Source organism: Ipomoea nil, unplaced genomic scaffold (assembly GCF_001879475.1).
Source record: "Ipomoea nil cultivar Tokyo-kokei standard unplaced genomic scaffold, Asagao_1.1 scaffold1932, whole genome shotgun sequence".
Taxonomy (NCBI): Eukaryota; Viridiplantae; Streptophyta; class Magnoliopsida; order Solanales; family Convolvulaceae; genus Ipomoea; species Ipomoea nil.
Window position 1 is genome coordinate 863,919 of NW_017618360.1, and position 110,825 is coordinate 974,743.

The 110,825-nt window shown below is 34.8% G+C and overlaps 12 protein-coding genes, 1 long non-coding RNA gene, 3 other non-coding genes and 1 pseudogene across 22 annotated transcripts; 7 read left to right on the plus strand and 10 right to left on the minus strand.

Moving 5' to 3' along the window:
• Positions 1 to 323: 323 nt before the first annotated feature.
• On the minus strand, positions 324 to 3,320 carry LOC109194023 (two-component response regulator-like APRR5). Of its 4 annotated transcripts, XM_019344873.1 has the most exons (8): positions 3,194 to 3,320; positions 2,773 to 2,934; positions 2,236 to 2,447; positions 2,022 to 2,160; positions 1,713 to 1,941; positions 1,197 to 1,624; positions 1,036 to 1,142; positions 324 to 692 (listed from the first exon to the last, which is right to left on the minus strand). In XM_019344873.1, the coding sequence occupies exons 1-8, from the start codon at positions 3,276 to 3,278 to the stop codon at positions 612 to 614; spliced, it is 1,443 nt and encodes a 480-aa protein (XP_019200418.1). In that variant the 5' UTR covers positions 3,279 to 3,320; the 3' UTR covers positions 324 to 611. The 4 variants fall into 4 exon arrangements, with proteins under 4 accessions (XP_019200418.1, XP_019200417.1, XP_019200416.1 ...); XM_019344872.1 differs by having other exon boundaries at positions 1,036 to 1,624; positions 1,713 to 1,936; positions 2,029 to 2,160; XM_019344871.1 differs by having other exon boundaries at positions 1,036 to 1,624.
• Positions 3,321 to 12,285: 8,965 nt separating this feature from the next.
• Positions 12,286 to 14,450, minus strand: LOC109193870 (annotated as a pseudogene).
• A 4,897-nt stretch (positions 14,451 to 19,347) lies between these two features.
• LOC109194026 (polyadenylate-binding protein-interacting protein 12-like) lies at positions 19,348 to 22,847 on the plus strand. Of its 2 annotated transcripts, none has more exons than XM_019344876.1 (11): positions 19,348 to 19,623; positions 19,772 to 20,341; positions 20,446 to 20,556; positions 20,638 to 20,682; positions 20,771 to 20,864; positions 21,023 to 21,186; positions 21,276 to 21,335; positions 21,429 to 21,476; positions 21,558 to 21,626; positions 22,231 to 22,292; positions 22,394 to 22,847. In XM_019344876.1, the coding sequence occupies exons 2-11, from the start codon at positions 19,853 to 19,855 to the stop codon at positions 22,449 to 22,451; spliced, it is 1,200 nt and encodes a 399-aa protein (XP_019200421.1). In that variant the 5' UTR covers positions 19,348 to 19,623; positions 19,772 to 19,852; the 3' UTR covers positions 22,452 to 22,847. The 2 variants fall into 2 exon arrangements, with proteins under 2 accessions (XP_019200421.1, XP_019200422.1); XM_019344877.1 differs by having other exon boundaries at positions 19,349 to 19,623; positions 20,771 to 20,843; positions 21,074 to 21,186.
• Positions 22,848 to 23,832: 985 nt separating this feature from the next.
• On the minus strand, positions 23,833 to 25,014 carry LOC109194030 (small heat shock protein, chloroplastic). Its single transcript, XM_019344881.1, has 2 exons — positions 24,635 to 25,014; positions 23,833 to 24,396 (listed from the first exon to the last, which is right to left on the minus strand). Exons 1-2 carry the CDS (start codon positions 24,924 to 24,926, stop codon positions 23,957 to 23,959), a joined length of 732 nt encoding a protein of 243 aa, XP_019200426.1. The 5' UTR covers positions 24,927 to 25,014; the 3' UTR covers positions 23,833 to 23,956.
• Positions 25,015 to 26,447: 1,433 nt separating this feature from the next.
• On the minus strand, positions 26,448 to 26,528 carry TRNAL-AAG. Its single transcript has one exon. It is a non-coding gene; the product is annotated as a tRNA-Leu (tRNA).
• A 1,014-nt stretch (positions 26,529 to 27,542) lies between these two features.
• LOC109194022 (growth-regulating factor 7) lies at positions 27,543 to 30,026 on the minus strand. Its single transcript, XM_019344870.1, has 4 exons — positions 29,356 to 30,026; positions 29,080 to 29,250; positions 28,579 to 28,957; positions 27,543 to 28,482 (listed from the first exon to the last, which is right to left on the minus strand). The coding sequence occupies exons 1-4, from the start codon at positions 29,750 to 29,752 to the stop codon at positions 27,828 to 27,830; spliced, it is 1,602 nt and encodes a 533-aa protein (XP_019200415.1). The 5' UTR covers positions 29,753 to 30,026; the 3' UTR covers positions 27,543 to 27,827.
• An 8,074-nt stretch (positions 30,027 to 38,100) lies between these two features.
• Positions 38,101 to 40,001, minus strand: LOC109194024 (protein GPR107-like). The gene has a single exon (XM_019344875.1). It carries the CDS (start codon positions 39,674 to 39,676, stop codon positions 38,357 to 38,359), a length of 1,320 nt encoding a protein of 439 aa, XP_019200420.1. The 5' UTR covers positions 39,677 to 40,001; the 3' UTR covers positions 38,101 to 38,356.
• A 7,777-nt stretch (positions 40,002 to 47,778) lies between these two features.
• On the minus strand, positions 47,779 to 48,135 carry LOC109193871 (auxin-responsive protein SAUR32-like). The gene has a single exon (XM_019344699.1). The coding sequence runs from the start codon at positions 48,133 to 48,135 to the stop codon at positions 47,779 to 47,781; it is 357 nt and encodes a 118-aa protein (XP_019200244.1).
• Positions 48,136 to 52,004: 3,869 nt separating this feature from the next.
• Positions 52,005 to 52,500, minus strand: LOC109193985 (auxin-responsive protein SAUR32-like). The gene has a single exon (XM_019344821.1). The coding sequence runs from the start codon at positions 52,446 to 52,448 to the stop codon at positions 52,113 to 52,115; it is 336 nt and encodes a 111-aa protein (XP_019200366.1). The 5' UTR covers positions 52,449 to 52,500; the 3' UTR covers positions 52,005 to 52,112.
• Positions 52,501 to 54,781: 2,281 nt separating this feature from the next.
• LOC109193948 lies at positions 54,782 to 59,109 on the plus strand. The gene is made up of 3 exons (XR_002056348.1): positions 54,782 to 54,792; positions 57,824 to 57,826; positions 58,937 to 59,109. It is a non-coding gene; the product is annotated as an uncharacterized LOC109193948 (long non-coding RNA).
• A 1,005-nt stretch (positions 59,110 to 60,114) lies between these two features.
• Positions 60,115 to 60,194, plus strand: TRNAL-UAG. Its single transcript has one exon. It is a non-coding gene; the product is annotated as a tRNA-Leu (tRNA).
• Positions 60,195 to 60,221: 27 nt separating this feature from the next.
• On the plus strand, positions 60,222 to 62,431 carry LOC109193945 (pyridoxal reductase, chloroplastic). The gene is made up of 8 exons (XM_019344775.1): positions 60,222 to 60,415; positions 60,482 to 60,710; positions 60,789 to 60,882; positions 61,005 to 61,128; positions 61,288 to 61,389; positions 61,530 to 61,681; positions 61,791 to 61,884; positions 61,964 to 62,431. The coding sequence occupies exons 1-8, from the start codon at positions 60,287 to 60,289 to the stop codon at positions 62,147 to 62,149; spliced, it is 1,110 nt and encodes a 369-aa protein (XP_019200320.1). The 5' UTR covers positions 60,222 to 60,286; the 3' UTR covers positions 62,150 to 62,431.
• A 76-nt stretch (positions 62,432 to 62,507) lies between these two features.
• LOC109193947 (ubiquitin-60S ribosomal protein L40) lies at positions 62,508 to 64,131 on the minus strand. Its single transcript, XM_019344778.1, has 5 exons — positions 63,880 to 64,131; positions 63,708 to 63,794; positions 63,476 to 63,578; positions 62,761 to 62,827; positions 62,508 to 62,678 (listed from the first exon to the last, which is right to left on the minus strand). The coding sequence occupies exons 1-5, from the start codon at positions 63,980 to 63,982 to the stop codon at positions 62,652 to 62,654; spliced, it is 387 nt and encodes a 128-aa protein (XP_019200323.1). The 5' UTR covers positions 63,983 to 64,131; the 3' UTR covers positions 62,508 to 62,651.
• A 909-nt stretch (positions 64,132 to 65,040) lies between these two features.
• On the plus strand, positions 65,041 to 66,927 carry LOC109193944 (probable 6-phosphogluconolactonase 4, chloroplastic). Its single transcript, XM_019344774.1, has 3 exons — positions 65,041 to 65,485; positions 65,568 to 65,703; positions 66,259 to 66,927. Exons 1-3 carry the CDS (start codon positions 65,322 to 65,324, stop codon positions 66,724 to 66,726), a joined length of 768 nt encoding a protein of 255 aa, XP_019200319.1. The 5' UTR covers positions 65,041 to 65,321; the 3' UTR covers positions 66,727 to 66,927.
• An 11,613-nt stretch (positions 66,928 to 78,540) lies between these two features.
• On the plus strand, positions 78,541 to 83,190 carry LOC109193942 (GTPase-activating protein gyp7-like). 2 transcript variants are annotated; one of them, XM_019344771.1, is made up of 5 exons: positions 78,541 to 79,405; positions 80,258 to 80,393; positions 80,483 to 80,532; positions 81,190 to 81,243; positions 81,574 to 83,190. In XM_019344771.1, the coding sequence occupies exons 1-5, from the start codon at positions 79,251 to 79,253 to the stop codon at positions 82,799 to 82,801; spliced, it is 1,623 nt and encodes a 540-aa protein (XP_019200316.1). In that variant the 5' UTR covers positions 78,541 to 79,250; the 3' UTR covers positions 82,802 to 83,190. The 2 variants fall into 2 exon arrangements, with proteins under 2 accessions (XP_019200316.1, XP_019200315.1); XM_019344770.1 differs by having other exon boundaries at positions 78,541 to 79,111.
• An 866-nt stretch (positions 83,191 to 84,056) lies between these two features.
• LOC109193946 (cytochrome b5-like) lies at positions 84,057 to 86,111 on the minus strand. 2 transcript variants are annotated; one of them, XM_019344776.1, is made up of 4 exons: positions 85,999 to 86,111; positions 85,761 to 85,850; positions 84,606 to 84,672; positions 84,057 to 84,525 (listed from the first exon to the last, which is right to left on the minus strand). In XM_019344776.1, exons 2-4 carry the CDS (start codon positions 85,845 to 85,847, stop codon positions 84,275 to 84,277), a joined length of 405 nt encoding a protein of 134 aa, XP_019200321.1. In that variant the 5' UTR covers positions 85,848 to 85,850; positions 85,999 to 86,111; the 3' UTR covers positions 84,057 to 84,274. The 2 variants fall into 2 exon arrangements, with proteins under 2 accessions (XP_019200321.1, XP_019200322.1); XM_019344777.1 differs by having other exon boundaries at positions 85,761 to 85,894; positions 85,999 to 86,091.
• An 11,370-nt stretch (positions 86,112 to 97,481) lies between these two features.
• TRNAL-UAG lies at positions 97,482 to 97,561 on the plus strand. The gene has a single exon. It is a non-coding gene; the product is annotated as a tRNA-Leu (tRNA).
• Positions 97,562 to 110,825: the final 13,264 nt, after the last annotated feature.

The window sequence follows — 110,825 nt, forward strand, 5'->3', positions numbered from 1 at the left end:
AGTGGACTGTCACTTTACACAACTCATGAGCAAACTCTTCAAAAGATTGATGAAAGTTAGAACCACAATAAGTTTTTGTACATAGGCAATGCCATGGTGTTCATCCACTACAAGTTGTGTATCGCGATTGGTGATTCGCTTTCCCTTCCCCGAGGTAGGGCAGACACATTTCTGATGATGAATATGCATGTAGTTTGGTATGAATCTGTAAAGTTCACAAGCAAGAAAAATATGCAGATAAAGTAAAGCCTTTTAAGTTCATCTTCCCTTTCTGTAAAAGCTTATCAGTTTCACTTTTAGAGTTCTTTGAATATGAAAGAGAATTTCAAGAAAACCAACATATGTAGATCAACTTTTCCTTGTTTTCTCCAAAAACAGACATCATAGTCTCTGCTAATAACTGCTGTAACTAACAAGCTTCTACTGATTATACAGGCGTTGCGATATACAATCGTGCTACTTCTTAATGGTTATAAGAAGCGGTGACATGAAGCGTTTATAATGAAAGAATAGGAGTTCTGGTTAGTGGCTATCCTACAGGTCAAATTCCAACATCGGGTTATAGTGTTGGAAAGCTTTTATCTCGAGTTCTAATCACTAACCAGCTCGTGTCACTTTGGCTGTTGGCGAACAAACTGTCCCTTCACTCGAGGCCGCTGCTCTGCAAGCTTTTTCCTGCTTTCATATCTTACCTGTGAACAAATCCAAAAAAAAAAAAAAAAAAAAAAAAAACTGAGTTAGCTTTTGCGATAAAACACATGTTTGATGATTATATATATACAGCAAATATGGGTCCATAACCCACATGTCTCAGGATCGGAACCTGGCTCTGATACCATGTTAAAGAAAGATTTAGAAGAATTGTTGTATTACTTCCATGTCTCAATGGAGAGACAACAGACAAATATATACATCCTTAAAAGACACAATCCTACAGACACAACTCTACACAATTCAACAGACATATTTCTACAGACACAACTTTTGTGTTTCAACAAAAGGTAATGGAATTATGGAAGTCAGAATATAATATACCTTCTTTTCAAAGCATCTGTCTTTCCTTTTCAATCGGAATTTGGTAAGAGCTGCTTCTCGTTGGGATTGTTGATAGCTCCCGTCCTGACCAAGAGGAGCTTTTTCTTTACTACACTCCACTGTAGATTTAACTAATGGAACCGAGGTTTTGCCATTGCATGTACTACTATTTGCACTTTGATCAGTAAACGATGAAAAATGCCCGTGATCATCTGCAGGTTCTGACTGGTTCTCTTCTTTTTTCTCGGACTGACTGGTGTCGTTATCAGTGTTCTGATAACTCACAGCTTCATGGTTTAATAGATGAAACAAAGGTGTCTGAAAGCGAGAATCTTGGCAGCCTGCTGAACCGGGGCTCTGCATAGAAGTGTGGGCATTTCCTAGACCCTTAAACCCGACACCTCTCACTGGAATCGGGAGCCCAATTTCGTTGTTCCCAGGCTCAGCTCTCGCCTGTCGCATAAGTGCGTGGAAATTCATCGTTGGACCACCGAGAGTGTGCTTATCAGAATCGGTTCCACAGTCGTCCTGTTGATTGCTAGTCTTGGGGGCCATCGAGTTTCTGGGCTGCACAACTTTGTTAATGTACCTGCACAAACACTTTTATGTTGGACGAAGTTCACTATCGTCTAAAAACGCTGCAGAACGCCTACAGGAAGGCGATAACGAGACCTCACCGCGTAAAAGCTGATGCATCTGAGTGGTTTAATCTATTCGGAGAGCCACTAGGAGGATATCTTGTCAAGGAAAGATCCAATGGGGGTAAAGACTCAACCTTTTCTGCACTATCTTTAGAACAAGAACTTCTGTAATCACATTTCGGGGAATTGTCGAATGCTCCAATTAAATTAATTGCTCGTTTGGAAGATTTCAGGTAAGCAGGATCATCCTCATCATCATCACCATCTACCAAAACATCGAAACACAGTCACAATCAAACACTGCAAGGGAACACCTTAGAGTTCGTTCGAGACGAATAACTTTACCTCCATCTTGATTATGATCCTCTTGCTCTTGTTTCTGTACATCTGGATGAATAGGAACACCCCGAAATCTCTCTTCAGATTCCTCGACGTTTTCTGTGTTTTCTCCTCCGACCTCCATCTCCAGCTTAACACAAGAGTTCTGCAAAGAATCCAGTGAATATACAGACAATCCCACATCACAGATTTCTTGAAAACATGATTGATTATATATTACCTGATCATCACTCCCCTTTTCACTGCAATCCTCATTCCTAGTAGGAGAAACTGGACCATTAAGATTATCAATTCTGTTTGCAGCTTGTCTCCTCCAGACATGCTGCCACAAGTTCCTCAGCTCATTCTTCCTCACAGGCTTCACAAGAAAGTCTGCTGCTCCTCTCAACATGCATTTATACACCATACTAACCGAATCGTTCGAAGACATCACTGCATAATGAGGAAGAAAGTTGTCAAAACACAGTCCACAAAAGGGCAGTTATATATAGATGTAAGGGAAAATCGCATTTTTGGTCCTTCAGTTATATGTGTGACCATCGAAGTGGCAATTTTAATCCTTTGGGACCATTTCTGCCACTTGACAAAGTGGCGGGTTTGGTCCTTCTGGTCTAAACTCGCCACTTTGTACATAACTTACTGGTTAAAGAGGGTCACACATATACCGCGGGATGACTAAAAATGCAATTTTTCATAGATGTAAATCAACATTATTTATGCAGAATTGCAGATAATCCTAGGTTATGATGGCCCATACTTATCACAGGAATGTTTTTGCAGATTTCATGTTCCATGATTAAGGTGAGAAGAGCATATCCAGAGATAGATGGTAGCTCAACTTCTGTCAAGATTAGGTCTACATTGCTGGGCCTTTCTTTCAGCACCTCCCATGCCTTGAGACCATCAGGAACTGCAGCAACTGCCAGAACACAACAAATGACTTCTCGAAATCCCAGAAAAAAAGATCAGATTTTTAGATGGAAAAAACAGTGATCTTTTGCTTCCAATTTTCACCTTTCATAAGTTGTCTGTCTATAACCTCTGGCCACTAACTGCAATTCAAGAACTTTCTCATAAACTAAATTTCAAAAACTTTTTAGTAATCTCCAAATCCAAACCCAACTCGATCATCAAGATTAATGTTTCTTACAGTTTTCTAAGTAAAACATCAAACTAACCTCTGTAACTGCATTTTCTGAGAAGAGCAGCAATGATCTGGCGAGTAGAATCGTCAGCTTCCACCAACAAAACTCTGAGAACCATCTTCGGCAGAAACCTCTCCCACCTCAGCGCCGCCGCCGCCGCCTGCGGCGGCGGCGGCGGCGGTTCTGCGCTGTCTGTTTCCCCATTCTTCCCCTGTTTCGCCTCGATTATTTCCATCTGCTCTGTTTCTTGAACTCCCAACTCCGTTCCGCTGCCGCCGTTGGCCTCCGCTTCACCCATTCTCACTAGCAAAGTAAAACAAACCCACCGCTCTTTCCGAGATTGGGTGCTCCGGTAACAGAAAAAACCAACAGTAGTGTGTCGAAGGTAGTGAAATTCAATGCTGTGTCGTGTCTGGTTTCTCATTGCTTTGCCATCTAAAAATATCTCCGAAATATGAAGGCCCATTTGCCTCCATAATCAATGGTCGTGCAATCCTTAACCTCCTCGCATCCAATGGCCCATAATCAATCATATTCATTTCGCTAATAATTATTTACTATTGTCTTTTACCGCTAAATTAAACTCCGCCTCACATATACCATTATTATTAACACGAGTTAATTGTTCAATTGTTTTTTTTCCTGTCAATTTCAAATTAGTCACAAACAATTGTTTTTATCTTTTAACATCTTAAACTATTATTTTTTAGACACTTTTAGTTACACTTTTTCTATTTTTAGTAAGAGAATTTTTGTCTTTTTATATTTTTCTTTTGTTATTTTTTAGGTTTAATTGGTTTAGAACTTTAGGTAACCTCTGATTTTTAATAATCATATTTTTCAATCAGTTTTTAGTAAAGTCTAAAAAACCAATTAAACCAAAAAATAACAAAAAAATATGAAGAGACAAAAATGCCTTTACTAAAAATAGAAAAAGTCATCTTCTAAAAAAAAAAAAAAAAAGTCATGAGAATGACTAAAATTGTCAAAAAAAATAATAGTCGAAAATGTTAAATGACAAAAACGATAGTCTGAGACTAAATTTAGAATTGCCATCAAAGACAAGGAACCTCTGGTGGAATTCACTTTTATTAACACTATACGATTCATTAGTCGTTTTCAAAAAAAAAAAAAAAAAAACAAAAAAAAAAAAACAAAAAACAAAATCATTAGTCATTCGCCTATTTGGTAACATAGTTAGCTTATCAACTAATTTTGATTTATTTGACAACTATTAACTGTTTGACTTAGCTAAACAGCTAATATAATTGTTTGATTAATTAGCTTTTTGTAACAGTTTATATCTCCAAAATACTAAAATTTAAAAATATGCTCAAAGCAATTTTTTCGAATAAAATTTTAAAATGTCGTTTTGCATGTAATCATTTATCAGCTAATTGTGGAAGGTTGCTCAAAGGCCTTCTGCAATTGCGAAAGGCTAATCTTATTCTCGAATAGGGTATTTTTAATACCAATTGAAGCATGAACAAACACACAATTCCTCGGTCTTGCGTGAAAATGAAAAAAAAAAAAAAAAAAAAAAAACTTTTGCAAAACAATTCAACTGCTCAACTAATTTAAAATATGTTAATAAATTTTGTTTTATTATTACTACAAAGTACAACGATATGAATTTGGTTGTAAGTACTAACTTACAAATATTTAAAGATGTATTAACCAATCTTTGCTCGCCTTTAAAATAACAACGGTTGCTTGAGAATGAAACTAATAGCAAAATTAACACTTTTTTTAGCCAAATATTTTCATTTTTTTCAACTAAAATATTAGGAAATATTAGGATTTAGGATTTAGCCAAAGTGAATGGCCCGACAGATTATATCGACCACGTGGATCGATGTTTGCCTCTAAATATAAAAAGGGTCATATAAGTAATTGGTCATCATTACATTTTCTTGGCCAAAATTATTTTAAAATAAAATACAAAATAAAAATGAACAAGATATTTTTTTTCCGTACCTACAATGTTATAATTGTTCACTTTCTTTTTTTCCCTTTATTTTGCCATTTAAAATAAAAACATTAGATTAAGGCCCATAATTTATCACGTTAGACCCACGTGATCATAATTTCATACCTGAAGTATAGTGCAAGATATTTTCGTTTAGTGGTCAGGATCTTGACATGTGGTATCACTGCCTAGACTGAGAAAACGAATGGTTTTACTGGCTAGATGTAACATTGCAGGTCTTTGAACCTTTGAAGCTTATGGCTGTGGTTCGTTTGCAGGTTCTTTATGTTTTCTTTTGATGGGATATCATCTCACCGTGAGACATATAACGATATTTTTAGTTAAAATCAAATTTTATATTCGCATGTTTAGAAGTAATTTGTAAAAAAAAAAAAATTTATACTTTGCATATTTATGGGTAAAGATATGTCAATACTGAAATTACTATGTCCATCTATTTAACAATAGACGGAATAATAAAAGAAGAAATAAATTGTCAAGTATCTTGTGCTCAGATGACACCCAGATTGGACTCTCATATGAGAGATTGTGAGTTGAATCTCGGTGAAAGCGTTATTGGTAAATCAGCAAAATCGTTTATGATGAAATTGAAAAAAATCGCTATACTTGATAACTATGTTAAATATTTAATCAAATATAAATCATTTGTGACATTGAAGGGTGATGGGAGGGCTCCTAACTAGATTCTCTCAACTAGAAAACAAGTCTTTTTTTTTTTTTTTTTTTTTTTGTCGTTGTACAAATATTGAATGAATGCCATATATGAATTTAAAAGATAACAATTCAACTCATTTGCAACTAATTATGCTTATCACAATTCACATCGCCATTCATAACCAAACTCAATTTGTATTTAGCCTAAACACATAAAAACCATCAGTCTATCACTTACAAAATATCGAAAATATTGGGAGTGTTCAGTAAATAGTTGTTAGATAATTGTGTTAGTTGGTTTGACTAGTTGATAATATTAGTTGATTGTAGAAAAATATTTGGTAAATTAGCTGTTAGTTGATTACATGCAAAATGACTTTATAAAAAAATTAATTGAAAAAATATTTTGAGCAGCTTTTTGAATTTTAGCATTTTAGAACAATAAGTTGTTATAAAAAGCTAATTAATCAAACACTCATATTGATTGTTTAACTCAATCAAATAACTAATAGTGGACAAATAAGTCAAAATTGGTTGATAGGCTAATTATTTTTACCAAAGAAGACCATTATGAAATTGTTCTAGTTGGTTTTACTTAAAATTATTTTAATAATTAAAAAAAAAAAACACACACACACACACAATGGTCGGGTCGGGTCAATATTGAAATGTGATACTTATACTGAAAAATATCTAAAAACATAATATGTGTCAATACAAGTTATGTCATTGATTCTTGTCCCCTTTTTATATGCTAATAAATATAGACATTTTGCTTTAATTGTTGTATATTTTATTTGTATTGGACAATATCACTCTTACACCGTTATAACACCGTTAGTATTTAATATATCCACCAATCTTTCCATACACCTACATCTATCATATCTTTTTTCTTATTCTTAATTATCATTTTATTAAAATTATCATATAACAATTAATTTAATTATAAATTATATTTTAATTAAATATTTATATGAATGTTAAATTATATGTGTATCTCTCTCTCTCTCTCTCTCTCTCTCTCTCTCACACACACACACACACACACACACACACACACACACACACACACACACATATATATATATATATATATATATATATATATATATATATATATATATATATATAATGTATGTATATTATTTGTGTATACATATCAATATATCACATATGTGGGTGTTAGCTTAGTAATATTTGTAAATTATTATTATATAAAAATATAATTATTTTTTATCACTATATCTAAAAACATAATAAGCCTCAATGAACGTTATATCCTTGATTTATGTCCTTTTTTTGTATGCAAATAAATGTGCACATTTTATTTTAAATGTTGTACATTCCAATGTTATTAGACAAAACTACCCTTACACCGTTACAACACCGTTAGTTTTTAATTCTAACTTTAATAACGCATCATTATTACCATACACCTATATCTATCATATCTTTTTCCTATTTTTAATTATCATATATTAATTTAATACTTAATTATATTTTAATTAAATTTCTATGAATGATAAATTATATATGTGTGTGTACAAAATACATATATTATTTGTATATATATAATTCAAATTATAATTTTTAATTATTTGTATTTATCAATGTTTTAATATTGGGCATGAATTTTCGCGCATCGCGCATACACAATGCTAGTTATACTAATAAGGAATAATGTGTTTGTTACTTATAATGAAAAGTGTAGTACTTTTAAATTTTGATGTAAAAGTATTACATTTTTCATCAAAAGTATTACACTTTCCCTTATAAGTAATGCTGGCAAGTGTTTGTTATTTATACATTATAAAGAAAAATGTAATACTTTTAAGAGTTAATTCGATCAGATGTCCCCTGTCTTTGGTACAATTTCAAATTTAGTCTTAGACTATTGTTTTTATCATTTAACATCTCAGACTATTATTTTTTGAGCACATTTAGTCCTTCTCATAACTTTTTCATATTTTTAGTAAGAGTATTTTTATTTTTTCATATTTTGCTTTTGTTATTTTTCCAGTTTCAACCAATTAAACCAGTTGAAACTGGAAAAATAACAAAAGATAAAAACACCCTTATTAAAAATAAGAAAAGTCATAAGAAGTACTAGAAGTGTCCAATAAACAATTGTCTAGGATGTTAAATGACAAAAATGATAGTCTGCGACTAAATTTAGAATTAGCACCAAAGACAAAGGACATCTACTGGAATTAACTCCACTTTTAAATTAAAATGTAAAAATATTACATTTTTCTTCAAAAGTATTACACTTTCCTATACAAGTAATTATCACTTTATTCTTAATTAGTATTACATTTTTCAGTATGAATATTATATTTTCATATTGATCTAATCTGTCTCATAAATAAGGATTCGTGAGACGATATTAGACAAGTTTTTGTAAAAATGAATGAAAAAAAAAAGTATTGGGAATGTGGAAAATTGTAGAAGAGGATGAGAATGAGATTTAAAGAAACGGGCCCACAGTATGGGCTGGCAAGGGCATATCCATTGAGTGTGGACAGCAGCACCACAAATGGGCCCTACGTGAAAGCAGAGCGTAGCCCATTTTCGAGTCTCAACGGTCACATGCTCGCGTGACCTTTCCCGGAATGGGAAATTCCGAATTGGATGGACAGCTGAACACGCCACGTGTCCACTTTCACCCCCCTATGGCACACCTCCTATTTCAGGATATTCGCATAGGTAATAGGTACTACTATTCCCTATAAATTAACTAAAATTTTCTACATCAATGTCTAAAAAGAGTGGGGAATATAATTTTGGAATAAGGGTGAAATAGATCATTCAAGTGCATATTAAATTGTAATTAGAGTAATCATAATAATGTTTTTTTGGTAGTTTTTGAAACAGTAATAAAATTAATGGTTGATTTTTAACAAATGGGAGGGATGGTTTTTTGAAGTACCCCCACCCCTAGGTAAGGATAGGTTTTTTTTTTTTTTTTCTTTTTGTAGGCCCAGAGGAGAGAGAAAGGAAGGCAAGTTGATTGTAGAAGTATAGCATATGTAGCACATTTCACGTTTAGTCAGGCGCGTTATTTTTTTAAGGGAAAATGACATTTTTTTCCCCTATGTTGTTTACTAATAACACATTTTTTCCCTGTGTTGTTTATGTAACCACTTTATCCCCTCAATTGTTTTTGAAGTGGCTATTTTCCCCCCTCTCCGTTAAGTAAGTGTTAGGGCGGTTAAATATGGGGGTAAAAATGACATTTCAATTATTATTATTATTATTATTATTATTATTATTATTATTAATGGACGACCCCACCCAACGCCCTAATATACTGCAGTACTCCACGCCTAAAATGCACACCCTAATATACTACAACACTTCACGCCTAAAATGCACAGTTATATTGCAAACCAAATTCATTACTAATATTACTAATAATAATAATAATAATAATAATAATAATAATAATAATAATAATAATAATAAAAAGTGAAATACCATTTTTACCCTCATATTTAACATCCCTAACACTTATTTAACGGAGAGTGGGAAAAATAGCCACTTCAAAAACAATTGAGGGGGATAAAGTGGTTACATAAACAACATAGGGGAAAATGTGCTATTAGTAAACAACACAGGGGAAAAAAGTGTCATTTTCTCTTTTTTTAAACAAATTTTGTTGTTACTTTTTTTTTTTTTCTTTTTTCCCGCTTCCCTCCCCTTTTTCTTCTCTTATTGTCCTAGCAAAAACCTCCGCAAATTTCCTAATGATGTGATTGCTCTTAGGTCATCAAATTCAAAAAAAAAAAAAATGAAATTAGGTCCCTAAACAACACAAACTTATGCAATTCAACTCAAAATGACATGTATGCATAAAAATAGACTATCGTGGTGGTACTAAATTTTTTTACAAAAATTAAATAATTAATTAATTATTTTATTTAAAATTATTTTAAAAAATATTTTTAAATTTGGTAACCACCATGTTAGCATATTTTCAGGTAAATATGTCATTTTGAATTGAATTGCATGAATTTTTGTTGTTTAGAGACCCAATTATATTTTTTTGTTCGATGACCTAATTGGAGTTTGGTGTGCACTTGAGTGCCTATTTGACCCTTATTCTTATAATTTTTATATATAAAGATTTTATTTTCAATTAAGTTTGTTGTACATGCTTCTTCTTCTTTTTTTTTTTTTTTTTTTTTTAATGCGAATATGCGATTTACATGTGTTGCAATTCTTTCTAGCACTGTTGGAGAAAAAAAAGTACTTCACCCATTCTAATTTGTTTGTCTGATTCGGTTAACGAGGCTTGACTGAAGATATTTTTAATTCAATTTTTTTCTTAATATTAAGTTTAGTATTAATATATAAATTTTATATATTTAGAAACTACATTAAAAGTACTATTAACCATAAAATATATGTAAAAATTACTAAAAAAAAAGACAATGAAAAAAGAATTATTTTGACTATTGAATAGTAAACATGACTAGGCAAATGGTACAAAGGAAGTATATATTAAAAAATGACATGACACTTTGAAAAAAAATTATATATTAGAAAAAGAAGAAATGACATGGCACTGAAATAGGTAAAATTGAATAAAAAAAATAAATGACATGAATTGTCATGTCACCTTAAAAATTTGAAAATTGTAAGGATGGAAAGAGTTTTAGTTAAAAAAAAATAAATAAAAATGATACGTATTGACAACTAAGCTTCAAGCGTTATCTCTTCGATACTTGATTTTGCAGATCTTTGATGAACTCTCCAGAAGATAGTATAAGGATTGATTTTTTGAAAGGATAGTATAAGGATTGTAGATCTAAATTTATTCAATTTTATTTTCCTCGCAAACTCTTTTGTTTATGTGTTTCTTTCTTGTTTATAAAAAGGAAAAAATTGGTGAAATATTATTATATTATTAAATCTTCATTTATTTTGGCATTGAAAGTAATACCTAAAAGATTTATTGGACCATCATATCACTTAGCTTGTAATATATATGTGAAGTCAAGCAGGCTCGTATGGTTGGTCCACGAGCTAATGCAGTCTAATCCTCCCAACACCTAACTCAATGGTGCAAAATATAGGTCTATAGGTGAGATATGTCTTAATATTGCCAATAGCATTAAGATAGTGAGTTTAATTATTGCTAGTAACATGATATATAGTTAAAATTTTGAGTTTTTAATTCGTTGAGATATTTCATACAATTTATTCCTTCACATGTAGAGATGACAATTTGTGCGGTCTCCGACAGAAATTCTCGATCCCTACTCCGACAGAGATCCCTGATTCCCACTCTGACAAAGACGGGATGAAGAAAATTTTTGAAAAACAGAAAATGTATGTAATTCCCCCGTCGGGGACAGGGTACCCGGTCCCATACTCCTATCTCCGAATAAGTATTATAATTAAAATAAATAAATAAATAAATAAATAAATAAATATATATATATATATATATATATATATATATATATATATATATATATATATATATATATATATATAATTAAATTAAGACTTAGGTTTTGACTATTTAAAATTAAAAATTACACTAATTTAAGATTTTGACTAAGAGTTGACTGGATACGGAGAATTCTTGTCCCCGCCTAATTTCTCGCGGGATGTGGACTATTTTATATCCCCGCCGCCGGGGTAGGGACGAGGATGTTAGATATACAATAGTCTAACTATAATAAACCATAGTATATGAGAAACCTGACCTCGTATGATAGCGGAAGCGTAGCCATGTAGATCTCCAGCCATAGTTGATGTTCTTGTTGTGTTGCCTTTTAACGGTAGACCGTTAGTCATGTTTTGCCTCAGACCTGACTCAGAACCCTAGATGGTGTATTGGTATCTACTGAGCAGTCTGAGTACCGTAACTGAATGTGCTATCTAATCCATAATTTTGTATCCCATCAATCCAGGTTTATATTAGGCACAGAGTTTGGTTGACTAACAACTACTAGTTATTAAGTCCGACCACTTAATAAGCCTAGTCAACTTGCACCACTTAATTAAGGCCCTAATATATAATATATAATATATAATATATATTATTAGGGAAAATCTTACAGAGGAGTCGTGAGTCGTGACTATAGAGCTTGACAATAACTAACTAGTCCCGCAGGGTTGGGATTTAAATTGTGTCATTATTATTTTAGTTAAAATGACATCACCATCTAATGATCAGATGATGTACATTGAGTAAGCCTCCGCTTGTGATCCTAGTTGGTAAAGGATCACAAGAAAGTAAAACTTAGATTGTATATAGCTAACCAGTTCAAACAAAAAAGATCTATATGTGCCAAGTTCGGGTCCAAGAACTTCAACTAATTAATAGCATTATGATCAATAATTTAGTTAATTACTATGATAAATATAGAATCATGCTATAATTTGTCATAATTCAAGACATATTAAAGACAATGTGAATGAAGCAGCAAGCATCCAAAGAGTTCTGCAGAAATATTATTGTCACTTTAGATACCAATTGAGCTTCTTTTCATTGATAACGATCTAAACATCATTAACATGTTATCAGGAAGCCACACAGCCAGTACATTTGACTACTACAACATAGAATTGGTCGTTGTTTTGTCTCTGATCTAGCTGAAAACCATTTCTGGAAACTCAGTTCTAACAGATATTGGGATTTTGACTCTATGCACTCCATCACTCCAAGTTAAGCTCCCAAAACAGAAATCAGTGTTGTATTTATGGCTTGTGGTGATGGTGACAGTGAAAGATATCCGTTTAGTCATGGAGTTGAAGACCAAAGTTTCAGGCTTTACTGAGATGGTTATTCCTGGGGGAGACTCCATGATTGGTTTATATCTGGAGTTCACAGGTCCAACATTAGTGACAGTTCTTCTGACAGTGATTGAGTCTCTGAGACTGGGAATGGTCACAGAAGGGAGATTTACATCAAGAAGGGAAGGTTTTTTGATGGGGCATGGTGATGGGGTTTGAGTAAGGTCATTAATGGAGGTTGAGTTATAGCCCATGGCACAGAGATAGAGAATGTAGTCGAGCGTTCCCATGTCGAAAACCAGGCCGGGATCTTTGGCTGCATTTGGAACAGCTGCGAGTATATTAGTTCCCGGGGCTGCTATATCTGGCTGCAGAGAATCAGGGTGAAATTATGATCAAAATTGTTAAAATAAACAAGAACAAGAAACAATAATAATGACAGAAAGGTAAAGAAGGCAATATATTTATAGGCATCTAATCCCTGTATAATGAGTCTACCGCTTCACTCCTATATTCCTAATGAGACAAACTCAACAAAAAGACAGTAACTTCATGTTTTTTTTTTTTTTTTTTTCCTGATATGTAATGGCAGTACCTTGAGTATTGCAGGAGCAAACGAGTTCGGGCCTCGAGACAAGAAGGATGCAATGCGTGTTGTGATGGGCTTACTGACATGAGTTCTTGAAGGACTGAGCTGTGCCCGTGGGTTCTTGGATGACCTGATATAATTCAGGACCCGAATCGCATTATCAAAGCTTACACTAATGACTGGAAAGTCTGAGGTGAATTCATCCATGATTCTAGTGGGATTCTTAGCTATGGAACCCAGTTTTCTTCACTGTAAACATGGATTCTCCCTGGAAAAAGAATCAGAATTTAGCTTTTTCAGATACAACAACCTGGGAAGAATAGAATTCATGGTTTTCTGCTAAAAATCAAGAACTTACTACTATGGTTTTCTGGTTTCCCAATGTGAGGAGGGTGGGAAATGACCTATCAGTTGTGGAAGCTGCCACTGTCAGATCCATGGTGGAGTGTTTGAGGAATCGGGCCCGCGTTTCCCCCCGAACAGACGACTGTTATTCCATGTTCAACAGCCCGAAATGCTGCAAATGCGATTCCACTGTGAATATCGACTCCTGAGAACTGAGGCGTATCAGACCCAATGGATAGTGATATAACATCAACTCTGTCATGAATGGCCTCATCAATGGCTTTGATTATGTCTGCATATGTACATGGCAGGTCCCCGAAATTCCAAAACACTTTGTACATTGCTATCCTAGCCCGGGGGGCGCCACCCCTAGCTGTCCCAAACCCGAGCCCTTTGTAGCTTGCGTTAGGCACAAAAGATTAGTACCTGAAATCTTTTGGGCTTGAGATTTTGTCAACTTTGCTGCAAAACCTGAGAAGCCTGTCTGTAACTGTAGATGATGGACTCTGATGCTGCTTCTTGACTGCAGAATTGAAGGACATGCATATGCAGGTGATTCTATGGTGGAAAATGGAAATTACACCAAAGGGGATTGATCAGTTCCATATATCATAGATACTTTCCGAGGACCGAAGCAAGCGTCTCGTGCAGTGGTGGATTGATGTTGTGAGTTCTGCATCATCATTCTGCCTTCTTCCCATGTAAACAATGTGCACCTGTTTCCAAACAACATAGTATCATAAGCCACATGGTTACATATATAAATCAATCAATGTTTGGTGGCTTAGATTACTGACTTTTGTTTCACCCTTTGCCAGAATTGGGATAACATCATCCACAATGATCAAGAAAAGCAGTGTAGAAACCAAGAGAAGTGAGGTGCTGCTCCTCATTGCAGGTGGCAGCATGCTGTGTTTCTTTCTTGGGAGTTTTAATTTCACTTCTCAGTCACGGGTATTTATGCAACTCCATACTCTTCCATAATCCTATCGGACCAGGGTGTGAGGTCCCGGATCGAGGGATTTTGCCTGTCGGGTCAAGGTGTGAGAATCCCGAGGCGAAGGATTTTGCATTTTGAGGGCGAGAAAAGATGATTGATGGTCAGTGCATACCCAAAGGTGGACAGGTGCAACAATGCAGAGATGGAAAAAGGATGGTTCGCAATTAGTTATTTGGTTGTGGACTGGTGGGATTCATCTTTTAGGCAACACATCAATGGCAACATCCACAAACTCACAACACACATTATTAAAAACAAGAACCTTTGGCCAAGGATCTTGTGGTCCAATGACACCAAGTTATTCCCTTAAGTGGGAGGTTGTGAGATTGAACCTTGTAATAGAGTCTATTCAAGAAACAAAATTGATGATTCAATAATGTCACTTCTTGTGGAGGAGCTTTAGGGTTGAGATTCAACATTTTGAAAGTATAATGTCTCGCTTCTTGTTGTTTCCTTGCATTTTGTCACCTACCATACCAGGAATCCTTTAGCAGTTCCTTATGTTAATGGTACAAACAACATGGAATTGTCAAAACTGATATTTATATTCATTGTTTAGCTTGAGATTTGTGAGTTGATCAGTTCATCAGTTGGTATATCATAGTTGTGTGGGACATTTTAGCAGCAAAGTTATAAAATAAGAACAAATTAACATTTTTTCTTAGGTGACCAGGGAAATCCGTAGTGGGTAAATTATGCTCGTGTTATTGTCTGCAAATCATGTAGGACACTAGGACTTAGGAGATACAAATTGTATTATAAAGATCTTGTGTGACTGACTTGACTAAAAAAGTGTTGGCAAAAACTGCACTAGAAAGACCATGTGCTATGAGCTCAATCAAAAATGTATTAACAAAAATCAAACTCGTCATCTTCTGATATGAGAACCATACTCAACTAACCCTTTTTGAGGCAACAAATAACATTTTTGACTCACTCAAACATTATCATTCTTGGCCAAGTGTGTCTTTTAACTTTAATTATGAGGGAAAGTGATTGCAATTCGGTAGGAAAAGAATAAGGTGGAATAAAGTAGAAATTCAAATTACGTTGTTGTTTGGTAGGGAGAAATATAATTACTGGAATTGAGAATGAAAGAAGTGGTATAAGGACTAAAATACTCTCATGTAATAATAATAGTAATAATAACCAAGGGTGGTAGTGTCGTTTCATCTAATTTTCCTTTCTCACATCCATTGAATTGCAATTCATAGGGGTACCTCATAAATTACAATTCAACTAAATGATGGAATTGCAATTCCATCTAATCAAACAATGCAATTCACCATATTCATTGAATTTCAATTCTTTTACAACCAAATTACAGTGTACCAAACGGCGTTTGGAATTTCATCTCGTTTTCATGTAAGAATGGGCAGAAATATATACTTAATTCTCACTTCAAATGGAAAAGGATAATTCCCATTTTCTAAGAGATCAGATACCAAATAGATGGACTAGACTTTTAAGTTTCAAACAAGTTAAGTCCAAATTCATAATCAGAATTCATTGTACAACTTCTTACTTAATTTGTTTTTAATAGCATTGACTAAAATATTGAAAATATAAGAGTAAAATTAATCAATAAAAATGTTTGAAATAATTAAACGACCCAAATTAATTATTTATCAAAATAAGGGGTAACAATAAAATAATATTGAACGATAAAGTGATGTTAAATTCTTTCTATAAATTGCTCGTGACCTCGTGTATTTATAATGAAAAGGAATCCGTCCCCTTTTAAATAAAGTGTTAAATACTTATACTAATTATACTTAATGATATTATAAATAACGGTTAAGTGAATTGAGAGTTTTGTAATAACTTTATGGACTCCGCAATACTTAGGTGCGGTCTCAGCCTGTGGTTCTAATCCTTCACACCCAAGCTTTTGATGATCCAACCATATTGATCTTGAGGACGAGCTTTGGGTCATCAGGTCATCTTAAGTTTACTTCATTATATATATTTTGTCTCTATAAACTTCTTTTTTTTTTTTTTTTTTTTTTTTTGGGTGCATAAAGTCTAAGATCTCTATTAAAACAAGAAAAGACAAAATTGATACGTTTAGTGTTTTATTAATCGTGAGTGATTTGTAATTATTATTAATTATTTATGGTGTATTATATTTAAAGAAACTTATAATGATATAATATGGATAAATCATGTAACACGTGTATGTGGAATACAATGCAAATTGCAAAACCATAGAGCACGTGGATATTGAATAGGCGGGACATGGTAGCGTGTTGGTGTAGAGCCGTGTAGACATCTGGATTCTGGACAAACATTAAGCGATCAAGACAAACCAGTACAAATATAATCTTTAACCATCCATAAATATATACTTACAATAACGTGTCTTTATTTTTTTTTTTTAACTTTTTTTTTTTGTAAATAAATGTTGATCGATAATTCAATATTGATATTTTTTATATCGAGTATAAATATGTATATTTTAGTGGGTATATAAGATGTTGTGAGGGTAAAGACGAAACAAGAGTTGAGAGTAAGTTAATATTTGATGTGGTAAATATGGTTATGTCTATGAATATATATGTACCATTCGTGAGATCGGATCATTAGTATAGATAAATCTTTAGTAGTTTACTTATTAATCTAAGTTTAGAACTCGGGTAAGGTAATGGCGTGAGGGCATACGATTCCGAGTTGTAGTGTGGTAGGTAGAAATGTCAAAAGTTTCTTTCTTTGCATTTAATGTGGCATTTAAAGTAGAGGAAAAGGGAACACATGCCGGGCACCCGGCATGCTTGCCACATGTCGCACATGCAACCGGTTAGCTTGTGAACAACGTCTGCCAGACACGTGTATCGATATTCCTGACTACCCAATTAGGGATATGGTCGGGTTATAGTTAGGAGCCTAGGTCCAAATCCACAAGTACCCCTGCTCGGGATGACCATTTCAACTTAAACGGGTCGGGGTTGATCTCAGGACATGAAGTACTACTGCGATTATTGTTTAGCTCGGGCGACGCATTTAGGTAAGGAATATCGAGCTAACTGGTCGGTAAAGGGCGGGAATGATTCTTCTCGTCGACCCAACCGGATACCAAGCATGTGTACGGTTCGTAGGAGAGGCAAGCTCAAGGAATATTCTCTATCAATCCTAAAAGTATTATGAGTGAATGGGTAGTGTAATTGGGTTTCGGTCAATTAGAAGATCATTTGACAAAGTTGACATTGGACAACGGAGCTAGGTGTTTAGGTCAATTGTTCTATGTGGTAGTTGCTTATGTGATGATTGACTAAATGGCAGCTAATATGACATTTTTTACTAACAATTATCCGGTTTATTTACCTTTTTTTTTTTTTTTTTTTACCTTTATGACCGATAAGTGGAAGTAAGCCTACATCGTCGGTGTTATCAGGTCAACACAATTACCTTATAGCCTCATCAATGACTATATTCTCATTAAAATATACTATTTGTCGATTGGAATAATAGTTATTAATTAATGGTTGCTATTTGCTTACCAATGTTAAGGACCAATGAATATAATTTTAAAAGTTATAAAACAACTCAATCTTAAAAATGAAAAACTCAAAATTAATGTGTTATAAAAAACTAAGTAATTTATATCACAGTAGAGTAATTTTTTGGGGCACACCTCATAAACTAATCAACTAAAAAAAGATAAATTCATAAATTTTAATTTGTTAGTGGTTGCATAATACATCAACACGTTAATTAATGTTAGAGTTTTGCAATGCAGAAATTTAGGCTGAATTTGTTGACTAATTGGTCATAATATATTACTTGTATTTTTTTCTTACTCTAGAAATTTGGTCAAAGTATAGAAGTTAGCCTGAATATGACCAAAGAAAAACTAAAAGAAATTTTAAGGCTAGACTTTCATCTTGTACTCTATAAAAATCTTAAGTATTCTTTGTGTATCTTTGTAGTAAAATACACACACACACACAAGTAATATATATATATATATATATATATATATATATATATATATATATATATATATCAGCTCAAATGTAGTCATGTCTTAACGTGCGGTCAGTGCAGCCGCATCATTACATATGCAAAAACGTATCAATAGTGTTAGAAAACACACACCAATGAAACGCACTACACACCAAAAAAAAAAAAATGCACCATACCTTCCCGCACTTAATGGTGCGTTTATACATACCTAATAGTGCATTTTTTTGATGCATTGATGCATTTTTTTGTTGTGTGTTTCTAAACATTATTGGTGCGTTTTTTTCATATCTAATGGTACAACCGCATCGACTGCACGTTAAGGCTTGACCGCACTGAAACTTGACCATATATATATATATATATATATATATATATATATATATATATATATATATATATATATATATATATATATATATATATATATATATATAAGCCTTTAATCATTAAATGTTATGTATTGACATTAAAATATAATTATTATACAAGAATATAATACACAAATATTTTGCAATGAATATAATATTGAGTATATAACTTAAAATACATAAAAGAAGGACACAATTTATTAAATTATTCACAAAATCATAGCTAAAGTTATATACTAGTGTGAATGAAGTGGGAATACATAATAAGAATAATAATAATACAAAAAAATTATTCTATTTCTTTTTTTTCTTATCCGTCAACTCTCTACGTGGTTGATTCCATGAATTTGCTTATGATATTGTATACACAAGATTTCAAGAGAAATACAAAAAAGAATAAAAATATAAAAAACCAAAAAACAAAAACAAAAATAATGTTTCACATGAAAGTTTCGTATGCGTGCAAATGTTTTTTTTCTTTCAGAGCCACCTTTGTCCCTAGCGATATAATATGGCTAGTGAAGTAGGCCCGATAAGGTACGGTGGCTAAAACGGACGATCCGAAGAATCCACCTTTCTCTCTCTTCTTTCTCTCTCATCTGCTCATCTTCTCTCTAGACCCAGTAAAATATTCACAAAAACGAAAAGGAAAAAAAAAAGAAAAGAAAAACAACAATTACAGAAAAGGAAAGGTTTTGTTCTGTTGTTTTTGCTGTTCTTTGGATTTCTCAGGTAGGAGGAGATCGTCTGTTTCTGGGTGCTGTTTACTGATCAATGGAAGCCATTTAAGCTCTGTATCAGGTAAAGATTTTATTTATTTATTTTTTAAAAATTTTCTGGTTTGAAATTTTGGAAAGAAATCGTAAAAATTGAAGCTTGATCAAGAAGGATATACGAGTGTATATTGGAGTTGTGTATTTATTTGTGTTTTTTTTTCGTTGTTCGACAGAGCTCATTTTGGGAAAGGAGGAAAAGGGGGAATACTTTAAAGTAGGGGAAATCTTTGACAGAAGCTTGGTTGAGAGGAATCATGGCGGTGGTTGAGAATGCTGCGTTTAACGGCGTCGGCTCATCGAATGGCAGCGGCGGCGCGAATGTGCAGAACGGCGGCGTCGCTGCTGCTGCTGATCATCATCATCACCACCAGTCAGCCAAGACTAATCAGCGGTCAACTGAGCCCAGGGATCAGAATTTCCAGATGATGCAGCAGGAGGGCGGCGACGGAACTCAGAGAATGAACGGTGTGGATTCGAGGAGGAATGGTGGGGAGATTGACGAGGGCGGCGATGGTGGCGAGGAAGGGTTTAAGAGGGAGAAAGAAATGAGGGATTTGGAAGAGATGCTGTCCAAATTGAACCCCATGGCGGAGGAGTTTGTGCCGCCGTCTCTCAGTAGCGCTGGCAACCACAGACCCGTGCTGCTCCCGCCAGGTGGAGGAGGGCATTTTGGGTATGATGCTAGCAATTTTGTAGCCCTGCAGCCTCCCTCGGGCCTCCCCAATGGGAGTTTCATTAGAAGGGTAAATATGTAGCAATCAAGAATTTGATTTTCCTTTGTTATGATTAGTACTAGTTCTTGTATTTGTGGATGGTGATAAATTTAAGCATTCGATATTATTTGTAGAAGAAGAATGGGTATAGTAATGCGAAGAGAAGGCTGAATAACCGGACAAGCATGGCCCAAAGAGACGAGGTTATAAGGAGAACGGTTTATGTATCTGACATTGATCATCAGGTAAAGAATGAATTTTTGATAAGCTGTGTTTGTACCTTTATAGTTTTCTCCAAAAATGTTTGAGGATTCGTGTAAATGTAGGTTACTGAAGAGCAGCTTGCTGGGCTGTTTCTGAACTGTGGCCAGGTGATTAGCCATCCTTGTACATGGACACTTTTTCGCTACTATCTTTTTGATGGAATTTTCGCTTTCTAATTGCCTTTTGGTGCTGAAGGTTGTTGATTGCCGTGTTTGTGGTGACCCAAACTCTGTGCTCCGTTTTGCATTCGTTGAGTTTACTGATGAAGGTAGGGCGACTAATCCTTCTTACTGACTTTGTTACAATGTAGTATCTGTTCATAGCTACTTTCTCAACCTACTGGAGCATAAAGAGTCAATACCGCCCCCACTGGGGCTTAAACCCATGACCTTCCATTTGGGAGAGCCACTTCATGCCACTAGACCACATGGTTATTGGCTTGTATTATGATGAATCTTTGTAGTTATTACATTGTGTTCCTTCTAACTTGGTGTGCAGAAGGAGCGAGGAATGCTTTGAGTCTGGCGGGAACTATGCTCGGCTACTATCCCGTGAGGGTGCTTCCCTCGAAAACCGCTATTGCACCGGTCAACCCAACGTTTCTGCCACAGGTACGAGAGTCCATGCTACTTGAGGTTGTTTCTTTTTGAACTTCTCCTTTCATAAGTATGGTGGTTACGGCTTCTTGGGTGGTATGCAGTCTGAAGATGAAAGAGAGATGTGTGCGAGAACTATATACTGCACGAACATTGATAAGAAGGTAACTAATGATTCTTAAATATTCTATTTCGTTTTGTTAATGAGAATCCGTTAGATGAATCTTAAATGTTTTTTGTGTTTTACATAAATACAGGTTACTCATTTGGATGTCAAACTCTTCTTCGAAACCATTTGTGGAGAGGTTTGTAGTTCGTGTAAAATATTGGAATGTTTTGGTCCGACTTCAATAGCTAATTCGGTTATGAAATGTCTTTGGCCATAGGTTCTTCGCTTGAGGCTGCTAGGTGACCATAATCATTCTACTCGCATAGCCTTTGTTGAGTTTGTAATGGTAAGTGGCAACAACCACGAGCTGTTCACTTCCGCAGCTTTTAGTCGTTTTCTTGCATGCAGCATTTTAACGTTTTTTCCGTGCATATTTGTGGTCGTCAATTTGTTTAAGTGTTGAGTTTGCTGTTTATCTAACGCCAATTGATTAGTTTAATTTTATGTACTTAGTTGGTTTCGAATGATTGAAATCATGGGTGAACGGTGAAACTTTTGGTTTACTTTTTGAGCTTCGGTCAGTTATTCCCCCGACTAAAGTAGTTGCTTATGTTCTTAAGGATCTAGTCTAAGATCACGGAAAAGCTACATGGCTTTTTTGTTGATAAATATGCAGAGTTGAATGATTCCCAATAATGATATTAGCTAATTTGCCCACCCGCGATAAAAAAAAAAAAAAAAAAAAAAGGGAATGTGTGCTGTTAGCTTACCGAAAAAGGGAAAAAAAGTTGTTCTTTTAGTTGAAAATTGATGATTTACGTGTTTGCTTTTAGGGTTTCTTTTTTGAGAGTAATAATATTTCATTTACACCATTCCGTCTTTTGATCACTTCTATATTGGTCTGCAATTAATCGCACTGTATTTACAGAAGTTGTTTTCTTCTCTCGCAGGCTGAGAGTGCTATTGCTGCTTTGAACTGCAGCGGTGCGGTCTTGGGAACACTTCCTATAAGGTACTATATATACTGTACTACATCTGACCTTTGCGGGGGGAAGAAACTGTTTTGTTTTTTTGTGGACATTTAGGTTTATGTTTTGGGTGTTATTATTGTAGGGTAAGTCCATCAAAGACTCCTGTTCGACCTCGTGCCCCTCGCCCAGCCATGCACTGATCCTATATCGTCTACCATCGTTGTTGTCGCTGCTATGTATGGAGCTGTGTCGATCTTCTTGTGTTTATGAATCTATATGCACATAGTTACTTGAAACCTTGTATTGTACTTTGTTTCCAACTATGTTGTTAGTGTCTGTCTGTCTGTCTGTAAGGCCCAAACTGAGAAGAATTTTTATCCTCTCCTCCATTAGAGCTTTGTAGAGTTGTTGGATCGGATGGTATGGTCTTATGAGGCTTACTTCTCGTAATTTATGTTGGCCGCCATTATGCTAAACTCTCTCATAGCCACTGCACTGCATCCAAGTGCTGATGCCAGTTCATGTTTCTAACACTTTTTAAGACTGCTTTTAACTGCTTATATATACTTGTCTTATACAAGTCCTTTTTGGTTTCTAGCATTTTCATTCTTACTGTTTTTGGACATCAATGATACCTGTTGGCTTTTACTACAAGTATTGGTAAAACTGTTACCTCCGGCCACCTCATTTGAGAGGTTGCTCCACTATCCCGTTCTTAATTTTTTTGTGACAAATTTTACTTTTGTAACTAGTTGAGCTGTTTGTGCGAGTTCTTACTATCTGATTCTTAGTTTTTTTTTGTGACAAAATTTGTTTCTGTATTAGTTGAGTTGTTTGTGCAAGTTCTAATGGTGAGATGCAATTCTTAGTTTTTTTATGACAAATTTTACTTTTGTAACTAGTTGAGCTATCTATGCGAATTCTAATAGTGTTTCTTATTCATATTTAATAGGGATTATTTTCGACTGTACTTATAGCGTATACCTGATCGGTATCAAGCCCACTCACCCGATAGGGCCCAGGTCTGAGCATCTACGACTTTATTGTGTGCCTGTCCCATCTAAATCTCAGACCAAGTGTAATTTCACTGGTCAGGTAGAGATCACTATCAACTATACTGTCCTAACAATATTAGGTCGGGACCGACTTATAGTACTTAAGGGCCTTAAGCCTGATTCTCTTAGCCGAATTCGATGGTAGCGGACCCAATGAAATTACGTGTGCGGATCAGCTAAAACGCTGATCTTGTCTTGTATATGATATTCACGTATACAATGTACTAGTGCCGAAGAATTGACATATGTCCTTTTACACATCTTATAAATATTGCATTAAATACGAAGATGGAAGATCCTTACTTTAAGTCCAGAAATCTCTAACCCATTATAGCTTAACTTGAACTTAGGAACTTAAACTAACAAGTAAAGTAAGAAAGGAACCGAAATAAAATCCTATCAATTTTTTTTTTTTTTTTTTTTTTTGAGAACAAAATCTGATCAAATATCTTACGAATTAATAGGAATTTTCGTATTTACTAAATCAATATTGATGAATTGGATACTAGGGCTCAAGCTGTTAACTTTAAAACCAACTCATATTGTAGTTATATGCATTTATATTGCGGGCATATATAATTATATATACACTACATGGATGGAAAAACTAAAAAAACACACTTTTTAGTTGCAAAAGCAAGAGCTTTAATTTACTTAATCTCTACATCAACGACCTTCTTCTCAACCTTCCTCTTTGGGATGGAGATGAAGAGCACTCCATTCTTCAACTCCGCCTTCACCTTATCCTTCTCGCAGTTTTCCGGCAGCTGAAGCCGGGTGTCGTACGCGCTGTAACTCCTCGACCATGAATCATCGCCGTCGTCTTTGCCGCCGTCTTCCTTCTTGTGTTCGCCCTTGATGACAAGAACATCGTCTTCCACCGAAACCTTAACCTCTTCCTTGGACAGCCCCGGCATGTCGAACCGCATCTTGATCTCTTGTTCCTCGTCTCGGATGTCCCACGGCGCCCGCACCTCCCCCGACGCTCCTCTGCTCCTTCCCGGGAATGTCATGGCGTCCTCGAATAGCCTATCCATGGTGTCCAGCATTTGCCGCATTGTTCTCATCGGAGACAGAGGATCCAAAAGCCCTGTAACAATAATTTGTTAGCATATAACCATTAATGTGTATCCAACTATGCTTTTAGTTGAGATGGAGTACATGCTTCAATTTGATATAAGTTCTAAACTATTAATGTGTATCCAACTATCAGCGAGCCACTCGTAAGTGACTACGGCACGTATTGCTTGGAACCTACCCCGAGCATATACCCATGTATCCAACTTAGGCTTTTAGTTGAGATGGAGCACATGCTTCTATGCACTTACCGAAGGTAGGGACATCGAGGGCGGCCATGCGGCTAGGTCGACGCTCAACGGCGGTGGCGGATTGGTTGCTGTTGCCGCCGGTGCTGGCGTGGTGCACGTCAACGGAGGTGTCTTTGTTGTGGTCGCCGGCGGCGGCGGCGGCCTGAGCTCTGAGCTTTAGCGGCCTTCTAACGCCGCCGCATGAAGAGGGCAAGAAAACGGAGCACGGAGCGGGCGTCCTTCTGGGAGTGTTGGACACGGAGGCGTTTGATAGAAAGGGAGAAGCAGAGCACGCTAGAGCACTGGAAGCCATTGAATTGGGAGTTAGTTGTGGAAAGGAATGAAAATGTAGGGATTGCTTGCTAGCTTTGGAGTTTGGAGTTTGGAGTTTGGAGTTTGGAGTTTGCCGGAATCAATGGTGGACGACTGATCTGAGAAAGGAGGGAGGTCGGGGTATGAATTTATAGGGAAGGAGGGAAGATTGGAGAGGAATCGTGAACGTTGGAGATAAAACTTTAACTCTGAAGGAGACAAACATCATATCATAGGCTTGCTTGGGCTTACCTTGGACCTTCTCCCGCATTCTCGAAACCTCGTTTTATTTTCGTCATATTTAGGCATGCAAATGAATTCCATTTGATTTAGTAAAAACAGTTTTTTATTAAAAAATATTCCGTATATAAATTTTTTTTTCCTCTAAAATTTGTTCCTAATATTTCTCTAAGTGTAACTTATAATCATTGAGTCACTCTACTATACTTAAAGAAGAAAGTTAATTATTTAATTAGAAAATATCATGTGAACAGGAAAATTGTAGGGGTGCATGGATATTGGATAGTATTACTTAAAAATCAATTTGATAATTTTTTTTGTTCTTAACCCACCTTATAAATATCTTGGAATAAAGAGAATACAAAGAAGAATGAATAACTAAATGCAAGATACTAATGTTTGCACTTCGATCGTACAATATAATTACTTACAAAAGCTCATACTACAATCAATTGTCACACACTGTTCGATTGCCCAATCGCTCATGCTCCAACGAATTGCTACCTAACGGAGTCAATCGGTCAAGCACTCCAACCGTCCATATAATTGTCCAAGACTTGGTTGGCTTGAGGCTTCCACCGCGGCACCACTGCTCACCAACGTCTAGTAGAGAGTAGACTACAAAGAACTGAAAGAAAGAGAGAAATCAAAGTCTCAGAGATGATGAGAGACAAGAGACCTGGAGTTGTGAGAGAGACAGCGAGTGAGATGAAGTGAGGAGAAGTCGTGACTGTCCAAATGGAGAACCCTAATATATATAAAAACAAAACGATGCCGTTTAGACATATTATATATATATATATATTATTTTAGGTTTTCAGACGGGTTGGTCGAATATTTGTCAAACCCTACTCGATTTTATATTATCCGGCGCAAAAGATTACGGTTCAATTTTCTCCTTTGAATTTGGATATAAATCATTATTGCAATATTGCATGAACTGTGGTCAACACAGCTATTTGAACCACGATTCAAAAAATACATAAAGTAAATTATTCTAATTCATATATTGTTGAGAGTGGAATTTGAACCCACGCCCTTTCTAACCAAAACCTTAATCTAGTGACTTAAACCAACTCGGCCATCTCAACTTATTTGCTATCATTTCAGAACAGACATTCATAACTGGACTTCACTCATTTGTCGTGGGTAAAGGGCAAAAAATTAAAAAATGTATTAATTGTTGAGAGTGGGATTTGCTATCATTTCAGAACAGACATTCATAACTGGACTTCACTCATTTGTCGTGGGTAAAGGGCAAAAAATTAAAAAATGTATTAATTGTTGAGAGTGGGATTTGAACCCACGCCCTTTCGGACCAGAACCTTAATCTGGCGCCTTAGACCAACTCGGCCATCTCAACTTGTTGGCTGCAGTCTCAGAACAGTCGTAGATAATGATAAAGAAAAGTTTTCTCATTTCTGGCCTATATTAGGCACCAACGGCACGCAGGAACCATGATATTTGTTTGTCGTGATACCATGATGCCCCTAGTGACCATCAAATTCCTCAATATTCTTTTAAGATTCTCAATCCGAGATTTCAAGAAACCCCGATTAACTAACCATTGCTGCTGTTTGTTTGTTAGTTTAAAGTGATATAATTAAGGTTATGAAGCATTGCTTTGCTGCAGTTTTGTTTGTTCCTGCCCCAACTGTCACCACACTTTCACTTGGGTTTCAGAGCACACCTAAAAGTCAGTGAATTCCGTCCCCATGCAATGAATTACACAAAATCATTGCAGGAAAACACCATCTCAAACAAACAATTCAAATCCCACTACCAACAGTTCAGCAGCTTAGGCCAGTTCTTAATCGGAATAACTAATACAATGTTAGTTTATGAAAAAGCTTGCAATTGTTACCAGAAACTGGGTTTTGGGTAAAACTCACTTTGTGATCTTAACTAGCAAATGATGATAAATAATAGTCTCAAACTAAGAAAATCAATAGACAACTCTCATAGGTTATCTAAAACTGTGTTTTGGGTAAAACTCACTTTGTGACCTTAACCAGCAAATGACGATAAGTAATAGTCTCAAATCAAGAAAATCAATAGACAACTCTCATAGGTTATCTGAAACTGTATTTTGGGTAAAACTCACTTTGTGAGCTTAACCAGCAAATGACGATAAGTAATAGTCTCAAACCAAGAAAGTCAATAGACACCTCTCATAGGTTATCAAGCTAATTGTCCAACCAAGATAAAACTCAGGGTTAGACTTTTTGTGGGTAAGAGTCAAACAGTGAGGTTTCATTGGCAATTGGGGAAAAAGAGTCTAAAATTTACACCTTTGGTTCAAAGGAATCTGCTGACAGTGTTATATAGTACCAACTTACACAATGGTAAAAGGAACACCACAGTATACATAAATATATAGGACTAAATTTGCACTTTGTAGCAAGCAAAAGCAGAACCAAAAACATAGGGATTTTAAGGTTTGGAACCAAAAACATAACAAAAACTGCTATCTTTGCAGTGTTTTATGGTTCAAAGGAAATCTGCTGACAGTATTTTATGGTACCAACTTACCACAATGGTAAAAGGAACAACATATATATATATATATATGAATAGGACTCAATTTGCACTTTGCAGCAAGCAAAGCAAAGCAACCCAAAAACATAGGAATTTCAAGAAAATTGCTGCTGTCTCTGCAGTCTTAGCTAAGCCACTGGAATGGAACCAATTCAGATGCTGCAACAGTTGGGCTGTTACAAACGCTGCCATCGGATTGCGAAAACAGATTCGTCTTCTGAAGAACGCCCGAGGGCGAGGAGACTGTCGTCCCGGCAGGGCTGATCGAGTCGCCATTGCTGATGTAGGACGACGAGGAGGGGTGGTGGTGGTGCTGCTGTTGGCTCGGCTTCAGAACCTCAGCCAACGGCCCTCCCGAGGCAAAAGGGACCCACGAGACAGGGGATCGCAACGTTAAGTTGCTGCACATAGTATTATCTTCTTCGTCACAGTTTCCTGCATTGCCACCCTCCACTCCCATCTCACTGTCAAGAGTGTTCCCAGCAGCCATTGCCAGAGAAAGTGCATAAGCACAAGATCCAGTGTCTGTATTATTGGTGTTAGTGTTGCTAGCAATGCTGCCATTTGCCCAGGCATTGATGAACTCTTTGTTCAGTGATCCCAAATCTGGATTGAAATACAGATTGCACTCGCCATAATAATCTTTGCAGTGAAACAAGCTCATTTGCTGGAGAATCTGTGCATTGTCTCTGTAAACATTGCTCTCAAATGCCATCAACTGTTGCAATTGCTCCTCAGTTCCTCCTCCTCCCATGGCAGCCATCTCCCAGTCCAAACTCCTTCAATCCCACAAATCATAAATCCATAAAAATGCACAGAAACAGTAAGAAATCCAATTAAAATCACATTCAAGAATCATTAACAGAATAACAGACCTGTGTGATTCATTGAAAGGGGAGATTGAGAAGCTGTGATCCATTCTAGAATCAAGACACTGGGGACCTTCATTCTGCTTATTATCAGAAGAAGAAGAAGAAGCAAGAAGCTGTGAAGGGGCGGGATTTGCAGGCTGGGAAACCACCATTGAAGGAGACTCAAGAACTGGTTGTTGAAGACGAGTTTTCTTGGTGTTATTGTGATCTTCCACAGGCTTTCTTGAACGGGGACGGCCTCTATGCAAATGGCGCTCGCAGTACTTCTGATTGGGCGCCACTTCTTTCGAGCACCGCCATTTCTTGCCGTCCGTTCTCTTGCACCTCCCCGGCTCTAAATCTCTGTTCTTGCCGGAAAATCCCAGAACGCTGCTCCCGCCAGCTGCCCAGAAACACACCAAAATTCAATCTTTCATCTTACCCAAATATGGATCTTGAATATACACTCTGAATCTCTGATCTATTCGCTTTTATCATTGAAAAAGAGAGCAAAAAAAAGCTTACTTTGAGTATGAAAACTGGGAGGAGCAGCATTATAAGCGTCTGTGGGAAGAGGCAAGAGAAGATCAGGCGGAACAGGTAGAGATGCCATCATGTACTTATACACCATAGCTTGCCTCTCCAGTTCCTTCCACTGTGCGCACGTAAATGGAAATCCTAAAGACGTCGCCATTCCTACACAAAAATCTCAGCTTTCTGTATCATAACGCCAAAAAGAGACAGCAAAAGAAGTGAAATGGAGGTTAAAGTGTAAGTAAGTGTGTGTGTATATATATATACCTGGGGATTTGAAGGGCCGCAGGGGAGCAGTGTTGGAACAGTTGAAAGCCTGGGAAAGGCGCACGGCCACCGCGGCGGCGGCGGCGCCGCCGCCCACAGTAAAAGGTGGAACACTACTGTTGGTATGGGGGGGAGCAGTGGCGACATCATCACCGTACATGTATATACTATTCTCGTTTGCTCCGCTAGTGGGGCCCGCGCCTCCACCGCCGCTACCACCACCGTCAAATCCATGATGATGATGATGATGGACATGACGACCCATCATGATATTGTTCTCACCCAACCCATAACTACCCACAACAGCATTTCCGTTCCCGGCGCCGCCGGCCGACGCCGTTTCCTTGTCAGGAACGCCAAACCCATTGACTCCGCCACCGCCGGCACCGTTTTCCATGCTAAAGCAAAAAAAGAAAAAAAGATTCAAACCCAACTTTTTCCTTATCTATGAGTAACAAAAAAGCAACAGCGAAAGATGCTTTTAAAGCGGCCTTGTTTGTTGAGCTGCTTTGTCTTTGAAGGGGAGGGGTAATTTGGGGAAATGGGCTAGCAATGTTTTGCCGCCATTATCGACCTTTGGTATGCTTCCATGCTTCCAACATTCGCACCGTTGTTATAGACAGAGCAGTAATAATGGCAACAATTTTCTTTGCTTTCTCTCTCTTATTATTGCGACATGTATCGTTTTCTGTGTGATAAAGCATGAATAAGGTACTAAAGCCCCCACCTGTGTTACATTATTTTTTCAAACAAAAAAATATACTCCGTATTTTTTTTTCTTATAATAATGTCTTTCGTAAATGTTTAAGATAATGTCAACCCAATATTATTACAAGTAAAATATCAACTCTTTTTCAGTGATGGCAAATGGATCTAAATAATATAAATTAGTTTTTTTTTAAATCTTTTAATGATATGGTTATGGTCCTGAGTCCTGACATGAGCCTCACAAATGTGTTTTGGTTTAGCAAGATAATCCCTTTTTTTTTTCTCATCTCTAGAATAACGTTGTCCGGCTAACTGCCTTCATGCAAAGCTCTGCACTTTTTCGAAGGATGCAAAGTGTTTGTAGGTAACAAAAGACAACTTTTCTACGATGAGCAAACTAGTGTGAAGGAGAGATTCTAGGGAGGCCTAATCCTACTAAAAGATCATACCAATTACCTAGTTATCATGATTTTATAAATATACATGTTTCTCTTTTATTTTTCAACATAGGACTAATAATTCTTTGACCAAATAATTATTATCTCTCTGTATAGACTGTACTGTGTTTTTTTTTTTTTTAAAAAAAATTGAGAGAAAGGGTAGTTTTGGCATTTAACACTCGTTTATTTTACTATCTTTTATCAACTCTTCTCGTCCACCATGCCAAAATTACAACAATAAACATCCCTGGAAAGGTTAAGCCACTGGTTGAATTTCTTTTCATCCACCGGGACGATCTGTTGATTTAATTTCTTCAGGGTCATGATCTTGGGGTTGCGGGTGCAAATTCCCATGGGAAGGTTGAGCCACTAGTTTTTGTTGCTCTACGACAGGAATTTGGGGGTCACCATCACCTACAAGGTTAGTGCCATAACGTAGTACCCTGGAGTTCCATACCATGGTTGATATAACTGAGTGAATTCCTATTGTGGCGTTCCTTGTACGAGGTTTCCTCCAAGTGTACCTGGTGTCGGGGGCAACATAGTGTATGTAATTGGCATATGAAGATTAGGGTTGATCACGCAATTCCAAGGTACTAAAATGGCTGGGTGGACGTTCGTGGGTTCAGCCTGCTGGTTGGGATTCTGACTGACTGGTTGGGTAGGTTGTGTATCATGTCCTGCGTGGTTGGAGGTGAGCTCGTTTATCATGCCTCTCGACCGGTCTAACTGTCGACGCAGATCATCTTCGGAGAGCGTTTCGGCTACATTGTCGGGGTGATATCCGACATGGCGGGTTGAGCCTTCCCTTTGCACGTAGCCTTGGCTCTGGCTCCGGCTTCTTCTGTTGTTTGTCATCTTGATCAAGTAAGGTAAATTTTGACGTGAAGGAAGAAAAGTAACGGGACAAAGAGTGACTCGTTCAAGTCCTCACAGACGGCGCCAATGATAGCATAAATGGAACCGGGAGTTACGAATACGTATGCGGTGAACAAGTAGAAGAGAGCGTTCGTAGGTCAGTCGATCGGTCTACCGGATGACGACTGAGCGGTATGAGGCTACGTTGTGCTACAAGTAACAAAGAATTACAAGTGGATGGTTAAAAGTAGTGAGTATATTGCTATGTGGAGTAAATCTCAAGTAGAGAGATGTTACCAGAGCAGTGAAGATTACAAGTAAAGAGTAATAGTTGTTGTTATGATATGAATATGACAAGTGTGGGGAGACCCTCCTATTTATACTAAACGAGTCGGTCTAAGCATTTAATGCTCCGCTGCAAGTGGCCTAACGTGGCACATTCCTTGCAGCTACGTGTAGATTGACTATCCGAGATAACAGAGCTGTTATTCCTGCAGGTTGTTAGCCGCCGCTCTGCAGGTGCACGTTGGCTTCCATAACTTGTCGTGTAAGCTAAGTCTTCCAGCTTGCAGGTTGCGTCACATCGTAGGCCGACCAGTCAACCTACAGTTGTCGGTAGACCAGCCGAGTGGGTCTCCGTCGGGCAATTTCAAGGGTGATCCGAGAACATCTTATTATGTCACGAGGCCTATCGGTACAAGCGATACTGTTAATCACAAGTGATTTGGTTCCGTCTGATTGATGACTATGATGGACCGGTCGAATAACTCTTGACGGACCAGCTACGACTATACAGATTAGTCCTTTGTGTATTTTCTCATCAATAATATTCTCAGACATGAGGTACGTTTTTGTTATAAACTAATTCGGTTTTCGGGTGCCTATGGGATGGCAGGCACAGGACGTCGCCGGCCTTATGCAATTGCTTAAAGCTTCCTTTGCTGTGTTACTTAGAACCACAATGTGAGATTCACTTAGTTCATACTCTCAAAGCAAGTTTTTTTTTTTTGTCATAAAAAAAAAAAAAAATCAACTCTTCTTCTGTTGATGACGAATGCGTCTAACGTGGAATTATTTTTATTTTTATTGGACCAAAAAGATAGAATAAAAATGATATTATAGTTAATTAAGTTTGGGTAGGTTTAAAGTGGACAACTGAAATGAAGATATTGGACAAATGAAAAGAAGATATTGGAAGAGTGGCAATGTAAGTACAGCAGTACATATGAGTCATGAGTGTATTATAAGTGGCATAAAGAATAATGGTAAGGGAAAATAGGAAGGGTGCAGTGATTATGAACAAATGTTTATGTATGTTTTTATAACAATATATAAAAATTCTGCCCGTTAATCCGTTATAACTAATTAAGTCAAGTCTCAGTTAAACATGTTCGAAACCGTTCTTGTAGTACATTGCTACATAATAAATACTTCATCTGTTTCATTTTATATGTCATACTTACTATTCATTGGTCAAATAACTCTTTCTTCTTTGTTTATTTTTTTAGTATTTTATATTTATTTTTAAATTTAATTTTTTGTGTTTAATAGTACTTTTAGTGTAGTTTCTAAATATATAAATTTTGTATACTAATTTTAAACTTAATATTATAAAAAATTGAATTAAAAATAACTTCAGTTAAGGTTCGTTAATCGAATCAGACACATAAAATCACATAAAATGGGAGAGATGGAGTAGTATAGAACTTTTTTTGTTGTATATTTATTTACATTGCATTTATGTATATGTTTCATTAAACAAAAAAGGTGAGGTACAAACGCAACAAAATATTCTTTAAAAATAATTGTAGTTTTAAAATTTTCTATATAAAAAAATAATACTATTTGTATGAACAGCAATAGTAGTTTAAAAAGAGAGTAGGCCAGCATTGCTCAATCACTCATTGGTTGAAAAGACGGCTGCGATATTCTAACATATTTCGAGTATGAATGAATAAATCGGTGCCATTTTTATTATGTGATGAATTTATTGGAAAATTAAAAATGGGAAAGTTCATTTTAATTAAAAAGGGAGAAATTATTGAACTAATGAACATTTTATTGGTGAAGAACTTTTAAATATTTATTCATTGTTTTCAAAAAAAAAATATTATTCATTTTTTTGAAAACTATTTATTCATTATTTAATACATTTAAATGTCGATTTTTTGTTTTAAGTCTCAAAGATAAGACTATAAGATAATAAGAGTGATTTTGAATCTTGTTCCCTTCAAAATGAATATGCTTAACGTGATAAATCTTTTATATTAGATTGACATAGAGGTGTCAAACAAACAAGTTTAGACAAGTCCAATCCAGCGACCTATTTCTTTTTTTAGACCAGGTCGATATGGTCCAATTAAATTTTGGACCGAACTTAGCCCAGGCTAAAAATAAAAATAAAAACCCGACCCTATCCATAGTCATTTTGTATATTTGATTCTATTCACTTCTCAATGAATATACTTAATGTGGTAAATTTACTACGATAGATTGACATGAAGAATATGAAGTGAATCAATTTTTTACCATTTTGACGATAAGTTGTTGGTTTCTCTCGTCACCCAAAATATACCCACGTCATTCTATATTTTTTAAAACAAACTATTATTATTGACGGTTTTATCGGGAACCAGGTCCACCATAAACCAGGTATATAGGTACAGAATGAGTGATAGGAAAATAGTAACTTTATTACTCGGTCGCTAGGCCCAAAATAGTACGTACAAAGCCCGATATATTGGTCCAAAACGACGATCCAAATAATACAGAGTTTTTTGCACTTTTAGTCCCGCGACTATAATGGCACTGACAGAATTGATCCACGACTTTTGAACCTTGCAATTTTAGTCCACGACTATTGATTTTTTTTGCAAAAATGGTCATTCCGGCCACTTTTCCGTCAAAATTTCACCGGAAAAAAAAATTCTCCATTTTTAGCCGGGTTAAAATTGACATTTTACTTATCTCAAAAAATTAAAAGAAAAAAATTGATATTTGACTACATACAATATTACTGGGCTACATACTACTGCCCCAGGCGGCGGAATTCTTGGAGCAGGCAGGGCTGTCAGTAAGCAGCGGAGCGGCCGTGGCGTTCCCCGGGCTAGTTGAGTTATCCGGCAGCAGCATTGGAGTGGTACATGTACTCCGCTGCCTGGGGAAGTAGTATGTAGCCCAATAATATTGTATGTAGTCAAATATCAATTTTTTTCTTTTAATTTTTTGAGATAAGTAAAATGTCAATTTTAACCCGACTAAAAATAGAGAATTTTTTTTTCCGGTGAAATTTTGACGGAAAAGTGGCCGGAAAGACCATTTTTACAAAAAAATCAATAGTCGTGGACTAAAATTGCAAGGTCCAAAAGTCGTGGATCAATTCTGCCAGTGCCACTATAGTCGTGGGACTAAAAGTGCAAAAAACTCAAATAATACATAAATAATAAATAATATAGCCCTAAAAATGAAATAGAAACAATAATATTATTATAATTAAGAAATTAATTCTATGTACTAACCGGTCGAAATTAATTTATTAAATTAAAATAATAATGATTTATTAATATAATTGCCTAATATAATTATCTTACTTTTACACTTTTCTTTTGAAAAATCATACAAATTTACATTACTCCAAATGAATTGAAAAATTGAGTTGTGAGTTCTGAAGAATGAAATCAACAAATCAACCTCAACAACAAACATTATATATAATGAAGTTTTTTGAAATTTGTAAAAATTTAACTTTATTATATTATAATATTATAATTGCTATTAAATTTATTATTATTTTTTTTTTTTTGCTTTCTAGCACAAATTTACAAGAGTAATAATGAAATTCTCATGTTTTGATTCTAAGTATTGTTAATTCCAAACTACCGCCTATTTTTTTTTTTTCCCTTTGAAACATATTTATTGTACAATAAAAATAATTACATAAATCGTATATAGGAACAAAACAATTCTAAATTAAATGATTTAATTCCATTTTTTTTTACAACTTAATGGCTTTTAAAAATTTTTTCAATTTTCTCATTTTTATTTTAGTAATCATATAATTGTCTAAATCATATTGCAATATTCTTTTTTAAAGATAATTGCAAACAACCGAATCATATATTATTCAATTAATTGGTGATACTTTGTACTAATCTTATAATCACATAAATGTATACTTCCAAGTATTAACTAAATATATATATATATATATATATATATATATATATATATATATATATATATATATATATATATATATATATATATAATAAAAAAAATTATCTGTGCATCGCACGGATAATTTACTAGTGTGTGTGTATATATACAAATTTTGAGTTGGTTACATGGGTGAAGTTTGAGAAAAATGACCAGGGATCGAGTCTCACCATCGACAGTGTGAGAGTAACCTCTCACAAGTCTAGTCGTTGTGGTTCAACTGAATGTTGAGTTACCATGATTTATATCTTTCTAAATGTTTTATCATACCGGAAAGAATATATATATATATATATATATATTAAAGTGTAGATAATCTATAAAAAGATATGCTGAAACATAATACTCCGTCAGTTAGCGACAAAGTAGAGGGTAGGGGGTGGGGGTGACAGTGAGAAGAAAAGTAGAAAGCACGGAAAGGAAAGCATTAATGAAGAGGGAGAAAGGAGAGGGGAAGACAGCTGTAGTATAAGATAGCCTGTCTCTATCATTCAGAATGAGACAATTAGTATACCCCCAACCCCCTCATCCCCACCCTCTCACCCACCCCACTACATTTTTTTTCTCTCTCAATTAAGAAAAAAATTCACAATTATTATCTATATATGAAATAATATAATATGTAAATTAAATAAAAAATAACATTTATGCTACAAGCTTGACTGTGAATACATTTGACAACAAATAATTAAATTTCATACTCGTACTACATTTTTTTGTTTTTAGCAAATATTATTATCACATTTTTCTTAGTGATGAAAAAAATTTACAGTTATTATTTGATGGTGTATCTAAATCTCACCTTATAACTCTAGTTGAAAAAGATTATCACATTTTTTAATTTGAATTAATTTGGTTCACAAACTTTAGAAAAGATATTTATTTATTTATTGTTTAATTGTTAGCTAAGGCATTAAATATGGATTGCCGAAATCAGATTTGAAGATATGTTTGTATTTAAAATAAATAAATTATAATCCACTTAAATACATGGGTGATTTTTTTTTATTAAAAAAACATTTTAACCTTTAAGTTATTGCTATATAGCAATTTTAGTTGGTAGTCTTTTCTATGTGACTATGTGAGCGTAGTTATATAAATAATTCTTAAAATTTAAATCACTACACAAAATTGGCCCTGTTGTAGTGCAAACTGTAGGACCAAAATCACAATAGGATTAAAATTTTGAGGACAACTATACATATACAATCATACATACACATAGAAAAGTAATTTTTTTTTCTTTTTTTTGCCCGCATAATTATTCACTGGTTCAGTAGGTAATTTTTTAGAGAAAAGACCAAGATTTAAACTTTGGCAATGATAGTGTAGGTATTATGTCCAAAGTAGATAGATTCCTTGTACACACCGACACCGTGACTTTTGTATAGATTTGATATTGACCTACCATTATTCTCTTATTTTTGGTCTTCAGATCTTTTATCATCCTTGAAGGTGTGAAACAATTTATTTTTTCGTATATTGTTGATGTTGCTTGCTCAAGTTTTGTTTATGATTGTAAACGTTCGTTTATCATTTTTTTTATTTTCCAAAAAAAAAAAAAACTTTTATTCACTTCTACCTAATCGCTAAAACTATATAACATTGTTAATTTGTTTCTACTATGAGATGATGAAAGCATTGGTAGTTGGATAACATGATGATTTTAGGTTAAAATTGGGGACATCAAATCACAATTCACAAAGAGGGTAAACTCAAAGGCTACTTTAGTATGGAAATGGGTCAAGAATTATTGGGATGGAGGGTGAAAGTAGGTATGTTTCCAGGTAAGGAACATGCAGCAAAATGATTACAAATACATGGGACACAACCTTAACCTCACCCTTCATTGTTCTCAGATTCCCAAGCTACCACCCTCAGGGAAACCACACTACAACTTGTTCCACAGTAGTACACATGTAGATAATTTAGTACATGTTTTACCAGAACCTTTTACAACTACTAAAGTGCTCCCCTGCTACCCTGCTATCTTCTTCAATTATTGTCACACTCATTCTTACGTTAGGTTTACATCTTACGCCAGACTAATCAGGTCCCGAAAACTCCTGTCCAAGAAGTGCTGTATGAGATATCCAGACTACTCAAATCCCGAGAACTCCTGTGACCAAGAATTGTTGTATGAGGTAAATTGCGAGTTGCTCGAGCAGCCTCCCAGTCAGTCGTGCTCGTTCATGCATTGAACACAGGTATTTACTCTCATGTTTGGTGGTGAGGATAAGCTATTCTGGGTTGGTGTTTCAATCCCCTTCTTGGTCTGTCCAGGGAGTCAAGATTCTGTTCTAAACTAAGCCACTTGAGAGGATTGATAAGTGAAATCGGAGAATTTAGTCTAGTAGTAGTAGAGATACCGGATACAGATACACTATAGAGTTCAATGGACATGACAGCTATTTTTAGTTTAGGATTCAACAATGACATTGAAACAACATTCTTCAAACACATGAAACAGCCCAAAGCCCCAAACCTTAATGCAATTGTAATATCGAAGACTTTAGTCTCATAGTGACAGAGATACGAGACATTTGATTTAGAATTCAACAATAACATTGAACAACATTCCTCAAACACATGAAACAGCCCAAACTAAACATGATTTAACAGTGGAAAACATCACAGAGATGATGACAGACACTATGAGACAGACAACATTCATACCTAAACCTAAGATTGAACAAAAACATATGTGAATTCTGTAAAACAAAAAAAAAAACCCCATTTTTCTACCTTTGCTTTGCCAAGGTATCATCACAATTCACAATTCACAATTCAAACTCATCATCAAGCTTGAGAGCCTCAGCAGCAGCTTCTTCCTCCTGGTCATCGAGGGCGAAATAAGGGCTGTGAGCCTTAGGCCTGAAGTTGTATCCCGTGAAGCCATAGAAGGCGAGCGTGGCCAATTCAGAAGCCACCACGCTAGTCCATTGATAGCGGTACGAAGTAACAGTCTGGAGAGCATAAACCACGACTCTCGTGAAGTAAATGTAGCAGATAACTATAACATAATACTGCCTAAACAACGTCAACTTATTCAAATTCACAGCAGCCTTGCCATCAGTCTTGGCCGCCTCTCGCAAGTTCTTGATCGACCACACGATCGGGAACAAAACCGCGCAGCAACACAGAATATCGACCACCAAGAACACCTGCTTCCACCTATACGAATTCTCCCCAAAGGGTCCAGTCTCATCAGTCACAACCCGAGCCACATTGGCCACAACTTGCAAGGGAATCACTATGATCAGAACATTTCTCTCTTTATCTTGCAAGTAAGGTTTCAAGAATGACCATCCAGTCCCAATTAGTACTATCAATGTGAAGAGTGAAATCCCTTTCAGGAAACTGAATATATAGAACAAAACATCCCATCCATGGGCACTCCCAGTTTTTGAAATATACCATTTATCCTCAGCCTCACAGAGTAAATTCAGAGCTTTAAGAATCAGAACGGCAAGCATAAACAAATGAATTCTGTAAACAGATAAGCGGTTTTTGTAAAGGGTATGCACCCAGAGAATACCCAGGATTAGATATACCAAGAAAAGCAAGAAATATATCACCGGGAGAAGGGTCTTGCCGGCGGGGAGAAAATCCGGGCGCTGAGTTCTGGGGTTGAGGTTGTACATGACGGAGTGTACATTCATGGAAACTTCTAGATCCGGCTCGCAATTTGCGAATAGGAGTGTGTATTGGTTGGGCTCCATTACCTCCACGGAGCTGGCGAAGGTTTTCGTGGAGGTGTGGAAAATGAAGACTTTATTGGCGAGGTCGGAGTCGAGAGGGCACTGGATTTTTCCGGCCCGGAGCTTTCGCAGAACGTGGAGCCAAGCGTCGGCGGTGCAGTAGAAGAAACCCAGCCTGGATATGCGGGGCCTGGGCAGGGTTTCCGGCGAGGAGAAGGAGATACCGGTGACGGAGAGATTGAGCTCGCCGTAGGCGGTGAACCCGAACGTGTCAAAGGGAATTATGGAACGCCGGTCGGATCTGATCTCCTTTGTCCGGATCTCGGCGACGGCAACGGCGAGAAAGAGAGCCAATGCGAAGGCCACCAGAGAGAAACGGCGAAAAGCTGCCATGGCCATAAAGAAGCGAACTTTAGCGCTTAAACACAAGATAATCAATGGCGAATCCGACAGCAAGGAGGGAACAGAGGTCGTTTGCTTTAAGGTTACGGTTGATGGCCGGCGGGACAACGGCCATGGACCTTGGAGTCTTGTTCACTCAACGACACCGTTTTAATCTCAACACCCATGCAATTCGACGACCAAATCGACAAACTACGAACTATGTCGTCGTCTTCAACGATGTCGTTTTATTGCTGAAAAAAACACATCCATAAACGGCAAGGACAAAGACGATGCTATGTCGTATGCTTCCGATCTTTACGGAGATAACATTTGCATAAGACATATTTCGAAGATTTGTACACTAAAAGTCTAAAACCAGTGCATCAGATATTTCAATTTTGGTACAATATTAAGAAAAAAAATAAAATATTATTCTCTTAATTATAACATTAAACGTATGCATTGATCATAGTAGAAAGAATGATTGGAATGAGAATATCCGTTGAATGTGTCATTAGCACCAGATTATTAAACACCAAATCAAGAAAGATACAATGATGCATGCATTGCACATCTCAATTGGGTTTTAACTAGTACATTGTGGGCAAAACATACATGCTGTTAGCTAATTGAGTTAGTGACTTTGACTAATTGATAGCATTAGCTGATTGTCAAGGGTGGGTGTCAGTTCAGTTCGGGTGACACTCGAGTTTTATTTTGAACATTCAAAAATTTCGGGTGATATTTTTGACACCTTATATCCGAACTAAATTTAATTCAGATATATTCAGTTTGGGTGAAATTATTTCAGGTTAGTTTAGATATACTCAAAATTTTATTTTTATTATTTTTGTATTTGTATTTTTTCATATACTATCAAACTAAAAATAAGACAAAATACTAATTACTAATTGAGAGACTTTTGAGAATTAATATATTATTAATTATGAAATACATTTAAAATTAAATATCTAATTTATATATTATATTTATAATAAACTTTCGATTAGTTCGGGTTTTGGTTCGGATATGGTTAAATTTTTAACACCCGATATCCAAACCAAATTTATATTCGGATATACCAAATTTTAAAATATCCGAACCGATAACTATTTGGGTTCGCTTGAAATTTAAAATTCGGTTCGGATTTCGGGTGGTCGTTCGGACAATTTAAATTACGCCCACCCCTATTGATTATAGAAAAGTGTTTGGTAAATTAGTTGTTAGCTGATAGATGATTATATGCAAAACGACTTTCTAAAAAAGTTAATCGAAAAAGCTACATTGAGCAACTTTTTGAATTTTAACTTTTTAGAGCAATAAGTAGTAACAAAAAACTAATTAATCAAACACTCATATTAATTATTTAACAAGTCAAACAGCTAATTAAGAGTGGTCAAATAAATTAAAATTATCTGATAAGTTAACTATGTTACCAAACATGACCACGATCGAACATAGTAATTACAGTGTAAAAGTCATGGCTTTTTGTGAGCACAAATACTCGTCTGAGTTACTATAATTTACCCTATACTATATGGAATCCTTTCATCTGACATTGAGCAAGAGCAGTTAGCAAGTGGAAGCTAAGTAAACAAAGAAATGGAGTTGTACTAAGAAAATTCTGCAGAATTTGATCATCTTCCAATACATTCCAACAACTTAAAAATTTTTTGGTCAGTCTTGTTGTGTGTTCATTATCGTATCCAATTTTGTGTGGAACTAAGATTTCCCAAACAAACATGGAGATGAGGCAGATGGCAGATGAAGAAGAAATGGATTTTGAAGAATTCTGTTCTTCTGTGCTGCTGCAATCAGTTCACTGCATCTTAGCTTGAGGCTATGTAAACATATTTTATTATTGTATATATTTTCATCATTTTGTGTTATATGAAAAATTCAAAGTAATGTTTGACAAATGTATCTATCATATTCAAATAATTATATATTTCATATGTTCTTGAACATAATATAATTAACAATAATTATAAATAATAACCGACACAATCATAATTTTGTTAGTATAATATTTTTAATCATGAAATGATTAATATTTTTTTTTTGTATTCTATATATTTACATATTTCCTCATTTGTCATTTCTTATATATTTTTAAAAGAGTTAATTTCAGCATTGGTCCTCCGACTATTGTGATTTTCTATAATTAATGTTAGTGTTTTATTTATGTAAGAAAAAGATCCCAACATATAATTGACAATATTATTATGGCAAATTAAGATAGGGTTAACTTGGTGTCTATTTGTCCTTAGAGAAGACTGACTGATCAGTACAATCAACAGACGCACTGCTAGAACAAGCCATTGAAGATCTGATAAAGGAAAATTTTCTAAAAAGCTGGGACGTGTTTTCAAGATGACAGTTTTGGAAAGAGTATCAGCGGTTCAGCGTGAAAGGTATGAACCGAATCTTAAAGATTTCTTTTTTCACAAAAAGTCCTACCATCTACAATCAGATATATTTTTAGAGAGTGTCCAAATCAAAGAAGTATATGTATCCCCATTCGTTCGAGAATTAGGGTTGCATTCATTGAAGCCACAACACTCTATACTAAACAGAATACACATATCTGGTTATTATGCCTCTTCTCAAGACAATAAGTTCTTGGTGATTATGAAGAAGAACTTGAGAAGTATCAACGTTGCTTAAATGATAGGACGCGAAGATCACTCAGTTGTGGGAACAACGTGGGACTGCATCATTGAAGCGGACTGCATCAGAGTTAGCTCTCCAATTGAAGGGATTTCATTGGACTTCTGCATGCGTGGCTCTCCGACTTCAACAATCCACTAAACCTTTGTAGACTGGGTACTGACCTTGTGTGGAGCACTTGGGTGAGATTATTCTTTTCTTTACCTTTGTACATTGGATTATGAGTTAGTGGATTGGACGCCCCGGTGATCGTCCCCTAGATCTAGATACACATTGTATCGAACTGGGTAAACAAACATATGTGTTGATTTACTTTCTGGCTTTAGTCTTCCGCTTCAAATTAATTTGCTTTCTATCTGGATGACTGGTCGATTAAGTATCTGAGTCACTCAGTCCAGTATTCTGGTTGCTAGAAACTAAATCAATATTCTTATACTGAGAATATGCAAAATTACAATTAATTTTCAATTTTTATTTTGGACAATTTAGACACTTGACTATCAAAATGTTTCCATGTTCTTCCGTTACAAGCTGGTTAATTGAACGTTCAATAGTGGGGTAAAAATGTCTTTTAACATGCTTTCTGTTTAATACCTTGGCGGCGACGGCGACGACAATATTTTTCGCAGCTTCTCCTTCTTTTTAGAAAAAGAGATGGACGTCAAATGGACGCAAACAGACTCAATGAAATAGTGAACTGGGGCAGCGTCGTGGCGACCGGCGACGGATATGGACGTAAACACCGGCCTCAACAGCGTCGAAGATGGAAACATGGCAGCTTCTCCTCATCTTCCTTCTTTTCCCAGCTGCTTCATTTTTCAGCCTTATGCCATTTCCACTTGGACTTGGACCAATTTGTTTTTCATTTTTCAACATTATTAAAAAAAAAATACACAAACAAATTTAGAAGAAGCAGTCAACCACCCTTCACTCTATTTCACCACCCACCCACATTACTTTCCTCCTCCTCCACTCGAAACCTATAAAAAGTGAATAAAAAAATAAATTAAAAAAAAAAACTTTTTTTCCCTTCATTAATCGGAGCTTTCACTCACTTCCTATTTCCGTTAACAGGTGGTGTTTTTCGTCGGGTGGTTGTTACTTATTAGAAGAGATAGTTTGTGATCGATTGAGATTTGAAATGGGTAAAGTTGTGTGGGTTTTGTTCTTGTTTTTGAGTTTGGTGGCTTCGTCTTAAGCTCAGAATTTTAAGAATTTCGGTTTCTCCGGCAATAGAGTATTTGCTACCTGCAACAATCTGTCGGAGCTTAATTTCGTTCTCCACTAGATCTACCACCAGTCTAACCCACCGCCGATATCGCCTACCGCCACGGCGGGGTCACCACATCCAACTTGGTAGCTTGGGGGCTGAACGTCGGCGGATTCGGGATACAAGGAACGTAGTGTATAGTGGATTTTCAAATCTCTAGTGACAATATCCACGACAACATCTCTCCCATCCTAGCTAAATCTGTCGGTCGCCGCGGCGCTGCCTCAGTTCACTGTTTCATCGGGGCAACACACTTGTTCCGCATATCCAGCGCCGTTGAGGCCGGCGTTTGCATTCATTTCCGTCGCAGGTCGCCGTGACACTGCCTCGGTTCATTGTTTGCGTCCATTTGACGGCCATCTCTTCTTCGTAAAACAAGGAGAAATCGCGAAAAATACTGCCCCAACGGCGTATAGAGAGGAGAACGACAACGTATTATACGGAGAAAATGTTAAAAGACACTTTTACCCCTCTGTTTAACGTTTAATTAACCAGCTTGTAACGGAAGGACCAATATTGAAAACATTTTGATAGTCAAGTGTCTAAATTGTCCAAATTAAAATTCGATGACCAATTATTAAAAATTACGATAGTCACATGCATGACCAATGCTAGAATTAACTCTTTTTAAAATTATTGTATTCTGTTTTCTTGTTATATAACATTATAACCCATGCACAAATAACTTAATAAACTAGCTTAAACCTTTGTTTTTTTTTTTAGGGGGGGGGAGGGGATGAAACCAGCCGTCACTACTTGATGATGTGTAGTGAGTAAATTTCGTTCCTGTCTAATAACTTCCAAACTACACAAGAAAGGTAAACTGCATTAGAAAAATCATGTGTGATGGACTCTACCAAGATGGTATTTGATAGAATCAAACTCATGACCTTTAGGTAAACATAAATTCTATCCGGCCTATTAATATATAGGGCAGTTTGGCTAAGTGATCAAAGGCGCCAGATTTAGACTCTGGTCCAAAAGGGTGTGTGTTCATATTTCGACAGTTGTCAAATGTTCGAGTTGGACAATTTAAAAATGGTAAAAATTTGGGTATACCCAAAAAAATTACTTTTTTTTTTTTTTGGAAAAAAAAGTAAAAAATTAAAATGAGCAGAAAATAAGGTTTGTTGGTCAGTGAAGATAACTTCTAAATATAGGGAAATTGATTATCCATCTGTCCACCTTCCATCCTTGCCTCATACATTACCTAGCCGCCTAACTACCATACTATACTGTTATTCTTATTAAATAACAAAAATACAATGTAACTGTTGATGAATATAAAATAAAAATACTATTTTTACTTTTTTTTTTCTGTTATTGTATTTTTGTATTAAATGATGTGTTTTTCATCACAATTGTTTTATTTTTCACGTCCATTGTTTGCTCAAATTATTTGGTACAAGAAACGGTATTGTTTAAAAGAAAAATACTCCGTACTAATTAATATGAAGTACTGAATTTTTTATCGAATTTTGCATTGATCGCTTTTTGTTTTCTTTTTTCTTTTTGGTTCTTGAGGTGTCCTGAGCATACTCTAATAGTAAAATGCACCTTTAAACCTGTTCCATACTCAGATCAATCTCCATTCGTACCGACTCGGCCTAATTAAAATGTAAAGTGCTAACCAGATTGATTTTTTTTTTTCATACGAGAGGTGGTTCGAATTCCTGACCTCTCTTAAGAGATGCTACACACATATACAATTTACCGCTTAGTATTCACCTATTTAGATGAAATTACTTGATATAAAATTGTTTGTTGGAACAATTATGCAAAATTTGATAAAACTAGAATTATTGAATATTAAATGTGGATTCAGTTTTTATTTTTTATTTTTCCAATTTAAGACCAAGATTGTCATATTGGACTAATAGTGTATAAATTGGTACAAATAGAATCAAAGTAATATTACATTCTCTTTGTGATATCATCTTTTAATTTCCACATATTAATTAGGTGGTAATACATACGATTACTTCTTTTTATGCGTGATTAGTAAATATATTCAATTTTCAATATTAAGTGGGGTCGAGTAATTCACAATAACCAATAATGAATAAATTATAGGGATCGAATTTTATTGTCATATTGGTGAATATTGGGAAGTAAAATTAAGATAAGTAAATAGCACTATTTATAGAATTATTGAATTATTGAATAATAGATGTGTATTCAATTCTTTTCCAATTTAAAATTATAAAATGTTATTATATATGTGCAGTAGATACTGTAAAATTTGATACAAATAGAATTATTGAAATATACACGTGTACTCAATTCTTTTCCAATTTAAGATTACAAATTTTCATGTGCAATAGATATTGTAAAATTTGATACAAATAGAATTATTGAAATATACATGTGTACTCAATTCTTTTCCAATTTAAGATTATAAAATTGTCATGTTGGACAAACAGTGTGAAATTTGATACAAGGAGAATTATTGAATAACAGATGCGCATACAATTCTTATATGTCCAAATTAAGATAAATATATTGCTATGTTAATTGGGCAATGCATTATGTAAAATTGGATACAAGTAAAGTTACTAAATAATATATATATATATATATGTATTCAATTCTTTTCCAATTTAAGATTTGGGGTGAAGCTCTGAACAGGAAGGCGAGTGGGTAAAACATGATTTTCGTACTTGATTGGTTACAAGTTTGATTATTGTCAGCATCTAATTCTCGGTTATACCTACTATTGCATATGGTCTTCCTAGTGTGATTTACTTCTATTTGTGATTTATAGACTATTACACATAAATAAAAGTTATCCAATATACTGCATATTATTTAATAGTGATGGTTGGTTTTTATCATAACCAAAAAATAAATAAAAATGGAGGCCATAGAGTAATTATACTCTTTATTTAAGTATTACTATTAAGAAATGTAAATAACTCTTTTCATTATTCTCTATACCTATACACATAATTTTGTTTAGAGTTGGACATCTCCTGTAAAGTTGTTTATTGGTTAGACTCTTTTTTGTTTTTGTTTTTTTTTTTTTTTTTTGTTTTTGTTTTTGTTTTTGTTTTTGTTTTTGTTTTTGCTTTGTGTGTGTGTGTGTGTTTCTTTTAGAATTTTTTGTCACACACGTAGTAGTTATAGATTGGTCTTGGTTCGCTATATTAATAAAGTTTGTTGTTGTTGTTGTTGTTGTTTTTTTTTTTTTTTTTTTTTTTTTTTTTTTTTTTTTTTTTAAATCATGTTCAACAAAATTAAGGTAATGGGTAGTGATCTTGTGGTCTAGTGGCTATCTTCGGTGAGAACAGTATTAAATACTACATTTGTAACAGAGTCAGTACCTAAAAAAATTAAGAAAAATTAAGGTAAATCCCTTAATATATATATATATACACACACACAAATAAATTTCAAGATTAAACATTAATAAGAAAATCACATATTCGGTCACTTAATTATCTTTTATGCTGCAAAAATATTGTGGTTCTTCTATTAAGAAGCAAATAAATCTCCATTTAAAAAACTTTACGAAGAGATGCCATGGTAACTCTGCATAACATTTTTTTCTCCTTTATCCTTTACTATTGTTCCACCAACAATAGACCAACAAAATTTCTTGCCATTCAATTAAAATTGAAATTTTTTTAAGGTGTAATTAAGTAGAAGAATCATGTTTTCAACAAAAAGTAGAAGAAACATATCTACAACAAAAGAGACAATTAATAAACCAAATGTGTTCACCATGAAAAGATTATTGGGAAGAATGAATTAAAAGACTATATCTACAACTAAGATGATAATTAAGAGACTAAATATATTCATTTTATAATTGAAGCTAGTACCAAATTTCAACATGCAGATTAATTAAGGAATTAAAAGTGTTTTGTTTCCTATATTACTCCGTAATTCTAAATAGAAATTAATCCGCTAGCAATTAGAAATTTAATTATACACATGATAAGATATATAATAATAGATATAACACCATAGTCTTGCCAATAATTTCGGAGTATGAACCAACCAACCGAAAAAAAAAAAAAACAATAATAATAATAATTCAGAAATCATATATCAGAATAAATCACATTTGCACTGAATTGTTTGGATCACCTAAATCAAGAACAATGCACTACTCCAAAATCATTTAAAATAAAGTTTAAGGGGGGAATGGATCGGAGCAGTAAAAATGAAAGTTTCAAGCCCTGATCTTGAAGCACCAAGAATGGTTGCCGCCGCGGTGGTGGTGGTGGTGGCGGCGGGCGGTTTCTTTATCGATCATACCCTGGACGCGGCGGAACTCGTCGACGGGGCAGGGGATGTTGAGCGGGCCGTCGTGACGGAATCCGTACTCCTCTTCGGCTTCTTTGAGAAGACGCAAGAACAAAGGGTGGTTCAAGTACGTAACTGGGATCACAAACCTCCGCTGCTGCTGTTGCTGCTCCTCTCCGCCGGCGCCGCCTGTGCCCACCATCACCGCCACATACCCTTTGGGTATCTGCTGCGGCGGCGGCGCCTCTTGGTGGTGGATTTCTCTATCTCCGCCGCCGCCCATCTCAGCTGCGCTGCTGTACGTATATAGGGTAATCAGGAAAACGAGAAGGCCGGTTTAATTTGGAAAAGGATAAAACTAAGGATATGATTATAGTAGGAAGTTAGCATTCTTATTAGCAATAGTAATATGTTGTCTTCTGGATTAATTTCAGATTAATTATATATATGATCTCAGTCGCCCATTAAGATTAATTAGAATTTTAATAAAAAAAAATACAAATTAATTTTATAATTATTAAAAATTTTCAACTTATTAATATATATATATATATATATATATATATATATATATATATATATATATATATATATATATATATATATATATATATATATATATATGTATATATAAAAGGAAGTGTTCATGTGCTGATATATCTTCCTGTGCGGTTAGATTTGAGTCGTTGATCAAATCTAGATCAACGGCTCAAATCAATTAAAATTTTTTTAAAAAAAACGCGTGTCTGGAAGAAAGTTACGCACCTTTAAGTGTTAGATCTTAAGCATAAACTCACGCACATTAAGCACAATCTCACGCACATTAAGCACAAAACCCACGCATTTAAGTATTAACTCACAGACCTTAAGTTTCAACAACTACTGACATTAAGCACAAACTCACGCACATTAAGTACAAAACTCACGCACATTAAGCACAACCTCACGCACATTAAGCACAAAATTCTCGCACTTTAAGTATTAACTCACAGACTTTAAGTTTCAACAATTACTAACATTAATCACTAACCTCACACACATTATAAGCAGAAACCCTACGCAAATTAAGCACAAACTCCACTCACATTAAGAACAAATCTCACGCACCTTAAACACAAAATCCCACCCTTTAAGTTTTACCAACTACTCACATTAAGCACAACCCCACGCACATTAAGCACAAAACGCACGCACCTTATGCACAAGATCGACTCACGCATCTTATATACAAAACTCACGCACATTAATCACAGAACTGCTCACATTAATTTTGACCTAGATTCAAAATTACAAAATTGCCACCGCGTTTTTTTTTTTTAAAATTTTGATAATCCTAAACATTGATTTAAGCGAGATGAATGACCCAGATTAAACCGCACAACCGCACCTGAGCACTCTAACTGCACCAGAACTTAATTATATATATATATATATATATATATATATATATATATATATATATATATATATATATATATATATATATATATATAATTCAGTAATATAATATTATATTTATAATTTTAAAAAAGTATGGATTACATAACATTCACCTACTTACAGATTGATGTTATATACGGAGTATTCCACACACACACACCAACCCCCCCCCCCCCCCCACCCTCTCATTTCACCTCATAATATTCACCTACTTGCATAATAATATGTTACGGACTTTTTTTTTTTTTTTGTAATATTTGATTAATATATAGATATATTTTTTAATTTAAGTTGTGGTCGGTCAATGCACAAGTAACCAATAAATATACATATGGTATTATTGTCATGTCAAGGAGATAAATGATTAAAATTACCTGGACTAAAATTTTTCACCTAAATCTATCACCATATGACATACCAATAAAATATTTTTATTCATTAGTTATCATAAATTAACCAACCACATCTCGCAAAAAAATTAAAAAATTAAAAAAAAATTACACAAAATTCGTTAGCAATTGAAACTACATTGATTGGTTGGGGGAATTGCAATTGGAATTCATTACTCCCCCTCCCCCGAATTGGAAATCAACAACAATAGGGAATGGTGAAAAGATGAAAAATTACAAAATTAGGATTATTTCTATTTTTATTATTATTACACAAGGACATTTTAGTCTTTATATCACTTCTTTCCTTTCGATTTTCAATAATTCTATTCTTCCCTACCAAATAATTTAATTTGAATTCCTACTTTATTCTCACTTTTTTTTTTTATGGAATAAAAATTCATTTCTTCTCTAATTCCACCCCAACCAAATGCCCTGTAAGGTGTAACATGAGAAGGAAAAATAGCATTACTCATACAAAAATTTTTCAAATTAAAGCAACATATTTGCAATTTGATGAAAAGAAAATTAGTTATCAATTTTATTTAAGTAAAGAGTGAAGTTACAAATTTTCTTTTCTAAATTTTCTTTATAATATTTATCACCGATTATGACTACGTGACTGGATATTTTCATATATTTAATTACCAAATATATTATTTTTTAACTCACGGTAAGAACAACCAATTTGTGATTACATGCATAAATAAATATAAAGAGTTTTATTGTCGCGTAAGAATATACATGAATGTTAGTCATAAATTCAAAATGAAAAAAAAAATTAAAGTTAATAAGATCATATTATTAGAGATGTGTAATATAATGATATCAGATTTAACAGCATGTAATCGTTTGTGACAATTTTAGTTTGGATTTTGTCCATATGCGATATGTCCCATGATCATAGGATCCATTTGCACATTCTTTTTAATGTATTGATCAAAAATCGTGATAATTATATTAGATTCTAACTAATTATTACATTTACAAACTTGAATATGAAGTAGACAAATTAATCTAGAGTAAAATTAACTTTTAATATCAACGTAACTATTGAAGCATTGTCATATGTAATTTTACTATTTTAATTTTGCTACTAGCTAATCTGCCGATGATCAAATAGGCAATTATTATATTGTATTTTCACGTTGAAGGTTTAACAAAATGGCTGGGTAATATTTTAGAGAGTTTCTCTCGTTATTTTCATCCCTTCACATAACAATATTTTATTGTTTTTTTTTTAATATTTGATTAATACGTATATTCTTTTTTATTATCGTTAGTGGGTAAGCGTGCCAATTACAGTAGCGATCAAATGTAAGAGGTCATGACATGACCATATAAAATAGTTGTATTAAAAGGGCAACTCATAACTCGAGATGATAAAATGAACTCAAGATGTTACGAAATAAATATTAAGATTCGAAATAATCACATTTTAAGATATTCACAAAAGAAAAATTAATTATTTACAAGGGATAACTTTAATTAAATAAAACATCACATAAAAATGACTACAACATAAAAGTTGGTGATATAGAATATCACTTCTAAATATAGGGAAATTGATTCTCCATCTTCCTACCCTCCATTTCTTGCCTCATACATCACCTTAGCTTGCCACTTATCATTATCAACCAACCTACACATTTATTTTAAATAATAAATTAAAAGCTAAGTAAAAATAAAGGTCAAACGTTATCCTATTTTATTTATGGCAGATAAAATAGTACTAAATGGGCATAGTAATTAATGAAACTTTATCTTTTATATCAAATGTTAAAACCTATACAAGGTATAGTATATCATGAACAATATGAAAATTCTACAATATCTTGGCTAAAATATTATAGATTTGTGGATATGATTTATATTTTATAGAGTTATATTCTCCTTTTATATAATTTCATTGAATATACCCCATATGGTATTTGATTAATCTTCCTAGCGTGAGCAGCCTTGTGTGCCCGCGGTTCTTGTAATAGTTCATTTTTAGTCTCTTTTTTGTTTTTTCTTTTTGAAATTAAGTCGGGAACAATGATACTTTTTTAGAACACCCCGGATTGATTTGGTAACATTTTGCTAGCCGACACGGGTGGCCTGGAGCTGTCATTCAGAGAATTTGCTAACTCGAGGCCCTGCCTCTCGTTCTTCACCCCAAAAAAATATCTCTCGTATTTTAAAAAAAAATGTGCATAAAATAAGTAAAAAAAAAAAAAAAAAAGAGTAAAATTTTACATAAATGATATTGGTTTATTACCTTATTTTCATCATCTTCACCTTAGGAAATAATTTAGGGAGATGAACACCCAAAAAAAAAAAAAAAAAAAAAACTTTACATGACCGGATCAACAAAAGAAAAAAAAAAAAAATAGCATGCACTCCTCCATGAAAAACTAGCTAGATCGTACGTGCAGTGAAAGAGAAACCTTCAAAGCTTGATCTTGAAGCAACTACTCCAACAAAAATGGTAGCCGGCGCGGTGGTGGAGTCGTCCGCCGCCGCCGGTTTCTCCCTCGATGGTGCGCTGGACGTGGCGGAACTTGTCGACGCGGCAGGGGATGTTGACCGGACCGTCGTGAACGAAGCCGTACACCTCCGCGGAGTCTTTGAGAAGCGGCTGGAACGACGGGTGCTTCAAGTACGCGACTGGGATCACAAACCTCTGCTGTTCCTCTTCCAAGCCCACCATCACCGCCACGCAGCCTTTGGGGGTTTCCGGCGGCGAGTGGTGGTGGAGCTGCTGCTTTTCTCCGGCGCCGTCCATGGGATATTCACACCGACCGCCGTTGCTTGGTTGTTAGAAAATGGGAAAGCTGAGATGGATATATAGTATAGTATGATTGTATGAAGAGGGTGATTCAAGAATCATATCGGTTGGAACCGTTGAAGTGCTTATTATCATCTATCCAATATATATATATATATATACACACACACACATTGATTGACATATGTATAACATCATGCATAACGTGTGTATAGATATTATATTATATTTTATTATATATACAAGTAAGGATATTTGATTTTTGTTTTAACACATGTTGAATTAAACATACTAGGATCTTCTCTATTTTTTTTATTATATTTTTTTACCAATTATGTTTACATATCGAGATATATTTCGGGTTGAAAAGATGCATGTTTACTTGCTTTGTGATGGAATTGTTTGGCAAATAGTTGTTAGTTGATAGCTTTTTAATTGATTGAGTTAATGAGTTTTAACTATTTGATATATAGCATTCTGATTACATGCAAAATGATTTTTAAATGTATAATTTTAAAAAATTGTTTTGAACAACTTTTTGAGTTTTAGTGTTTTGGAGCAATAAATTGTTACAAAAAGCTAATTAATCAAATACTCATATTAACTATTTAATCAAGTCAAACAAATTAAAATTAATTGATTAATTGATAAGTTAACTATATTATCAAACATGGTGGATAGTAGCAATAAAACTCATTAGATACTCATAAATTATTTCGCCGATTGTCTCATGAGTTCTAAAACAATTCACATATAGTAATAAAATGTCAAAAAAAGAAAAATAATTAAGTGATGCCACATCGAAATTGGGCTTAAAAATTCACCTATTTCTGACTACCCAAAATAGTTGAAAATTTTCTAAACTTTCATATTTTTCAATAGTGATTAAAAAAGTTGACAAAAACTTGAATGAGACAGTCTCATGTATTTTTATTTGTGATACAAGTCGAGTTAGAATGAAAATGTAATATTTATACTTACAAATGTAATACTAATCTGGAATAAAATATTTGTTGCTTATAAGATGAAGTGTAATACTTTTTGAAGAAAATTTAATATTTTTACATTATGATTTAAAGTATTATATTTTTTTTTTAAATATTACATTTTCACTTATAAGTAACAAACATTTTTTTTTAAGTACAGTAACAAATATTTTATTCTTGATTAGTAATTATATTTTCATCTTGACTCAACTTATTCCAAATATTCTAGTCATTCCAAAAAAGTTAGTTAGAAAAATGTCATTTCTGACAAAAACTCTAGATTTTCTATCACATTTTGATGGGTCAAAAATTATAGGTTTTCAACAATGAAAGATGAATATTATGAGAAGAATGTAAAATTACTCATTTGTGTTTTTTATGAGCTTTTACACACAACATAATAATTGGGAGTCCAAGACTTTGTGATCAAGTGGCACTAGCTTCTGACTTTAATTTAGTGATAGATGACAAAAAGGTGGGGTGGGGGTTAGGAGTAATACTCCCAATCTCCGTTCACGTGACCCCACCTTGCTTCTCATCCCTGTTGAGGAATAATATAATTTTTTTTTGGCATAAACAAAAAATTCTCGTTCACGATCAATTTTATAGTCAAATTAATAATTTAGTATAATTTTTAATATTTAAATAAAAAGTACATATTAAGTTTGTAAGTTAAACTATCAAATTCAAATATTAGTCTAACATTAAATTTTAAAATTAATTCTTCATAACTTTCGCCTAGGTGTGAATATGCGAATGTCTGATATCCGTCCACGTGTTCAGATCTAATGGATGAGAAACATTGATTTTTTAAAAAAACGTGATGGCATTTTCGTAAATAACTGAACATCGAAGTGCAAGTAAAATGTATTATAGATGCAAGTAAAATTTACACTGAGCATCAATACTAAGTGCACCTATAGTTATAAGTAGTTGCACCATGAATGTTTGCGGGTGGTTTTCACGGGTACCACTACCACTGAACTTCCCGCAAGAACAAAAACGATGTCAAATAGAACGAACTCAGTTCATTGAATATTAATAAAACAAAATTACATGCACTTGCAGGCAAAAGTAGGTGCACTTGTAGGTGAAAGTAGGTACACCCGATCAATGAATGTTGACACATGACGTGCGCTGATTGGTTCGCATTTCTTTCCTAGACACCTATTCGCACCTGAACGCGACTATATATATATATATATATATATATATATATATATATATATATATATATATATATATATATATATATAAACAAAACCAATGTACCGAGAAAAGAGCAGAGTGAGGACGGATATGATATCCCATCGTTGTCTTCTTTCCATTCCCCAAATTTTGGTCCATCCGATCTCGTCCCCGTTGGAACAAGGATCGGGAAGCATCCCTAGCTACTTTAATTACTTAAATTAATTTTTATTATTAGAGTATGACATTTTAACATATGCTATTATAGTACTTTATTATATATAATAATTAATATAGCAAAAAAGAAAGGGAGGTTGATGGTTTACATCTAGGTTTTGTAGGTGAGTTAATATTTGACAACAAGATGGACAACTAATACTAGCTAGTTGCTCGCATGGGCAGCTCAGTTGATCACAAAGATAAATTTTGAAAATAATGACCCCAGATGGAGTTTCACTAGCGGGGTCGTGAAAGACATTCAATGAATCTGATTAGATTTAAAATATGGTGACATTTTTGTAATTATCATTAGTTTTACTATGCAGATTTGAAAAACTTAAATACAACTAAATATGCAAACATGGTAAATTTTATAAAATCATAAAAGATAAATTTTAAATTTAAATCGTAAATGCTAGATTTAACAGTAAAAAGTGAACTACTAAACCAAATAAAACAAAAAAACTCAGTTATAAACTCTAAAATCGAAACCCTAAGTGAAATGCACTTTCGCATTTTTACAAGTGCAATCTTTTAATACTAAATATGCAAAATGTTAATACTAAATGTGCAAATATTGAAAAGTATAAGAATTGCAGATTTTAGTGTTCAAGTTTGCATAGTAAAGATGGTGATAATTATTGAAATGTCACCACGTTTAAAAAAATTGATCTGATCCGTATTATTTTTTCAGATGTAAAACTGAAATTGGTTCTTATCTATCTCCTAAGACTTGTCATCATTTGATATATATATATATATATATATATATATATATATATATATATATATATATATATATATATATATATATATATCGTTACCATTGAATCATATAAAAAAAATATATTGTGCATGATAATAATAATGAGAAAAGATAAAATGAATTGAAGTTATAACAGTAAATCAGAAATATTTTTGTCAGAAAATATTTAACAAAAAAAAAAAAAAAAAAAAAAAAAACAGACATAGTCCATAATATGGTGAAAAAAGATAACAGAGTTGAAGTTATAACAGTAAATCAGAAATATTTTTGTCAGAAAATATTTAACAAAAAAAAAAAAAGCAGACATAGTCCATAATATGAAGTTATTAATCTAGAACTGTATTTTATAACTTCAACACGAAACACAGTGACCGAATGATCTGGGACCTTCTGATCCCTCCATAATATGAAGTTATTAATCTAGAACTGTATATTATAACTTCAACACAAAACATAGTGACCGAATGATCCTGGGACCTTCCGGTCCCTCAGCGCAAAAAAAATAAAAAAATAGTGACCGAGTGAAGATATATAAATTTATAATAAGATTGGTATTATTATTATGCATGCATGCATGGGTGTGGTCGCATGCAGGACCGCACAGTAAAGCGGCATATTAGGGACCATTTCATAACACCATCCACCATTTTCTCTCTCTCTCAATCTTTTCTAGCTTTCCATCATATCAAACCAGACTTCCCGCCCCGTCGGTAGGGAGAAGAGGAGGGAAACCACAACCCACCCACCCTCCCCCCTCCCTAGCCTGACCCCACCCACCCTCTAACGTTAGTTATGGAATTACACCGCCGCCGCCCCCATCATATCCTTCGCCCCCATCATTAACTATTCCCTCGAGCTCCGCCCTTCCACGCCACCCGCACGGCGGTTGTGCCCCACCACAACAGCCGCCGGCGTCCTCTCCTCATGCACCGTTATCCGATCATATCTATGAGAAAGTTCCCCCCTCCTTCCGGATTATCTCACTTTCTTCACAATGGACCGAATACGACGACGTTTCATCCACTTGTCTCTCCTCCTCCTCCTCCGCCGCAGATAGCGCCGTGCGCGGCGGCGACGCCGACGCCGACCACAACCTCGCGTTTGCTTTACTCCTCCCCGTCCCCTCCCGGTGTTATCGACGGCGCCTCCGATTTTGCCTCCCTCTCGTTAATCGCCTGCCTTCTCATCCTCTCCTTCGTTTCCGTGTTCTTCATCATCCATCTTCGGATTAAATCGCGGCTGTTCCCTCATCTCCAGAATTTCAACTCGCTCTGGACCGTCCGATTGCTTCTCGTCTTCTTCGCCGCTTTCTGGGCTCTCAACCAAATCCTCCGCCTCCCCTTCTTCCTCCACCGGACGAATAATAGCTTTCCCCTTTTGCCCCCGTTAACCCTAGCCCAACAAACCAGCATGTGCAACGTGCACGTGGTCCTCTCGCTCGGATTTTTCGAACCGGGTTTTTTAGTCACCCTATTGTTCCTGGTCAACGTCTCCGTGAAAAAAAATAACCCTAGCCGGTTGTGGGCCGTCGCCGCCGTGGTGGGGGCCTGTTCGCCGATTTTGTTGTTGCAGATGATCCTGGTTTTCTTCTCGCCGTTGGAGGTCAAAACTCAGAGAATCTTCATGCATTCCAGCTCCATCCTCTCCATGGATTCCGACGGGAACAAGTTCGTGTTCTGCACCTACCCCACCTTCAGCTGCCTCGTCTTCGGCGCCTTCGCCGTCGCCTACTCCGTCGCCTTCTCCTTATCGTGTTGGAAGGTGGTGGCGTTCGTCATCAACAAGACCATCAGCTGCCGGATCAACATGCTCGCCATATCGGTGATGGTGGCGCTGCCGGCGCAAATCATCTGTCTCTGCGTATTGCTGGTCACGCTTCCCGGCGGCAATATCCACGGCTGCGCCATCTTCGCCATGTTCCTGTCGTTTTCCTGTTGCGTGGCTGTGGGGGAGATCATTTTGATAATCAAGCCGATTGCCGATTCTCTAGCCGCCGCCGCCGCCAGCGGCGGCGGCGGCGGAGATTACAGTTCCGACGTCATGGCGGAAACTCGGCTGTGGGAGGACGGAGGATGATGGGCTACAGGTGGTGAATGGTGATTGTTGTCGTCGACGGAGGAGGACAAAGCGGTCATTTCAGGTATCCGCGTGAGGACAGTCTAGTAAATGCTCACAGGCCACAGCACGGGGTACAATCTTACAAGCATACCCAGGGAGTGAATGAAAGGCGGCGGAAGCACTGAGTTGACAATTCTGCCCTCTGATCCAATTTGTAAAAATAATTTTTTTTTCTTCATAATTAGCAAAGCTGTTGATAGTCTCAGAAAAAGATTGGCTACACATAGGGGAGAAAAGCTTTTTTTTTTTTTTTTTTTCTTTTCAAAAAAAATTCCAAAATTTGTGTTACTTTATATATACATATATACTCCAGTGTGTATATTTTTAATTTTAATATACATGTATGTCCCGCTGTCCGAGTGACATCTCCAACTCATATATAGTGTTTACATAATTGATCAAATAATACACTTAGCCTTGTAAAGACTTGTACTAAGTTTTGTATTGTTTCGATCATGATGAGTTGAATGTTACAGAGTATAAGATGTTTTTTCAACAATTTTCATGTTCTAAAAGCTACTTTGAATAGTTAATTTGGGATTATATATATTTGACAATATAAGTAATTGCAATTTTGTTATGAAGGGGAATGTTCTATTCATGTACTGATTAAATTTTGCAATACAAATACCTTGCTCTAAGAGTCTAAGTAGTTACAATCATTTATATATTGTCCATATTTGTTCTTATTTTCATTATACTTGTCCTAATATTTTCAGTGTTAAGCGAATTAATTGGCATTCATTGATCGAATTTAACTAAATTATGAGGTGTTAACTAAATTGTGATGGATTATAATTGATAGATTTTTTATTCTAGGGCTACACAAATTGGACAAGATATGTAGCAATAGGAAGAATTCAAAGAATGGATAATGAGAGGTTGGACAGCATAGTACTCGTTTAGTTTTTAGAGATGCTTAGATTGAATAGTAAATAATCCTACTACTTGTCACAAGTGATCTGTCCACTTTAAACATACCCTGTTTAGTAGAAAATTGGCTTATAGGCCAATTTTGACTTATTTGACCACTATTAATTGTTTGATTTAGTTAAAATATCAATATAAATGTTTAGTTAATTAACTTTTTGCAACTGCAAAAGGCTAAAATTCAAAAAGCTACTCCAAGCAACTTTTTCAATTATCTTTTTGAAAAAAGAAATTATATCAAACAGCTATAATTATACCAAACAACTATTAGCTAACAGCTTTCCATAGCAGTGATATCCATATTTCTAAGTTATTTAGTAATTCCTTTTGGTTATAAGCTTGTTTTAGCCGATCTTAGTATTGGGGTTTTTTTCTGGATCGCCGCTTCAAGTATTGCTCCCGTTTGACTTCTTATGTCCGGATATGGATCAAATAATAAATATTCCTTTTTAGGTGGTCTACGAGCAGCTGCTCAATCAATTAATTATGAAATACCCTTAGCTTTATGTGTATTATCAATTTCTCTGCGTGTGATTCGATCAGGTATAAAAAAAGCTCTATGCGTCTTGGTAGTTTTGACTTGTGAGATCGAACAACTATTAATTTCCTCTTAAAACCCGAAGTTCAATAAAATTATGATTATGATAACTAGAAATCAATTTTTTCTTTTTGCACCCACAATGCAATTTATTGTTTTGACTTGTGAGATCGAACAACTATTAATTTCCTCTTAAAACCCGAAGTTCAATAAAATTATGATTATGATAACTAGAAATCAATTTTTTCTTTTTGCACCCACAATGCAATTTATTGCTTCGCTAGTATTATTTAATTAACACAATCAGCTAACAGCCATTTTACCAATCATGACTAACTTTTACACTGTTGCTGACCGAGGTTTGAACATTGATCTATTCTCTTAAATACTGCTTATTGAACCAGTGAGTTAAATTCGTGCAAACAGTAAATAATCCTACTGCTAAAAAAACATCTCAATGTGAATAGATCCCCTCATTTTCATACATTCATGCAATTTATATAAGCTAAAATTGAATCCACATTTTGCAAACCCCATGTCTTCATGGACACTTTTTTTTTTGGCTATACAACATTATGTAACGTCCATGTACACCCATGTCATTGACTTTTTCTTAATTAATTGTTTGTACTACAACTAATCATCACTCGCTTTGTTAAATGACCATTAACTCAGCTAATCAATCATTTTTACCGAACATATCTTTAATTAAGTCTATCAATTACATATCCTCAATTGATTATTATCTAGTTTAAGCGCTCAATTATGCACCTTGATCGCATTCTTTAATCAATCACTACTTAGTCTAGACGATTGCTCACACCCTCGACTAACCACTCCCCGGATTAGGTCACACATACTTAGCACACTTGCGGTACTTTTGGATTTGTACTTTTATTCCTAGATACTGTGTATGTTGACGGTTTGGCCGAGTGGTCTAAGGCGCCAGATTTAGGCTCTGGTCCGAAAGGGCGTGGGTTCAAATCCCACAGCCGTCAATTTTTTACATCCTCTCTACTTTTGGATCAGACACGCCACCCACCACAAAACCATTTCTGTTCTCCTTGACTATCTTCTTTTACAGCAAGCCATGGCTCTTTCATTCCCAGTATCAAAGCCTATTTCTTTTCATGTCAGATGCTCTTCTCCCCTAGATTCCTCCCTCTCTTCTTCACCTTTTAAGGCTCTCAAACTCCCCCTTTTTTGGCCATGGCAAAAGGTACTCTCTGTTACTGCGTTTCTCAACATTTCTTGGAAAAATTTGGCTCACTGGTTTGTATTACAGGTAAAGCTGGGACCTTTAAGCGTATCTCCCATGGGGTTTGGGACTTGGGCGTGGGGAAACCAGCTTCTTTGGGGGTATGACGAATCCATGGATACTCAGCTCCAGCAGACTTTCAATTTTGCTGTTCAGAATGGGATCAACCTCTTTGATACTGCTGATTCTTATGGCACCGGAAAGTTGAATGGCCAAAGTGAAAAGCTTCTTGGCAAGTTCATCCGTCAATTTCAAGGTCACTCTGCTCAATTTCCCCAGTTTTCTTTTTAGCATTATGCTAAATCACTGAGCTTTTTGGGCATCTATGTTTCAGGTAAAAAGCAAGTCCAAAATGACATTGTGATTGCTACGAAGTTTGCAGCATACCCATGGCGCCTGACACCAGGGCAATTTGTAAATGCTTGCCAGTATGCTTCAATCATCATCTCTTCTTGCATCCCTACAAGATCTATGCTTATATTTCATAAAATCTTAGTTGTTTGAATGCTGTGAATTAGAAGAATTTTTATGGTGAATTATGCGTGGGCAGGTCTTCTCTAGACAGGATGCAAATCGAGCAAATTGGGATCGGGCAGTTGCACTGGTCTACTGCAAACTATGCGCCTCTGCAGGAGAAAGCTCTCTGGGATGGTTTAGTGGCAATGTATGAGAAGGTTATCCTGAATTTCTTGTGATTATCTGTCGTGGCATATATGTGCTGATCACTATACTTCTTGATATTGATGTATTTCCATGGTTGTACTTGAAAATCGCTAACCCATTTTGGTCTTTTAGCCTGATTTGATTCGGTAGTTTTTGCATTTTGGATGTAGGGATTAGTTCGTGCAGTTGGGGTGAGCAATTACGGGCCAAAGCAGCTACTGAAAATACACGATTATCTTCAATCCCGTGGAGTTCCTCTGTCATCAGCTCAGGTTCAGATATAAGTGTTTGTGTGTGAATTTGCCTATAATTGAAGCATGTGTTTCATCTCAACTAAAAGCTTAAACTGATAGTTGGATTGCACATTTATGTTTATATGTTCAACACCTATCTTATGATTGCTGCAAATTAGGTGCAATTCTCATTGCTTAGTATGGGAAGTGATCAAATGGAGATCAAAGATATATGTGATTCCCTGGGTATACGCTTGATTGCATACAGTCCCCTCGGTCTTGGTATGCTTACAGGGAAATATGGCCCTTCCGATCTTCCAAAAGGGCCAAGGTATGATTCATTCCCGCCCTACATTCGTGTGTGAGTTCATCTGCAATGATAAACTTCGTCCTCTCTCGATCTTTGGCTGTGTTTACTTCTATTCTCCATCATTTCTCAGGGGTTTGCTGTTCGGTCAAATTCTACCCGGACTGAGACCATTGCTGGACTCACTAAGAGATATAGCCCAGAGAAGGCGCAAAACTATACCTCAGGTTCTTTGGTTTCAATGGTTCTATGCATCTCGATTTCTTTTCCCTAATGTTTTCATATGATTTAAGATTGTATTTGCAGGTAGCTATTAACTGGTGTATCTGCAAAGGTACCATTCCTATACCCGGAGTTAAGTCACTAAAACAAGCCGAAGAAAATGTGGGTGCCCTCGGCTGGCAACTATCTGCAGATGAAGTGGTGGAGTTGGAAAATGCAGCTCTTGAATCCCCTCGAAAGATGATTCAAAACGTATTTCAAACGAGATGATGCACAGAAACTCTTAAACATGTCCATAAATCGTTTCAAGATAAACGTGTCCCACCGAAAAAGAAATTCCCTTGTTCTAGGGCCCCACATCCCGACCCTAACAGGATAGTGAAAGGAGTGAAAGGGTAAAATCATACTGACTCCAATGTGGGTGCCCATTAGACGAGAGAACAAGTGTCTGGTGCCAACCACTTTTTTTTTTTTTTTTTTTTTTTTTTTCCTTTTCCCATTGTTCTTTTAACATTCTTGCTGCTCCAATAATGTCTGCCAGCACTTTATTTCTGTTTGTGTTGCTCTATAAGGTTCTGTAACAGATAACACATGCATAGAGAAGAAGATGAAACTCAAACTGAAACTCTCAAGAAAATAAGGATGATGATATTATGATCAGCAAGCTAAAATCTTGACAACATCAAGAATCCAACAAACAGTGACAAGGAATAAATATCTTTAAGCACAGCCCAATAAGAAAGCAATCCAAGCACTCCAGCCGAATACACATCTACTTGATCTTCTTCTTCGGCCTCAACTGAAATAAGAACAGAATCGGTATGAATTAGGGCATAATGAAGACTCACAATGTTTGGGTGAAAATACACAAAAAAACGAACCTGGTTACTATGGCCACACTTCTTCTTCCTGCAGTTGACAGCACGGGGGTGCAGACGAGCATAGCATCTGGAAGAAGAAAAGAACAATACTACCACATCAAAATCACAATGTTCGTTCTTAATAATACATTGAAAGGAATACCGATGAAGAATGACCGAACCAAGGTAGGATTACTGTTTGATAATAAGCTAACAGTAATAAACAATAAACGTTTCTTAGAGCCATATTCTTTAATCAATCACACTATTGAGAACAAACACCGTTGAACCATTTCTAGGAAATCAAATAGAATTGTAGCATAACTAGATAACAGGGTGCTCAAATAAAACTCGGGGCATGTTCCTAACGAATTGAAACTAAAGAAAATCTCTCAAATGTACTTCAAGAAGGATCACATTGATTAGCCATTAGCCTGCATTATCAAAGCTCCTTGATTTGCACATATAAGCTGCAGGTTAAAGAAAGGTTCGAGAAAACATTATCTGCAGCCAATTCTAACTGTCAAACACATTTCATGTTTAAAACAGAACCACTTTAGCATTCTATAAAGTGTTAGCAACCAATAAGCCAAGTTATGAAGATAAGCTTTGACAAAAACCCAGAAAACATAACCATAACATTGAATTCTAAGCAAGGGTTCAAAACAGTCAACTATCCAAGTGAAAATCACAACATAAAATAGAATTACAAAACTAAAAAGCATAAGTAACTTACTTGCGGCAAATCATCTTGTCCTGATTATATTTGCGGGCCAAAGCCATGAGAGATGGTTCAATGATCCCACCTCTAAGTCTCAGAACCAGATGCAAGGTAGATTCTGCCCATTAATTTACAAACAACCTCATAAAATCCAAGCTTAAGATGATAAACTAACACTAAATTCATTTTTCTTATAATCATATCATAAAAATGTGATCTTTTTGCAGTGGACAAATTGTGAACTGACCCTTTTGGATATTGTAATCAGCAAGGGTGCGGCCATCTTCAAGCTGCTTGCCAGCAAAGATCAATCGCTGCTGGTCCGGTGGAATGCCTAAACACAGGATAAATTGATGAATTAGAGAAGAAAGTTTGAGAATTGAAGGTTTAAGATGAAATTTCAAGATTATCAGCAATACCTTCTTTGTCTTGAATCTTAGCCTTAACATTGTCGATGGTGTCGCTCGATTCAACCTCGAGAGTGATGGTTTTTCCGGTTAGAGTTTTCACGAAAATCTGCATTTTGCTTCCTTCTTCAGAGCTGTGAATCTCTAAGATGACTTGTCAACTCACTGGGTGAGATTATATATCGCCGCCGATTAGGGTTTAAGGATCATGGATTCATGGTATTGTGTTTTATGGAAAATTTTATACAACCCCTATAATTTTCAATACCTTCGAATTCTTCCCCTCAAACATACAAAACTTTAATTGTAGAATCTCTATTTATATTTTTTTAGAAAACTGTCAAATAGACCTTCAAACTTTATTTGAAATGTCAATTAGGTATCTAAATTTTTTTAAGTTACAATTAAAATTAACATTTTTTTTGATAGCAGCTATTAAGGTTTCGATACCATTTTCTGACCAAAATTTGATCATTGTTGATCGTCACCGGTCGCCTCTCTCCTAAAAGGCAACCAGTTCTAGCCGCTTCTCCGGAGAATGCGACCAAAACCTGGTTGCCTTTTTCTGAAGAAGTCTATTGTTAAATTTATATTGAAGTATTTTAGCACTAGTTATGTGGAAATAGTTCAATGACACGCTTATCTTAGATGCAAAGGCCAATAAACCATAACGTATTACATAATATTAATGTTTGTGACTTAAATTATAAAATAATTACAAAAACAAGACAGCTTTGTTTCACGTTGACAATTTAAGAACAATCCTTTAATTGCTTTGGGAAATAAAGAAGAGATCAATGTTTGAATCTCGACGATTATAGTATGAAAATTAGGAAAATACTTGATGTACTCCCATTTTATACTCTCAACTTGTACTCCCTCTCATATGTTATTGATGTAAACATTTTTCTGTCACATGTTGAAAATAACCAATCTTGGTTTGTCACCTCAAGGAGTACAAATTGGGAGTCTATGTAGTAGAACTTTGAAAATTATGTTTAAAGTGAGCAATTTATGTGCATAGACATTTGACCATATATTTTAAATTATTGAATTACTCTAATTTACATCTTCTCAAATGCTCTATTGAGCCTAGGTGTAAAGAACCTTTAGCTAGAATTTGTTAAACATGGCACCTGTACCAGAGTAGCTAGCTATATTTTTCCGACACTTATCTAAAAATCATGGTGCATATCTAATCAAACTGAAAAGTATGGCATCTTATTATTCCCTACACGAAAATCGCCAGATATGAAAGCCTCCATTGAATACATACATACGTATTCGTATTACCATAATGGTTACAAGAATCTGTTTTCGACGCATATATGTTTTTCATGCCTGACCAATTCACCATACCGCAAACCCACGGCTAGGAATCTATAAATCTTCGTCTACCATCAAGCATTCAACCTCTCTGCTTTTTCGCTTAATTATTAGCTCCGTTCCGATCGATGGCCACCGGAAAAGGTAAAAAGACCGTCTTGAAGTTCGATTCCGAGGATGACGTGGCGGTGGCTCTGGCGAAATACACCGCCGATTTATCGGCCAAGTTCGTCGCACAGAAAGGCTCCTTCACTGTTGTCCTCTCCGGAGGTTCCCTCATCGACACCATGAGGTAATTTGCTTTTATTCTTCGATCAATTCTTCTTTTCTTACAGTCTTTGTTAAAATTGTGATTAATGTTGATGGGATAATAGGAAACTAGTGGAGGCTCCTTACAAGGATTCAGTGGATTGGTCGAAATGGTGGATCTTTTGGGTGGATGAGAGGGTGGTTCCACTGGATCACCCGGACAGCAATTATCTTCTTGCCTGGAATGGTTTTCTTTCAAAGGTTCTTTCTCTTCACTTTCCCATTACTATTGCATCTTAATATGCTTTGATTGTGTGATTAAACACACAAACAGAGCTCAATTTTGAGCAGTTTTATGAATGTTTGGTTTGTTTACAACCCTAAGTGTTATAAGATCAATTAGTGTGTGATAGAATGCAATTAGGGGTGGAGATTCTCATAAAACTTTGAAGAAGCAAAGGGGGATAATGTTTAAGTGACAGAGGAAAACCCGTAGCGACTACCCGAGCCTAGGTTGTCCATAGCTGACCGGCTCAAACCAAGAAAGCCAACAGGCCACTTCCACCAGACTGGTAACCTTGTAGTTATTAAACGAACAGTCTGACCAAATTGGCTGGGGTTGCCATGAATAACAATAGATGTTCACTTCATAGAATCTCTATGTTTGAGATGTGAAGAGTAGCTGATATTGGAATTGGATTGCCTAGACCTAGTTTGGAGAACTGATGAGATTGTGGGGAGATTATTTCACACTTCTTGTTATGATCCTATTGATAATGCAGCTAAAATCTCGGGGCACTGGTATTTCGTGTTTAGGTACCGATTCCCTCGACTAACATTTATGCAATCAATGACAAGAAGTCCCCAGAAGGTGCAGCTGATGATTACGAGGCTCGCCTCAAGCAGCTGGTTGAGTCCAAGGTTCTACCTCTATCTGCTACTGGATTCCCCAAGTTTGATCTGATGCTGCTAGGTATGGGGCCCGATGGGCATCTGGCTTCTCTATTCCCAAATCGTCCTCACCGCCACGAGAAGGAGAGATGGGTAACTTTCATTACAGATTCACCAAAACCGCCTCCCCCAAGGATCACTTTCACATTTCCAGTGATCAACGCTGCTTCAGAGAACGCCATGGTGCTCACCGGTGCTGAGTTAGCCTACATGGTGAATATTGCTTTGGGTAACGGGGTGGCTTCTGATGGGATACCCCCGCCAATTACTGACCTTTCGGCTGAGGATGAGCTGACCTTTTTCTTGGACAAGGATGCATCTTCTAAACTGTGAAGCCATGGACAAATAGTAACTGCAAGCACCACTTTAATAACTAGTTCCCTCATTATCATTTCATCAATGGTGCCATTTTAATTACTTCCCTTGTTGTGCTGTCTGTGTACTCCATTCCTTGTATCTTTGTTATAATGTAGAATTGCAGTATCTTCTCCTTAGAAATGAATAAGATGTACAAGGAATTACATGGCTTGTCTTTCTTCTTCATGGTCCACAAGATTAGGATATGCAATCCTTTTTCCAATGAGTGTCTGCCAGGGGTCCACACAGACAGCTCAGTTGGTTTCTGGGTGGTAGATTGTGAGCAAAGACATTGGATCGAGCCCTGATAGTCGCAGTGTGTGAGAGTGAGCTCCTTGTGGGCACCAAACACTGGTCTTCTCATCTAATGGACTACTGAGTTACCGTAATTTAACCTTACATTATCCTATTCAGTAGGGTGTGGGGTTTTGGGGGCGAGGAATTTTGTCTTTTGTGAGCAAGTGACCATGGGCCTAGATGGGAGTCAACCTAGCAGCCAATGGGCCTCTATCTTTTAACAGCAAATTGGCTTATTTAACTTACAGTTTACCCATCTCACTTCACCCAAGAAATGCAGAAAAACTCAAGGAGATATCTCTGCAGAGACCAATTATAAATGCTGTGTCCACTGCCCAATAAGCTTGCAATGCCTATTGGCAATTTTTTACTCTGATATTCAAATGCCAAGTTGAAGACTTTTCTCTTTGATTTCTGTAAACAACAGATTGCTGTGATGCTGTGCAGTCCATTTCAGGTAATTTTTTATCCCACACCCCCCCCCCCCCCCCTCCCCTTCCACTTTCTGCTCTTTCTTCTACCCATCATTGGCATTCATTCATTCATTGCTCATGCATCATGATTGGCTTGGATGAGATGTCCTTTCTGCATCTCCCCCACCCATTTCTTGCCACCTGGCACTTGGGGTTTCTAATTTGGCATACATTTGAGTCATCAAAGACAACAAATCTTGTTTCTGAAGCAATTTGTGTTTGTCTCAAGAAGGTAATAATAAGTTGAATTAATTAAAAAAAAATTGGTACTCCCTACCCCCTACCTATATTATGCTCCTAACCTATATTATGCTCCTAACTTTCATGCACTTCAACTGCCCTTTTATGCTTATAACTTTACATATTTACTTTCATTTTTTGACTGGTTTTTCCCTAGTTTTCTTCCCCCCTTTTGTCTGCTAATATATCAATGCTATGGGGGAATGGAAGAGAGGTGGGGTTTGGGAATTGTTGCAAATCTTATGAACATGTGCCTAAATTTATTGCACCAAGACAAAACACACAATTACATTACGTATCGAGAGAAATGTGTCATTTCGTATCTGTATCTTAGTGTTACATATGTATTTAGTTATCGTTTGTTTAAAGATTTTTTTTTTTAAAAAAAAAGAACATTAGCTGCTTACCTTTATAAGATAATGGAGATTAATAAATAGAAAAAAGAGAGGTTTTGGAAGATGATGATTTGCAGGAATGATGAACAGGAAATCAGGAGATCACCTGGTTTTGAGGATGGTGGTTGTTTAATGATTATGTCTTATGAAGCTGCTAGACAATGGAACCTTAACAAGGCTTGCTTTCAGAGAGGGTTGTGTATGGTCCCAATACTCCCAATAAAGGAGAGCTATACTCATTGTCCTGCAAGATAGCTGCCCAATTTCCCTTAAAATCAATTAAATAACAATCACACAAAATAAAACTTCAATCCAAACTCTACTCAACCACTCCCAATATTTACTGTGAACACGATAACGGGTACATATAAGTGCATCCTACTTGGTTGTCTCGTAACTAGGGAAAGATTCTCTTATGACATCCTCAATAGTGTAAAGATTTTGAAGAGATTTTACGTGTGATTAGGAAAGAGAAAATAAAAAGGAAAAAAAAAAAGAATAAAAATCTAAAATTAAAAAACAAAAAAAAAAATTAGAATTGCGCCTCACGCACGTGAGGCGCTACTCTTCACATATAGGTCTCACCCTCTACAAAATCCCTATTTTGCAGGACAACCCCATCATCTTTCTCCTCTACCTTGCCATTTTCCCTCAAAACCTGTGCACAACCCCTTATCGGGGTTGCTCTTAGTGCTCTAACGTCACAACATCGTGAATTGTACATGCTCAATTTAACTTACTACACATGCATATTTGTATCATATATAATATGATATCAGTGCCACTCGACCACCCAATGTTTATAGTGGGTATATCACATGTATGTTTTTCCTACCTCTCGTACTAAAAAAAAAAAAAAAACAAAACAAAACAAACAGAAGATGTTCTAAATACTCTAATGCCACACAATATCACAAATTGTATGGAATACTTTTAGCATCGGGGCTAACAATTGTTGATATAACCTGCTACACATGCATATTTGTATCATATGTATGTAACACACTACCGATACCAGTAACAAGAAACTCCAAACTCTACTCGACCACCCAAAACGTTTATCATAAGTATATCAGATGTGCGTCTTTCCCTACTTTCTCATACTAGAAAAATGTTCTCAATTCACTCTAATGCCACAACATACCAAATTGTAGACACTTTTAATATCCGGACTAACAGTACTCAATATAACCTACTAATTAAACATTTATATTTGTATCAAATATAACACAATGTGTGGACGCCCGTGACAGCACATTTCTATTACCAATAAAAAGTTTTCTTGAAGGGTGGGTGTTGGCTTCAAGAAATGGTTCTTTAAAGAGTTAATCTTCCTTTTCTTTTCTTTCCTGTTCTGTTCTTTATTTGTTTTTTCTAGTTCTTCTAGTTAAATTCTCAACTCAATGGCTCCCTACATCTTGGCTTAACAGAGCATTTAAGATATGTAAATCACGGTAATTCAATGATTTGGCAAACAAGACCAAATGTCGGTGCGCACAAAGAATCTATCCACTTTGAATATAATTTTTACACTACTGCTGCTGAAATTCAAACATTGATCTCTCATTCCAAATACTACTTAATGAACCAGTGAGACGATCTGTTTTTTGTAGTTTTCTTTTGTTGTTGGCGCTGAGAAAGAATGATGACGGAGAAAGCAAAGAGGGACAGGAAATTGCAAAAGGAAAAAGAACAGTGGCGCACATCCCAGATTGGACATTGAAAAGGATAATACGATGTGTTGGTCAATGTTATGGGGCGCACTGGTCCATATAAACAACTACAAAGGCGTTACTTGTGCCTTGTGGTGAGGATATGGAATAGATTGCCTAATGCCTATAATGCAAATCCAATTTCATAACACATCCACATGTAACACACTAATATACTACGTAGTAATATGTATACATATTATAATAGTTTTCGTTTTTAAAGTTAAGTAGTATAAGTCTATAGATCGTAACTATTATAATTCATAGATTTTATTTGCCTAGCAGTCACTTAATATCAATACATGACCGTACCATTGATTTTGGAATGTAGGACTCCATTTCTAATAGCACGTTTGGTTCACGGAATGAATTTGGAGGGAATAGGAATGCTATTCCACAAGGAATGGAATATGTAAGGAATAAAATAAGAATTGTATTCTATTGTTTGGTTCGTTGAATGAATAAACTTTAGTAATTGTATTCCAGTGTTTGGTTGGTTAAAGGAATAGAAATGGAATAAGTTTTAAAGACATAAATACCTTTATACAAAATAATAATAATAATAATAATAATAATAATAATAATAATGAATATGATTATGATATACAGAATATTATATATATAAATATAAATATAGATAAATAAATATATATATATATATTTATATTTATATTTACATTTATATTTATATAAATGTTTATGCATGTGTGTCTGAGAGAGAGAGAATAACAATAATAATAATAATAATAATAATAATAATAATTATTATTATTATTATTATTATTACTCCATATTATAATAAAAATACATATTTATATTTATATTTGTTTACCCACTTATCCCACATCGGTTGGAGAAGTGCGGAATGAAGCCTTGAGGCTCCTATAAAAGGAGCTTCAAGGCTCCATAATTTCAATTTCAATTTCAATTTCAATGTCCATCCGCTAGGCCATCGGATGGGCAGGCTACTTAATTTAGCAGTCAAGGCTCCATAATTAAGGGGTCTTATACAGTTAATATATATATATATATATATATATATATATATATATATATATATATATATTGTTAGATAAAAAATTATAATTAATTAAATATAAATATTTATATAATACATTATATTTATTAAATATAAATATTAAATAATGTGCAAATGGTATTTTTAGTATTTGTGATATATAAGCTATTCCCAAAGACATAGGAATAGGCGAATAGCTAATACCAAGGCCCCCCTAAGAATAGCTATTCCCTTTGCAAAGGTAATAGCTCATTCCTAAGTTTGCAAAGGTAATAGCTCATTCCTAAGAATGTTAATCCCATGACAAAATGACCCAACCAAACAATGAGATAAGTCTATTTCAAGGAATGTTATTTCATTCTTGACCTATTCCATGAACCAAATATGCCATAAGAGTCTAAGAATCTAACTTCATAACTTGGGTGGAGAATTTTCTAGATGTGGGGTGGGATTATTTCATGGGTGAATCATCTTGCAAAAACAAAAATAATGTCAGAATTTTTTTTTTTTTTTAAATACAGACAAGGTTGGCGCGTACCTTGCGCCCGCGTCAGAGTGGCCGCTAGCTATTGATACACTTTTTACCTTTTAAAAAAAAATGTCAGAATTTTTTTTATTTTTTATTTTTATTTTTCACACACATTTTTATCTCTTTCCTAATCAAACTTATAAAAATTCCTCAAAAACCTCACCGGAGTTAAACTACTATGGATTCTCTAATGTCTAACGTGTAACAACATTTTTTGGCAACCCAGTCGAGTTGATCAAGTAATTAACTTAGGCCCTGTTTGGTAAAGTATTAGCATATCAGCCAATTTTGGCTTATTTGACCAATATTAATTGTTTGATTTGGTTAAAAAAATCAATTTCAAAATGCTAAAATTCAAAAAGCTGTTCAAAACAATTTTTTCAATTAGCTTTTCAGAAGAAAAAAAAAAGTTATACCAAACAGCTATCAGTTAATAGCTAATTTAGCAAACACCTTCCACAACTAATGTTATTAACTAGTTATACTCTCTAATTAATCCAATCAACTAACAATCATTTACCAAACAGGGTCTTAGTAATCACAATGTTTCAATTTCGACTTCCTATGAGTTGTTAGTCTGAAAAATTTTTGATGTGACATGTGAATTATGTTATAAATTATAAATTGTACTTGGCATTAATATCTTGCAACTAACATAATACAATATTGTAAATTTGTAACATAAAATTAGTAACTGTATCAAAATCACATAACGCGACCGTGGTCTATGTGTTTTTCCCAAAACTTTAACATAGTACTACATAGTTTTAGGGTTTGTTTGATTGACGTCAAAGTTGGTGCTACAAGTTTGACCGGGTTGATGAAATTGAAAGAGTATGAATCAAGTCCATTGACTCCGTCCTAAGGGTTTGGTTGGTGGCAGCGATTATGATTAGATTTACAAGAAAGAAGATGAGTGTGCACCGTATGATATCATGGGCGCACAAACACTATAATATCCTTTCTCCCTCTCATCAATATGTCCTTCACAATACTTTTTTTTTTTTTTTTTTTTTGGACAATACCTTTTCAACATCATGTTTTCCCATGTGAGTGTAATTAAATTTTTTTTTTCAATTCATTTTGGATGTTTGGTAATGAAAGAAATTTTATAGTCATTATCTATCTAAGAGCATGAGAGAGGTAATTTTATTTTTGTATAATATAATTTATAAAGAGAGATAAATTATACTATTAATATAATACTATGTAAGGCGGACTTAATCGAAAAAGTATTGACAAGAATTAAACACGTGACATTCATCTTAGTAATGAGAGAAACTCATATATTTGAGGGTGTGAGTGAGTTACCATACAAGACAGGTAGACCACAATATAAAGATTTTGTGTGACGAATTTGATCGATAAAGAGTTAACAATAATCAAACTCATAACCTTTAGATATGACTATATGAGAGTTATGCATTTGCTTAATTTTTTTGACTATTGGGTTGACCAATTAGGTTTTTTCTTGAATATTTGTATAAAACTGGTAATTTATGACAAAGACATTTCTACTAATATTAATGAACATTTAGGTTGCTTAGCTCATCATTAATTCCATGCTAAGGTCTTCCCTCCAATAAGCATCTCCTAAGCGTTGATTATTAGGATGGACTAAACGGCAATTTGATGCGTAATGAAATCCTATGTTTGGTGTTTATATATTCCTAGGTAAAATACAACTAAGTAAAAACTATGTGTGTGATTGGTAAATAATTGTTAGGGTGTGTTTGGAAACCCGGAAAATGACTTCTGGAAGTCATTTTCCGGGTTTTTGGTGTTTGGTTACATTGGAAAATGACTGGTCAAAGGAAAATGGGGTGGAAGTCAATGGAAAAGGAAGGCAATTTTATGGAAAATGACTTCCCCTTTTTTTTGGGGGAAGTCATTTTCCAACTTTTACACCAACATCATCAACATCATACCACCACCACCACCACTACCAACATACCACCATCGCCGCCATCACCACCATACCACCGCCACCACCACCACCATACCACCGTTGCCACACCACCACCATCACACCACCTTCGCCGCCGCCGCCACCACTACCACCATACCACCGCAACCACCGTCGCCACCACTATCGTCGCCGCCACTACCACCATACCACCGCAACCACCGTCGCCGCCATCACCACCATACCACCGCCACCACCACCACCATACCACCGCAACCACCGCCGCCGCCACCACTACCGTCATACCACCGCCGCCGCCACCACCACCATACCACCGCAACCACCGTCGCCGCCACCACTACCGTCATACCACCGCCGCCGCCACCATCACCATACCACCACCACCGCCACCACCACCACACCACCGCCGCCACCGCCACCACCACCATACCACCGCCACCACCGCCGCCACCACCGCCACCACCACCATACCACCGCAACCACCACCACCACTACCACCACCATACCACCGCAACCACCGTCGCCGCCACCACTACCACCATACCACCGCCGCCGCCACCACCATACCACCGTCGCCGCCACCACCACCACCACCACACCATCGTCATACTACCACCACCATCACACCAACACCACTACCGCCGCCGCCGCAACCATCGTCGTCGCCGCCACGACCATACCACCGCAACCACCGCCACCGCCACCACCACCATACCACCGCCACCACACCACCACCGTCATACCACCACCAATTATTATTATTATTATTATTATTATTATTATTATTATTATTATTATTATTATTATTATTATATAACGAATAACACCACTACCACTACACCACCACCACCACCATAATATTTTTGATATATTATTAGTTTTTTTTTTTGTTGAAAAACTTAGCTATTTTTTATTATATTTAAAATTAATATTATATTATATTATTATATATTATTATACATGTTGTAATATTCTAAATAAAATAATTAAAATGTTTAATTATACAATTCTACTCATTTTCCAGAAAATGAACCAAACACACAAAAACAATTTTCCAGAATGCAACCAAACACCGGAAATGAAAATGTTTTCCGGAAAATGACTCATTTTCCAGAAAACATTTTCCAGAAGTCATTTTCCTGGTTTCCAAACGGACCCTTAGTTGATTGAGTTAGTGAGTTTGACTAATTGATAATATTAGCTAATTGTAGAAAGATGTTTGATAAATTAGTTGTTAGCTAATAGTTAATTACATACAAAATGACTTTCTCAAACAACTCATAAAAAAAATGTTTTGAGTAACTTTTTTTAATTTTAGTGTTTTAGAGACTGTTACAAAAAAGCTAATTAATCAAACACTCATATTGGTTGTTTAATCAAATCAAACAACTAACAGTGATTTAAAATTGGATGATAGGCTAATTATATTATCAAAGAGGGCCTATGCGAAATGTGCTCACTTCACATGGTGGGGATAATACATTGTGTATATTTTGCTGAAGACGGGCCCTGAGCTCCTAGGTCGAGAAGCTGAGATGGAGAAATGATAACAAACTAGTCACTCGTATAGACTTGACCTCGAGAATTAACATTTTACACGATCAACTTGAGTCACTAGTGTTATACTATCATATCAAATCTGTCAAATAAGAACCCGACATGTGCTCTATGCTCCATTACTATAAATACAGGCATGTCATTAGTGTTGTACTATGATACATAAGAACCCGTCATATGTTCTATGCTCCAATCTTACATATAATAAAACTATATGGTTGGGAAGTAATTAATTTTACAATTAATTACCAACATTATTATTATTACTAACTATAAATTAAATTAGCCACAACATCTTTTACTATTAAAAAAAAAAAGCACAACATTTAAAAAATAAAATAGCTATTTTTTTTTCTCGCCCATAACAAATGATTACATTTATTGAATTAATGGAGTTATTAAATATTATGATATTAGGATTAAGGATTCCGATTCCCGATTAATAGAAAATATGAAACGATGCAATATTAATTAAATCTCTGGCTTTACAATGAAAGTCTATTTAATATGCTTTTATTATTTATGGTGGTTCTTAGGATTACAATATTAATTAAATTTTTTATGAAAGCCTATTCAATATCTGAAACAGTGCAATTAATGCAAGCCTCTACATATAATTTTTCTCCATCTCAAATGCTTCAAAGAAATGACAGGAGCGAGAAGGGATGAAGAAAGCAAATGTTGCGGACCGTGGGTCAATTATTGGACTTCAGAATTAAAAAAAAAAAAATCATTTAAGCCATAAATAAAAATATAAATATATATCGTATGGGTCTTTAATGTTTTTCTAGATGTCTAAACTTAGGACTTTTAAAAGAAAAAATATATATTTGAATTATCTCCACAAAAAGTGGTCTTGGACTTATAAAATTACATTTGAGTTTATGGAATGCCATGTGCATAAAGAATATATTATATAACCATATAAAAAAATGTATTCAATTAGAGTTTAAATTTACTCATACAAAATTTGAAATTTGCTTTCTAAATGTATTATCTTAGTTATTATTCGTATTATGAAAATTATAATATAGATGAAATACAATTAAGAATAAATTAATGTAATTATGTAAATTCTCTCTATAAGTTTATTTGAATATGTACATAATTAAAGAATAGAGATTATATTAACCATACAAAATTTTAATTATAATTTTATATTCTATAAAAACAATAAATACTTGACCAATGGAAGCTCAAAAATATTATTATAGTAAACAATTTAAAATATTTTTATTTTTTCTATTTTTTATTTATATTTATAATAACATAATTGTTTCCCGTGCATCGTGCGGGTGAATTACTAAGTACTATAAATAGAGGCATCCTCCACCAGTTGGGAATTCAATTTCTTAGACTTATCAAGCATGTAAAGCTGATGGAACTCCTTTGTATATTATACTTGGATTATACTAAGAACCCTTTATTATCAATAGAGTTAATACCCAAAATAGTCCCTCGACTATGTCGTAATTACCAATTTGATCCTCGACTATCATTCTTACCCAATTAAGCCCTCAACTATACAATTTTTACCCAATTTAGTCCTTTGTCAATTTGACTGTTTGTTGACTGTCAAAAGTGGAAATAAAGTTGTAATTTTACAAGTTTTCTCCTTCCTCCTCATTTAGCAGCGCCAAACCATGTAGCAATAAGCTCCGGTTGAGTTCTAAACCTGTCAGTATCGAAGTAGTGGTTATGCATCGGATAGCCCATGTATTTGATTTCCAACGATTTTTTGACGATCGAAATCTGATCGGAGTGTATTGCTGCATGGTTTGGCGCTGCTAAATGGAGAGGAAGGAGAAATCTTGTAAAATTATAATTTTATCCCGACTTTTGACAGTCAACAAACAGTCAAATTAATACAGAGGACTAAATTGGGTAAGAATTGTATAGTTGAGGACTAAATTGGGTAAGAATTGTATAGTTGAGGACTTAATTGGGTAAAAGTTACATAGTTGAGGACTTAATTGGGTAAGAATGGTAGTTGAGGACCAAATTGGTAATTATGGCATAATTGAGGGACCATTTTGGGTATTAACTCTTATCAATATAACACTTTTTACTTTACTACTTTACATCTTTCTATTGTATTCTCATCCGTATACACGTAATATATAGGTTCTATACTTATTATTGCTATCATCACACTTACACAATTAGAAAAAAAAAGAAAAGAAAAGAAAAGAAAGTTGTCAAACCACAAATATCTAAAAAGAAGTGTTTAAAGGAAAATATTACATGTACTCCTATTTCTTACTCTCAACTTTTATTCCCTCTCACAAATTCTTGATGTAGACATATTTCCTGAGACCTATATGATGAAAATAACCTATTTTTGTTTACTATATTATGGAGTACAAGTAATGAAGCAGAATTTGGGAGTACATATAGTAGAACTCGTGTTTAAAATATATAATTGGTCTCCTCCTCTTTAGGAAAAAAATATGTGTAATTGGTATTTGCGCATAATTGACAAACAACTTATGACAAGTATTAAAATTTGTACTCCATGACTATCTCATATTCATTGACTACTTATCCATTGAAAGAAAAGTAATTTTGCAAAATCAATTAAATAATGCATAGTCAATTACATTATTAAGCATGAAAATTAAATATTGGGAACCAATAAATGCATAACTACTCAATTACATAACAAAATAAATGAAGAAAATCACGCTATCTCATTGTAATCAGAAGTAACCATTGAATCAATACTATACATAGTCTCATATGTCAGAGACTCGGACGAATCATAGCATAATCATAATTAAAGTGTTGATGTTTGGCAAACCTAGTTAAAAAGGTAGCTGAAAAGTTATAAGCTAGTAGTTAAAAATTAAAGAGATGTTATGCTTAAAAGTGTTTGATAAAATTAGCTTTTTGATAAGCTAATAAATGTAAAAGGACAAAAAATACATATTCATAAAATTTAAATTAGTTTGTTTACATATTAAAATTTAACATTTTGTTTTAAAAAAATTAACATTTTGAAATAAAACTATTCGCATAATCATGATCTAGCATTTCATAATGAAATATCAATATTGTTGCGAATCTCCTCCATCTAATAATAATAATATTTTCCGTGAAAGTTGCGGGATAAATGAGAAGAGAAGAGGATTTTAATTGGAAAGGGTAAATGATATCATTTCTTTAAAATAATGACAAAGATTGAAAAAAATATTTAAGAAGCTAATAGCTTATTTTGAAATATTTTGAAATGCTATCTAAAGTAGCATTTCTAAATAAACTATTATTTTAAATTACGAGCTTATTTTGAAAATATTACCAAACAGAGATTATAACTTATTAGTAGCTTAAAATAAGGTATAAGCTCTCCTAAATTAACTCTATATATCTAATACAGGCCAAACTTACTTAAAACAAAATTCGAGAACTCATAAATCATGATATCGTTATAATTAAAACTAAAGGTCAAATAATAAAATTCGCTTGTAATTATCCATAGAAAACAGGATTTGTAAGAAAATTAGCACTTTTATCATTTTATGGTCGGTAAATTGGTAATAGTTTAATAATAATTATTTAAATTAATGGTTAAACCCAATCCAAATCATTTTGTAAAGAAGAGGAAAATGAAAATGTGCATTTAAATATCGTATAGTTGTGTGGAGACTCCATCATCCAAGAGTCCAAGTCTCTGGATCACAACACTTTATAGAGAGAGAGAGAGAGAGAGAAAGAGAAAGAGAGTGAGATCAAACGCAGTCTCTCTACTGCGCACCTAATTTACAGTGATTAGAGAGAAGAGACAAAGAAAGAGACTCATGGGAGTGTAAAAAACAAAAGCGAAAACCCAAAAAAAAAAATTGTGAAAAGAAAAGAAAAAGCGATTCCTCAGAACAATAAAGGAAAAGCAGTTGAAGTGAATGCTGCTTTTGTTCAGCTGGGTGGTGGAGGTGGTTGTTATGGTGGAAAATCTACTCGCTTTGGTTCGGTGAATCTGAGCTCGCCGGGGGTAAAATCGCCTTTTTATTCTCTCCGACTCCATGCCCGTCTCCGGCGGTTCTTTGGTCGAGGCTGTCGGCGGCGCTATCAGTAAGCTCGGAGGAGGTATCATCGGTTTCGGCGGCGCGTCTGGCGGCTTCTGGAAGAAGACGGGAGTTCCCGATGCTACTGTAGCTGTCGCCGTCACGGTCTTGGCTGGTCTCGCCCTGGCCACCGCCGTCTTCTACGCTTCTAGGTAAAATACCAGAAAGGGGGGATTTTTTATTTTTATTTTTTAAAATTTTTCGATGGAAGTTTGAGCATTGAAACCCTAGAAATCTGTAGATTAGATAGATATTTTTGAGTAGAGTGAGAAACAGGGATAATAGGAGTAGATGAAATCTCTAAAACGGAGTCAGACTTCGACTTCGAATTCCTCCTCGCCGTCTTCATCTTCGTCGTCATCGTCATCGACGTCGTGGGTCCATTTGAGATCGGTTCTCTTCGTAGTAGCCTCTTCCTCACCGGCTTCCTGTTCTTCTTCTGATCGGTGAGTCTCTCAGCTCTCTCTACCCTCACTTTTAGTTCTCCATTTTCTGCACTAGTTTTGTTGGGGGGCTTTTGATTCATCTCAGGTTTTAGTAAAGTTCAGTGGTTTCACTTCAGATCTTAATCACAGATTCACAGACCCCATTATATTCTGCAATTTCCTTTTTTGTTTTGCCAGCTGCAAAAAGTTGGATTTTTCTTCAATCACATTTACTGAGCAATTCCTAATTTCCTATATTTCAGAGTCATTTCCTTGATAGTCTCTGCTGCTATTGATTCTCATCTCAATTTGTGATGCGAGTTTATTCTTTGTGTTAACCTTTTTATGTTTGATTTAATAGTCAATGTTGGGGCTGTATATGCTTGTATAGTTCTTGAAAGGATGTGCACCCACCTCTCATACACTATGATTATATGTCTGATGGTTGAATCTTTTCAACTGCGTTTTGAGTTCCTGTACTGTGATGGAACCCTTCACTGCTTCATTCAAGAATATCACTGATATGTGATTTGATCCAATTAAGATTCAATTGCGGGCCAAGTGCTCTTTTAGTATTTAATTTAAACTTTGGGTTCTGCAATGGTATTCCTAGTTCTGCTAGAAATTCAATAGACGGATAAAGTGATGTAAGGGTTGATAAATTCAGCAATTTTGGTGTTTTTGGGTTCTTCTCTGGTGGAAACTTCTTCATTGTTTTCAGTTTCTGTTCAAATATCTAAATGTGTTGATTGAATTGTGCGGATATTACTTGTTGCATCAAGCAGTTTTTGCAAGTTATTATTGGCTAGTATGATTGTGTTTATTCTCAGTTGTCAAATATATTTAATCACTGTTATCTTTCATTTCCTCCAGGGGTCATCTCAAATCACCATGGTCAAGGCGAAAAAGAAAACGCATCCTTTCACCCCAGCAGTGGAGAAGCTTTTTCACGCAAGATGGAAGGCTTAGAGCTGGTGGAGTTAAGTTTCTGAAGAAAGTCCGAAGTGGAGTAAGCCTTAGCAACCCTAAGACTTTTAGATCTTATGGTGATCAATGAAACTGGTTTTTGATGATGTTTTCCCGACTTTTGCTATGCAGGGTGTTGATCCCAGTATCAGGGCTGAAGTCTGGCCTTTCCTGCTTGGAGTGTGAGTTTCTTTTGAATTCTTGATAAACATATTTTCTTTCCTCTGATTTGAGAAAGTCCTGTGCCCGTCTTTTATTTACCTTTTGTTTCTATCCACCATTCTGCTGCATTCCTTTGTGTGTCCATCTAATTTTATGTATATACCCATGAACCTGAGTATTCATGATTTTTTTTTTTTCCTTTTGATTTCTATTTTCGATGTTTTTATTTATATCCTTTTTTATCTTCGAGGTAATTGCACCAGGGGAAGAGAGGAGTATATTCATCTTAAGTCCTCTTCCTGATTTGTTATATTGTGGACAAAACCATTTAAATATGTGTTTAAGAACTGTTTCATATATGAGGCATGAAGTTATTGAAGTCATGAACCACCAAAATCTTTGTCTGCCCCTAGTGGGCAACAGAGGATGGTCTTTTAGTGCTGAAGCACGTGTGAATGCCTCATTACTTAACCTTCTAATTCTGTCATTGACAATTGGAATGAACTTAAATGGTTTATTTCTTAATTTCTCCTCTTCAAATTTAATGATCTACCTACCGTTAGTAATTGTGCTGCAGTTGTTGCTTAATTGTCTCTTCTTGATTATTGCTACATAAAATTTAACGGTATTGATGCGATTGACAACCTCTAATGTCCTCGAGTTTGTTTCTTTGGCAGCTATGACTTGAACAGTTCCAAAGAAGAAAGAGATACCGTGAGGAATCAGAAAAGGTACTATTCCAGACTCCATACTGCTTGCTCCCTTGCCCAAAAAGAATAGTGAAACAAAAAATGGAAAGTATTGTTTTTTTTTTATTATTATTTATTTTTAAATTTAATTTACATACGTCTGCCAAGCACCTTGTGCACAGATGGCACCCAGGTTGGACTCCCATATGGGAGGTTGTGAATTCGAGCCTCAGTGGAGGCATTATTGGCTCTTTGGGTTTCAGTAGGTTGAGAAAGTAGTTATGAACAGATACTACATTGTAATAGAGTCAGTAGCCATTCAAAAAAAAAAATTTTAAATTTACATACGTCTTGGTTTGTCATTGAATACAGAAAGGAATATGAGAAGCTGCGTAGGCATTGCCGCCGGCTATTGAAATGCACGGATGAGACTTATAAATTGAGGGGGACTAGTGGAACCGGTGATGGAAACAGTGAAATTCTCACTGAAGGGATGGAGTCTCCAGACTCTGAAGATGCTGTTAGTGCCCGGGAATCCCTTTCTAGTGGGGAAAGAAGCCCGTATAACGATTATTCAGACAATCCTGCTGATGTATTGTTTGATAGAGTTGCTATTTCGAGACGAATCACAGAGCCGAACTATGTCTCTGACTACGAATCATCGGACTCCGACTCCTCTTCTGATCCTGAAGCAAGTCTAACTTTGCCATCCATGGAAAGCATGGAGGAAAATACTACTGAGATGCCCTCTAGGGAGGACACTTCCCCTTCAACGGAGGTCCAGTCACAACTCCGTAATTCAGAAGATTTTGCCACATGGCAACGTATCATTCGCCTTGATGCAATTCGTTCTAATGGAGAGTGGATGACATATTCATCCACTCAGGGTGCCACGGTAACAGATGATAGGGCACGCCGTTGTGCAGAAGCTGTTGGTCTGAAGGACTACGATCACCTGGATCCTAGCAGAATCTTCCATGCCGCTCGCTTAGTAGCCATTCTCGAAGCCTATGCACTTTATGACCCCGAAATCGGGTACTGCCAGGGTATGAGTGATTTACTTTCTCCAATAATCAGTGTTATAACGGAGGACTTTGAAGCTTTCTGGTGCTTTGTTGGTTTCATGAAGAAGGCTCGACACAACTTCAGGCTCGACGAGGTGGGAATCCGGAGGCAACTCAACATTGTTTCTAAAATCATTAAATCCAAGGATTCACATCTTTACAGACACTTGGAGAAGCTCCAGGCAGAGGACTGTTTTTTTGTGTATAGGATGGTGATAGTACTCTTCAGGCGAGAATTGACATTCGACCAAACGCTTTGCTTGTGGGAGGTGATGTGGGCAGACCAGGCCGCGATTAGGGCCGGGATTGGTAAATCTGCTTGGAGCAGGATCAGATTGAGGGCCCCACCAACCGAGGATCTGTTGCTTTATGCAATTGCAGCATCTGTTCTGCAAAGGAGGAAGCAAATCATAGAGAAATATAGTAGCATGGATGAAATTTTGAGGGAGTGCAATAACATGGCAGGTCATCTTGATGTATGGAAGCTTCTGGATGATGCCCATGACCTGGTGGTCACCCTCCATGACAAGATATAGCCACCCAATTCTCCGGTGGCCGCCTGCCACCGCCTCTCCTCTCCGGTGGGCTTCCGATACTCTCTTCTTCTAGGCTGCCACCCCCTCTCCGGTGGGGTTCCAATACTTTCTTCTTCTTCTTCCCTAACTAATTTTCATTGCTTAACTAGTTTGTTGCTGTTTCTTGGAATTTTCTTGATTTTCTGCTGAAGCATTGCTGTAATGGAGTCTGTTTATGTTAATGGTCTCCTGAAGCCTGTGTACCTTTAGATTCATCGGACATTCCTTCAAGAACATCTTATCTTAGGGAATTACAAAAAGCACATCCTACATCATATTTTACCAGTGCAACCATAAACAAATGGTTTTTATATTTTCTTCTTTGTGTTAATCTGTTGTTTGTTGTGATACCATTATGTGTCTGTCTTCAGTCTTCTGGTAAAAATTATTATTTAAATATATTATATTATTGAGATAATAAATTAAATCATCATTTTTATATTTTTGAATGCATTGCAAAATACCCTTTTAACCTATTTAAATCAATAAAAAATGTTTGTGTCGATTGTTATTGTTATTGATCAATCAATCATGTGTTTTACATGTTATATTGTACATGATAGAATGAGACTAGATCCATTTTTTTAGGTGTTGACACTTGACTACTATATACTACTCCGTATATTGAGTAAACGTTCATATGCAATAGACTATTATTTGTATGTAATAATCTACAAATTACAACTGCACTAGATAAATCATATTTCTAAATTACACTAGATAAACTACGTTTGTGTCATAACTCAAATCTTATTCTTAACCTGTTCATGTGCAATAACTCACAAATTACAACTCAAATCTTATTCTTAACCTGTTCATGTGCAATAACTCACAAATTACAACCGTGATAGGATAGACAAATAATTATCTATTAAAATTAGTGTTGTATAGGTAGCCACCTAGGCACCCCTATGTTGAGGTAATATTAGCCCTAGGTGGCTTTTAATCCGCGACTAATTGGCTTACTAGGCGCCAAGTCAACGTTCAACTTAACCGAGTAATTTTTTTGCCTACTCGATTACTTCTCTTGTATATTTCTCCGGCCACGTACTCAACTAACCATCTAATTTATGCAATTGATTAGTTTGGAAGATTATAATAATATAACAACTTCTAGGCCTAAATAAAAAAAAAAAGTAAAAACGATATACTCAAATTACCCTTAGTGCTAAGCACCACAGGTGCCCGACTAGCGCCTCCTGCACTGCAACATTGATTAGAACAAATATCTGTTTCTAACATGCATTACTCTTCAAATTTCAAATATAAGTAAAACACAGTAAAATGTCATATATTAAAAATACACAGAATGGCCGAACTCCAAACACATGACTAGACCAAAACATGGGAAGAAATCCACATTAAACTTTGATAAATTAATGACTGCACTACTGCAGCGACCTGAACATGCAACTGTGAGAGGTTGAGAGTAAACTACTTCTCCTTGGTGTAGTGTCGGACCGCAAACGCCAATCCCAGTATCAAGAGGGGTACGAGGAACTGCAAGATCTTGATCACGAATTCTGGGGTCTTGTCGGGATTGTATGGAGCTTGTGGTGGTGGGACGTAAGTGCGCTTCAATGGAACTGTAGCCTTGTCTATCACCCCAATGAAGTACTTGTCCATCATTTCTCTAGCGGCATCGCTGTGGCCAACATCCTCGAAATCATTGGTGGCATCCTTCCCTGTTCATCAGAGACCAAACTTAGAACCCGCTTCCACCATTACAGAACATTAATGGAAGGATTAAGAATCACAAGATTACCGGTTGCTGAAAGCAAAACCTCATCGCCTCCTGGATGATCTTCCATGAACGGAGTTACATCATAAACCTAAATAAAAACGTTTGAAGTTATATAACCTAACAAAACTATTGGAGAAAGAGGAAAACTCGATGAATATTAACAGCCAAGACACAAGGCGCTCAAGGCGAGAACTCCACACTCCACATCTTAGCAAGGTCCGTTTCAGGTGTGAACCATTGCTATCATGTGAACCTGTGAACCTCCACGCACTGTTGAGATGTGAGATTGGACGACCAAAATCATTACCATGTCAAAATCATTATAAACCACAAGATCGAGCAAGATCAACAGTGCATAACGGTTCACAGGTTCAGATGATAGCATTAGTTCACATTTGAAACTAAACCTATCTTAGCTACCTATAACAAATTAATATAGAGAAGTGAAATTGGAATCCACGAACCATGTCCACAGTTCAAAGAACATCAGCTATTGGGTGAAACCATGCTTAGTTTCAAAACATCATTAAGACTTCAGAAGTAGCATAGTGAAGTAGGAATTAAGTACAAGATTTTAGCTTTCTAATGTGGCTTTGTTAAATTATAACAAGAGAAAATATTTAATGTGCCATCAATGTATAGTCTATAGATGCTATTAAACATTAAATATTTTTCTCTAACAGTAATTGCCTCCTCCTAATAGGGGAGACCATAGGAGAAAATAGGGGAAATCATGCAAATTCAATACATCAGATCCCTTAGAATCATTTTAATATGTACTAGTAGAGTAGAAATTTACTGAAAAACCATTTTTAAACTCAACAACACCTATCTTCCCTTGCTTCACAAAGAAAATCATCAAAATTTTCTACTTCAACTTGAAAATAAAATTTTAAAAAGTTACATGGATATCTATCAAACACCATGAGCTCAGAAGGGTTGAAGCTCAACAAGGCAACAATCATTAGTAAACAAAGTAAGAATCCAATGAAAAGGATCAAAACTTTACAGCCACAGAACATAAAGAATGCCCATCTTTATTGAAATTGGGAAAAATACTCAAAATTCCATCTGAAATCTGTCTAATAAACCTCAAAAACTTGTGAATCAATCCCTGATTCATCTTCAGGCGCAATTACACACTGAAAAAAAAAAAGGGGTGAATAAAGATCTAACCTTTCCATCGATGATTAGCCAGCAATCCTTAGTCTTGTTGTGCTGGGCGACTTCCTCAAAGACATGCACTTTCTGATCCGAACCCATTTCCTATCAAAACCAACCGGAGAAATTGAGGGGAAAAACGTTCAGAACTTTGCACACAAAACACCGGCGAATCAAAATCAAATATACTCGCGATTCAGAGTCAAACAAGAACACGAATCTCTAACTACTGAGAAGGATGATAGATACTCACGAAATGGATTGTTCGAGAAAGTCAATGAAGAGACTGAAGCTTTTTCCTCCGCGGTTCGACCGCTCTCTCTTGAGTACTGGGAGTTGATGAGAGTGTGCCGACCCGATGCATAGCTGTTTATTTATAAGTAAATTTCACTTACCATTTTAGATTCCTTTTTTTTTTTTTAATTTTCAATTTTGGTGTACTGTAGTACTGCCATGACTCATATTTATTTAGAGAAAAAAAAAATGAAGCTATATATATATATATATATATATATATATATATATATATATATTTATAACTTAAATTGAATCCAAATTATTTATTTGTTTTGTTTGAAGATACAATTGGTCTTCCTCGTTTGTGAATGGTTTTTCACCTAATTTGATGTCATAACTGAAGGCGGCAATATAGATGTTCGAATCTACTGAAAACATTAATGAGAAAAATGCCCAGATTGATGAAAGATATGAATTATATCCCTTGTGCGTGCATGAAGACTAAGGCCTGACGTGTGAGCTGATTGCGCGACTCGTAATTTACCTCTATAATGACTCTAGGAGTGGGTCTTGTGAGCTTAGCATTAATCCGTCAAAGCTGTATAAAAAATTTACAACAAGAAGAGAAAATTACAAAATCTATGAAAATTAAAAATAAATTATACACAAGCAATTAAGAATTAAAATTTGTTTCTTGCCAACCACTATATATCGCACATGTACCTATTGATTATCGCCATAATATATCTTCATCTTACTTCTCCCAATCACTTTATCATTAAATTTATAATTGTTTCTTTTTTGCATTGTTCATGTTTTGAATGTTTGTACACTAATCCCACGACAAAATCGTTTCAAACTCTCTGATACAACCCTGAGGTTGTATGGGTTGCTCTTCTTTGAGTCAAGAGCTAAACTTCATGGTTGTGCTTCGAATGACAGCCGAACTCCATTGACTATACTTCGAGCGATAGTCTAACTCCCAAAATGTCTCCAGACATTCATAAATATATTCTTCATTCATATTTTCCAAATACACATATAACTATATATATATATATATACAGGATCATAGAAACCATCCACTACCCCTGTATCCCACTACTTATAACTACCCATTATTCCACTATAAACTAAACCACCACCATTAATAATAATAATAATAATAATAATAATAATATTGCAGCTGGTTGTATCATTTCCATGCCCGTCAAAATCACCTTGTCCTCAAGGTGATGGTACACAATGGTTGATTGTATCATTGCCATGCCCATCAAAGTCACCTTGTCCTCAAGGTGATAATTAATTAGAAATAGCTCCAAAAGCTTGAATAACTCTGCTTCAGTACCCAACGTGATGTACGTAAATTATGGCCACCTAGCTTCAATTCCTCCATTTTATGTTCATGTTGCCTTGCAAGAATCGACCGAAGTTGTAGCAAAACATGCTTTGCTAGGTACTCCAATGTAATTGTGGGATATGCAAGAGAGCACGAGTGATACTGTATTGGTGTGGGATATGCAAGAGAGCACGAGTGATACTGTATTGGTGTGGAAACTGTATGGAACTTGATATCTTCTTGAAGCTGCTATGCAAATCCACGACTCAACAAGTGTTACTCTGTTTATGGTTTTTCTTTCTTTTTTTTTTTTTTTTTTTTTTTCGCAAGCCTGAAAATAATTTTTCCAGGTTGATACTCTCAACAAGAGCATCAATTGATACAACCCTGAGGTTGTATGGGTTGCTCTTCTTTGAGTCAAGAGCCAAACTCCATGGCTGTGCTTCGAGTGACAGCCGAACTCCATTGACTATACTTCGAGCGATAGTCTAACTCCCAAAATATCTCCAGACATTCATAAATATATTCTTCATTCATATTTTCCAAATACACATATAGCTATATATATATACAGGATCATAGAAACCATCCACTACCCCTGTATCCCACTACTTATAACTACCCATTATTCCACTATAAACTAAACCACCACCATTAATAATAATAATAATAATAATAATAATAATAATAATAATAATAATATTATTATTATTATTATTATTATTATTATTATTATTATTATTATTATTATTATTATTATTATTATTATTATTGCAGCTGGTTGTATCACTCTCCTTTTTTTGTTTAATTCTTAATAAAATTTGAAAGGACCTTAGTTTAGATTGATTTATCAATTGTGATGTACATTATGAATGTTTTGTATGATTTATTACATGTAGAATTTTTATTTTCTATTTTTGGTGATAATGAAAACTTGCAACCATTTTTTTTTTTTTTGAGTAAACTTGCAACCATTATTCAAGAATATATACTGAGTAAACTTTGCATTGTGAGCTTAAGTGGCAAAGAATTATAAATAAATAAAAAATATTTGGTGGACTCTCATTTTTTACTCTCGACTTTTACTCTCTTTCACAAGTTCTTCATGTAGACATTTTGCTTGGGACCCACAGGATGAAAATAGCATATTATTATTTATCATGGAGTAAAAGTGAAAAGGTATAATTTTCTTTTTTTGGTCAGACCATGAGGTGTCCTGAGTAGGCCGTAACTGTAAGAGACCAATAGTTATTTGTGGAACCATGTTCACCATGCGCATGGTGAACACGAGATAGATCCATAATTTCTAAGCGGTAGATCCATAATTTCTATATTGTTGATTCATAACATCTATAGTGTAGATTCATAATTTCTATACCGTACTGTAGATCTATAATTTCTAAGCTGTAGATCCATAATTTCTATACTGTAGATTCATAACATCTATAATGTAAATTCATAATTTCTATACCATACTGTAGATCTATAATTTATATACTGTAGATTCATAATTTCTATACCGTATTGTAGATCCATAATTTATATATTGTAAATTCATAATTTATATACCGTATTGTAGATCCATAATTTATATACTTCATAATTTCTATACTGTAGATTATGATTTCTACAGCATAGAAATTATGGATCTACCACTGTGTTCACCATGCGCATGATGAACATGTTCCACAGCATAATTTGCGATAAGAAACATCTTTAAATACGTATTATACTCAGATTGATCCTCATTCATATCGGACCAGTTCAATTAAAGGGTAAAGTACTGATCAAATTGATTTTTCTCTACAAAGAGAGTTCAAACTACGGAACTCTTTTAAATAAATTGAGATTACATATACTATAACTCTAAAAAAAAATCAATTCGAACAATAAAGACCAATAAATTACTCCCATTAAAAATTCAACTAGAAACCTAACTTGTACTTGAAGTTGTTGGGTGGGAAATTGCCACTGAAATTGGGTTTGAAATCCAATCGAAATTTACGCCGCCGTACGTTACACGAGCTTCAGATTGATTGAAACTTCTACACGTGTTTGCACCACCAGCCACCATCTACCTTCCTTTTTTGTCCTTTCCCTCTGAAAATTTTTTTTTGTTAATTTTCTTATTTTGGACTCGATTTTTATACAAAATACGGAGTATATTTTATAATAAAAAAGAAATTATACGGAGTACTATTTTAAAATATGATTACAATTTTAATAATTTTGGCTAATAAGTCATAACACATGTAAAAAAAAAAAATCACATGAAGGCCGACTTCATGCCGTCATAAACAAAGTTATAAACACAAAAATAAATTCTCCATTTAAGCAAAGTTTGGACCACATGCCCCTCCACGTTTAATTATTATTATTTTGTGTGATTATATTAGAAACCCATAACCGCTATTCGACGATTCGATATATAATGTGTCGAGTAAACTTTACAGTTATGTAATAGTCTTATGTAGAACCTTACAAGAATTATGTTCTACATACTCGTTGTTTATCCATATTCAAATCATAGCATTTGTTGGCAAGTGGGAAAAAAAACTAAAAAGGCACACAAACTCATTTATGATGTACAAAATAAACATTTTTACACATTATAACTAAAAATTTAAGAATTTTGTTATTTATTATCTAAATATAAGAATTTTAAAAAAAAAATTAATGTTGAAATTATTATATGTTTTTTTGTCCTTTTTGCATACACCATATATTTACTACGGTGGAACTAATTTAGACTTGATCAGACCTTTTTAAAAAGGTGAGGAACTAATGTTGAACTTTCAACCCTACAATTGCATTTACGGTATGCTTACTAATTGTCCCAAAGTATTAGATTAAAGTTAAAAAATTTGTTAATAGCCATCTGATTTATATGACGAGTGAGCTAAATGTTGAGGTGTAAAATTTTAAATAAATTGTAAATTTATATACTAGTTAATTGGCTCAAGCTGAGGTTGGTCAAAGATTGTCTTAAATATCATAGTATATTCCAATATAATTGACATGAAATTTTAAAAGTTGATATTAAATTATAAATTAAAGTTCTAAAATTTTAAATATTATTATCACATAATATTTATATATAAAAAAAGCATTTTTCTCAAATAAGTCTTAAAATACACAGATATAAAAGGAGTCAATTCCAGGACTCTTTGTTTAGTCCATAGATTTCTTCAGCCCACAGCATCATGGGTTAAACAATTAGTCAAATATTAAAATCATTTTACTCACCATTTGCAAATAAAAATATTCTTTTTACCTACCATAATTTTATTTTATTTTATTTTTTGCTGGAATTTTAGTTGGATTATTATATTTAGAATAGTTCTCCAAACAAGCGAGCTCATTAGAGAAATTTTTATTTTTTAATTAAAAAAAAAAGTAAAAAGAAAACATGTTAATTGCACAATTTTTCATTTTTGAAATTGAAAATGTACCATCCAGTATAGTTTCACTTAACAAATAAAATAATTTAATTTACTATATATCAATTTTTTTATTTTTTATTTTTAATAACGAGAGGGAAATCCACAGTCACTACACGAGATGTGCACTGGGTAAATGTCGTTCATATATAATAGCTTGCAAATTATACATAAAAAGTAAATCGCATTAAGAAGATCATATGCGACAAGTTTGATTGAGAGGGTGTTGATAAAAATTCATAAAAAAGGGTTCTTCTAAATTACTTGTCTTTAATTACTTTGGCTATGATGGTCATAACATACATAACTTTTTTTTTAGTAGAGATACTTACCAACACAATACGACTAATTATGAGAAAAGCTCAACTTTGCAATTTAGAATTATAAGATCTTGCCCGCACGAGCTAAGTTCAATGGTTCAGTAGGGCATTATTTAGAAGAAGATACCATGGTTCGAATCTCGGCGGCAGCAGTATGAGTATTATGTCTAAAGTGGACAGATCCCTTGTGCGCACCGACATTTGGTCCTGTCTGCTGAGCTATTGAGTCACCATGATTTACATCTTTCCAAATACTTTGTCGGGCTCGTTGGGGTTGGGGATTCAACCTCTTACAGGGCGTTTGGTTGGAGGGATTTTAAATTCCCTTCCCACTCAATTCCCACATAATTCCAAAGACCATTAAATTCCGTAGTTTGGTTGGAGGGAATTGCAATTCCATGGAATTGCAATTCCCTCATTTTCACAGGGCGTTTGGTTGGAGGGGGGGAATTATGTGGGAAAGGAATTGTAATTCCATGGGAGTTGAATTACTGGGAATAAAGTGGGAATTTAAATTCCAGTGTTTGGTTGACAGGAATAGAATTACTGGAAATTTCAATTCCAATGTTTGGTATACATGGGAATTGAAAGGGAATAAGTAGTATAAAGTCAAAAATGTCCATTATTGTTGTTAGACATTAATTTTAGGTTAAAAAAGGAATGAGTAATTTTGACTCATCACTATCTTTTTTTCCCAGGAATTAAAATACCAGGGGGGGACATGGGATTTTAATTCCATGAAAATGGGGGAATTGCAATTCCCTCCAACCAAACTACGGAATTTAATGGCTTTTGGAATTAGGTGGGAATTAAGTGGGAAAGGAATTTAAAATCCCTCCAACCAAACACCCTGTCATGGAATTAAAATCCCAGGCCCCCCCCTGGTATTTTAATTCCTGGGAAAAAAAGATAGTGATGAGTCAAAATTACCCCTTCCTTTTTTAACCTAAAATTAATGTCTAACAACAATAATGGACATTTTTGACTTTATACTACTTATTCCCTTTCAATTCCCATGTATACCAAACATTGGAATTGAAATTCCCAGTAATTTTATTCATGTCAACCAAACACTGGAATTTAAATTCCCACTTTATTCCCAGTAATTCAACTCCCATGGAATTACAATTCTTTTCCCACATAATTCCCTCCCTCCAACCAAACGCCCTGTTAGGAGAAGAACTATAAGATCTTACCAACTCATATATATATATATATATATATATATATATATATATATATATATATATATATATAACAAAATCCTCCTATTTCATTTTCCCGCTCAAATTAAGGGTAATTTAGTAATATAAATATTATGAATTAATTAGGAATAAAATTAATTAAAAATATTAATACTTGATTAAGAATATCAATATAATAAATTAATTATGGCAATACCTTAAATAAATAAATACAATTTCCTTTTGAAAAATCTTACAAATTTATAATTCTCATATTTTCACCTATAAATACAATGAGTTGATGACTAAAAAAATTAAAGTCTTCATTTTACATTGCATCACTCTTTTCCCTTGCAGATGACTCTCTCATCACTAATTTAATCATTGTGGTTCAATAGCAGCACAAACTATTGTTTTTAGAGTATGGATTATTTGTTCCATTCAATATTTTTTTAAAATATATTGTGGGTTGTGAGTATTTGATGGTGTTTTTTTTTTATTTATTTTTTATTGTTCTCTTTGTGTTATGCAGGGAGGATTTTAATTTTTATTAATATAATAGATTATCATATGATTAATATTATTAAAGTAAGAAATTTATATATGACAAATTACTACATATAATTATGGTAACATTTATTTAAAATCTAATGAAATTAAAATTTTCTATACTATTAATAAAAATAAAATTATTCTGTGTACAAAAATTGTACATTTAAATATAGTAATACAATTTCTAATATAATATATTCTTTCCTACTTTTTCTAATATAAATTTTATATCAATTTGTTATGTAAGATATCGTATGACATCTATATATTATTTCTCTTCTATTTTTCTTATTCTTTTTATTTATTTTTAATGCCTAATAATTACCACAAATAATTATTAATAATTGTAAATTTATATTAAGCAATTATATTAATAATTAATTATTAAATCAATTATAATTTATTTTGTACTGTAGACGCATTGTTTCTAATAATTTTGATTTAAACTATTTAAGTTTCTATGTTTTTCATATACAAAGCTATAATTGTAAAATTATAATTGTAATACTTTCATAATAATATTGAATAAATATTAACCATATGTTTAGATTTAATTATATATAATATTAAATAATTATATATTTAATCTAATATAGTGATAGTTAATATGGGTAAATCATATATAAGCATAATCTAATATAGAAAATATTTATTACTAACCATATATAACTTAGGAAATAACTAAACTTATTGAAACTTATTTATTTATAATTTCACCTTTAATATAAATATATAATTTTAATATCCGAATTTAATAAGTTTTTTTTTTTTAACTGTGGATCTATATATTTTAAATAATTTTGATTTAATAATGTTATACCTTAATTATAAAAATAAAACCTTATATATATATATATATATATATATATATATATATATATATATATATATATAAACAAAATCTTCCTATTTTATTTTTCTGCTCAAATTTTTGTACTTAATTAATTAAATATTCTATTGATAATACCGTGTACACAAAATATTAATTAGGTAATACCATAATAGCATAATTGGTAATAATATGTATGGTATTTTATAACATAATTGATAATATAATTAATTGGTAATAAACATATTCAGTAAGCTGCACGAATAAACATATAGATTTTATATTTAAAATTTAAAATTTTAAATTTATGTCTTTTGTTTAAATTGAAAGACTTAATGGGTTTACATTCCTTTGAATATTCATTTGTTTTATTCATTTACCCACACTTGCATGTCCATAGGTGAAATTATAGTATTTAAAAGAATATTACAAAAATAATTATTAACTGAGAATAAAAATGACACAGAATTTAGGCCAATTGAAATAGGAAATGATCACTATTAATAATCGACTGAAAATTAAGAATATTTTGAAACTGACTCAAATGCACAAAATGAAATGAATGTTAATAATTGATTAAAAATAAAAATGAAATGAATATTAATACTTGAATATTAATAAATTACTGGAAATATAAATTTTTTATTGAAATTAGGCCAATTAAAAAAGGAAATGAATATTAATACTTGAATATTAATAAATTAATAAATTACTAAAAATATAAAAATTACTGGTATAAAATGTATTAATAAAAATGTAAAATGAAGTTTGTATCTCAACGTTTAACCAAGATGGAAAGAAATATTAATCTCGGTTATATATTTTATAAAATGTAAAGTTAGTGGATATATAAAAAAATTGTTATTAATAATTAACTAATTAATTAATTAAAATGTATTAAAAAGAATAATTGACTGAAAATAAAAATGACATGAAATTTAGGCCAATTGAAATAGGAAATGACTATTAATAATTGATTGAAAATGAAAAATACTTCCAAACTAATTCAGTATATAGAAAGAATATTAATCTCGGTTATATATTTTATAAAATATAAAGTTACTGGAAATATTAAAAAAAATATGTATATATATGTTACTGAAATATAGTTATGTAAAGATATATATATTTAAAAATTGAAAATTAAATAGAATCATTTAGTATCCACAATTTATAAGGAAAATTTTGTAATTAAAGATGGAAAATGTTTTACAATACGAGATGGAAATATAAGGTTTAGCCGATATGGAAAGAATATTAATCGATATGGAAATTAATAATTTTTATACCAAATGTTATTTTATACTAAGAATATAAGGATTGTGTAATTATAAGGTTTAGCCGAGTATGTCAAAAAAAAAAAAAAGTTTAGCCGAGATGGAAAAAATATTAATCTCAGTTATATATTTTATAAAATGTAAAGTTACTGGAAATATTAAAAAAAAATGTTTGTATATATGTTACTGTAATTATAGTTGTGTAAAGATATATATTTACAAATGGAAAATTGAATAGAATCGTTTAGTATCCACAATTTATAAGGAAAATTGTGTAATTAAAGATGGAAATGTTCTTGCAATACGTATGAATTATTCAAAAGAAATTAATTATGACTGATTTTGTAGTACATCTTTATTCAAAATTATAGGACCTCATTACAATACACATATATAAAGATGTAAAATTATGTACAGAATGTGTAAGGAAGATTTTGCTTAAAGATGGAAAACAAATTAGACCAATTGGAAAAGGTAATGAATATTAATAATTCACTCAAAATTAAATATGATCCACATATATAATTCACTGAATACTGATATTTAAAATATCTAAAGTTTCAGCACTTAATGCGTACATCTACACATTGACTATTAATTTTGAGCAATTATTTGATCGAATTCAAGCAATGATAACATTAGAAATTACAATCGATGCAACTCAATTAATCAATTGCATTATATAATATTCGATACAATAATTTATATAATTATATATCAATCCAAATATTCTTAAAATTTTTTAACAAATCTATTCCGTACATCGCACAGTGGCAAATACTAGTTACTAGTAACAAGTCAACACATGAATATCATTTAAATTAGGAAGTTGTTGCCAAGAAACTCATTTTAGCCTTTTACATTGAAATTCACATAATGATGGAAATAAAGAAAGAAGCAAAGAGATGGAAATTAGGGAGAAGAAAGTAGTGGATATGATAAGTCTTCATTCTCATGGAAAAGCCTTAGCTTCGTGTGAAGATCATGCCATGCTTTTTGCCATTAATAAAAGAATGATTTGGGTAGTTAAAATTGGAATTCTACGATCACCAAAAATTTTATTTCAAATTTCAAATCTAAGTAATGAATCATAACCAACTTTTAAATTGCATTAAAAAAAAAAAAAAATTTAAAGCCATGTTTGGTTAATAGCGGATCCGTCAATTTTTTGACGGATTCGTCACTTTTAGGTCAAACCGTCAAAAATCCTGTTTGGTTAACAGCGGTTTGGAGCAGCGATTTGCTTCAAACCGCTGCTTTTGCAAACGCTGCATATTGCAGCGTTCTTTAGCGTTTTGGGGAGAAATAGATTTCTCCCCAAAACACCCCTACTTATAAAAAAAAAAAAAAAAATTAAACTTCCATTTGAGGAGCCATTTCGGCTCCTCACTGTTGCCCGTCGTCCAACTAATGGTTCACTGAAGGGGAGCAGTTGAATGACCAAGCTGCTCCCCTTCCTTTTTTTTTTATTATTATTATTATTATTATTATTATTATTATTATTATTATGTATTCAATTTATTGCATGATGTTATTATATTATTATTATGTATTATGTATACCCTCCTTCTTCTTCTTCTTCTTATTATTATTATTATTATTATTATTATTATTATTATTATTATATGTATACCCTTTTGGTCATTTTATATGTTAACCGCTAATCTAAACAGCTAATTTTGCCAAACATCTTTTTATATAACCGCTGATACAATCCGCTGGTCAAACCTGCTAACACAATCCACTATTTGTTAACCGCTAATACAATCTGCTACCGCTAATCGCTAACCGCTGTTTGCCAAACAAGCCCTAAGTTTGACAATATACAATTCTTACCAAGTACCTTGTGATCAGATGACATGTAGTGACTCTCCCATATGAGAGGTCATGAGATTGAGCATCAATAGAGGCGGTATTGACTACAATGTAATAGAGTCAACACCTTGATTAGGCATTTATTTGAGATCACGTGTTGCTTGAGCACTATCAGCTTAAGTTTTTAAGGAAATGGAGCACATGCTTCAATTCATACTACATTATTTGCTATGGACCTGGTCCAAAATCAACAATTTACCTATTAAATGTGCACAATTTTGTAAAAGGTAAATTATGAACATTAAGTATGTAAATTGTGAACATTCAGTATATAAATTGTGAATTTTTAGTATATAAATTGTGAAGCTTCAATATATAAATGGTGTATTTTGGACCAGGTCACGGTATAACAACTCAATAGAGGGATGACCAACTAAAGGACTTCTCCCCGTTACTATCAAGAAATAAGCACAAAATGCTACAAGTACTCTGTAACCACATCTACATCATAATCATAATAGTATTAAACTAAAAAATGGTGAGTCCCTTTCAAACATGCTGAACCATATTGTCTTCTATCTTTAACTAATGGAGCATTGGCCCCTTTTGGGCTAAATCTCTATCATATTGGGCCTGGCCTAAGCCCTCTAGGGGCATGGGTCCCAATATGGTTTGAATGATATTTTTATTTTAAATAAATATTATGAATTAAATTTGAGAAAAAGACAAAATTAAATCAATGTGACGGTTTGGCCGAGTGGTCTAAGGCGCCAGATTTAGGCTCTGGTCCGAAAGGGCGTGGGTTCAAATCCCACAGCCGTCATTTTTCGAAGCCATTTTCAATTCCCAAACAATTTACAGCTCAGCCCGGCCCGCTAGTGGATGCTCCAGAAAAAATTACGGAGTACGAACTAGAAAAAATACTGCATACTGGCCCAGCCCGCTTTATGCTTGTTTGATTTATAATATAATATTTTTTTAAAAATAATATATATATATATATATATATATATATATATATATATATATATATATATATATATATATATATATAAATATATAATTTTTGTAATTATTAAACACAAGCAATCACTAAAGTGCAGCTATTTTTTTGGTCCCCTTGTTGAGTGATACTATCAAAATATAAAATTAAAAACAGTAAAATAATTCTAATTATTATAATGTAGATTGACGTTTGTGACCGTCAAAAGTATTACAATTTTTCTTATGAGTAATAAATAATTTGTTTATGATTAGTATTATATTTTTCAGTATAGGTATTACATTTTCATATTGATCCGATCTGTCTCACGGACGAGGATCAGTGAGACGGTCTCACACAAATTTTTGCGTATAATGTAACTATTAGATCTCGGTGTAGTATTTATATTATGAACCAAACACTTGGTGATGATTGCGGTGATAATTTATTTCTGTCTTTTTTTTTTTTTTTGAAACCCTTGGTGATGATTGTGATAATAATTTATCTCTTTTTTTTTTTTTTTTTTTTTTTTTTTTTTTTAATGTAGTATCTGTACATAAACTATCCTACTAAGGTTCGAGCTTATGACCTCTCATTTGAAAGAGACTATTTGACTACAAGATGTTTTACTATCTCTGCCTTAGACCTTTAAGAAAAAATGGGGTAAGTCAAAAAATAGAAAAAGGGGTCCCTAAGCATCATCAACAACACAAAGATGTGGCAATCTATGCAGCCAGCCCCTTTCAGGTTTCAATTATTTCTCAGTACACAAGTTGCTACACACAAAAAATGTTACATTTATTATACGGAAAACAAAAACCAGGAAAAAAATGCCATTTTTTTTTTAATATTTATTACTCTTTTGAAATTGAATATGTGACACAGACACAAGTCACACTCTAGTTGTCGCTGTGTGTCCACGTACGCACAACCATCTGTCACATCGAGTTAAATACTTAAATATGTAGTAGGGAGAAGAAGAAGTTTAAGCAAAATATTATATATACTCTTAATTTTTACTCCTTCACACAAAATCTTGATGCAGACACTTGTATTGGGATTCACATAAAAAAAGTAATCAATCAATGTCCGTCACATCAGAGAGTAAAATTTAGATAGTATGATTTGAGAATCTATGTAGCAGAACTCGTCTAAAATAGAGCATGATAAACTATTGAGTAGAAATTAAATAATGCGTATAATCATCAATAGTTGTAATATTAGATATTGATACAAATAGTATTAGAGGAAGGGCAAAAAGGGTAGACTGAAGCTTTCGTTTTATTCTGTTACAACTGCCATCTCCCCTTCTTGTATAAAAGGTGGCAGTTAGCTCTGTTATGAACAACTTTTCTTTCCCAGTCAAAGTACATGCAGTGAATACACTTGATTTCCCTTTTCTTTGCGTTTTCCCTTGCGAAATGGTATCAGAGCGCGCTCGTTACAGCTCTTATGCCGCTGCGCTCGTCAGCGTTGATGAAGCGAATGAATAACACGCTGAGACGCCAGTGAATCAATCGCCGATCAACCAATCGGCAGTTCCTCCAGCTCCAGGAGCGATTCCGTAGCGGAATCCATTTTCTAAAAACCAGAGAACCTACAGTGCGGAAGAGAATCCCCTTCTATTCAACGCCAATGACAATCCAAGCCTGATTCTCGTAAGTCCTCCATTAACAGGCAGTTCTAACTACAATTCATGGTGCATTTCCATGAAAATAGCTCTAGAAGTAAAGAATAAATGGTGTATAATTGATGGAAGTCTGCCAGCGCCGAATATGGAGGATGATCGATATCACATCTGGAGGCGATGCAACCTTATGGTCTGCTCGTGGATCTTCAAGGTGGTACACTCCTCAATCGCATAGAGCATCATGCACTTGGAGAAGGCCATCGATGTATGGGATGATCTGCAGAGAAGATTTGCACAATGCGATGCTCAAAGGATCTCAGCCCTACATATGGAAATCTATAGCTTCAAACAAGGTAGTCTAACTGTCAGTGATTATTACACAAAATGCAGGACGATGTGGGAAGATATGAACGCTATGAGGCCACTTCCCATATGTCAATGTATTCCCGGGTGTTCATGTAATCTTACGGACAAGATCAGGAAGGAACAAGATGTAGACCAAGTGATTCACTTCCTTCAAGGTCTGAATGAAGACTATGATGCTTTAAAGTCTAATATCTTGGTTTTGGATCCTCTGCCAGAAGTCTACAAAATCTATGTTATGGCGGAGAAAGTAGAGAGGCAAATGAACATGGCTAAGCTACTTACAGGAAGCCTTGAAATTAGTCAGGCAAATGCTATTCAAAACACTCAACCTCCTGCAGATGAAGTTGTGGCTGCCTTCAACCCATACAATGGCAAGAAATATATGAATAGCGGAGTCAATAAACCGAAATGCATTTTCTATGGTATGAATGGCCACACCATCGATAAATGCTACAAGAAACACGGCTACCCCCCGGGATGGGTGCCGGGTTACAAAACAAAAGCTAAACAGCAGAGTGCCGCTCCAGTGGTGAATGCTATGGATGATCTTGGAGTCTCTGCAGAACAGTTTCAGAAACTGATGATAGCTATTCAAAATCAGATGGTGCAACCTTCAAGCTCGAACACCACAGCGGCTGTGTCTCTCGTACCACGCTTCGCTTCTGATCAAAATGAAGGCAAGTCTCTTCCCTAGAGTTCTTCTCATATTAACTCTATTTCTCTCTGCAGTTCTTCATGAATCCTAGATTCTGGGGCTACGGATCACATCACCTGTTCTATAGAATCCTTTCATGAGTATTATGCTGTTGAGGGGGATGAGGTTAGCTTACCTACAGGAGAAAGGGTTGCTGTCAAACATAGGGGCAACATACACATTGGAGAAAGTTTGTGGCTAAATGATGCAATGCACATCCCAACTTTCTGCTTTAATATAATATCTGTAAGCAAACTCCTTCAAGATTCAACTTATGACTTGGTTTTCTCATCTGAACAGTGCCTAATCCGGGAACCTCATGGGAGGATGGTTGGTTTAGCTAAACAAGAAAGGGGCCTTTACCTCATAACAGAACCTGCAGTTACAATGAAGACTGGTTCTAGTTTTAGTTCTAAAAATTTGGTAATGCAATGTAATAAGGTTAAGCTTTGGCATCAACGGCTAGGACACTATCCTATGAATAAAATGCATTTGTTGAAAGATCTACCTAGCTTGATTCCCACTAATAAAGCTTGTGATGTTTGCCACTTAGCTAAACACAAACGGTCCCCTTTCCCTTTAAGCACTTCTTCCACTAATGCCTGCTTTGACATAGTTCATGCTGATATATGGTGACCGTTCCCAGTTAATTCCTTGAAGGGTGAACAATATTTCCTAACATTAGTGGACGATTACTCACGGTTCACTTGGCTCCACCTAATGAAGAGAAAATCATAGGTTCGAGATCTAATCAAAAGGTTTCACAACTTTGTGACAACTCAGTTTGGTGTCCTAATCAAGGTAATTCGAAGTGATAATGGACATGAGTTTGAGATGGGAGATTTCTTTGCTGAAAAGGGCATCCTACACCAAAAATCCTGTGTTAATACCCCCCAACAAAACGCAGTAGTTGTAAGAAAACATCAGCACGTCCTCAACGTTGCTAGATCCCTCCAGTTCCAAGCCAAACTCCCAGTAAAATTCTGGGGGCATTGTGTTTTGCATGCTGCCTTCCTGATCAACCGGCTTCCCTCACCATTGCTTGAAGGCTTTAGTCCTTATCACAGGTTATATGGCAAAAATCCGAATCCGGACCTTACGAAGCTCAAAGTCTTTGGGTGTCTCTACTTTGCATCAACCTTGCCACACCAAAGAAATAAGATGGAACCGAGGGGCAGAAAATGTGTGTTCATAGGATTCCCTGCCAATATCAAAGGTTACATACTGTATGATCTATCTGATAATTCTATATTTGTATCTCGTGATGTTGTGTTCTATGAGATGCAGTTCCCGTTCCTAGAACAAACCATGAAGAATGCAGTGCAACCATCTAATCTCTCACTGCCAAACATCCCTCTGAATACATGCTTGGAAATTGAAGAGCAGCCATCCTTTGATGCTTCGAATGGTGATAATCCTTTGATAGATGATGAACAGCCCATACCTGAAACGAACGATAGTGGTTACCACAATTCGGGCAACATACCACAAGCTGAACTCTCCGCCAGCCAGCAGCTGCATGATTCACCAGCCAACACTTCATTGAGTGACATTACCCCCCAGTCACCATATGGCCATGAAACAAGTGACGATCAGGTATGCATTGACATACCCATAGCTCCTCGACAGTCAACCAGAGAAAGACATGTGCCAAACAAGTTGTGCGATTATTATTGTGACTCAGTGGTAACACAGAAATCCCCACACACTCTGTCTCGTGTTATCTCCTATGATGGTCTAGCCCCCCTACATAAAACATTCACCATGGCAGTCACCTCTGTTGCAGAACCTCGAACTTATAATCAAGCCATCCAACTCAAATGTTGGAGAGATGCAATGAAGGCAGAAGTATTGGCACTCCAGGAGAATAACACGTGGGAACTTACAGAGTTACCGGCTGGCAAGATACCCATCGGATGTAAATGGGTATATAAAACCAAACTAAGAGCAGATGGCACTGTCGAAAGACACAAGGCAAGGTTGGTGGCCAAGGGATACACACAACAATTGGGTATAGACTACGTTGAAACCTTTTCTCCGGTAGCTCGATTAACAACCATACATACCTTCCTGGCTGTATCTATTTCAAAAGGATGGAAAATCCATCAAATGGATATAAATAATGTTTTTCTGCATGGTGATCTCAAGGAAGAGGTATATATGGTTCCACCCCCTGGGTTCCAAACAGATAAGCCGAATCAAGTGTATAAATTAAGGAGATCACTCTATGGTCTAAAGCAAGTAAGCCGCCAATGGAATGCCAAACTCACAACTGCTTTATTGAAGGTTAGATTCAAACAATCATGTGAAGACCCTTCTTTGTTCACAAGGGGTACTAGATTAGAATTCATCGCTTCGATGACATTCTAGTAGCAAGCAGCAAGTTGTCTCTCATTCAAGAATTGAAGGACTTAATGCATGCAACTTTTAGTATCAAGGACTTGGGCATTCTTGGTTACTTCCTGGGAATTGAAGCCACAATAAATAGCACTGGCCTGAATCTTTGCCAACAAAAGTATGCACTGGAGATCCTTGAGGATGCAGAGTTCCTACACTGCAAGCCAGTGTCTACACCCATGACACCGGGAGTTCTCTTAACTAGTTCCGATGGCCTACCTCTGTCTGATCCAAGCAGCTATCGGCGGTTAGTCGGAAGACTATTATACTTGACGGCAACTAGACCAGATATCACATTTGTTGTGCATCATCTCAGCCAGTTTGTGAGTGCACCTACTGACAAACATATGATGGCTGCTCACCGCATACTTAGATACATAAAGGGCTCCCCAGGCCAGGGAGTCTTTTACCCAGCCAACAACACACTCAAGCTTCAAGCTTTCTCAGACTCGGACTGGGCATCTTGCTCGGATTCCCGCAGATCAGTTACCGGTTTTTGGGTCTTCTTGGGCTCATCTCTTATCTCATGGCGCTCAAAGAAACAAGCTACCGTCTCTAAGTCTTCTTCCGAAGCAGAATACCGAGCCTCAGCCATGACAACATGCGAGATACAATGGTTGAATTCGCTCCTACAGGATATGCAAGTTTCCATGCCTGAATCCATGGTCATTTTTTGTGACAGTAAATCCGCCATAGAAATAGCTGAGAATCATGTGTTCCACGAGAGAACAAAACACATCGAGATCGACTGTCATGTTGTAAGAGAAAGAATCACCCAGGGCTTGATCAAGCTGCTACCCGTGTCCTCTGTTAACCAAACAACGGATGGTTTTACTAAACCTTTGGTTTCTCATTTGTTCCATCTCTTTGTTTCTAAGCTGGGAGTCCAAGATTTGCACTCTCCAGCTTACGAGGGGTATTAGAGGAATGGCAAAAAGGTTAGACTGAAGCTTTCGTTTTATTCTGTTACAACTGCCATTTCCCCTTCTTGTATAAAAAGTGGCAGTTAGCTCTGTTATGAATAACTTTTATTTCCCAGTCAAAGCACATGCAGTGAATACACTTGATTTCCCTTTTCTTTGCATTTTCCCTTGCGAAAAATAGAGGAAATTATATATATATATATATTCAAGTGTAGTATTTTAAACTCTTATTTATATTAGAATCCTGTTAATATTTTGATCGCTATTAGATGTAACTAGTATTTTCACCCGTGCGATGCACGGAATGGAATTGTTGTAATATATTAAGAATATTTAAATCAATATATAATTATTTAAGAGTTAATTTCACCAGAGGTCGTTTATCTTTCCTGACAATTCCAAATTTAATCCTAAACTATAGTTATTAATTATTACAATTTATTCTATGTTACAACTCTTACGTTAATATTCTTACTATTATTATTAACACTTAATTACTTTTAGATATTGTTATTATATTATTATTATTATTAGTTTCTTTTCAAGTACTGTTAGTATATAATGGTCGTGAGGCACAATAATAATATAACCATAATTAAATATTCTTGTATTGTATTCCAGAGTTAATGCCATTTTTGGTCCAATACTTATTGAGGCATTGACACTTTTCATCCTCCATAATAAAAATTGCCACTTAGTAGACACTGTTATTGGTCGTTGGACAGTTTTGATCCTCCGTCAATGAAGCCGTTTGTTGACCGTGAATTAGAAGGGTTTTTCTGTCTTTTTATGTCTATTCTTCTAATCTTGTTTAGACCAGCGCTGCTGTGACTCCTGTGAGGTGAGATGGCGAGACTTTGTGGCTAAGTAGTAACCTAGTGAGTAGTAGCGAGGTTCTTCTCCGGCGAGTTGTGGGTACGGCGACGAGCATACGAGGCAGTAACTCCTTCCGGCGACGGACCAATAAGGCAGATCTGGCAGTGCAGCAACAGATCCGGCGAGGTTGGGGCCTTCACCGGTTGTTTTTGGTTCCGGCGAAGCAGAGAGGGCAGCAGGTCGGCGAACCCTCCTATGGTAAATAACAGTTGTAGTTGTAGATGGCGTGATGTAGAATTTGCACTTGTAAGTCCTCCCTTCCATATTGACCACAAATATCATTCCCATCTCTCTCTCTCTCTCTCTGACCACAACTACTTGGTGCACAACCTCAAAAACTCTGTTATTCTACCTGAAATTCATTGAAGTTTCAAGCTGAAAATGTGGAATCCGCCGCTCCCCAAAAATCGCATTGTCTGAGGTGTTGGAATGGCCGGTGTTGACTTCCTGGCTGCTGTAGCTTCATTCCCCCACCCGGATGATAAAATTCGGAGCACCAGCTTTGAGGTTCAAGGAGGTGGTAACACTTGCAATGCTTTGATAAAACCCGGATGATAAAATTCGTCTTGGTCTTAATCCAAGGATCATATCTAAGGTTGCTGATGACTCGCATGGCGAAAGAATACTTGATGAGCTTGAAAGGGATGGTGTTGATACATCTTATGGTGGTGTCCAAAGGAGGAAATTCACCATTCACATATGTCATTGTTGACAAAAAAAAAAAAAAAAAAAAAAAAAAAAAAACTCGCACGTGCATTTTCACTCCAGGATATCCACCCATGATATCTGAGGGACTACATACCCAAATCAAAATTGTCTTTAGCGCTTGGAGTAAATATTGTCTACTTAGATGGAAGGATGCATGAGACTGCTTTGATTGTAGTGCAGGAGGCAAAGAGTAGGGGCATACCTATTATAGTTGATGCAGAAAGGTTAAAAGAGGGGTTGGGTGATATTCCTGACTTTGCTAGTTATGTTGTATGCTCGACAAAATTTCCACAGGCATGGACTAACGCCCTTTATATTCCAACTGCACTTGTTTCCATTATCTTGAGATTGATGTCAAATGAAAAATTTGTGATTGTTAGTTGGGTGAAGATGGTTTCTTAATGTTAGAAAGGACTGAAGCGGATAACCTCAGTTTGAAGAAATGGATGTAGCAGTGATCAATGGATGGAGAAATACAAGGATTAGAACATAAAAAGACAGAAAAACCCTTCTAATTCACGGTCAACAAACGGCGTCATTGACGGAGGATCAAAACTGTCAAACGATCAATAACAGTGGCTACTAAGTGGCAATTTTTATTATGGAGGATGAAAAGTGTCAATGCCCCAATAAGTCTAGGACCAAAAATAGCATTAACTCTTGTATTCCGTGAGTCACAATAATAATATAACAATAATTAAATATTGTTCAATTCTATATTCTTCTAGGATTTCTATTACCATCATTAATTATTCACAAATTTATCATAATTAAATAATTTGACCAACTTTCAAAAAAAAAAAAATAATTTGACCAATTATAAAGAAAGATTATTAAATAATGCACGGACAATTGTTTAATTAAAAATTTTAAAAATTCATTAATAAATCATAAGGTTCTCATAGTTTTTTCTTAGAAACTCTTTAATAAAGTATTTTTTTAAGAAATTGGTGGGCCAAACCGCCTACGGCAATTTGCGGTAGATAGATCTCGAGAAAATACGCGATTTCAAAAAAACATTTGTCCAAAACGGACAACAGAGTCAAAAGTTATGCCTTGGCGAACTTTTGACACTTTACAACTTAAAAAAAATAAATAAAAAAATTAAAGGCCGGTTCAGCCGGCGAGGTGGCCGCTGAGGATGCCGATTCCGGTCTTCCTCGCCACGGCCAGCGACACGATTTTTGCAACACTGATATATAAAATAGATATAGATTAGAATAGGAATAGTATTACACTATTTTATAATATTAGAATAGAATTTTAACGCATAATTATTGTAAGAAAGGGAAAGTAGAAATCAATATATTTTATTAGGAAGAGAGATTTTTTAGGAATTGGGCGGGAAGTTAAAATTTCAGGATTTTTTTTTATATATAGTATAGGATTGTATTACACTATTTTATAATATTAGAATAGAATTTTAACGCATAATTATTGTACGAAAGGGAAAGTAGAAATCAATATATTTTATTAGGAAGATAGATTTTTTAGGAATTGGGCGGGAAGTTAAAATTTCAGGATTTTGTTTTTATATATAGTATAGATTGTATTACACTATTTTATAATATTAGAATAGAATTTTAACGCATAATTATTGTACGAAAGGGAAAGTAGAAATCAATATATTTTATTAGGAAGAGAGATTTTTTAGGAATTGGGCGGGAAGTTAAAATTTCAGGATTTTGTTTTTATATATAGTATAGATTGTATTACACTATTTTATAATATTAGAATAGAATTTTAACGCATAATTATTGTACGAAAGGGAAAGTAGAAATCAATATATTTTATTAGGAAGAGAGATTTTTTAGGAATTGGGCGGGAAGTTAAAATTTCAGAATTTTGTTTTTATATATAGTATAGATTGTATTACACTATTTTATAATATTAGAATAGAATTTTAACGCATAATTATTGTACGAAAGGGAAAGTAGAAATCAATATATTTTATTAGGAAGAGAGATTTTTTAGTAATTGTGCGGGAAGTTAAAATTTCAGGATTTTGTTTTTATATATAATATAGATTGTATTACCCTATTTTATAATATTAGAATAGAATTTTAACGCATAATTATTGTACGAAAGGGAAAGTAGAAATCAATATATTTTATTAGGAAGAGAGATTTTTTAGGAATTGGGCGGGAAGTTAAAATTTCAGGATTTTGTTTTTATATATATAGTATAGATTGTATTACACTATTTTATAATATTAGAATAGAATTTTAACGCATAATTATTGTACGAAAGGGAAATTAGAAATCAATATATTTTATTAGGAAGAGAGATTTTTTAGGAATTGGGCGAGAAGTTAAAATTTCATAATTTTGTTTTTATATATAGTATAGATTAATCATCAATATAATGATTCAAAGGTCACACCTGGCCTCACATGGTATGTGTATGTAACGGCTCCATGCGTGGCATATTAAATGCAATTGCAAGTATAGAAAATTATATATGTATAGGTGGGTATTTTAAAGTTTTATTTATATTATAATCCTTCTAATATTCTGAGCATTATCAAATGCAATTAATCATCAAGATAAAGATTCAAAGGTCACACCTCTCATATATAGAAAATTGCACGTATAGAAAATTATGTATAGATATGTATTTTAAAGTCTTATTTATATTATAATCTTTCTAATATTCTGAGCGTTATCAAATGTAATTAATCATCAGGATAAGGATTCAAAGGTCACACCTCTCACGGTATGTGTTTGTAACGACTCATGCGTGAAATATTAAATCTTACTTAATGGTGCCTTGACACTCAAACACGACGTACTAAATGTTATTTAATGATATACCTTATACACATGTCATAGAAATAGAGTTTTTAAGTATGAATCGCGATAATGGACCAAATTTGCTGGATTATAAATATTTGTTAGATGTTAGCTAGATTAGGCAAAATTACGAGTAATATTCCATCAATAATTAAATAAATAAATATTTTATACATTAAAATGCCAAAGTGCATGAATCATGATTGAACCGGTGCATGCACTGTATACCTCAAATGGCAAGAATTAAAGGTCTCATAATACGATTATAGAATCTCAGAATTATTGAGGCAATTTGCATTGGTGAGCAAAGATTCTGCCAGAAATTCTGTTTTCTTTTTTACACAATAAAATGAATTCTACAAGAATTACGTTGACCACTATTTATTTCAACAAAAAGAAACCATACTTTCATAATTCATATAGAAATAGAATAATAAAATTTGAATCTAAACCTAACAAGAAATATATTCACCTTTACAGGGCGTTTGGTTGGAAGGAATTTAAATTTCCTTCTCACCTAATTTCAAATGCCATAAAATTTCTTAATTTGATTGGAAGAAATTGCAATTTTTCTATTTTCATGGAATTAAAATTTCATGTCCCCGAGATTTTAATTTTTGGGATTTTAGGAAGAAACAAGCTATTGATGAGACAAAATTACCCCTCATTTTGTAATCTAGAATTAATACCACAACAACAATGGGCATTTTGGACTTTATACTACTTATTCCCTTTCAATTATCATGTATACCAAACATTGAAATTGAAATTCCCAGTAATTATATTCCTGTAAACCAAACACTGGAATTTAAATTCACACTTTATTCCCACTAATTCATCTTCCATGAAATTGCAGTTTTTCCCACGTAATTCCCCCCTCTAATCAAACGCCATGTTAAAGTATGCTTCAGTGTAATAACATTCAACAAAAAGTGTTTGATGTCAGAATGCATTATGCTTAAAATCAATTATTGATAAGTAGGTAGATATTAATCATTTAATTACATTCGTAAATTACAACGTCACGTCTCGAATCAAGCATAAACTGAACTCGACCAGTCAAGTGGATGTCAACAAAAAAGAAATATATTTTTCGAGTTGAAAGTATAATTTGATGTGATTAACATACATATGATAAGAGATAAGATTAGAATTTACCTAGTCAAATCAGCACGGTTATAAAAGGTACTGAAATAATTGGTGCAAAATTATGCGTGCAGTCAAAATTATTTATTACTCCACGGTAGAAAATAGAATATAAAAAGGTGTTTGTTCAGTCCAGTATAGAAAGAAGGAGGGCAGTAACGTTTCAACTTTCATGGTTGCTCTGCAAAGCAACATCTCGCCGTCGTCCTCATCCTTCCGCTTCATGGGTCTTCTCAAACAACCCGACTCCGACCCGCTCGAGCTCGACGAGAGCGACGTCGTTTGGTCGTCGTCTTCCGCCGACTACTCCTCCGAAAACTTCGCCTACGCCGCCCCTTCTCCTCCGCCGCCGCCCGGCCTCCACCGTCCTCACACCAACTTCAAGCCGTCCACGTCCGGCCTCTCCGCAGCGCTCGCCGGAGACTGCGAGAATCTGGTGCGGCGCAAATCCACCCTCAACCCTTCCTTCTCCGCCGCCGCGGCCTCGGCGGCCAGAGTGATTCCGGCGGTGAATTCCCGTCCCAGCTCCCATGGCGTCGCGAAGTTCCACCAGTCAGCGCCCGTGAACGTGCCGGTGTGGCCGAAGAAGAAGAACACCGCCGGAGAACTGAAGCGGTGCGAGGAAGTGGAAGTGGAAGAGGAAGATGAGGTCGTCGAGGAGGAAGAGGAAATGGTGCCGCCGCACGTGATCGTGGCCAGGTCGCACGTGACGTTCTCCGTCTTCGAAGGCGTTGGACGGACGCTCAAAGGAAGAGACCTGCGGCGTGTTCGCAACGCCGTGTTTCAGAAAACAGGTTTCATTGATTGACACCATTAATGGAAAAGAATTCAGTCTTGTATTCTCCTCTCTGCTAGCTATTGAAGCTGTAATTATTTTCTGTACCTAAATAACTTTGAACAGTTAAAAATTCAGAAAAGTTAGCTAGCTAGTCTCTGGTAATCTGTTTGTGTAGTGATTAAATGGATTGAGATATGAGAATTCAAGTGCCAATTTTCTTGAATCTTTTGATTCTTTAACTTGTGCTCTCTTGAATGGTTGAATTCCTTAATTTTGTATATGAGAGTTTGAAGTTCTTGAACAGCTCAAGCTGATGAGCTCTTGATTGGCAGTGCTAGTTGAGGAAAATATGCTCAGTAGGTTTTAGGGATGTAATTCTTCATTTGTTTAGGGCAATGGATCCTTTAATCATTCATTTGTTTCAGGCAATTCAAACAAGTTTTCTGAGTTGCATATTCAAGATTTATACTGCAAATTAAATAGTAACATTGGCCTTTTAACTTGATTAGCAGTATACCTAGTTCCTTTTGGATTCGAGTTTCAATTGGACTCGAGAGAGCTCTTCCTTTTGGATTCGAGTTTCAATTGGACCCGAGAGAGCTCTTCCTTTTGGATTCGAGTTCCCAACAGAGCTCTTCCTTCTGGATTTGAAGTTTCAATTGGACCCGAGAGAGCTCTCCCGACACCTGCTAAGCAGACTAGACAGTAGACACTGGTATTTTCAGTCAGTAAGCTATAATCCAAATGCTTATTGGATGCAGTTCTTTACTCCATCTTGGTCTAATTTTAGTTCAT

Coding starts and splice junctions, on each gene's coding strand:
- LOC109193947 (XM_019344778.1), bottom strand. CDS start 63,982: ATGCAGATTTTCGTGAAAACTCTAACCGGAAAAACCATCACTCTCGAG. Junction 63,795..63,879: donor TAAGATTCAAGACAAAGAAG/GTATTGCTGATA, acceptor TCCTGTGTTTAG/GCATTCCACCGGACCAGCAG. Junction 62,828..63,475: donor GACAAGATGATTTGCCGCAA/GTAAGTTACTTA, acceptor TTCTTCTTCCAG/ATGCTATGCTCGTCTGCACC.
- LOC109193942 (XM_019344770.1), top strand. CDS start 78,918: ATGCCCGTCTCCGGCGGTTCTTTGGTCGAGGCTGTCGGCGGCGCTATC. Junction 79,112..80,257: donor GCCGTCTTCTACGCTTCTAG/GTAAAATACCAG, acceptor CATTTCCTCCAG/GGGTCATCTCAAATCACCAT. Junction 80,533..81,189: donor TGGCCTTTCCTGCTTGGAGT/GTGAGTTTCTTT, acceptor TTTCTTTGGCAG/CTATGACTTGAACAGTTCCA.
- LOC109193944 (XM_019344774.1), top strand. CDS start 65,322: ATGGCCACCGGAAAAGGTAAAAAGACCGTCTTGAAGTTCGATTCCGAG. Junction 65,486..65,567: donor TCCCTCATCGACACCATGAG/GTAATTTGCTTT, acceptor ATGGGATAATAG/GAAACTAGTGGAGGCTCCTT. Junction 65,704..66,258: donor GGAATGGTTTTCTTTCAAAG/GTTCTTTCTCTT, acceptor TTTCGTGTTTAG/GTACCGATTCCCTCGACTAA.
- LOC109194024 (XM_019344875.1), bottom strand. CDS start 39,676: ATGGCCATGGCAGCTTTTCGCCGTTTCTCTCTGGTGGCCTTCGCATTG.
- LOC109194026 (XM_019344876.1), top strand. CDS start 19,853: ATGGCGGTGGTTGAGAATGCTGCGTTTAACGGCGTCGGCTCATCGAAT. Junction 20,683..20,770: donor TGTTTCTGAACTGTGGCCAG/GTGATTAGCCAT, acceptor TTGGTGCTGAAG/GTTGTTGATTGCCGTGTTTG. Junction 21,477..21,557: donor TCGAAACCATTTGTGGAGAG/GTTTGTAGTTCG, acceptor CTTTGGCCATAG/GTTCTTCGCTTGAGGCTGCT.
- LOC109193985 (XM_019344821.1), bottom strand. CDS start 52,448: ATGGACGGCGCCGGAGAAAAGCAGCAGCTCCACCACCACTCGCCGCCG.
- LOC109194030 (XM_019344881.1), bottom strand. CDS start 24,926: ATGGCTTCCAGTGCTCTAGCGTGCTCTGCTTCTCCCTTTCTATCAAAC. Junction 24,397..24,634: donor CCTCGATGTCCCTACCTTCG/GTAAGTGCATAG, acceptor TTATTGTTACAG/GGCTTTTGGATCCTCTGTCT.
- LOC109193871 (XM_019344699.1), bottom strand. CDS start 48,135: ATGGGCGGCGGCGGAGATAGAGAAATCCACCACCAAGAGGCGCCGCCG.
- LOC109193946 (XM_019344776.1), bottom strand. CDS start 85,847: ATGGGTTCGGATCAGAAAGTGCATGTCTTTGAGGAAGTCGCCCAGCAC. Junction 84,673..85,760: donor GGCTAATCATCGATGGAAAG/GTTAGATCTTTA, acceptor GTTTTTATTTAG/GTTTATGATGTAACTCCGTT. Junction 84,526..84,605: donor GGTTTTGCTTTCAGCAACCG/GTAATCTTGTGA, acceptor TCTGATGAACAG/GGAAGGATGCCACCAATGAT.
- LOC109194022 (XM_019344870.1), bottom strand. CDS start 29,752: ATGGAAAACGGTGCCGGCGGTGGCGGAGTCAATGGGTTTGGCGTTCCT. Junction 29,251..29,355: donor GCGGCCCTTCAAATCCCCAG/GTATATATATAT, acceptor ATTTTTGTGTAG/GAATGGCGACGTCTTTAGGA. Junction 28,483..28,578: donor CCTTTCAATGAATCACACAG/GTCTGTTATTCT, acceptor GTGGGATTGAAG/GAGTTTGGACTGGGAGATGG.
- LOC109193945 (XM_019344775.1), top strand. CDS start 60,287: ATGGCTCTTTCATTCCCAGTATCAAAGCCTATTTCTTTTCATGTCAGA. Junction 61,129..61,287: donor TAGTGGCAATGTATGAGAAG/GTTATCCTGAAT, acceptor TTTTGGATGTAG/GGATTAGTTCGTGCAGTTGG. Junction 61,390..61,529: donor TTCCTCTGTCATCAGCTCAG/GTTCAGATATAA, acceptor GCTGCAAATTAG/GTGCAATTCTCATTGCTTAG.
- LOC109194023 (XM_019344871.1), bottom strand. CDS start 3,278: ATGGTTCTCAGAGTTTTGTTGGTGGAAGCTGACGATTCTACTCGCCAG. Junction 1,942..2,021: donor GGATCATAATCAAGATGGAG/GTAAAGTTATTC, acceptor ATGTTTTGGTAG/ATGGTGATGATGATGAGGAT. Junction 1,625..1,712: donor GATGCATCAGCTTTTACGCG/GTGAGGTCTCGT, acceptor GTGTTTGTGCAG/GTACATTAACAAAGTTGTGC.